The sequence below is a fragment of the Petromyzon marinus genome, unplaced genomic scaffold (assembly GCF_048934315.1).
Source record: "Petromyzon marinus isolate PM22_M1 ecotype Great Lakes invasive population unplaced genomic scaffold, UKy_Petmar_22M1.pri1.0 PM_Scaffold_79, whole genome shotgun sequence".
Taxonomy (NCBI): Eukaryota; Metazoa; Chordata; class Hyperoartia; order Petromyzontiformes; family Petromyzontidae; genus Petromyzon; species Petromyzon marinus.
In genome coordinates this window covers 1-129,911 of record NW_027423687.1, presented here as the reverse complement: position 1 = coordinate 129,911, position 129,911 = coordinate 1, and the positions used below count along the sequence as shown (strand labels likewise).

The following is a 129,911-nucleotide window of genomic DNA, read 5'->3' as shown; positions in this document are numbered from 1 at the left end:
TGGTTCGTCACATTCTGCAGATGTAGATGCCACTGGTTTTTCACGTTCTGCAGATGTAGATGCCATTGGTTCTTTACGTTTTGTAGATATTGATGCCAGTGGTTCTTCACGTTCTGCAGATTTAGATGCCACTGGTTCTTCATGTTCTGCAGATGTAGATGCTACTGGTTCTTCACGTTATGTAGATGTAGATTCCACTGGTTCTTCATGTTCTATAGATGTAGATGCCACTGGTTCTTCATGTTCTGCAGATGTAGATGCCATTGGTTCTTTACGTTCTGTAGATGTAGATGCCACTGGTTCTTCACGTTCGGCAGATGTAGATGCCACTGGTTCTTCATGATCTGTAGATGTGGATGCCACTGGTTCTTCACGTTTTAGATGTAGATGCCACTGGTTCTTCACGTTCTGTAGATGTAGATGCCACTCGTTCTTCACGTTCTGCAAATGTAGATGCCACTCGTTCTTCACGTTCTGTAGATGGAGATGCCACTGGTTCTTCACGTTCTGCAGATGTAGATGCCACTGGTTTTTCACGTTCTGCAGATGTAGATGCCACTGGTTCTACACGTTCTGCAGATGTAGATGCCACTCGTTCTTCACGTTCTGTAGATGTAGATGCCACTGGTTCTTCACGTTCTGCAGATGTAGATATCACTGGTTCTTCACGTTCTGCAGAGGTAGATGCCACTGGTTTTTCATGATCTGTAGATGTAGATGCCACTGGTTCTTCACGTTCTACAGATGTATATGCCACTGGTTCTTCATGTTCCGTAGATGTAGATCCCACTGGTTCTTCACGTTCTACAGATGTAGATGCCACTGGTTCTTCATGTTCCGCAGATGTAGATTCCACTGGTTCTTCATGATCTGTAGATGTAGATGCCACTGGTTCTTCACGTTCTACAGATGTAGATGCCACTGGTCCTTCATGTTCTGTAGATGTAGATGCCACTGGTTCTTCACGTTCTGCAGATGTAGATGCCACTGGTTCTTCACGTTCTACAGATGTAGATGCCACTGGTTCTTCACGTTCTGCAGATGTAGATTCCCCTGGTTCTTCATGATCTGTAGATGTAGATGCCACTGCTTCTTCATGTTCTGTAGATGTAGATGCCACTGGTTCTTCACGTTCTGCAGATGTAGATGCCACTGGTTCTTCATGTTCTGCAGATGTAGATGCCACTGGTTCTTTACATTCTGTAGATGTAGATGCCACTGGTTCTTCACGTTCTACAGATGTTGATGCCACTGGTTCTTCACGTTCTGTAGATGTAGATGCCACTGGTTCTTCACGTTCTGCAGATGTAGATATCACTGGTTCTTCACGTTCTGCAGATGTAGATGCCACTGGTTCTTCACGTTCTGTAGATTCAGATGCCACTAATTCTTCACATTCTACAGATGTAGATGCCACTGGTTCTTCACGTTCTGTAGATTCAGATGCCACTGGTTCTTCACGTTCTGCAGATGTAGATGCCACTGGTTCTTCACGTTCTGCAGATGTAGATGCCACTGGTTCTTCATGATCTGTAGATGTTGATGCCACTGGTTCTTCACGTTCTACAGATGTAGATGCTACTGGTTCTTCATGTTCTGTAGATGTAGATGCCACTGGTTCTTCACGTTCTACAGATGTAGATGCCACTGGTTCTTCATGTTCCGCAGATGTAGATGCCACTGGTTCTTCACGTTCTGTAGATGTAGATGCCACTGGTTCTTCACGTTCTGCAGATTCAGATTCCACTGGTTCTTCACGTTCTACAGATGTAGATGCCGCTGGTTCTTCATGTTCTACAGATGCCACCACCGGCTACCCGAGTTTGATTCCCGCTCACGGCCAACACCAGTTTTGACGAACATCTAAAGCGGTCCTGGGCCTCCACCTAGGTCGACTCAGCCTCGAATGAATACCTGGCGCGGTGGTCTGTAGTAAACATCTCTGGAGAGAGACAAAGGCGGCCGGGCGTGGTGCTGTCCACCCACCCCCTAGCGTCCTTGCCAGCTACTCGTTACCACTAACAGCACTTGCCCCTAGGGTGTGTGCGAGGCTACCCGGGGGCGCTTCGTCTTTGTTGAAGGCGGTCGAGCGGGTGGTGGTTGGGGGGGTTGAGAGCTAATGAGGTCGGCATGGCGAGGGGAGAGGCGAGTTGCCAACGCGCTGGGACTCGACATTCACGCCGTGAGGGTGAACATCATCGCAAGTGGCAACAGCTGCGGAACACCCCGTGGCGATACACTACACTCCTCTATACACTACACTATACACTACACTACACACTACACTATACACTACACTACACACTACAGTATACACTACACTATACACTACACTATACACTACGCTATACACTACTCTATACACTACACTAAACACTACACTACACACTACACTATACACTACACTATACACTACACTATACACTACACTATACACTACGCTATACACTACTTTATACACTACACTATACATTACACCATACACTACACTATACACTACTATACACTACACTATACACTACTATACACTACACTATACACTACACTATACACTACACTATACACTACTATACACTACACTATACACTACTATACACTACACTATACACTACACTACACACTACAGTATACACTACACTATACACTACACTATACACTACGCTATACACTACTCTATACACTACACTATACACTACACTACACACTAAACTATACACTACACTATACACTACACTACACTATACACTACGCTATACACTACTCTATATACTACACTATACAATACACTATACACTACACTATACACTACTATACACTACACTATACACTACACTATACACTATACTATACACTACACTATACACTACACTACACATTGCACTATACACTACTATACACTACACTATACACTACACTATACACTACTATACACTGCACTATACACTACTCTATACATTACACTATACACTACTATACACTACAATATACACTACACTATACACTACACTTTACACTACAATACACTATACACTACACTATACACTACCATACACTACACTATACACTACACTGTACATTACACTATACACTACACTATACACTACACTATACACTATAAACTACACTAGTATACACTACACTATACACTACTACAATACACTATACAATACACTACACCATACAATACACAATACACTACACAATACACTACACTATACATTACACCATACACTACACTATACATTACACTATACACTACACTATACACTACACTATACACTACAATACACTATACACTACACTATACACTACACTACACACTACACTATACACTACACTATACACTACACTACAATACACTATACACTACACTATACACTACTCACTACACTATACACTACACTATACACTACACTACTATACACTACACTATACACTACACTACTATACACTACAGCACTATACAAAACACTATACACTACACTATACACTACACTATACACTACACTATTATACACTAGACTATACATTACACTATACACTACACTATACACTACACTACAATACACTACACTATACACTACACTTACATTACACTATACAGTGAGGGAAAAAAGTATTTGATCCCCTGCTGATGTTGTACGTTTGCCCACTGACAAAGAAATGTTTAGTCTATAATTTTAATCGTAGGTTTATTTGAACAGTGAGAGACAGAATAACAACAAAACAATCCAGAAAAGCGCATGTCAAAAATGTTATAAATTGATTTGCATTTTAATGAGGGAAATAAGTATTTGACCCTCTCTCAATCAGAAAGATTTCTGGCTCCCAGGTGTCTTTGATACAGGTAACGAGCTGAGATTAGGAGCACACTCTTAAAGGGGGTGCTCCTAATCTCAACTTGTTACCTGTATAAAAGACACCTGTCCACAGAAGCATTCAATCAGACTTCAAACTCTCCACCATGGCCAAGACCAAAGAGCTCTCCAAGGATGTCAGGGACAAGATTGTAGACCTACACAAGGCTGGAATGGGCTACAAGACCATTGCCAAGCATCTTGGTGAGAAGGTGACAACAGTTGGTGCGATTATTCAGAAATGGAATAAACACAAAAGAACTGTCAATCTCCCTCGGCCTGGGGCTCCATGCAAGATCTCACCTCGTGGAGTTGCATTGATCATGAGAACGGTGAGGAATCAGCCCAGAACTACACGGGAGGATCTTGTCAATGATCTCAAGGCAGCTGGGACCATAGTCACCAAGAAAACAATTGTTAACACACTACGCCATGAAGGACTGAAATCCTGCAGCGCCCGCAAGGTCCCCCTGCTCAAGAAAGCACATATACATGATCGTCTGAAGTTTGCCAATGAACATCTGAATGATTCAGAGGACAACTGGGTGAAAGTGTTGTGGTCAGATGATACCAAAATGGAGCTCTTTGGCATCAACTCAACTCACCGTATTTGGAGGAGGAGGAATGCTGCCTATAGCCCCAAGAACACCATCCCCACCGTCAAACATGGAGGTGGAAACATTATGTTTTGGGGGTGTTTTTCTGCTAAGGGGACAGGACAACTTCACCGCATCAAAGGGACGATGGACGGAGCCATCTACCGTCAAATCTTGGGTGAGAACCTCCTTCCCTCAGCCAGGGCATTGAAAATAGGTCGTGGATGGGTATTCCAGCATGACAATGACCCAAAACACACGGCCAAGGCAATAAAGGAGTGGCTCAAGAAGAAGCACATTAAGGTCCTGGAGTGGCCTAGCCAGTCTCCAGACCTTAATCCCATAGAAAATCTGTGGAGGGAGCTGAAGGTTCGAGTTGCCAAACGTCAGCCTCGAAACCTTGATGACTTGGAGAAGATCTGCAAAGAGGAGTGGGACAAAATCCCTCCTGAGATGTGTGCAAACCTGGTGGCCAACTACAAGAAACGTCTGACCTCTGTGATTGCCAACAAGGGTTTTGCCACCAAGTACTAATTCATAAATTTGCAGAAGAGTCAAATACGTATTTCCCTCATTAAAATGCAAATCAATTTATAACATTTTTGACATGCGTTTTTCTGGATTTTGTTGTTGTTATTCTGTCTCTCACTGTTCAAATAAACCTACCATTAAAATTATAGACTGATCATTTCTTTGCCAGTGGACAAACGTACGAAATCAGCAGGGGATCAAATACTTTTTTCCCTCACTGTAGATGGGTGAGTGAATGGGTGCGTGGGTGAGTGCGTGAGTGAGTGGGTGAGGGAATAAGTGAGTTGGTAGGTAGGTGGGTGAGTGAGTAGATGGGTGAGTGTGTGGGCGAGTGGGTGGGTGAGTGAGTGGTTGGGTATAATGATTGAGTGAGTGGATGGTGGGTGGGTGAGTGGGTGGGTGAGTGAATGAGTGAATTGGTAGGTGGGTGGGTGAGTGAGTAAGTGTGTGAGTGAGTGGTGTGAGTGGGTGAGTGAGTGGTTGAGTGAGTAGGTGAGTGAGTGGGTGAGTGAGTGGGTGAGTAGGTGAGTGAGTGGTTGAGCGAGTGGGTGGGCGGGTGGGTGAGCGGGTGGGTGGGTGAGTGAGTGGGTGAGTGAGTGAGTGAGTGGGTGAGTGGGTGAGTGAGTGGGTGAGTGAGTGGGTGAGTGGGTGAGTGGGTGAGTGAGTGGGTGGGTGAGTGAGTGGCTGAGTGAATGAGTGGGTGAGTGAGTGGGTGAGCGAGTGAGTGGGTGAGTGAGTGGGTGAGTAGGTGAGCGAGTGGGTGAGCGAGTGAGTGAGTGGGTGGGTGAGTGGGAGGGTGAGTGAGTGGCTGAGTGAGTGAGTGAGTGGGTGAGCGAGTGGGTGAGTAGGTGAGCGAGTGGGTGGTTGAGTGGGTGGTTGGATGGCAGCGTGAGTGAGTGAGTAGCTGTGTTGGTGAGTGGGTGGGTTATTGGGTGGGTAGCTGTGTGGGTGAGTGGGTGGGTGAGTGAGTGGGTGAGGGAATGAGTGAGTTGGTAGGTAGGTGGGTGAGTGAGTAGATGGGTGAGTGTGTGGGTGAGTGGGTGAATGCATGCGTGGGTGGGTGAGTGAGTGGTTGGGTTTAATGATTGGGTGAGTGGATGGTTGGTGGGTGAGTGGGTGGGTGAGTGAATGAGTGAGTTGTAAGGTGAGTGGGTGAGTAAGTGGATGGGTGAGTGAGTGAGTGGGTGGTTAAGTGGTTGAGTGGGTGATTGGATGGCAGGGTGAGTAAGTGAGTAGCTGTGTGGGTGAGTGGGTGGGTGGGTGAATGGGTGCGTGGGTGGGTGAGTGAGTGGTTAGGTTTAATGATTGGGTGAGTGGATGGTTGGTGGGTGAGTGGGTGGGTGAGTGAATTAGTGAGTTGGTAGGTGGGTGGGTGAGTGAGTGGATGGGTGAGTGAGTGGGTGGTTGAGTGGGTGAGTGGTTGAGTAGGTGAGTGGGTGAGTGGTTGAGTAGGTGATTGGGTGGCAGGGTGAGTGAGTGAGTGAGTAGCTGTGTGGGTGAGTGGCTGGGTGAGCGATAGAGGGGGAGGATGTAGGGAGAATGGGGGGAGAGAGACTCTTAAATTCAAATATACAGGAGCAGCAGCAGGCATCGTAAGGGGCCGGGATCGAACCCACGACCTCCTGCACACCAGGCGAGATCACTTCAATATCAAAGACAAAGATCCCCCGTGTAACCTCTAACAGACTGAAGGGGCACAGACACACACTTACACACAGACACAACAACAACAACAACCGCCATTCGCCACTAAATGGCGGTGACGTCACCACGACGCTTGTGCCAGGCCATGTGCACCTTGAGGCCACGTGGAATGTCGAACGCCCGCTGGCAGGAGGTCACGGGGCAGACCCAGGTGCCACAGGTCGACTGACTGAGATGACTGGCTGATGCACCACCTGTGCCCCCTACTGTGCCAACCTGTTGTGCTTTAGCCACCCGGCGCTCCGCTCGTTGTTGTGAGCGTCGCTTCTCCGCCCTCCGTTGTTGTTGGAGGGCGACTACCTCCAACTGCCCAGTAGCGTCCTTCACGAGCCTCCTCTACAGAGGCCGATCTTGACACCGCTGGTACCAGTCATCGGCAAGTCCACTCAGCTCCACGTCCTCCTGTACCACATCACTCCATCTCTTCTCTAGCCCGTGCCGCGCCCGTTTAGCCCCCTCGATCTGGCCGAACAAAAGCTGTTTCGGCATGCGGTGGCTGGGCATGCGAGCTACATGACCCAGCCATCGCAGTCTTGCCCGCCGGAGGAGCTCACCGATGGGACCTTGCCCAGATCTTTCAAGGATTTGTGAGCTCCTCACACAATCCAGTCTGGTTAAACCCAGGATGGATCGTAGGCAGGCCAGACTAAATGTTTCTAGCTGGCCCAGGCCTACTGATGGTATCATAGACCTTGACCAGGTCAATAAAGCAGAGATGTAGGTTGGAATTCCCTACACCTCTGCTGTAGCTGACGGACAGAAAATATGGCATCTGTGCAGGACCGCCCTTTCCTGAAACCACATTGGGGCTCCGCAAGCCTCTCCTCAGCGTGACTGGCGAGGCAATGCTGAATAATCCTTGCCAGGACCTTTCCTGGCACACTGTGGAGTGAGATGCCCCTGTAGTTGTTAAGTCTGTGCGGTGCCCCTTCTTAAAGAGGGGGACCACCAGGGCATCCTTCCAATCCTGCGGAACCCGTCCAGTGGTCCAGACTGTTGTTATGATGTCATGTAGGGAAGTCTGTGCACAAACGCCACCCTCCCTCAGCATTTCGCTTGGGGGATCACCTCTGCCCGCTGCCTTTCCTGGTCTCAGACTCCGGATCGCCTTCAGTGCTTCCTCAACAGATGGCACCTCAGCCCAGCCACTCGCAGGGGGTCATGTGGGGGCCGACGTCCGCCCCACCGCCCTCGCCGGGCAGGTGAGGTGCAACGTTTGGCCTCTCCACTCCCTCCTCGACTCCCTCCTCCACCGCCTCGATCAGCTCCCGCCGGGTCCCCGCCGCCCCCCCCGCCCCCACCCCCCGCCTGTGCTGGCGCCCTCTGTGACGGACGTGGCTGCAGCGCTGGCTCACCGCCGCACGGGGTTACTCCGCACACGCCCACGTACACCACCGCTAATGCGAAGGCGTCCGCGCGCTTGTTTCACACGAAGCCTGGCGCTTCAGCGGCCGCGTGAATATTATACGCCCCAGCGGGTGGTCGCTCACTGCCCCGCAACCCGCCCGGATACTCGCAGCGGCACGGCTGCTCGCTCCGCGCGAGTATTAGGGATGGATGCTTCGTTACTCAAATTTACTGACGGCACAAATACGCGCCACCTGGGGAGGGGGGGGGGGAATATTCACTCAAACGTCCTGCCACCTACCTCGAAGCTCTACTCACGGCGTCGCGCGGACGCCGTGAGAGTCGGAGGGAGAAGGGCGAGAGAAAACCTCGCCCATCGCTGCCTCGTAGCGGCCCTCGCTGACATCGCACGGACGCCGCGAGCGGCTCGGCGAGGCGGGACGGCGGGGAGTTGCGTCTTGACGCCCCGCAGGTTGAAGCCAAGAGAGCGAAATCGTTTTTATCCTCTTCACTTCGAAGGCCCCGGGGTGCCGTTGTACCGCATGGCCAATCGTGCGCTTACCTTGCGGTCACCCCCCCCCCCCCCCCTGTTACCGTGTCCTCCATGGAGTCCTGCGTGGCGGCGGCGGCCACCCATTGCCCCTCGTTGCCCACTGTCTGGAAGGGCTCTTGCGCTTTTGCTTCCTCAATGTTCCGCCCTCCGTCCTCCTCCCCCCGGGTGTCGTGAGCAAGTCACCGCGGCCGGCCCAGGAAACTTTCTCTTTCTGCGCCACTACAATTCGACGCCAATTCTCGGGGCATCGCAATGGAACCTGTCCAGCGGGCGTCGGCCCGTCCCCTGGCACCGGGAGACCTTGGCACTTTCCCCATAGGGGCCCTTCGGATTAAAACCCGTTGTGCCAGGCGATCCCCCGCCAGGACACTCCGTGTGCGCGTGTGCTGCGTGTGTGCTCGTGGGGAGGGGGGTAGCGGTCAATCGCGGCGCTTGCGGGGATGCTCTGGGGCAGTGGCACCACGGTGACTTCTTCATCTTCCAATATTTGAGGCAGCGCAGCGTCAGCAGGGTCATCCCCACTCTGTCCTAAGATGTTTTCCAGGCTGAGAGATTTCCCCCCCCCCCCCCCCGAGGAACTCAGAAATGCTCTGCAAGTCTGCAAACCTGTTCCTGGGGGGTCGAAGGCTGCGGTAAGCCTCCTCATCCTCCGACGTGGGATTCTGTAGCCGATGGCAGTGGGCCTGTCGCTTTTCTCAACCATCCTGAACACCTCCTCTGTCAGCCAGGGTCTCTGGGGAGGTCTGGACCGCATACCCAAAGCAGCCATTGCAGCTGCATGAGTCACAGTCCTAAACCTCGCCCATTTACCCTCGACATCAGGAGGAGTGGGGGACGATGCCAACCCCAGCCGCGAGTGATGATGAAATTCTCGCTGGCAACTTTCATCAGCTGAGACCAGGCCACTATGGGTTTGAATGGGGTCCTGGGTGTACACCCACCACCGGAGTGGAAGAATGGCAGGCGTATCTTACAGATGACAAGTTGATGGTCAGTGGGCAGATCAGCTCCACGGTAGGTCCTGGTATCAAGGACATGGGCCCGCATCCACTGTTCCATCGCTATGGAGTCCAGCAGATGTTCTTGCTTGGGCCCGGCATGCATCCATGATGTTGTGTGGTTGCCCTGATGCTGGAACAGCTTGTTGGTAATTACAAGCCCATGGGCTGCACAAAAATCTAGCAGCTGATCTGGCCCATGCCTTCCAATCACTCCAGACCAAGTGCCAGCATCATGACTAATTCGGGCATTGAAGTCGGCCAACAAGATGACTCTATCCCAAGGGGCCACTTAAGCCAGCACCTGTGACAGGAGGTCATAGAAGGCATCTGACTCATCGGCCTTGGCTGCATCCCTCCACGGATGTTCGTCTTCGGTGGGGGCATAAGTAACCACGACCACCACTCCTCGCCTCCGGTTGATGGGAAGGCGAGCCCAAAGTAGCCTGGAGCTTACCGCTTCCCACACCTCACCGCCACGCTCCCACGCCCCCTTCATTCTATTGTTCAAAAGAAGACCCACACCCTGTTGTTTGGTAGTCTCCTGCCCCGAGTAGAGGACTGTCCACCCCTCATGGTGGCAGGAGCCAGAGCCGGTCCACCAGACCTCCTGAATCCCACAGAGATCCAGGTACCGGTCCAGCTCCCGACAGAGGAGTGGCAGCCTCTCCTCCGCAGTGAGCATTCAAACATTCCACGTGACCACACGAAGTAGTTTTTCATTGTTTCTGGAGGAGCCCGAGGGTAGAGATTCAGTCTCCTGGCTCCGCCAATTGGGGTTTGGCCAGGAGACGTCATAGACGCCTGTCCCCCCGGGGCCTCCGGCACAAGCTTAGCTAGATTTATTATACGTGGTTTTGTGGTAATAAATTGAAGGTGGAGGGGTTACCAGCCCCTCGCACCCATCCGGAGCCCCCACTTGGCGTCTGTGATGGTCACAGACGCCAAGAGGGGAACGGCCAATCGGAATTGTCCCTCGCCACCACGGCAATGATCACCGCAGCTTTGCCGTCCGGCACCAACAAGGAGGTTTCGTTTTTGCCGGGCACTCACACACAGACAGATACACAGATACACACAGATACTCACACACAGACAGATACACAGATACACACAGATACTCACACACAGGCAGATACACACACACAGACACTCATACACAGGCAGATACACACACAGACACTCGTATACAGGCAGATACACACACATACACACAGATACTCACGCACAGGCAGATACACACACACAGACAGATACTCATACACAGGCAGATACACACACACACAGAGACACTCAAACACAGGCAGATACACAAACACAGAGACACTCATACACAAGCAGATACACACACACAGACACTCACACACAGACAGATGCACAGATACACACAGACACTCAAACACAGGCAGATACACACACAGACACTCATACAGAGGCAGATACACACACAAACTCAAACACAGGCAGATACACAGACACTCATACAAAGGGAGATACACACACAGACACTCATACACAAGCAGAAACACACACACACAAACTCACACACAGGCAGATACACAGACACTCATACAAAGGCAGATACACACACACACAGACACTCACACACAAACAGATACACAGATACACACACAAACTCACACACAGGCAGATACACAGACACTCATACACAGGCAGATACACACACACACAGAGACACTCATACACAAGCTGAAACACAGATACACACACAAACTCACACACACGCAGATACACAGACACTCATACAAAGGCAGATACACACACAGACACTCACACACAAACAGATACACAGATACACACACAAACTCACACACAGGCAGATACACAGACACTCATACACAGGCAGATACACACACAGACACTCATACACAAGCTGAAACACAGATACACACACAAACTCACACACACGCAGATACACAGACACTCACACACAGGCAGATACACACACACGCACACACACACAGACACTCATACACAGGCATATACACAGACACTCATACACAAGCAGATACACATACACGCACACACACACAGACAATCATACACAGGCAGATACACAGACACACACAAACTCACACACAGGCAGACACACAGACACTCATACACAAGCAGATACACAGACACACACAGACACTCATAAACAAGCAGAAACACAGATACACACACAAACTCACACACAGGCAGATACACAGACACACAAACTCACACACAGACATACACAGACACTCATACACAGGCAGATACACACACACAGACACTCATACACAAGCAGAAACACAGATACACACAGACAATCATACACAGGCAGATACAGAGACACTCATACACAGGCACATACACAGACACGCACACACACACAGACACTCATACACAAGCAAAAACACACACACACTCACACACAGACACTCATACACAAGCAGATACACACACAGACGCTCATAAACAAGCAGAAACACAGATACACACACAAACTCACACACAGGCAGAAACACAGACACACAAACTTATACACAGACAGATACACAGACACTCATACACAAGTAGATACACACACACACACAGACACTTATACACAAGCAGAAACACAGATACACACAGACACTCATACACAGGCAGATACAGAGACACTCATACACAGGCAGATACACGGACAAAAAGATCCCCCGTATAGCCTTAACAGACTGTAGGGGCAAGTGCTGTTAGCGAGCACCTATGAAGGCCGGAACGGTACACGAGGGGGTGGGTGGCCAGCACCACGCCCGACCGCCTTTGTCTCCCTAGTGGCAATGTTTACACATCGCACCAGGTACTCATTTGAGGCTGAGTCGACCTAGGGGAGGCCCGGGACCGGTTCAGATAATCGTCAATGGTGTTGGCCATGAGCGGGTATCGAACCCGGGTTGCCAGGTTCATAGCGCAGCGCGCTAACCGCTACACTACCGCTCCCCACAGATGCACAGACACGCACACACACACACACACAGACACTCATACACAGGCAGATGCACAGACACACAAACTTATACACAGACAGATACACAGACACACACACAAATTCACACACAGGCAGATACACAACAACCGCCATTCGCCACTAAGTGGCGGTGACGTCACCACGACGCTTGTGCCAGGCTATGTGCACCCTGAGGCCACGTGAAGTGTCGAACGCCCGCTGGCAGGAGGTCACGGGGCAGACCCAGGTGCCACGGGTCGACTGACTGAGATGACTGGCTGAGGCACCACCTGTGCCCCCTACTGTGCCAACCTGCTGTGCTTTAGCCACCCGGCGCTCCGCTCGTTGTTGTGAGCGTCGCTCCTCCGCCCTCCGTTGTTGTTGGAGGGCGACTACCTCCAACTGCCCAGTAGCGTCCTTCACGAGCCTCCTCCACAGAGGCCGATCTTGACACCGCTGGTACCAGTCATTGGCAAGTCCATTCAGCTCCACGTCCTCCTGTACCGCATCACTCCATCTCTTCTCTAGCCCGTGCCGCGCCCGCTTAGCCCCCTCAATCCGGCCGAACAAAAGCTGTTTCGGCATGCGTTGGCTGGGCATGCGGGCTACATGACCCAGCCATAGCAGCCTTGCCCGCCGGAGGAGCTCACCGATGGGACCTTGCCCAGATCTTTCAAGGATTTCTGAGCTCCCCACACAATCCAGTCTGGTTAAACCCAGGATGGATCGTAGGCAGGCCAGCCTAAATGTTTCTAACCGGCGAAGATGTTCCATTAGGGGGGTCTACGTTTCGCAAGCGTAGAGAAGGGAGGGAATGACCGTGGCCGAGAAGACCTGAAGCTTTGTGCGGAGCGACAGACCAGGTAGCTTCCACACAGCGTTACGCAACCGATGAAAAGATATTGCCGCTCGACTGATTCGGAGTGAGATCTCTGCTGTTAAACTGGAGCCGGTCATATGCACACTGCCCAGGTATGGGAAACTCTCCACTCTCTCCACAACTGCCCCATCACCGATTGGGAGTTGTGGGGGTGGAGTGTCCGATGGTACAAAATACCCAGGCAGGTGCTTAGTTTTGGTGGGGCTGATGGTAAGGCCCCACGTCTTAGTGGCACGCTCCAGTCTCAGCAGCAGCTTCTCCAACTCGTCCTCTGACTGAGCAGCTATTACCAAATCATCAGCATACATAACGTGGTTGAACAATAGGGAGCCATCCCTTGACCGCACCCGCGCATCGATCAGCCTCCCATTATATCTGTACCATATGGAGATTCCCCCGGTACAGCTATTGAAGGCTTCACGAACTACGTGGTCAAAATAGATGTTAAATAATGTGGGAGCCAGAGGACATCCCTGTCGCACCCCAAGGTGTACAGGGAATGGCTCTGACTCCCGGCCACGTAGTTTTACCCGGGCCCGCTCACCATCATGAAGGTCCTTAATGATCGTGAGCAGAGGGTCAGGTACTCCAAAAGCACGAAGAACGACCCAGAGCCCAGGCCTACTGATGGTATCATAGGCCTTGACCAGGTCAATAAAGCAGAGATGTAGGTCTTGTTGGAATTCCCTACACCTCTGCTGTAGCAGATGGACAGAAAATATGGCATCTGTGCAGGACCGCCCTTTCCTGAAACCGCATTGGGGCTCCGCAAGCCTCTCCTCAGCGTGCCTGGCGAGGCGATGTTGAATAATCCTTGCCAGGACCTTTCCCGGCACACTGAGGAGTGAGATGCCCCTGTAGTTGTTACAGTCTGTGCGGTCCCCCTTCTTAAAGAGGGGAACCACCAGGGCATCCTTCCAATCCTGCGGAACCCGTCCAGTGGTCCAGACCGTTGTTATGATGTCATATAGGGCAGTCTGTGCACAAACGCCACCCTCCCTCAGCATTTCACTTGGGAGATCATCTCTGCCCGCTGCCTTTCCTGGTCTCAGACTCCGCATCGCAAACAGTACTTCCTCAACAGATGGCACCTCAGCCAGCCACTCACAGGGGGTGACTTCTTCCAATATTTGAGGCACCGCAGCCTCAGCAGGGTCATCCTCACTTTGTGCCATGATGTTTTCCTGGCTGAGGGATTTTCCCTCCCCCAGGACCTCACAGAAATGCTCAGCAAATCTGCAAACCTGTTCCTGGGGGTCGGAGATTGGGTCACCGTTTTTTCCCCTAATGATGGTAATCGGTGTGGCGCTGCAGGTTACTTTTTTGATGGAGTTAAATAGAGATTTGTGATCACGGGCCATTGAGGCAGACTCCATCTCCTCAGCAACCCGCGACCACCACCCATCCTTGCAGCGCCTCACAGCTCTCCGAACCTCCGAGCGAAGGCTGCGGTAAGCCTCCTCATTCTCTGACGTGGGATTCTGTAGCCGATGACAGTGGGCCTGTCGCTTTTTCTCAACCATCCTGAACACCTCCTCTGTCAGCCAGGGTCTCTGGGGAGGTCTGGACCGCGTACCCAAAGCAGCCATTGCAGCTGCATGAGTCACAATCCTAAACCTCGCCCATTTACCCTCGACATCAGGAGGAGTCGGGGACGATGCCAATCCCAGCCGCAAGCGATGATGAAATTCTCGCTTGCAACTTTCATCAGATAACTGAGACCAGGCCACTTTAGGTCGGAATGGGGTCCTGGGTGTACACCCACCACCGGAGTGGAAGAATGGCAGGCGCATCTTACAGATGACTAGTCGATGGTCAGAGGGCAGATCAGCTCCACGGTAGGTCCTGGTGTCAAGGACATGGGCTCGCATCCGCTGGTCCGTCACTATGTAGTCCAGCAGATGTTCTTGCTTGGACCCGGCATGTATCCATGATGTTGTGTGGATGCACCGATGCCGGAACAGCGTGTTGGTAATTACAAGCCCATGGGCTGAACAAAAATCTAGCAGCCTCCTACCGTTGTTATTGAGCTGATCTGGCCCATGCCCTCCAATCACTCCAGACCAGGTGCCAGTATCATGACCAACTCGGGCATTGAAATCACCCAACATGATGACTCTATCCCGAGGGGCCACTTTAGCCAGCACCTGTGACAGGAGGTCATAGAAGGCATCTGACTCATCAGCTTTGCCTGCATCCCTCCACGGATGTTCATCTTCGGTGGGGGCATAAGTAACCACGACCACCATTCCTCGCCTCCGGTTGATGGGAAGGCGAGCCCAAAGTAGCCTGGGGCTTACAGCTTCGCACACCTCACCGCCACGCTCCCACGCCCCCTTCATTCTTTTGTTCAAAAGAAGAGCCACACCCTATTGTTTGGCATTCTGCTGCCCCGAGTAGAGGACTGTCCACCCCTCGTGGTGGCAGGAGCCAGAACCGCTCCACCGGACCTCCTGAATGCCACATAGATCCAGGCGGTACCGGTCCAGCTCCCGACAGAGGAGTGGCAGCCTCTTCTCCGCAGTGAGCGTTCGAACATTCCACGTGGCCACCCGTAGTGGTTTTTCGTTGTTTCTGGAGGAGCCCCGAGGGTAGATATTCAATCTCCTGGCTCCGCCAATTGGGGTTTGGCCAGGAGACGTCATAGACGCCTGGCCCCCCGGATCCTCCGGCACAAGCTTATTAGTTATATACTTAATTTGCGGTTTAGTGTTAATTAATTGAAGGTGGAGGGGTTACCAGGCCCTCGCACCCGTCCAGAGTCCCCGTTTAACCCCTGTGGTAGTCACATATGCCATGCGGGGAGGAGCCAATCGAAATTGGACCTCCCCCCACAACACTGTCCACGACAGAGTTGCCCGTCCGGCACCACGAGGAGGTAGGGGGTTGTTTTGCTGGACACAGACAGATACACACACATGCACACACACACACACTCATACACTGACACTCATACACAAGCAGATACACAGACACTCATACACAGGCAGATACACACACGCACACAGACACACACAGACACGCATACACAGGCAGATGCACAGACACACAAACTTATACACAGGCAGATACACAGACAGATACACAGACACTCATACACAGGCAGATACACATACACAAACATACACAGCCTTATAGATACGCACACACACACTCATACACTGACACAAAGACAAAGACTCACACACACACCCACAGGCTCACTCATTCATTCATACCCTGCCACCCACACACACTGACACACACACATACTGACACTCACACACAGAACACACTCACACAGAGCACACACACACACACACTGACACACACACACTGACACACACACACTGACACACACACACTGACACACACACACTGACACACACACACTGACACACACACACACACTGACACACACACACACACTGACACACACACACGGACACCCACACACAGACACACACACAGACACACACACAGACACACACACACACAGACACACACACAGACACACACACACAGACACACACACAGACACACACACAGATACACACAGACACACACACAGACACACAGACACACACACACTGACACACACACACTGACACACACACACTGACACACACACTGACACACACACACGCTAACACACACACACGGACACCCACACACAGACACACACACAGACACACACAGACACACACACAGACACACAGACACACACACAGACACACACACAGACACACACACCCACACACACACAGACACACACACACAGACACACACACACAGACACACACACACACTGACACACACACACTGACACACACACTGACACACACACGGACGCCCACACACACACACACAGACACACACACAGACACACACACAGACACACACACCCACACACACACAGACACACACACAGACACACACACACGGAACGCAGTCGCTCGCCATGCCGGGTGCGCTCGCCCAGGCGGCTGTGGTGGTTCTGCTCTGCTGTGCGGCAATCATCGACTGCGGTAAGTGTAGTGTATAGTGTAGTGTATAGTGTAGTGTATAGTGTAGTGTATAGTGTAGTGTGTAGTGTAGTGTATAGTGTAGTGTATAGTGTAGTGTGTAGTGTAGTGTATAGTGTAGTGTATAGTGTAGTGTATAGTGTAGTGTATAGTGTAGTGTATAGTGTAGTGTATAGTGTAGTGTGTAGTGTAGTGTATAGTGTAGTGTATAGTGTAGTGTATAGTGTATAGTGTAGTGTATAGTGTAGTGTAGTGTATAGTGTAGTGTATAGTGTAGTGTATAGTGTAGTGTATAGTGTAGTGTGTAGTGTAGTGTATAGTGTAGTGTGTAGTGTAGTGTATAGTGTAGTGTATAGTGTAGTGTATAGTGTATAGTGTAGTGTATAGTGTAGTGTATAGTGTAGTGTATAGTGTAGTGTGTAGTGTAGTGTATAGTGTAGTGTATAGTGTAGTGTATAGTGTAGTGTATAGTGTAGTGTATAGTGTAGTGTGTAGTGTAGTGTATAGTGTAGTGTATAATAGTGTAGTGTATAGTGTAGTGTATAGTGTAGTGTATAGTGTAGTATAATGTGGTCTATAGTGTAGTGCATAGTGTAGTGTATAGTGTAGTGTATAGTGTAGTATAATGTAGTGTATAGTGTAGTGTATAGTGTAGTATAATGTAGTGTATAGTGTAGTGTATAGTGTAGTGTATAGTGTAGTGTATAGTAGTGTATAGTGTAGTGTATAGTGTAGTGTATAGTGGAGTGTATAGTGTAGTGTGTAGTGTAGTGTATATTGTAGTGTATAGTGTAGTGTATAGTGTAGTGTGTAGTGTAGTGTATAGTGTAGTGTGTAGTGTGTAGTGTATTGTGTAGTGTGTAGTGTAGTGTATAGTGTAGTGTATAGTTTAGTGTATAGTGTAGTGTGTAGTGTATAGTGTATAGTGTAGTGTATAGTGTAGTGTATAGTTTAGTGTATAGTGTAGTGTGTAGTGTATAGTGTATAGTGTAGTGTATAGTGTAGTGTATAGTGTAGTGTAGTGTATAGTGTAGTGTATAGTGTAGTGTATAGTGTAGTGTATAGTGTAGTGTGTAGTGTATAGTGTAGTGTATAGTGTAGTATATAGTGTAGTGCATAGTGTAGTGTATAGTATAGTGTAGCGTATAGTGTAGCGTGTATAGTGTAGTGTATAGTGTAGTGTATAGTGTAGTGTAGTGTATAGTGTAGTGTATAGTGTAGTGTGTAGTAGTGTAGTGTATAGTGTAGTGTATAGTGTAGTGTATAGTGTAGTTATAGTAGTGTGTAGTGTAGTGTATAGTGTAGTGTGTAGTGTATAGTGTAGTGTGTAGTGTATAGTGTAGTGTATATTGTAGTGTATAGTGTGGTGTGTAGTAGTGTAGTGTATAGTGTGGTGTGTAGTAGTGTAGTGTATAGTGTAGTGTATAGTGTAGTGTATAGTGTAGTTATAGTAGTGTGTAGTGTAGTGTATAGTGTAGTGTATAGTGTAGTGTGTAGTGTATAGTGTAGTGTATAGTGTAGTGTGTGTGTAGTGTGTGTAGTGTGTTTTTGTAGTGTGTATGTAGTGTGTGTGTGTAGTGTGTGTAGTATAGTGTGTGTGTAGTGTGTGTAGTGTGTGTAGTATGTGGGTATAGCGTAGTGTGTGTAGTGTGTGTGTGTAGTGTGTGTAGTGTGTGTAGTGTGTGTGTGTATGGTGTGTGTGTGTATGTTGTGTGTGTCTGTGTGTGTGTCTGGTGTGTGTGTCTGGTGTGTGTGTGTGTACAGTTTGTGTGTGTGTACGATGTGTGTACGGTGTGTGTGTGTGTATGGTGTGTGTGTGTGTACGGTGTGTGTGTGTACGATGTGTGTGTGTACGGTGTGTGTGTGTATGGTGTGTGTGTATGGTGTGTGTGTATGGTGTGTGTATGGTGTGTGTGTGTATGGTGTGTGTGTGTTTAAGGTGTGTGTGTACGTTGTGTGTGTGTACGGTGTGTGTGTGTATGGTGTGTGTGTGTGTACGGTGTGTGTGTATGGTGTGTGTGTGTATGGTTTGTGTGTGTATGGTGTGTGTGTACGATGTATGTGTGTACGGTGTGTGTGTGTGTATGGTGTGTGTGTGTACGGTGTGTGTGTGTATGGTGTGTGTGTGTGTACGGTGTGTGTGTGTACGGTGTGTGTGTGTACGGTGTGTGTGTGTGTGTATGGTGTGTGTGTGTGTACGGTGTGTGTGTATGGTGTGTGTGTGTATGGTGTGTGTGTGTATGGTGTGTGTGTGTACGGTGTGTGTATGGTGTGTGTGTATGGTGTGTGTGTGTGTACGGTGTGTGTGTGTATGGTGTGTGTGTGTATGGTGTGTGTGTATGGTGTGTGTGTGTACGATGTATGTGTGTACGGTGTGTGTGTGTATGGTGTGTGTGTGTGTACGGTGTGTGTGTGTGTACAGTGTGTGTGTGTACAGTGTGTGTGTGTGTGTGTACGGTGTGTTTGTACGGTGTGTGTGTGTATGGTGTGTGTGTGTACGGTGTGTGTGTACGGTGTGTGTGTGTGTGTGTATGGTTTGTGTGTGTATGGTGTGTGTGTACGATGTATGTGTGTACGGTGTGTGTGTGTATGGTGTGTGTGTATATATGGTGTGTGGTGTGTGTGTGTATGGTGTGTGTGTGTGTAGCGTGTGTTTGTGTGTGTGTACGGTGTGTGTCTGTCTGTGTGCCATCTGTTGAGGAAGTACTGAAGGCAATCCAGAGCCAGAGACCAGTAAAGACTCGGCGAAATGCTGAAGGAGGGTAGCATTTGTGCACAGACTACCCTACATGATATCATAACAACAGCCTGGACTACTGGACGGGTTCCGCAGGATTGGAAGGATGCCCTGGTGGTCCCCCTTTTTAAGAAGGGGGACCGCACAGACTGTAATAACTACAGGGGCATCTCACTCCTCAGTATCCCGGGAAAGGTCCTGGCAAGGATTATTCAACATCGCCTCACCAGGCACGCTGAGGAGAGGCTTGCGGAGCCCCAATGCGGTTTCAGGAAAGGGCGGTCCTGCACAGATGCCATATTTTCTGTCCGTCTGCTACAGCAGAGGTGTAGGGAATTCCAACAAGACCTACATCTCTGCTTTATCGACCTGGTCAAGGCCTATGATACCTGGGCTCTGGGTTGTTCATTCGTGCTTTCGAAGTCCCTTTCGTGACTACATACAAAAAAAACCCAATGAGTAATTGTATGCAGTCACGACAGCTTTAATTCTCATAAGGCTTCTGTTCATCCCTCCAGCCCCCCTCTCTCTCTCCTTGCTTCTCTGTCCCGTCTTTTCCTCCCTCCATGCCTCTTGTGAGCTTGTACATGTATGTCTACTGACCGTGTAGCTCGTATTTTTTTCATTCTATGCTGGTATGTGCAGTCCAGAGGATGGACACGACATTTAGCACTCTTCTGAAATTCGTGGTCCTGCCATGAATTGTGTCTAACTGTGTTGTTGGCCTGACTGGTTGTGGCTTCACGTAATGTTTTTTTTTAAAGGTTTGTTGAATTCTCGTCTCTCATCTGCTTGTTGTGTTTACCTTCGTGATTTGTTCTTGACACCTGATGGAGATCGCTTGCGTTGTGATCGAAACGTCGTGATTGGTTTTAATGTAATTTTATTGTATTTCTTCGCACGTGACTTTAGCGAAAAAACCAATGAGTAATTTTATGCAGTGTATATTAACTATACAGTGTATATTAACTATACAGTGTATATTAACTATACAGTGTATATTAACTATACAGTGTATATTAACTATACAGTGTATATTAACTATACAGTGTATATAATATACAGTGTATATTAACTATACAGTGTATATAATATACAGTGTATATTAACTATACAGTGTATATTAACTATACAGTGTATATAATATACAGTGTATATTAACTATACAGTGTATATAATATACAGTGTATATTAACTACACAGTGTATATTAACTATACAGTGTAACTATACAGTGTATATTATACACAGTGTATATTAACTATACTGTATATTATATACAGTGTGTATTAACTATACAGTGTATATTAACTATACAGTGTATATTAACTATACTGTATATTATATACAGTGTATATTAACTATACAGTGTATATTAACTATACAGTGTATATTAACTATACAGTGTATATTATATACAGTGTATATTAACTATACAGTGTATATTAACTATACAGTGTATATTAACTATACAGTGTATATTATATAGTGTATATAATATACAGTGATATTATATACAGTGTATAATATATACAGTGTATATTAACTATACAGTGTATATTATACACAGTGTATATTAACTATACTGTATATTATATACAGTGTATATTAACTATAGTGTATATTAACTACACAGTGTATATTAACTATACAGTGTATATAATATACAGTGTATATTAACTATACAGTGTATATAATATACAGTGTATATTAACTATACAGTGTATATTAACTACACAGTGTATATAATATACAGTGTATATTAACTACACAGTGTATATTAACTATACAGTGTATATAATATACAGTGTATATTAACTATACAGTGTATATTATACACAGTGTATATTAACTATACTGTATATTATATACAGTGTATATTAACTATACAGTGTATATTAACTATACAGTGTATATTAACTATACTGTATATTATATACAGTGTATATTAACTATACAGTGTATATTAACTACACAGTGTATATTAACTATACAGTGTATATAATATACAGTGTATATTAACTACACAGTGTATATTAACTATACAGTGTATATTAACTATACAGTGTATATTAACTATACAGTGTATATTATATAGTGTATATACAGTGTATATTATATACAGTGTATAATATATACAGTGTATATTAACTATACAGTGTATATTATACACAGTGTATATTAACTATACTGTATATTATATACAGTGTATATTAACTATACAGTGTATATTAACTATACAGTGTATATTAACTATACTGTATATTATATACAGTGTATATATTAACTATACAGTGTATATTATATAGTGTATATAATATACAGTGTATATTATATACAGTGTATAATATATACAGTGTATATTAACTATACAGTGTATATTATACACAGTGTATATTAACTATACTGTATATTATATACAGTGTATATTAACTATACAGTGTATATTAACTATACAGTGTATATTAACTATACAGTGTATATTATATAGTGTATATAATATACAGTGTATATTATATACAGTGTATAATATATACAGTGTATATTAACTATACAGTGTATATTAACTATACAGTGTATATTAACTATACAGTGTATAGTAACTATACAGTGTATATTGACTATACAGTGTATATTATATACAGTGTATATTGTATACAGTGTATATTAACTATACAGTGTATATTAACTATACAGTGTATATTCACTATACAGTGTATATTCACTATACAGTGTATATTCACTATACTGTATATTATATACAGTGTATATTAACTATACAGTGTATATTAAATATACACTGTATATTAACTATACAGTGTATATTAACTATACAGTGTATATTAACTATACAGTGTATATTAACTATACAGTGTATATTAACTATACAGTGTATATTAACTATACAGTGTATATAATATACAGTGGATATTAACTATACAGTGTATATTAACTATACAGTGTATATAATATAGTGTATATTAACTATACAGTGTATAAAATGTTGATTTAAAGCTTTCGTGACTGCAGTAATTCATATTCTTAGTTTTTTCGGTAAAGTCACGTTGAAGGGAAACAACAAAATAATAAAATATATATAAATATATTTTATATTATATATATCTTATTATTTTGTTGTTTCCCTTCAACGTGACTTTACCGAAAAAACTAAGTATATACAGTGTATATTAACTATACAGTGTATATTAACTATACAGTGTATATTATATACAGTGTATATAATATACAGTGTATATTAACTATACAGTGTATATTAACTATACAGTGTATATTATATACAGTGTATATAATATACAGTGCATATTAACTATACAGTGTATATTAACTATACAGTGTATATAATATGCAGTGTATATTAACTATACAGTGTATATTAACTATACAGTGTATATAATATACAGTGTATATTAACTATACAGTGTATATTAACTATAGAGTGTACATAATATACAGTGTATATTAACTATAGTGTGTATTAACTATACAGTGTATATTAACTAGACAGTGTATATTAACTATACAGTGTATATTAACTAGACAGTGTATATTAACTATATAGTGTATATAATATACAGTGTATATTAACTATACAGTGTATATAATATACAGTGTATATTAACTATACAGTGTATATTAACTATACAATATATATTAACTATACAATGTATATTATATACAGTGTATATTAACTATACAATGTATATAATATACAGTGTATATAATATACAGTGTATATTATATACAGTGTATATTATGTACAGTGTATATTGTATACAGTGTATATTAACTATACAGTGTATATTAACTATACAGTGTATATTAACTATACAGTGTATATTAACTATACAGTGTATATTAACTATACAGTGTATATTAACTATACAGTGTATATATTCTTAGTTTTTTCGGTAAAGTCACGTTGAAGAGAAACAACAAAATAATAAAATATATATAAAACAATTAAAAAATTCTCACGACGTTTCGACCATAACTCAAACGGTCGTCTTCAGGTGTGTTGGTTCGCATAAATGTATTTTTAAACGGCGCATTTATTTCTTTATTTTTAAAAAACGTTAGCGCCACGCGCAGCGATTTGGCAGTTTACCCAGGACTAGTCCATCTATATTCTGAAAAGTGAAGGGGGGAGACGAAATTTTTTATAATGTATGCTGTCTGAAAGCCACTGTAAGCGTGAACAATCAATTAAGACCTGAGATGGTTTCTCAAATCTTTCCAATGATTGCTAAGATAGAATCCATCTTCTCGGTTGAAATTGTCTCTGTGCTTGTATATGTGGATAGCCTCATGAACGAATCTCTCATGGAAGCCAGATGGCTTACAAAGAACCTCTGTCTTGGAAAAGTCAATGGCATGTGAGCCTACTGAATTAGAACAATGATCTGCCACGGCCGAGGTGTTGGTCCTACCGTGTTTAAGGTCTGCTTTGTGTTCACGAATGCGGTCCGAGACATGGCGTTTGGTTTCTCCAATGTAACTACTACCACAGAGGCAACTTAGTTTGTAGACACCAGGGTATTGTATGTCCGGAATTACATCTTTTACAGACGGAACCAGATCACGGATTTTATGTAATGTGTTGAAACGGACCTGGATCTTGTGTTTATTCAAGATTTTGGAGATCTTTTTTGTGATCCCAGCAATGTAGGGTAAAGTGATGGTTTTGAAAGGCTCCTCAAGAGGGTTCTTCTTCATGGTTTGAGTGATAGCTTTGCGGATTGTATAGTCGGAGTAACCATTAGCCCTAAGAGCTTGGTGTACGTGCTTGAGTTCACTGCTTATGTGTTCCTGGTCGGATATGCATTGGGCTCTATGATACAGAGTCTTGATGAGAGAATTCTTCTGTGATGGATGGTGGTGGGAATCCGGTTTCAGATAAGCATCCGTATGGGTAGCTTTCCTGTAGACAGAATGGCTCATTGAACCATCAGGTCTCTTTTTAATTAGGACATCCAAAAAAGGTATCTTGCCATCTATTTCGACTTCCATGGTAAATCTGATGGCTGGGTGTATGGAATTGATGTGGTCGAAGAATTGGTCTAGAGCAGGCCGGCCATGTGGCCAGATGACAAAAGTGTCATCCACGTACCTCTTCCATAAGGTTGGGCGCAGAGTGGCAGTCTGGATGGCGTCAGTCTCAAATTTCTCCATGAAAATGTTAGCTATAACTGGAGAAAGGGGGGAGCCCATTGGGGTGCCCTCAGTTTGTTTGTAGAAAGTTCCATTCCAAGTGAAGTATGTATTGGTTAAACAGTGTCTCACCAGGGGGGGTACCTCAGTGTTTAGTCCTTGATGAACCAAGTCTTCAATGATTGCAATGGTGTCAGGTACAGGAACCTTGGTGAATAAGGAAACTACATCAAAACTGACAAGCAGGTCGTCTGGGGACAGGGAAATACCCTTGATTGTCGATACCAGGTGAGCAGAATTTTGTACCGCAGAGGTGGTCTTTCCAGTGAAAGGACGCAGGATTTCAGACAAAAAACGAGCTAGTTTGTAGGTGGGGGAGCCGATAGTAGAGACTATGGGACGAAGGGGTGTATCTACTTTATGTATTTTTGGTAAGCCGTATAATCTTGGTGGCCTGGCAGCAGAAGGTTTCAACGAAAACTGTTTAGATTGATCAATTAATGCGGTTGAATCAGAAATTATTTTGTTGGTTTGTGTGACGAGGCTGTTGGTGGGATCTCTTTTTATTTTTGTATAACTACCATCGTCGAGTAATTCTTTAATGTTGTTGTTATATTCTATTTTATCCATGATGACAGTAGCATTGCCTTTGTCAGCTGAGAGGACTACAATATCATTCCTCTTTTTTAATTTATATAATTCAAGACGCTCATCTTTGCTGAGGTTGCTAGCTGGCATCTTAGCGTTTTTTTATAAATAAATAAATGCGCCGTTTAAAAATAAATTTATGCGAACCAACACACCTGAAGACGACCGTTTGAGTTATGGTCGAAACGTCGTGAGAATTTTTTTATTGTTTTATATATATTTTATTATTTTGTTGTTTCCCTTCAACGTGACTTTACCGAAAAAACTAAGAATATGAATTACTGCAGTCATGAAAGCTTTAAATCAAAATTTATACAGTGTATATTAACTATACAGTGTATATTAACTATACAGTGTATATTAACTATACAGTGTATATTAACTATACAGTGTATATTAACTATACAGTGTATAGTATATACAGTCTATATAATATACAGTGAATATTAACTATACAGTGTATATAATATACAGTGCATACAATATACAGTGTTTATCTAATATATTGTATATATAATATACAGTGTATATATAATATACAGTGTATATCATATACAGTGTAAATATTATATACAGTGTATATAATATACAGTGTAAATATTATATACAGTGTATATTATATTTACTGTAATAGTCGATGTCTTGGTGATGGCGCTGCTTTTGTGCCCCTCCCTCTGCGGCGCAGACCCCGCCTCCCCCCACCCAAGGCCCCGCCCCTCCGCTTCGGGCCCCGCCCCATCTCATTCTAGCCACGCCCCCTCTTCATACCCCGCCCCACCGCTCCATGGCCACGCCCAGAGGCACGCCGGCCTTAGACAGCCGCTGCCCTCTGAGTCGAGCCCCGCCCCTTCCTATGCAGGCCACGCCCCATCCACGCCAAGCCCCGCCTTTTCCGTGCCGAGCCCCGCCCACTCAACGGCAAGCCCCGCCCTTTCCGTGCCGAGCCCCGCCCACTCAACGGCAAGCCCCGCCCCACCCGTAGCAAGCTACACCCCCTCCGCACAAGGCCCCGCCCACCCCACACCAAGCCCTGCCCTGCCTCTGATGGGCCGCGCCCACCTCCGCGCAGGCCGCGCCCCCTCCGCATCGAGCCCCGCCCCTCTTACAGCAGGTAACGCCCGCCTCAACGCAAGCCCCGCCCCGTACGCCTCAAGCCCCGCCCCTAAGGCCCCGGCCCCGCCCCCCCAGCTCGTGCTGGGCGCAGTGGGCTCCACGGTGGAGCTGCCGTGCCACAACGCGGAGCCCGCGTGGATCGAGCCGCGGTGGGGGCGGTGGCACCGGGGGGGCGGGGACTCTGGCGGAGGGGGCGGGGACTCTGGCGGAGGGGGCGGGGACTCTGGCGGAGGGGGCGGGGACTCTGGCGGAGGGGGCGGGGCCGCCTCGAGCTCCGAGGCGCCACCCGATCGCCGCGGGGCGTTCTGGTCGTGGATCAGTCGCGACGGACGGCACAGAGGGCAGGTGAGGGGGAGGGGCAGGTGAGGGGGAGGGGCAGGTGAGGGGGAGGGGCAGGTGAGGGGGAGGGGCAGGTGAGGGGGAGGGGCAGGTGAGGGGGAGGGGGTGAGAGGGCAGGTGAGGGGGGGAGGCACAGGGAGGGGGGGAGTGTACCCCCACCCACCCCCAGGTGATAGTCTATGTGTACCCCCACCCACGTGTACCCCCACCCCACGTGTACCCCCACCCCACGTGTACCCCCACCCCACGTGTACCCCCACCCCACGTGTACCCCCACCCCACGTGTACCCCCACCCCACGTGTACCCCCACCCACGTGTACCCCCACCCACCCACCCACCCCCAGGTGATAGCCGACGTGTACCCCCGCGGCTCGGCCCGCCGCTACCTCTCCCCGCTCAGGCCGCGCGCCGCCATGCGGCGAGGCCGCGGCGCCTTCCTCCTGGGCGACTTCTCCCTCCGCCTGGGGCCGCTCCGCCCGGGGGACGCCGGCGCCTTCACCTGCCGCCTTCACGAGGCCGGCTCGGGCCGCCGGGACTACACCCGCACCCTGCGCCTGGAGACCGTGCAGGGTGCGTGCTGGGGGGCACCTGGCGGAGGCCCGGGACCGCTTCCCGCTAACACTTCTGCGTGGATTCACTCTCCCGACGCTATGACACTCTAAGAGGGTTTTTTTTTTTTTTTTTTCCCCCCCTGTTTTCTCTGGCGGCAAAACTGAAGCCCTGTTTTTTTTTTTTTGTTTTTTACGAGGAATCGTGTCACTGCATTAGCCGCGATACCTGCGGTCAAAATGCAAACACGAAACACTCTCTGATAATATGATGATGCATTGTCCTTGAAACTGATTTGGTCCACACCAAGGGACGGCTTTCTTTTGAGCCTCGACCCAATTGGTGCTCGACCAGATGACGCCAAAAGACGTCACCACAGCTCAAAGACAACGCCGCTATCAAAGTCATGAGGGCTCGGGGTGGAGCATCTACATCATCATTAGACCTCCTTTGCCAGTACCAAAATATAATAATAGGGTTTATCCCCCTTTTTTCTGGCAACAAACTGAAACCTTTTTACGAGGATTTATGTCTGCATTAACCACAATACCTGCGGTCACAATGCAAACAAAAAACACACACTATGAGTATATATGCATTGTCCTTGAAACTGATTTGGTCCACACCAAGGGACGGCTTTCTTTTGAGCCTCGACCCAATTGGTGCTCGACCAGATGACGCCAAAAGACGTCACACAGCTCAAAGACAACACTACTATCAAAGCCCAGCAGATGTTCTTGCTTGGACCCGGCATGCATCCATGATGTTGTGTGGATGCGCCGATGCCGGAACAGCGTGTTGGTAATTACAAGCCCATGGGCTGCACAAAAATCTAGCAGCCTCCTACCGTTGTTATTGAGCTGATCTGGCCTATGCCCTCCAATCACTCCAGACCAGGTGCCAGTATCATGACCAACTCGGGCATTGAAGTCACCCAACAAGATGACTCTATCCCGAGGGGCCACTTTAGCCAGCACCTGTGACAGGTCATAGAAGGCATCTGACTCATCGGCTTTGCCTGCATCCCTCCACGGATGTTCGTCTTCGGTGGGGGCATAAGTAACCACGACCACCACTCCTCGCCTCCGATTGATGGGAAGGCGAGCCCAAAGTAGCCTGGGGCTTACAGCTTCCCACACCACACCGCCACGCTCCCACGCCCCCTTCATTCTTTTGTTCAAAAGAAGAGCCACATACTCTTTGATTTTATTCGATAAAGTCACGTAGGTAAAACGAATTTAAATAAAATAAACAATTAAAACACGTTTCGGAGGCAACGCAAGCTTCCGTCTTCAGGTGGGACCAGTCACAGCCAAATCGCTGCGCCAAGTGGCGAGGCTCTGGGAACCTAGCGCTTAAATACAGGTTAAGGTGTGCAGGGATGAGTTAATCCATCTTTTGTTGTGTGTAGGGTGCGTGAGATGGGTCACTGTGTGTGTGCAATATAAACGGACAGAATATCGGCCAGGATGTGCTGTAAGGGAGCAGTAGAAAAAAGGAAAATAGAAAGTTCGGAAAGAATGTTTGATATACCACTGCTTAAAATTGCTATTAGAAATTAGTGTTTGGTATGATTCAAAACGTCTTTCCAGTGGTTGCTTAATTTGAAACCATTCTCTCGGTTGATAGGTTCCCAGAGCCTCGCCACTTGGTGCAGCGATTTTGGCTGCGACTGGTCCCACCTGAAGACGGAAGCTTGCGTTGCCTCCGAAACGTCGTGTTTTAATTGTTTATTTTATTTTAATTCGTTTTACCTACGTGACTTTACCGAATAAAACCAAAGAGTATGAATCCTTGCAGTCACGAAAGCTTCAAATTTAGAAGAGCCACACCCTGTTGTTTGACAGTCTGCTGCCCTGAGTAGAGGACTGTCCACCCCTCATGGTGGCAGGAGCCAGAACCGGTCCACCGGATCTCCTGAATACCACAGAGATCCAGGCGGTACCGGTCCAGCTCCCGACAGAGGAGTGGCAGCCTCTACTCCGCAGTGAACGTTCGAACATTCCACGTGGCCATCCGTAGTGGCTTTACGTTGTTTCTGGAGGAGCCCCGAGTGTAGAGATTCAATCTCCTGGCTCGGCCAATTGGGGTTTGGCCAGGAGACGTCATAGACGCCTGTCCCCCGGGAGCCTCCCGCACAAGCTTATTAGTTACATATTTAAGTCGTAGTTTTGTGGTAGACACACACACACAGACACACACACAGACACACACACAGACACACACACACGCGTGCACCACATCCAGCCACCTAACGCACGTGACCTGCCCTCTCCCCCACAGTGGTGCCGAGCCACCGGGGCCCCTTCTCCCCGCGCTCGCCCCTCGCCCTCTCGTGCGCCCTCTCCCATTGGCCGCAGCCGCGCCCGCCCCGCGTCACGTGGTCCCTGCGGGGGTTGCCCCTGGCGATGGGGCCGCAGCCGCGCCACCGCCGCCGCCTGGGCGACGGGGGGCGGAGCGTCGCCATCCGCCGCCTGCGATTGGACGACGCCGGCGCGTGGGCGTGCCACGTGACGGCGCCGGGCGGGGCCACGGCCACGGCGACCTTCGACCTCCGTTTCCGCGGTGAACGCACGCACGCGCCGCTGCTGCGGTTGTTCAAGTTGTGGTTGTTGTTGCTGTGGTTGTTGTTGCTGTGGTTGTTGCTGTTGTGGGGAGCGGTGGTGCAGCAGTTAGCGCCGCGCCAACAACCCGGTGAGCCGAGTTCGATTCCCCGCTCACGGCCACCAACACCCAAGTGACGACGGTCCCGGGCCTCCCCCTAGGTCGACTCAGCCTCAAACGAATGACCTGCTGGAGCGGGGAGAGAGACGAAGGCGGTGGGCAACGTGCCGTGCCGGACTCCGTAGGCGCCGCTACTCGCTAACGGCACCACCCCCCCCCCACCCACCCCAGACGACGGCGCCTCGCCGGCCAAAGGCGGCGCCGTCGCCGCTGCGGTCACCACCGGGCCGCTGGCACCGACGGCTCGCGGCTGCCGACCCGACGCGGCGCCGGAGCGGCCGCCGCCGATGCCGCTGCTGGCGCCGGGATTGCTGATCGTCGGCATGGCGGCCGGGGCCGGGCTGGCGCTGATCGTCGTCGTCGCCTGCAGGAGGTCGCGGGCCCGGAACGACGGCACACGGCCTTGAACGGCGGCGGTGGACTACGGCGGTGGTTGGGAGTTGGCCCAAATAGATCGTGTGGTGATGGTGGCGATGGTTGTGATGGGGGTGGTGGTGGTTGTGGTGGTGGTGGGGGTGGTGATGGTGGGGGTGGTGGTAAGGGTGTGGGAGCGTGGCGGTGAGGCGTGCAATGCTGTAAGCCCCAGGCTACTGTGGGCTCGCCTCCCCTAGGTCGACTCGGCCTCAAATGAGTACCTGGTACGGTGTGTAAACATCGCCACTGGGGAGACAAAGGCGGTCGGGCGTGGTGCTGGCCACCCACCCCCTCGTGTACCGTTCCGGCCTTCATAGATGCTCGCTAACAGCACTTGCCCCTACAGTCTGCCCAGGCTATATGAAGGATCTTTGTCTTTGATGGTGGCGGTGCTTATGGTGGTGGTGATGGTGTTGATGGTGATGGAGGTGGTGGTGATGGTGGTGATGGCAAAAACAACCCTCAACCTCCTCGCTGGTGCCGCATGGCAACGCTGTGGTGAGCAGTGCCACTAAGGGGAGGGCCAATTGCGATTGGTCATTCCCCTCATGGCGTTTGCAGCCACCACAGCGGCCAAAAGGGGCTCTGGATGGGTGCGAGGGGCTGGTAACCCCTCCAACCTAACTACCACTCAACTACGGGGAAAAAAATATATCCAACTAAGCTTGTGCCGGAGGCCCCCGGGGGACAGGCGTCTATGACGTCTCCTGGCCAAACCCCATTTGGCGGAGTCAGGAGACTGAATCTCTACCCTCGGGGCTCCTCCAGAAACGGTAAAAAGCCACTGCGGGTGGCTATGTGGAACGCTCACTGCGGAGGAGAGGCTGCCGCTCCTCTGTCGGGAGCTGGATTGGTACCGTCTGGATCTGTGTGGTATTCAGGAGGTCCGGTGGACCGGCTCTGGCTCCTGCCACCATGAGGGGTGGACAGTCCTCTACTCAGTACAGGAGACTGCTAAGCAACAGAGACTTGCTCTCCTTTTGAACAAAAGAATGAAGGGGGTATGGGAGCGTGGTGGTGAGGTGTGGGAAGCTGTAAGCCCCAGGCTACTTTGGGCTCGCCTCCGGATCAACCAAAAGCGAGGAATGGTGGTGGTGGTTGCTTATGCACCCATATAAGATGAACATCAGTGGAGGATTGCAGGAAAGGCGATGAGTCAGATGGCTTTTAAGACCTCCTGTCACAGGTGCTGGCAAAAACGTCCCCTCGGGATAGAGTGACTTCGATGCCCAAATTGGTCATGATGCTGGCACCTGGTCTGGAGTGATTGGAAGAGATGGGCCAGATCAGCTCAATAACAACGGTAGGTGGCTGCTAGACTTCGGTACAGCCCATGGGCTTGTAATTACCATCACGCTGTTCCGACATCGGACGCATCCACACATCATCATGGATGCATGCCGGGTCCAAGCAAGAACACCTGCTGGACTACATAGTGACGGACCAGCGGATACGGGCCCATGTCCTTGACACCAGGACCTACCGTGTAGCTGATCTACCCACCGACCATCGGCTTGTCATCTGTAAGATGCGCCTGCCATTCTTCCACTCCGGTGGTGGGTGTCCATCTAGGACCCCATTCAAACCCACAGTGGCCTGGTCTCAGCTAGCCGAGAATAGTTGCAAGCGAGAATTTCAAAATCGCTTGCAGCTGGGGTTGGCATTGTCCCTCCTCGCTCCTTCTAATGCTGAAAATAAATGGGTGAGGTTCAGGCCTCTGGCTCACGCAGCTGCAAAGGCTGCATTGGGTACACGGTCCAGAACTCCCCAGAGACCCTGGCTGAAGGAGGAGGTGTTCTGGCTGGTTGAGAGAAAGCGACAGGCCCACTCCCGTCGTCTACGACATCCAACATCAGAGAATGAGGAGTCTTAACCGCAGCCTTCGCTCCGAGATTCGGAGAGCCGTGCGGCGCTGCAAGGATGAATGGTGGGCACGCCTTGCCGATGAGATGGAATCTGCCTCAGCAGCCATGCGATCACAAATCACTCTTCGATTCCATCAAAAACGTTAACTTGCAGTACCTCCTCATCCTTAAGGGAAAGAATGGTGATCCGATCTCGGACCCCCAGGAACAGGTCTGCAGGATTGCGGAGCATTTTTGTGAGGTCTTGAGGGGGGGGGGGGGATTCCCTGAGCCCAGACATCGCGATGGGGCAAGGTTGGGACGTCCCTGCTAGGGCCGCCGTGCCTCAAACATTGACAGAAGCAGCCACCCGCTCCGAGTGGTTGGCTGACGTTACATCTGTGGGGGAAGTGTGGGGGACCAGGAAAAGCGCCGGGCAGAGACGATCTCCCAGGCGAAATGCTGAGGGAGAGTGGCATCTGTGTGTGGGGGTGGTGGTGGTGATAATGGTAGTGGTGGGCATGGTGGTGGTGGTGATGGTGGTGGGCGTGGTGGGCGTGATGTTGGCGGTGATGATGGTGGTGGTTGTGATGGTGGTCGTGGGGGTGGTGATGGTGGTGATGGTGGTGGTTGTGGTGGTGATTGTGATGATGGTGGTGGTTGTGGTGTTGACGGTGGTGATGGTTGTGGTGTTGGTCGTGGGGGTTGTGATGGTGGTGGCGGTGGTTGTGGTGATAGTGATGGTGGTGGTTGTGATGGTGGTGGTTGTGGTGGTGATGATGGTGGTGGTTGTGATGGTGGTGGTTGTGGTGTTGGCGGTGGTGATGATGGTGGTGGTTGTGATGATGGTGGTTGTGGTGTTGGCGGTGGTGGTCGTGGGGGTGGTGATGGTGGTTGTGATGGTGGTGGCGGTGGTGATGGTGGTTGTGATGGTGGTCGTGGCGGTGGTGATCGTGGTGGTTGTGATGATGGTGGTGGTTGTGATGATGGTGGTGGTGGTTGTGATGGTGGTCGTGGGGGTGGTGATGGTGGTAGTGATGATGGTGGCGGTGATGGTTGTGATGATGGTGGTGGTTGTGGGGGAGGTGATGGTGGTGGTTGTGGTGATGGTGGTGGTTGTGGTGTTGGCGGTGGTGATGATGGTGGTGGTGATGATGGTGGTGGTTGTGGTGTTGGTGATGATGGTGGTGGTTGTGATGGTGGTGGTTGTGATGGTGGTAGTGGGGGTGGTGATGGTGGTAGTGATGGTGGTGGTTGTGATGGTGGTGGCGGTGGTGGTGGTTGTGATGGTGGTCGTGGTGGTGGTGATGGTGGTAGTGATTGTGGTGGTTGTGATGGTGGTCGTGGCGGTGGTGATGGTGGTGGTTGTGATGATGGTGGTTGTGATTATGATGGTGGTGGTTCTGATGGTGGTCGTGGGGGTGGTGATAGTGATGGTGGTGGTTGTGATGGTGGTGGTTGTGATGATGGTGGTGGTCGTGGGGGTGATGGTGGTGGTTGTGATGGTGGCGGCGGTGGTGATGGTGGTGGCGGTAGTGATGGTGTTTGTGATGATGGTGGTTGTGATGATGGTGGTGGTCATGGGGGTGGTGATGGTGGTAGTGATGGTGGTGGTTGTGATGATGGTGGTGTTTGTGATGGTGATGGTTGTGGTGATGGTGGTGTTTGTGATGATGGTGGTTGTGATGATGGTGGTGGTCGTGGGGGTGGTGATGGTGGTAGTGATGGTTGTGATGATGGTGGTGTTTGTGATGATGGTGGTGGTTGTGATGGTGGTGTTTGTGATGATGGTGATGGTGGTGTTTGTGATGATGGTTGTGGTGATGGTGGTGTTTGTGATGATGGTGGTTGTGGGGGTGGTGATGATGGTGGTGGTTGTGGGGGTGGTGGTTGTGGTGATGGTGGTGTTTGTGATGATGGTGGTGTTTGTGATGATGGTGGTGTTTGTGATGGTGGTGGTGTTTGTGATGATGGTTGTGGTGATGGTGGTGTTTGTGATGATGGTGGTGGTTGTGCGGGTGGTGATGGTGGTCAGATCGCAGCGCGAGCCGCTTTGTGTTGTTGTACCCCTCCACCACTTGGCGGAATGAAGAGAGTCGACCCACGTGGACAAGCCGTAGCTGCCGCCACCGGCGTTTAATGTCACGGCTCGTTTGAGACATCACCACCAACCCCGTGGACGTGACATCACCACCACCACCACGTGGAAGTGACATCACCACCACGTGGAAGTGGCATCACCACCACCATGTGGAAGTGACATCATCACCACCACGTGGAAGTGACATCACCACCATGTGGAAGTGACATCACCACCCTCGTGGACGTGACAACCACCCCGTGGACGTGACATCACCACCAACCTCGTGGACGCGAAATCACCACCACCACCACGTGGAAGTGACATCACCACCACCACGTGGAAGTGACATCACCACCACCACGTGGAAGTGACATCACCACCACCACGTGGAAGTGACATCACCACCATGTGGAAGTGACATCATCACCACCCTCGTGGACGTGACAACCACCCCGTGGACGTGACATCACCACCAACCTCGTGGACGCGACATCACCACCACGCGGAAGTGACATCATCACCACCACCAACACGTGGAAGTGACATCATCACCACCACGTGGAAGTGACATCATCACCACCACCACGTGGAAGTGACATCACCACCACCATGTGGAAGTGACATCACCACCACCACCACGTGGACACGTTGACAAGCGGTGCCCGAACAACAAACTTAAGACGTCTCTCTACCCTGCATGGTGTACTATCCACTGCTGGATGGAGATCAACGTGATGATGATGTTGATGTCTCTACCCTGCATGGTGTACTATCCACTGCTGGATGGAGATCAATGTGATGATGATGGTGTCTCTCTACCCTGCATGGTGTACTATCCACTGCTGGATGGAGATCAACGCGATGATGATGACGATGATAGTGGTGGTGGTGGTCTCTCTAACCTGGGCGTTGACGAGAATGCAATCTCATAACCCACCAGAGTACACAACGGCCTACTAATAATCATACACAAGCCTTACAATATAAGGCGGCTTAATATACACGTAGAAAAACTAAGTAAATATATACACACACGCACACACACACGCTTGACCCACGGAGCGTAACGCTGCTTACACCAAGGGCGGAGAGGGGTGACGTGTGAGCGAGTCGTCAGAATAAAAACGCCACATCACGGGTTGCACCGAGTTCACGCTAGCTAGCTACGTGTCACGTGATGGCGGGCAGTGGGTGTGCACGGGCCGCCACTCGGCTACCGTGCAGCTCAGTTTCAGCGGCGACCCCCCGGGGGGGCGGGGGGCGACGCCGACGACAGCAGCCTCAGCCTCAGCGGAGGCGTCGCACCGCGTGGACGATCATCACGGCGGCCCAAATACTGCCGCTGATGATGACGCTGATGATGATGATGCTGCCGCTGATGATGACGCTGATGATGACGCTGATGATGACGCTGATGATGATGCTGCCGCTGATGATGATGATGCTGCCGCTGATGATGCTGCCGCTGCTGATGATGCCGCCGCTGATGATGCTGCCGCTGCTGCCGCTGCTGATGATGCTGCCGCTGATGATGCCGCCGCTGATGATGCTGCCGCTGCTGCCGCTGCTGATGACGCTGCCGCTGATGATGCTGCCGCTGACGATGCTGCCGCCGCTGCCGCTGACGATGCTGCCGCTGCTGCCGCTGCTGATGATGCTGCTGCTGATGCCACCACCGCCACCGCCGCCGCCGCCGCTGCAGCTGCCAACGTCCACGGGGCTCTGTCGCATCCCGCCCCCACCGCCTCAGTCGCTGTCGCTCGCCCTGCCTAACGACATCACCTCCTCCTCCTCCTCCTCGTCGCTGTCGTCCTCATCGTCGTCGCTCAGCATCACCTGCTCCACCACCACGGGGCCCGCCCGGCCCCCGCCCCTAGCCCCCGCCCCCCCGCCCCCCCCGGGCTCCGCCCCCGCAGGCTCCAGCTCCGCCCCCCGGCTCTCGATCGCTCCCGGAGGCTCCGCCCCCCGGCTGTCAACGGTTTGCCGGTGCTCCGCCCCCTGGCCCCCAGGCCCCGCCTCCTCATCGTCCATGTCTTCGTCGGCCTGTGGTGGTGGGTCGGGGGGGGGGGGTTGAAGGTCAAAAGGTCAAAAGGTCAAGGTGCGTTTCAAGTTTTATTTAGTTTGACCCGGTAAGAACTCTTAGAGACGTCAGGATAGAGTCGATTTTGCAAGGGTGGGCGAGTGGGCGAGTAACTGGGTGAGTAAGGAGGTGAGTGAGCAGGTGAGTGAGTGGTTTGAGTGGGTGAGTGGGTGAGTAGGTGAGTGAGTGGGTGGGTGAGTGATTGGTGTGAGTGGGTGAGTAGGTGAGTGAGTGAGTAGGTGAGTGAGTGGGTGAGTGGGTGAGTGAGTGAGTGGGTGAGTAGGTGAGTGGGAGAGTGAGTGGGTGAGCGAGTGAGTGAGTGAGTGGCTGAGTGAGTGGCTGAGTGAGTGGGTGAGTGAGTGGGTGAGTGAGTGGGTGAGTGAGTGGGTAAGTGAGTGGGTGAGTGGGTGAGTGAGTGGGTGAGTGAACGAGCGGCTGAGCGATTTCAAGTTTTCCTCACTCCAGGAATCCATACTCTTTGGTTCTTTCCGTAAGGTCCACGTAGGCAAAAAAAAACAAAAATTAAAAATCACGACGACTCCATCTCAACACAAGCAGCATCGTCATCGGGCAGGAAGTTAGGTGCCGGAGGGGCGCTCGACGAGAGAAGGGCTGCTTGCAAGGGGACGGAGGGGCGCTCGACAAGCCAAGGGCTGCTTGCAAGGGGCCGGAGGGGCGCTCGACAATTGAAGGGCTGCTTGCAAGGTGCCGGAGGGGCGCTCGACGAGAGAAGGGCTGCTTGCAAGGGGACGGAGGGGCGCTCGACAAGGGCTGCTTGCAAGGGGACGGAGGGGCGCTCGACAATTGAAGGGCTGCTTGCAAGGGGACGGGGGGCCGCTCGACAATTGAAGGGCTGCTTGCAAGGGGACGGAGGGGCGCTCGACAAGCCAAGGGCTGCTTGCAAGGGGACGGAGGGGCGCTCGACAAGCCAAGGGCTGCTTGCAAGGGGACGGAGGGGCGCTCGACAATTGAAGGGCTGCTTGCAAGGGGACGGAGGGGCGCTCGACAAGCCAAGGGCTGCTTGCAAGGGGACGGGGGGCCGCTCGACAATTGAAGGGCTGCTTGCAAGGGGACGGGGGGCCGCTCGACAATTGAAGGGCTGCTTGCAAGGGGCCGGAGGGGCGCTCGACAATTGAAGGGCTGCTTGCAAGGGGCCGGAGGGGCGCTCGACAATTGAAGGGCTGCTTGCAAGGGGACGGAGGGGCGCTCGACAATTGAAGGGCTGCTTGCAAGGGGACGGAGGGGTGCTCGACAATTGAAGGGCTGCTTGCAAGGGGCCGGAGGGGCGCTCGACAATTGAAGGGCTGCTTGCAAGGGGACGGAGGGGCGCTCGACAATTGAAGGGCTGCTTGCAAGGGGCCGGAGGGGCGCTCGACAATTGAAGGGCTGCTTGCAAGGGGACGGAGGGGTGCTCGACAATTGAAGGGCTGCTTGCAAGGGGACGGAGGGGCGCTCGACAAGCCAAGGGCTGCTTGCAAGGGGACGGAGGGGCGCTCGACAATTGAAGGGCTGCTTGCAAGGGGACGGGGGGCCGCTCGACAATTGAAGGGCTGCTTGCAAGGGGACGGAGGGGCGCTCGACAATTGAAGGGCTGCTTGCAAGGGGCCGGAGGGGTGCTCGACAATTGAAGGGCTGCTTGCAAGGGGACGGAGGGGTGCTCGACAATTGAAGGGCTGCTTGCAAGGGGACGGAGGGGCGCTCGACAATTGAAGGGCTGCTTGCAAGGGGACGGGGGGCCGCTCGACAAGCCAAGGGCTGCTTGCAAGGGGACGTTGCACGCGCGGAGGGTTTCAGCTTGGCGTCACCCAGGGCTGAGTGGGCGGGGTTCAGATGTGCCAACGAGCCACGTCGCCCTGCGGGCAGGCGCCGCGGCAGCGTGATTGGGCGAGAGGCAGGGCCTCGTGAGCGGCGCCAGCGGCGGCGTTGTCAGGGGCGACGGCTCTCACCACCACCACCTCGTCGTCGTCGTCGTTGTCGGCGTGGCGACGGCGACGACGTGTCCGGGGGCGGCCCCCCGCCGCGCCCCCCCCCCTCCGCCGCCGCCCCCTCGCGAGGCCCGGGCCGAACTTGGCGTCCACCACCTCCACCTCCACCTCGTCGTCCTCCACCTCCTCGTCCTCGTCGTCCTCGTCCTCCTCCTCCTCCTCCTCGTCGTCGTCGTCGTGACGCCGCTTGTGGGCGAGGTGACCCTCGAAGTTGCCGAAGCTGACGGGGTGGGAGGGGGGAGGGGGTGGGGGAGAAAGGGGAGGAGCAAGGTGGGGGGAGGGGGGAGAGGGGGTGGGGGAGGGAGGGAGGGGGAGAGAGGGTGGGGGAGGGGGTGGGGGGGAGAGGGGGGAGAGGGGGTGGGGGAGGGAGGGGGGTGGGGGTGGGGTTATTTTACAAGAACCAATGATGGCGATGGATGGACAAAGTAACTCAACCTCCAACACCAAAGACTGTAGTTGGGGCAAGCGCTGTCAGCGAGTAGCAGCACCTACGAAGGCCGGCACGGCACACGAGGGGGGTGGGTGGTCAGCACCACGCCCGGCCGCCTTTGTCTCCCCTGCGGTGATGATTTACACACCGCACCAGGTACTCATTTGAGGCTGAGTCGACCCAGGGGAGGCCCGGGACCGGTTCAGATAATCGCCACTGGGTGTTGGCCGTGAGCGGGAATCGAACCCGGGTCGCCGGGTTCGTAGCGCTGACAGCTACACCACCGCACCCCACCACCGCCAACAACAACAACCGCCATTCGCCACTAAGTGGCGGTGACGTCACCACGACGCTTGTGCCAGGCTATGTGCACCCTGAGGCCACGTGAAGTGTCGAACGCCCGCTGGCAGGAGGTCACGGGGCAGACCCAGCAGGTGCCACGGATCGACTGACTGAGATGACTGGCTGATGCACCACCTGTGCCCCCTACTGTGCCAACCTGCTGTGCTTTAGCCACCCGGCGCTCCGCTCGTTGTTGTGAGCGTCGCTCCTCCGCCCTCCGTTGTTGTCGGAGGGCGACTGCCTCCAACTGCCCAGCAGCGTCCTTCACGAGCCTCCTCCACAGAGGCCGATCTTGACACCGCTGGTACCGGTCATCGGCAAGTCCACTCAGCTCCACGTCCTCCTGTACCACGTCACTCCATCCCTTCTCTAGCCCGTGCGCCCGTTTAGCCCCCTCGATCCGCCTGAACAAAAGCTGTTTAGGCATGCGGTGGCTGGGCATGCGGGCTACATGACCCAGCCAATGCAGCCTTGCCTGCCGGAGGAGTTCACTGAGGGGAATGTGTCCAGATCTTTCAGGTATTTGTGAGCTCCTCACCCAAAATAGATGTTAAATAATGTGGGAGCCAGAGGACATCCCTGTCGCACCCCAAGGTGTACCGGGAATGGCTCTGACTCCCGGCCACGTAGTTTTACCCGGGCCCGCTCACCATCATGAAGGTCCTTAATGATCGTGAGCAGAGGGTCAGGGACTCCGAAAGCACGAAGAACAACCCAGAGTCCAGGCCTACTGATGGTATCATAGACCTTGACCAGGTCAATAAAGCAGTGATGTAGGTCTTGCTGGAATTCCCTACACCTCTGCTGTAGCAGACGGACAGAAAATATGGCATCTGTGCAGGACCGCCCTTTCCTGAAACCGCATTGGGGCTCCGCAAGCCTCTCCTCAGCATGCCTGGCAAGGCGTTGTTGAATCATCCTTGCCAGGATCTTTTCCGGCACACTGAGTGAGATGCCCCTGTAGTTGTTACAGTCTGTGCGGTCCCCCTTCTTAAAGAGGGGGACCACCAGGGCATCCTTCCAATCCTGCAGAACCCGTCCAGTGGTCCAGACTGTTGTTATGATATCATGTAGGGCAGTCTGTGCACAAACCCCACCCTCCCTCAGCATTTCGCTTGGGAGATCATCTCTGCCCTGTGCCTTTCCTGGTCTCAGACTCTGGATCGCCTTCAGTACTTCCTCAACAGATGGCACTTCAGCCAGCCACTCACACGGGGTGACTTCTTCTTATAATATTTAAGGCACCGCAGCCTCAGCAGGATGGAGATGCCACTTTACCTCATGATATTTTCCAGGCTGAGAGAATTTCCCTCCCCCAAGACCTTAAAAAAATGTCCGCAAACCTGCAAACTTGTTCCTGGGGGTCGGAGATTGGATCACCGTTTTTTCCCCTAATGATGGTAATAGGTGTGGCGCTGCAGGTTACTTTTTTGATGGAGTTAAATAGAGATTTGTGATCATGGGCTACTGAGACAGACTCCATCTCCTCAGCAACCCGCGACCACCACCCATCCTTGCAGCGGCTCACGGCTCTCCGAACCTCCGAGCGAAGTTTGCGGTAAGCCTCCTCATTCTCTGACGTGGGATGCTGTAGCCGATGAGAGTGGGCCTGTCGCTTTTTCTCAGCCAGCCGGAACACCTCCTCTGTCTGCTAGGGTCTCTGGGAATGTTTGGACCGTGTACCCAAAGCAGCCATTGCAGCTATATGAGCCACAGTCCTAAACCCCAGCCGCAAGCGATGATGAAATTCTCGCAACTTTCATCAGCTAGCTCAGACCATGCCACTTTAGGTTGGAATGGGGTCCTCGGTGTACACCCACCACCGGAGTGGAAGAATGGCAGGCGCATCTTACAGATGTAAAGCCGATGGTCAGTGGGCAGATCAGCTCCACGGTAGGGGTAGGTCCTGGTGTCAAGGACTTGTACCTGTATCCGCTGTTCTGTCACTATGTAGTCCAGCAGATGTTGGACTCGGCATCTGGCCCATGCCTTCCAATCACTCCAGACCAGGTGGCACCATCATGACCAACTCTGGCATTGAAATCATGAAACATGAAGACTCTATCCCGAGGGGCCACTTTAGCCAGCACCTGTGACAGGAGGTCATAGAAGGCATCTGACTCATCGGCCTTGCCTGCATCCCTCCACTGATATTCATCTTATATGGGTGCATAAGCAACCACCACCATTCCTCGCTTCTGGTTGATCAGGAGGCGAGCCCACAGTAGCCTGGGGCTTACAGCTTCCCACACCTCACCACCACGCTCCCATACCCCCTTCATTCTTTTGTTCAGAAGAAGAGCCACACCCTGTTGTTTAGCAGTCTCCTGCCCCGAGTAGAGGACTGTCCACCCCTCATGATGACAGGAGCCAGAGCCGGTCCACTGGACCTCCTGAATACAGCATAGACCCAGGCGGTACCAGTCCAGCTCCCGACAGAGGAGTGGCAACCTCTCCTCCGCAGTGAGCGTTCGAACATTCCACGTGGCCACTCGTAGTGGCTTTTTGCCGTTTCTGGAGGAACCCCGAGGGTAGAGATTCAGTCTCCTGGCTCTGCCAAATGGGGTTTGGCCAGGAGACGTCATGGACGCCGGTCCCCCCGGGGCCTCCGGCACAAGCTTAGTTGGATATTTTTTTCACACGTAGTTGAGTGGTAATTAGGTTGGAGGTGGAGGGGTTACCAGCCCCCCGCACCCATCCAGAGCCCCCTTCGGCCGTTGTGGTGGCTACAAACGCCATGAAGGGGAATGGCCAATCTCAATTGGCCCTCCCCCAGTGGCACCGCTCACCACAGTGTTACCATCTGGCACCAGCGAGGAGGTAGGGGGTTGTTTTGCCATCACCACCACCTCCATGATCATCAGAACCATCACCATCACGACCACCACCACCAAAGACAAAGATCCCCCATATAGCCTGAGCAGACTGTAGGGGCAAGTGCTGTTAGAGAGCACCTATGAAGGCCAGAACGGTACACGAGGGGGTGGTTGGCCAGCACCACGCCCGACCGTCTTTGTCTCCCCAGTGGCGATGTTTACACACCGCACCAGGTACTTATTTGAGGCTGAGTTGACCTAGGGGAGGCCCAGGACCGGTACAAATAATCGTTATTGGTGTTGGCCGTGAGCGGGAATCGAACTCGGGTCACCGGGTTCGTAGCGCAGCGTAGCGCTAACCGCTACACTACCGCACCCCACCATCACAACCGCCACCACCACCATCAGTACAACCACCACCGCCACCACCACCACCTCCACCACTATCACCATCTCCACCTCCACCACCATCAACACCTCCACTTTCTCCACCACCTCCACTACCACCACCATCACCACCACCTCCACCACTACTTCCATCACCACGTCCACCATCACCACCACCACCACCACCTCCACCAATACTTCCACCACCACCACCTCCACCACCACCTCCCCCACCACCTCCATCACCACCACCACCTCCATCACCACCACCACATCCACCACCACCACCACCTCCACCACCACCACCACCACCACCTCCACCACCAGCACCACCTCCACCACCAGTACCACCACCTCCACCACCACCACCACCATCACCACCACCATCACCTCCACCACCACCACCACCTCCATCACCACCACCACCAGCACCACCTCCATCACCACCACCACCAGCACCACCACCACCACCACCACCTCCACCACCACCACCACCACCACCTCCCCCACCTCTGGTTGGCATCTCCGTACGACAGGCAGCTGCTATCTTCGTTGTCGCTAGCGAGGCGCTGCATCCCACCCCGCCGCCCCTCCTCCTCGTCGTCCTCCACCTCCTCCTCGTCCTCCTCCTCGTCGTCCTCCTCGTCCCCCCTCCTCCCGTGTGCCGCTGCCCCCACTCCCCACGCGGTGCTGGGGGCCGGGGCCGGGGGGAGCGGCTGTGGCGTGGACTCCACGTCCGAGTCGGTGCCGCTCTCGCTCAGGGGCACGCCTGTCGCACGCAACAACGCACAAAGGTCCCAACGTGGTGTCGCCTTGGCCGACTGTTGGGGGCAAGCTCTGTTAGCGAGCGCCTGCCAAGGCCGGAGCGGCGCGCGAGGGGGTGGGTGGCCAGCACCATGCCCGGGTGAGTGGGCGAGCGGGCGATAGGGTGAGTGGGCTAGTGAGAGACTGGGTGAGTGGGTGAGTGGGCTAGTGGGCGACTGGGTGAGTGGGCTAGCGGGAGACTGGGTGAGTGGGCGAGCGGGCGATAGGGTGAGTGGGCTAGTGGGTTAGTGGGTGAGTGGGCGAGCGGGCGAGCGGATGAGTGGGCTAGTGGGAGACTGGGTGAGTGGGCTAGTGAGAGACTGGGTGAGTGGGCTAGTGAGAGACTGGGTGAGTGGGCTAGTGGGAGACTGGGTGAGTGGGCTAGTGGGCGAGCGGATGAGTGGGCTAGTGGGAGACTGGGTGAGTGCGCGAGCGGGCGATAGGGTGAGTGGGCTAGTGGGTTAGTGGGTGAGTGGGCTAGTGAGAGACTGGGTGAGTGGGCTAGTGAGAGACTGGGTGAGTGGGCTAGCGGGAGACTGGGTGAGTGAGCTAATGAGAGACTGGGTGAGTGGGCTAGTGAGAGACTGGGTGAGTGAGCTAATGAGAGACTGGGTGAGTGGGCTAGTGAGAGACTGGGTGAGTGGGCTAATGAGAGACTGGGTGAGTGAGCTAGTGAGAGACTGGGTGAGTGGGCTAGTGAGAGACTGGGTGAGTGGGCTAGTGGGAGACTGGGTGAGTGGGCTAGTGGGAGACTGGGTGAGTGGGCTAGTGAGAGACTGGGTGAGTGGGCTAGTGGGAGACTGGGTGAGTGGGCTAGCGGGAGACTGGGTGAGTGAGCTAGTGAGAGACTGGGTGAGTGGGCTAGTGGGAGACTGGGTGAGTGGGCTAGTGGGAGACTGGGTGAGTGGGCTAGTGAGAGACTGGGTGAGTGGGCTAGCGGGAGACTGGGTGAGTGGGCTAGTGGGCGACTGGGTGAGTGGGCTAGTGGGAGACTGGGTGAGTGGGCTAGTGTGTGACTGGGTGAGTGGGCTAGTGGGCGACTGGGTGAGTGGGCTAGTGGGAGACTGGGTGAGTGGACTAGTGGACGACTGGGTGAGTGGGCTAGTGAGAGACTGGGTGAGTGGGCTAGTGGGCGACGGGGTGAGTGGGCTAGTGGGAGACTGGGTCAGTGGGCTAGTGGGAGACTGGGTGAGTGGGCTAGTGGGAGACTGGGTGAGTGGGCTAGTGGGCGACTGGGTGAGTGGGCTAGCGGGCGACTGGGTGAGTGGGCGAGCGGGCGATAGGGTGAGTGGGCTAGTGGGAGACTGGGTGAGTGGGCTAGTGGAAGACTGGGTGAGTGGGCTAGTGAGAGACTGGGTGAGTGGGCTAGTGGGAGACTGGGTGAGTGAGCTAGTGTGTGACTGGGTGAGTGGGCTAGTGGGAGACTGGGTGAGTGGGCGAGCGGGCGATAGGGTGAGTGAGCTAGTGGAAGACTGGGTGAGTGGGCTAGTGGGAGACTGGGTGAGTGGGCTAGTGAGAGACTGGGTGAGTGGGCTAGTGGGAGACTGGGTGAGTGGGCTAGTGGGCGACTGGGTGAGTGAGCTAGTGGGAGACTGGGTGAGTGGGCGAGCGGGCGATAGGGTGAGTGAGCTAGTGTGTGACTGGGTGAGTGGGCTAGTGGGAGACTGGGTGAGTGGGCTAGTGGGAGACTGGGTGAGTGGGCGAGCGGGCGATAGGGTGAGTGGGCTAGTGTGTGACTGGGTGAGTGGGCTAGTGGGCGACTGGGTGAGTGGGCTAGTGGGAGACTGGGTGAGTGGGCTAGTGGGAGACTGGGTGAGTGGGCTAGTGGGAGACTGGGTGAGTGGGCTAGTGGGAGACTGGGTGAGTGGGCTAGTGGGAGACTGGGTGAGTGGGCTAGCGGGAGACTGGGTGAGTGGGCTAGCGGGAGACTGGGTGAGTGGGCGAGCAGGCGATAGGGTGAGTGGGCTAGTGGGCGACTGGGTGAGTGGGCTAGTGGGCGACTGGGTGAGTGGGCTAGTGGGCGACTGGGTGAGTGGGCTAGTGGGAGACTGGGTGAGTGGGCTAGTGGGAGACTGGGTGAGTGGGCTAGTGGGCGACTGGGTGAGTGGGCTAGTGGGAGACTGGGTGAGTGGGCTAGTGGGAGACTGGGTGAGTGGGCTAGCGGGAGACTGGGTGAGTGGGCTAGTGGGCGACTGGGTGAGTGGGCTAGTGGGCGACTGGGTGAGTGGGCTAGTGGGAGACTGGGTGAGTGGGCTAGTGGGCGACGGGGTGAGTGGGCTAGTGGGCGACTGGGTGAGTGGGCTAGTGGGAGACTGGGTGAGTGGGCTAGTGGGCGACTGGGTGAGTGGGCTAGTGGGAGACTGGGTGAGTGGGCTAGCGGGAGACTGGGTGAGTGGGCTAGTGGGAGACTGGGTGAGTGGGCTAGTGGGAGACTGGGTGAGTGGGCTAGTGAGAGACTGGGTGAGTGGGCTAGTGGAAGACTGGGTGAGTGGGCTAGTGGGAGACTGGGTGAGTGGGCTAGTGGGAGACTGGGTGAGTGGGCTAGTGGGAGACTGGGTGAGTGGGCTAGCGGGAGACTGGGTGAGTGGGCTAGTGGGAGACTGGGTGAGTGGGCTAGTGGGCGACTGGGTGAGTGGGCTAGTGGGAGACTGGGTGAGTGGGCTAGTGGGAGACTGGGTGAGTGGGCTAGTGGGAGACTGGGTGAGTGGGCTAGTGGGAGACTGGGTGAGTGGGCTAGTGAGAGACTGGGTGAGTGGGCTAGCGGGCGACTGGGTGAGTGGGCTAGTGGACGATGGGGTGAGTGGGCTAGTGGGAGACTGGGTCAGTGGGCTAGTGTGTGACTGGGTGAGTGGGCTAGTGGGCGACTGGGTGAGTGGGCTAGTGGGAGACTGGGTGAGTGGACTAGTGGACGACTGGGTGAGTGGGCTAGTGAGAGACTGGGTGAGTGGGCTAGTGGGCGACGGGGTGAGTGGGCTAGTGGGAGACTGGGTCAGTGGGCTAGTGGGAGACTGGGTGAGTGGGCTAGTGGGAGACTGGGTGAGTGGGCTAGTGGGCGACTGGGTGGGTGGGCGAGCGGGCGATAGGGTGAGTGGGCTAGTGGAAGACTGGGTGAGTGGGCTAGTGAGAGACTGGGTGAGTGGGCTAGTGAGAGACTGGGTGAGTGAGCTAGTGTGTGACTGGGTGAGTGGGCTAGTGGGAGACTGGGTGAGTGGGCTAGTGGGAGACTGGGTGAGTGGGCGAGCGGGCGATAGGGTGAGTGGGCTAGTGGAAGACTGGGTGAGTGGGCTAGTGGGAGACTGGGTGAGTGGGCTAGTGAGAGACTGGGTGAGTGGGCTAGTGGGAGACTGGGTGAGTGGGCTAGTGGGCGACTGGGTGAGTGAGCTAGTGAGAGACTGGGTGAGTGGGCTAGTGTGTGACTGGGTGAGTGAGCTAGTGTGTGACTGGGTGAGTGGGCTAGTGGGAGACTGGGTGAGTGGGCTAGTGGGAGACTGGGTGAGTGGGCGAGCGGGCGATAGGGTGAGTGGGCTAGTGTGTGACTGGGTGAGTGGGCTAGTGGGTGACTGGGTGAGTGGGCTAGTGGGAGACTGGGTGAGTGGGCTAGTGGGAGACTGGGTGAGTGGGCTAGTGGGCGACGGGGTGAGTGGGCTAGTGGGAGACTGGGTCAGTGGGCTAGTGGGAGACTGGGTGAGTGGGCTAGTGGGAGACTGGGTGAGTGGGCGAGCGGGCGATAGGGTGAGTGGGCTAGTGGGCGACGGGGTGAGTGGGCTAGTGGGAGACTGGGTCAGTGGGCTAGTGGGAGACTGGGTGAGTGGGCTAGTGGGAGACTGGGTGAGTGGGCTAGTGGGAGACTGGGTGAGTGGGCGAGCGGGCGATAGGGTGAGTGGGCTAGTGGAAGACTGGGTGAGTGGGCTAGTGGGAGACTGGGTGAGTGGGCTAGTGAGAGACTGGGTGAGTGGGCTAGTGGGAGACTGGGTGAGTGGGCTAGTGTGAGACTGGGTGAGTGGGCTAGTGGGCGACTGGGTGAGTGAGCTAGTGAGAGACTGGGTGAGTGGGCTAGTGTGTGACTGGGTGAGTGGGCTAGTGGGAGACTGGGTGAGTGGGCTAGTGGGAGACTGGGTGAGTGGGCTAGCGGGAGACTGGGTGAGTGGGCTAGTGAGAGACTGGGTGAGTGGGCTAGTGGGAGACTGGGTGAGTGGGCTAGCGGGAGACTGGGTGAGTGGGCTAGTGGGAGACTGGGTGAGTGGGTGAGTGGGCTAGCGGGCTACTGGGTGAGTGAGCTGGTGGGCGAGCGGGTGATCGGGTGGGCGAGTGAGTGGGCGACTGGGTGAGTGGGTTAGGGGGTGAGTGGGTTAGTGGGTGAGCAGGCGAGTGAGTGGGCGACTGGGTGACTGGGCTAGTGGGTGAGCGGGTGAGTGGGCGAGCGGGCGAGTGAGTGGGCGACTGGGTGACTGGGCTAGTGGGTGAGCGGGTGAGTGGGCTAGTGGGTGACTGGGTGAGTGGGCTAGTGGGAGACTGGGTGAGTGGGCTAGTGGGCGACGGGGTGAGTGGGCTAGTGGGAGACTGGGTCAGTGGGCTAGTGGGAGACTGGGTGAGTGGGCTAGTGGGAGACTGGGTGAGTGGGCTAGTGGGAGACTGGGTGAGTGGGCGAGCGGGCGATAGGGTGAGTGGGCTAGTGGGCGACGGGGTGAGTGGGCTAGTGGGAGACTGGGTCAGTGGGCTAGTGGGAGACTGGGTGAGTGGGCTAGTGGGAGACTGGGTGAGTGGGCTAGTGGGAGACTGGGTGAGTGGGCGAGCGGGCGATAGGGTGAGTGGGCTAGTGGAAGACTGGGTGAGTGGGCTAGTGGGAGACTGGGTGAGTGGGCTAGTGAGAGACTGGGTGAGTGGGCTAGTGGGAGACTGGGTGAGTGGGCTAGTGGGCGACTGGGTGAGTGAGCTAGTGAGAGACTGGGTGAGTGGGCTAGTGTGTGACTGGGTGAGTGGGCTAGTGGGAGACTGGGTGAGTGGGCTAGTGGGAGACTGGGTGAGTGGGCTAGTGGGAGACTGGGTGAGTGGGCTAGTGGGAGACTGGGTGAGTGGGCTAGTGAGAGACTGGGTGAGTGGGCTAGTGGGAGACTGGGTGAGTGGGCTAGTGGGCGACTGGGTGAGTGGGCTAGCGGGAGACTGGGTGAGTGGGCTAGTGAGAGACTGGGTGAGTGGGCTAGTGGGAGACTGGGTGAGTGGGCTAGCGGGAGACTGGGTGAGTGGGCTAGTGGGAGACTGGGTGAGTGGGTGAGTGGGCTAGCGGGCTACTGGGTGAGTGAGCTGGTGGGCGAGCGGGTGATCGGGTGGGCGAGTGAGTGGGCGACTGGGTGAGTGGGTTAGGGGGTGAGTGGGTTAGTGGGTGAGCAGGCGAGTGAGTGGGCGACTGGGTGACTGGGCTAGTGGGTGAGCGGGTGAGTGGGCGAGCGGGCGAGTGAGTGGGCGACTGGGTGACTGGGCTAGTGGGTGAGCGGGTGAGTGGGCGAGCGGGCGAGTGAGTGGGTTAGTGGGTGAGTGGGTGAGCGGGCAATTGGGTGAGTGAGTGGATGACAGGGTGAGTTGGGCTAGTGGGCGAGCGGGTGAGTGGGCAAGTGAGTGGGCGACAATGTACGTGGGCTAGTGGGTGAGCGGGTGAGTAAATGGGCGACTGGGTGAGTGGGCTAGTGGGTGAGCGGTTGAGTGAGCTAATGGGCGAGCAGGCAAGCGACTGGGTGAGTGGGCGAGCGACTGGGTGAGTGGGCGAATGAGTGGGCGACTGGGTGAGAGAGTGGGCAATTGGGAGAGTGAGTGGGCGAGCGGGCGAGTGAGTGGGTGACTGGGTGACTGGGCTAGTGGGTGAGCGGGTGAGTGGGTGAGCGGCGAGTGAGTGGGCGACGGGGTGAGCGCGCTAGTGGGTGAGCAGGTGAGCAGGCGAGCGGGTGAGTGGGCGAGCGGGTGAGTGAGCGGGCTAGTGGGTGAGCGGGTGAGTGGGCGAGCGGGTGAGTGAGCGGGCTAGTGGGTGAGCGGGTGAGTGGGCGAGCGGGTGAGTGAGCGGGCTAGTGGGTGAGCGGGTGAGTGGGCGAGCGGGTGAGTGAGCGGGCTAGTGGGTGAGCGGGCGAGCGGGTGAGTGAGCGGGCTAGTGGGTGAGCGGGCGAGCAGGTGAGTGAGCGGGCTAGTGGGCGAGCGGGTGAGTGAGCGGGCTAGTGGGTGAGCGGGTGAGTGGGCGAGCGGGTGAGTGAGCGGGCTAGTGGGTGAGTGGGCGAGCGGGTGAGTGAGCGGGCTAGTGGGCGAGCGAGCGGACGAGCCTACGAGCAAAGGGGTTGTCTCCCTCCTCGTCGCTCTGCTCATCCTCCCCGTCGGACATCAGCAGGTCCTGGTAGAGGACGCTGGCCAGTCGCCCCCTGTCCACCTCCCCTCCTCCACCTCCACCTTCACCTCCTCGCTCCTCATCCTCCTCCTCCACCTAGACAACAAACACACACACACATCGTACACACACACAACATACACACACACACCGTACACACACACACACACACCGTACACACACACACACACACTGTACACACACATCGCACACACAAACACTGTACACACACACACACACACTGTAAACACACACACACCGTACACACACACACACCATACACACACACACACCATACACACACACATACCGTACACACACACACACCGTACACACACACCGTACACACACACACTGTACACACACACATCGCACACACACACACTGTACACACACACACACTGTAAACACACACACACACCGTACACACACACACACCGTACACACACACACACCATACACACACACACATACTGTACACACACACACCGTACACACACACACACCGTACACACACACACACCGTACACACACACACAGACACACACACACTGTACACACACACTGTAAACACACACACACCGTACACACACACACACCGTACACACACACACACACCGTACACACACACACACACACTGTACACACACACACACACTGTAAACACACACACACCGTACACACACACACACACCGTACACACACACACACACAGTACACAGACACCGTACACACACACACCGTACACACACACACACCGTACACACACACACACTGTACACACACACACACACCGTACACACACACCGTACACACACACACACCGTACACACACACACCGTACAGACACACACTGTACACACACACACCGTACACACACACACACACCGTACACACACACACCGTACACACACACACACCGTACAGACACACACACACCGTACACACACACACTGTACACACACACACTGTACACACACACCGTACACACACACACACTGTACACACACACACACACCATACACACACACACACCGTACACACACACACACACTGTACACACACACCGTACACACACAGTACACACACACACACATCGTACACACACACACACACTGTACACACACACACCATACACACACACCGTACACACACCGTACACACACCGTACACACACCGTACACACACACACACCGTACACACACACCGTACACACACCGTACACACACACACCGTACACACACACACCGTACACACACACACCGTACACACACACACACACACCGTACACACACACACACACCGTACACACACACACACTGTAAACACACACACACCGTACACACACACACACCGTACACACACACACACACCGTACACACACACACCATACACACACACCGTACACACACCGTACACACACACACACACCGTACACACACACACACACCGTACACACACACACCGTACACACACACACCGTACACACACACCGTACACACACACACACACCGTACAGACACACACACACACCGTACACACACACACACCGTTCACACACACATACACACCGTACAAACACACACACCGTACACACACACACATCGTACACACACACACACCGTACACACACACCGTACACACACACACTGTACACACACACTGTACACACACACACCGTGGGGGTGAGGAGCGAGTGTGTTGGGGGTGAGGAGTGTGATGGGGGTGAGGAGTGAGTGTGTTGGGGGTGAGGAGTGAGTGTGGGTGGTGGGTGAGGAGTGAGTGTGTTGGGGGTGAGGAGTGTGATGGGGGTGAGGAGTGAGTGTGTTGGGGGTGAGGAGTGAGTGTGATGGTGGTGAGGAGTGAGTGTGATGGTGGTGAGGAGTGAGTGTGTTGGTGGTGAGGAGTGAGTGTGTTGGGGGTGAGGAGTGAGTGTGATGGTGGTGAGGAGTGAGTGTGTTGTGATGGGGGTGAGGAGTGAGTGTGTTGGGGGTGAGGAGTGAGTGTGGGGGTGGGTGAGGAGTGAGTGTGATGGGGGTGAGGAGTGTGATGGGGGTGAGGAGCGAGTGTGTTGGGGGTGAGGAGTGAGTGTGATGGGGGTGAGGAGTGAGTGTGTTGGGGGTGAGGAGTGAGTGTGTTGGGGTGAGGAGTGTGTTGGTGGTGAGGAGTGAGTGTGATGGTGGGTGAGGAGTGAGTGTGTTGGTGGTGAGGAGTGAGTGTGTTGGTGGTGAGGAGTGAGTGTGTTGGGGGTGAGGAGTGAGTGTGTTGGGGGTGAGGAGTGAGTGTGTTGGTGGTGAGGAGTGAGTGTGATGTGATGGGGGTGAGGAGTGAGTGTGTTGGGGGTGAGGAGTGAGTGTGGGGGTGGGTGAGGAGTGAGTGTGATGGGGGTGAGGAGTGTGATGGGGGTGAGGAGCGAGTGTGTTGGGGGTGAGGAGTGAGTGTGATGGGGGTGAGGAGTGAGTGTGTTGGTGGTGAGGAGTGAGTGTGTTGGTGGTGAGGAGTGAGTGTGTTGGGGGTGAGGAGTGAGTGTGTTGGGGGTGAGGAGTGAGTGTGATGGTGGTGAGGAGTGAGTGTGTTGGTGGTGAGGAGTGAGTGTGTTGGTGGTGAAGAGTGAGTGAGTGAGTGTGTTGGTGGTGAGGAGTGAGTGTGTTGTGATGGTGGTGAGGAGTGAGTGTGTTGGTGGTGAGGAGTGAGTGAGTGAGTGTGTTGGTGGTGAGGAGTGTGGTGGTGGTGGTGAGGAGTGAGTGTGTTGTGATGGTGGTGAGGAGTGAGTGTGTTGGTGGTGAGGAGTGAGTGAGTGAGTGTGTTGGTGGTGAGGAGTGAGTGTGTTGTGGTGGTGGTGGTGAGGAGTGAGTGAGTGTGTTGGTGGTGAGGAGTGAGTGTGTTGGTGGTGAGGAGTGAGTGAGTGTGTTGGTGGTGAGGAGCGAGTGTGTTGGTGGTGAGGAGTGAGTGTGTTGGTGGTGAGGAGTGAGTGTGTTGGTGGTGAGGAGTGAGTGTGATGTGATGGTGGTGAGGAGTGTGTTGGTGGTGAGGAGTGTGATGTGATGGGGGTGAGGAGTGAGTGAGTGAGTGTGATGGTGGTGAGGAGTGAGTGTGTTGTGATGGTGGTGAGGAGTGAGTGAGTGAGTGTGATGGTGGTGAGGAGTGAGTGAGGAGTGTGATGGTGGTGAGGAGTGTGTTGTGATGGTGGTGAGGAGTGAGTATGATGGTGGTGAGGAGTGTGTTGGTGGTGAGGAGTGAGTGTGTTGGTGGTGAGGAGTGAGTGTGTTGGTGGTGAGGAGTGAGTGTGTTGGTGGTGAGGAGTGAGTGTGTTGGTGGTGAGGAGTGAGTGTGATGGTGGTGAGGAGTGAGTGTGTTGGTGGTGAGGAGTGAGTGTGTTGGTGGTGAGGAGTGTGTTGGTGGTGAGGAGTGAGTGTGTTGGTGGTGAGGAGTGAGTGTGTTGGTGGTGAGGAGTGAGTGTGTTGGTGGTGAGGAGTGAGTGTGTTGTGATGGGGGTGAGGAGTGAGTGAGTGAGTATGATGGTGGTGAGGAGTGAGTGTGTTGTGATGGTGGTGAGTGAGTGTGTTGTGATGGTGGTGAGGAGTGAGTGTGATGGTGGTGAGGAGTGAGTGTGTTGTGATGGTGGTGAGGAGTGAGTGTGATGGTGGTGAGGAGTGAGTGAGTGAGTGTGTTGTGATGGTGGTGAGTGAGTGTGATGTGTTGTGATGTGATGGGGGGCTAACCGGGCCTGGTGTTTTGGGTTTTCCAGCCCCCCTGGCGTCCTCCTCCAGGCCCTCGATGTCGATGTCGGAGTCGTCGCCTCGGGGGAACGCACCGAGCAGGTCACCCACTCCAGCCTGGCACACACACAGTGGGCGGGTGGTGGGTGGGTGGGTGAGTTAGTGGGTGAGTGGACGGGTGGGTGGGTGGGTGGGCGAGTGGGTGAGTTAGTGGGTGGGTGGGTGTACGGGTGAGTGGGCGGGTGGGTGAGTGGGCGGGTGAGTGAGTGGGTGAGTTAGTGGGTGAGTTAGTGGGTGAGTGTGCGGGTGAGTTAGTGGGTGAGTTAGTGGGCGAGTTAGTGGGTGAGTGTGCGGGTGAGTTAGTGGGTGAGTTAGTGGGTGAGTGCGGGTGAGTGTGCGGGTGAGTTAGTGGGTGAGTTAGTGGGTGAGTGTGCGGGTGAGTTAGTGGGTGAGTGTGCGGGTGAGTTAGTGGGTGAGTGTGCGGGTGAGTTAGTGGGTGAGTTAGTGGGTGAGTGTGTGAGTGTGCGGGTGAGTTAGTGGGTGAGTGTGCGGGTGAGTGCGTGAGTTAGTGGGTGAGTGTGCGGGTGAGTTAGTGGGTGAGTTAGTGGGTGAGTTAGTGGGTGAGTGCGTGAGTTAGTGGGTGAGTGTGCGGGTGAGTGTGCGGGTGAGTTAGTGGGTGAGTGCGTGAGTTAGTGGGTGAGTGTGCGGGTGTGTTAGTGGGTGTGTTAGTGGGTGAGTGTGCGGGTGAGTTAGTGGGTGAGTTAGTGCGTGAGTTAGTGGGTGAGTTAGTGGGTGAGTGCGTGAGTTAGTGGGTGAGTTAGTGGGTGAGTGTGCGGGTGAGTTAGTGGGTGAGTTAGTGCGTGAGTTAGTGGGTGAGTTAGTGGGTGAGTGCGTGAGTTAGTGGGTGAGTTAGTGGGTGAGTGTGCGGGTGAGTTAGTGGGTGAGTTAGTGGGTGAGTTAGTGGGTGAGTGTGCGGGTGAGTTAGTGGGTGAGTTAGTGGGTGAGTGTGCGGGTGAGTTAGTGGGTGAGTGCGTGAGTTAGTGGGTGAGTGTGCGGGTGAGTTAGTGGGTGAGTGTGCGGGTGAGTTAGTGGGTGAGTTAGTGGGTGAGTGCGTGAGTTAGTGGGTGAGTTAGTGGGTGAGTGGGTGAGTTAGTGCGTGAGTTAGTGGGTGAGTGTGCGGGTGAGTGCGTGAGTTAGTGGGTGAGTTAGTGGGTGAGTTAGTGGGTGAGTGTGCGGGTGAGTTAGTGGGTGAGTGCGTGAGTTAGTGGGTGTGTTAGTGGGTGAGTGTGCGGGTGAGTGCGTGAGTTAGTGGGTGAGTTAGTGGGTGAGTTAGTGGGTGAGTGTGCGGGTGAGTTAGTGGGTGAGTGTGCGGGTGAGTTAGTGGGTGAGTGTGCGGGTAAGTTAGTGGGTGAGTTAGTGGGTGAGTGGGTGAGTTAGTGGGTGAGTGTGCGGGTGAGTGCATAAGTTAGTGGGTGAGTGTGCGGGTGAGTTAGTGGGTGAGTGTGCGGGTGAGTTAGTGGGTGAGTTAGTGGGTGAGTGTGCGGGTGAGTGCGTGAGTTAGTGGGTGAGTTAGTGGGTGAGTGCGTGAGTTAGTGGGCGAGTTAGTGGGTGAGTGTGCGGGTGAGTTAGTGGGTGAGTTAGTGGGTGAGTGTGCGGGTGAGTGCGTGAGTTAGTGGGTGAGTGTGTGAGTTAGTGGGTGTGTTAGTGGGTGAGTGTGTGGGTGAGTTAGTGGGTGAGTTAGTGGGTGAGTGTGCGGGTGAGTTAGTGGGTGAGTTAGTGGGTGAGTGTGCGGGTGAGTGCGTGAGTTAGTGGGTGAGTGTGTGAGTTAGTGGGTGTGTTAGTGGGTGAGTGTGCGGGTGAGTTAGTGGGTGAGTTAGTGGGTGAGTGCGTGAGTTAGTGGGTGAGTGTGCGGGTGAGTGCGTGAGTGAGTGCGTGAGTTAGTGGTTGAGTTAGTGGGTGAGTGCATGAGTTAGTGGGTGAGTTAGTGGGTGAGTTAGTGGGTGAGTTAGTGGGTGAGTGTGCGGGTGAGTGTGCGGGTGAGTGCGTGAGTTAGTGGGTGAGTGTGTGAGTTAGTGGGTGTGTTAGTGAGTGAGTGTGCGGGTGAGTTAGTGGGTGAGTTAGTGGGTGAGTGCATGAGTTAGTGGGTGAGTGTGCGGGTGAGTGCATGAGTTAGTGGGTGAGTTAGTGGGTGAGTTAGTGGGTGAGTTAGTGGGTGAGTTAGTGGGTGAGTTAGTGGGTGAGTGTGCATCTGCTCACCTGTCTGGGTCGGTGAGTCGGAGCGGGGTGGCTGATCCGGGGGCTGCTTGTACCTTCACCTTCACCATCACCATCGCCATCGCCATCAAACCCAAAGTGCAGGTTGTCGTGGGAAGCACTCAAACTGCCACCATCACCATCCTGCACACAGACAGGGACTCAAGGACGTGTCTGTGTGTGTCCGGCTGTGTGTGGCTGTGTGTGTGTGTGTGAATGTGTGTGTGTGACTGTGTGTGTGTGACTGTGTGTGTGTGTGACTGTGTGTGTGTGTGACTGTGTGTGAGACTGTGTGTGTCTGTGTGTGTGACTGTGTGTGTGACTGTGTGTGTGAGACTGTGTGTCTGTGTGTGTCCGGCTGTGTTTGTGTGTGTGACTGTGTGTCTGTGTGTGTGTGACTATGTGTCTGTGTGTCCGACTGTGTGTGTGTGTGTGCTCGCTAACAGCACTTGCCCCTACAGTCTGTTGAGGCTATACGGGGGATCTTTGTCTTTGTCTTTGTGTGTGTGTGTGACTGTGTGTCTGTGTGTGACTGTGTGTGTGACTGTGTGTCTGTGTGTGACTGTGTGTCTGTGTGTGTGACTATGTGCCTGTGTGTGACTGTGTGTGTGGCTGTGTGTCTGTGTGTGTGTGACTGTGTGTGTGTGTGAGACTGTGTGTCTGTGTGTGTCCGACTGTGTTTGGCTGTGTGTGTGTGTGTGACTGTGTGTGTGTGTGACTGTGTGTGTGTGTGACTGTGTGTCTGTGTGTGACTGTGTGTGTGACTGTGTGTCGGTGTGTGACTGTGTGTGTGACTGTGTGTGTGTGACTGTGTGTGTGTGACTGTGTGTCTGTGTGTGACTGTGTGTGTCTGTGTGTGTGACTGTGTGTGTGTGTGAGACTGTGTGTGTGTGTGTCTGTGTGTGTGACTGTGTGTGTGTGTGTGACTGTGTGTCTGTGTGTGTGACTGTGTGTGTGTGTGTGACTGTGTGTGTGTGTGTGACTGTGTGTGTGTGACTGTGTGTGTGTGACTGTGTGTCTGTGTGTGAGACTGTGTGTCTGTGTGTGACTGTGTGTCTGTGTGTGACTGTGTGTGTCTGTGTGTGTGACTGTGTGTCTGTGTGTGAGACTGTGTGTCTGTGTGTGTGACTGTGTGTCTGTGTGTGAGACTGTGTGTCTGTGTGTGACTGTGTGTGAGACTGTGTGTCTGTGTGTGACTGTGTGTGTCTGTGTGTGTGACTGTGTGTCTGTGTGTGAGACTGTGTGTCTGTGTGTGACTGTGTGTGTGACTGTATGTGGGGAGCGGTAGTGTAGCGGTTAGCGCTACGCTGCGCTATGAACCTGGCCACCCGGGTTCGATTCCTGCTCACGGCCAACACCAGTGACGATTATCTGAACCGGTCCTGGGCCTCCCCTAGGTCGACTCAGCCTCAAATGAGTACCTGGTGCAGTGTGTAAACATCGCCACTAGGGAGACAAAGGCGGTCGGGCGTGGTGCTGGCCACCCACCCCCTCGTGTACCGTTCCGGCCTGACTGTGTGTGTGCGTGACTGTGTGTGTGTGTGACTGTGTGTGTGTGACTGTGTGTGTGTGTGTGACTGTGTGTGTGTGTGTGACTGTGTGTGTGTGACTGTGTGTGCGTGACTGTGTGTGCGTGACTGTGTGTGTGACTGTGTGTGTGACTGTGTGTGTGTCCGGCAAAACAACCCCCTACCTCCTCGCGGTGCCGGACGGGCAACTCTGTCGTGGACAGCGCTGTGGGGGGAGTTCCAATTTTGATTGGCTCCTCCCCTCATGGCATATGTGTCCACCACAGGGGCTAAACGGGGGCTCTGGACGGGTGCGAGGGGCTGGTAACCCCTCCACCTTCAATTAATTACCACAAAACCACGAATTAAACTGAAATATGTAACAACTAAGCTTGTGCCGGAGGCCCCGGGGGGCCAGGCGTCTATGACGTCTCCTGGCCAAACCCCAATTGGCGGAGCCAGGAGATTGAATACCTACCCTCGGGGCTACTCCAGAAACAACGAAAAGCCACTACGGGTGGCCACGTGGAATGTTCGAACGCTCACTGCAGAGGAGAGGCTGCCACTCCTCTGTCGGGAGCTGGACCGGTACCGCCTGGATCTATGCGGCATTCAGGAGGTCCGGTGGACCGGCTCTGGCTCCTGCCACCATGAGGGGTGGACAGTCCTCTACTCGGGGCAGCAGACTGCCAAACAACAGGGTGTGGGTCTTCTTTTGAACAAAAGAATGAAGGGGGCGTGGGAGCGTGGCGGTGAGGTGTGGGAAGCTGTAAGCCCCAGGCTACTTTGGGCTCGCCTTCCCATCAACCGGAGGCGAGGAATGGTGGTCGTGGTTACTTATGCCCCCACTGAAGATGAACATCCGTGGAGGGATGCAGGCAAAGCCGATGAGTCAGATGCCTTCTATGACCTCCTGTCACAGGTGCTGGCTAAAGTGGCCCCTCGGGATAGAGTCATCATGTTGGGTGACTTCAATGCCCGAGTTGGTCATGATACTGGCACCTGGTCTGGAGTGATTGGAGGGCATGGGCCAGATCAGCTCAATAACAACGGTAGGAGGCTGCTAGATTTTTGTGCAGCCCATGGGCTTGTAATTACCAACACGCTGTTCCGGCATCGGCGCATCCACACAACATCATGGATGCATGCCGGGTCCAAGCAAGAACATCTGCTGGACTACATAGTGACGGACCAGCGAATGCGAGCCCATGTCCTTGACACCAGGACCTACCGTGGAGCTGATCTGCCCTCTGACCATCGACTAGTCATCTGTAAGATGCGCCTGCCATTCTTCCACTCCGGTGGTGGGTGTACACCCAGGACCCCATTCCAACCTAAAGTGGCCTGGTCTCAGTTATCTGATGAAAGTTGCAAGCGAGAATTTCATCATCGCTTGCGGCTGGGATTGGCATCGTCCCCGACTCCTCCTGATGTCGAGGGTAAATGGGCGAGGTTTAGGACTGTGACTCATGCAGCTGCAATGGCTGCTTTGGGTACGCGGTCCAGACCTCCCCAGACACCCTGGATGACAGAGGAGTTGTTCAGGATGGTTGAGAAAAAGCGACAGGCCCACTGTCATCGGCTACAGAATCCCACGTCAGAGAATGAGGAGGCTTACCGCAGCCTTCGCTCGGAGGTTCGGAGAGCCGTGAGGCGCTGCAAGGATGGGTGGTGGTCGCGGGTTGCTGAGGAGATGGAGTCTGCCTCAGTGGCCCGTGATCACAAATCTCTATTTAACTCCATCAAAAAAGTAACCTGCAGCCCCACACCGATTACCATCATTAGGGGAAAAAACGGTGATCCAATTTCCGACCCCCAGGAACAGGTTCGCAGATTTGCTGAGCATTTCTGTGAGGTCCTGGGGGAGGGAAAATCCCTCAGCCAGGAAAACATCGTGGCACAAAGTGAGGATGACCCTGCTGAGGCTGCAGTGCCTCAAATATTGGATGAAGTCACCCCCTGTGAGTGGCTGGCTGAGGTGCCATCTGCTGAGGAAGTATTGAAGGCGATCCGGAGTCTGAGACCAGGAAAGGCAGCGGGCAGAGATGATCTCCCAAGCGAAATGCTGAGGGAGGGTGGCGTTTGTGCACAGACTGCCCTATATGACATCATAACAACAGTCTGGACCACTGGACGGGTTCCGCAGGATTGGAAGGATGCCCTGGTGGTCCCCCTTTTTAAGAAGGGGGACCGCACAGACTGTAACAACTACAGGGGCATCTCACTCCTCAGTGTGCCGGGAAAGGTCCTGGCAAGGATTATTCAGCATCGCCTTGCCAGGCACGCTGAGGAGAGGCTTGCGGAGCCCCAATGCGGTTTCAGGAAAGGGCGGTCCTGCACAGATGCCATATTTTCTGTCCGTCTGCTACAGCAGAGGTGTAGGGAATTCCAACAAGACCTACATCTCTGCTTTATTGACCTGGTCAAGGCCTATGATACCATCAGTAGGCCTGGGCTCTGGGTCGTTCTTCGTGCTTTTGGAGTACCTGACCCTCTGCTCACGATCATTAAGGACCTTCATGATGGTGAGCGGGCCCGGGTAAAACTACGTGGCCGGGAGTCAGAGCCATTCCCTGTACACCTTGGGGTGCGACAGGGATGTCCTCTGGCTCCCACATTATTTAACATCTATTTTGACCACGTAGTTCGTGAAGCCTTCAATAGCTGTACCGGGGGAATCTCCATATGGTACAGATATAATGGGAGGCTAATCGATGCCCGGGTGCGGTCAAGGGATGGCTCCCTATTGCTCAACCACGTTATGTATGCTGATGACTTGGTAATAGCTGCTCAGTCAGAGGAGGAGTTGGAGACGCTGCTGCTGAGACTGGAGCGTGCCACTAAGAGGTGGGGCCTTACCATCAGCCCCACCAAAACTAAGCACCTGCCTGGGTATTTTGTACCATCGGACACTCCACCCCCACAACTCCCAATCGGTGATGGGGCAGTTGTGGAGAGAGTGGAGAGTTTCCCATACCTGGGCAGTGTGCTTATGACTGGCTCCAGTTTAACAGCAGAGGTCTCACTCCGAATCAGTCGAGCGGCAATATCTTTTCATCGGTTGCGTAACGCTGTGTGGAAGCTACCTGGTCTGTCGCTCCGCACTAAGCTTCAGGTCTTCTCGGCCACGATCATTCCCTCCCTTCTCTACGCTTGCGAAACATGGACCCCCCTAATGGAACATCTTCGCCGGTTAGAAACATTTAGGCTGACCTGCCTACGATCCATCCTGGGTTTAACCAGACTGGATTGTGTGAGGAGCTCACAAATCCTTGAAAGATCTGGGCAGGGTCCCATCGGTGAGCTCCTCCGGCAGGCAAGGCTGCGATGGCTGGGTCATGTAGCCCGCATGCCCAGCCACCGCATGCCGAAACAGCTTTTGTTTGGCCGGATTGAGGGGGCTAAGCGGGCGCGGCACGGGCTAGAGAAGAGATGGAGTGATGTGGTACAGGAGGACGTGGAGCTGAGTGGACTTGCCGATGACTGGTACCAGCGGTGTCAAGATCGGCCTCTGTGGAGGAGGCTCGTGAAGGACGCTACTGGGCAGTTGGAGGCAGTCGCCCTCCAACAACAACGGAGGGCGGAGGAGCGACGCTCACAACAGCGAGCGGAGCGCCGGGTGGCTAAAGCACAGCAGGTTGGCACAGTAGGGGGCACAGGTGGTGCATCAGCCAGTCATCTCAGTCATCTCAGTCAGTTGACCCGTGGCACCTGGGTCTGCCCCGTGACCTCCTGCCAGCGGGCGTTCGACACTTCACGTGGCCTCAGGGTGCACATAGCCTGGCACAAGCGTCGTGGTGACGTCACCGCCACTTAGTGGCGAATGGCGGTTGTTGTTGTTGTTGTTGACTGTGTGTGTGTGACTGTGTGTGTATGACTGTGTGTGTGTGACTGTGTGTGCGTGTGACTGTGTGTGTGTGTGACTGTGTGTATGACTGTGTGTGTGACTGTGTGTGTGTGTGACTGTGTGTGTGTGTGACTGTGTGTGTGTGACTGTGTGTGTGCGTGTCTGTCTGTGTGTGTCTGTGTGGCTATCGGTGTCTAGAAACATCGCCACTGGGGGAGAGACAAAGGCGGCCGGGCGTGGTGCTGGCCACCCACCCCCTCGTGTGCCACAGTGCCGGTAGCCTTCACAGGCGCTGCTACTCGCTAACAGCACTTGCCCCTGCAGGCTGTTAAGAGCCTACATGGGGGACCTTTGTCTTGGTGACTCACTAACTTGAGTCAGCTGGTGAGTGAGCGGTTGAGTGAGCGGTTGAGTGAGCGGTTGAGTGAGCGGGTGAGTGAGTGGGTGAGTGAGTGGGTGAGTGAGCGGGTGAGTGAGTAAGCGCGAGCGTGTGGGAGTGGTGGAGTGTGTGGGGGTGGTGGAGCGGTGGAGCGTGTGGGAGCGGTGGAGCGTGTGGGAGCGGTGGAGCGTGTGGGAGCGGTGGAGCGGTGGACGTGTGGGAACGTGTGGGAGTGGTGGAGCGTGTGGGAGCGGTGTAGCGGTGGAGCGTGTGGGAGCGGTGGAGCGTGTGGGAGCGGTGTAGCGGTGGAGCGTGTGGGAGCGGTGGAGCGTGTGGGAGCGGTGGAGCGTGTGGGAGCGGTGGAGCGTGTGGGAGTGGTGCAGCGTGTGGGAATGGTGGAGCATGTGGGAGCGTGTGGGAGCGGTGGAGCGTGTGGGAGTGGTGGAGCGTGTGGGAGCGGTGGAGCGTGTGGGAGCGGTGGAGCGTGTGGGAGCGGTGGAGCGTGTGGGAGCGGTGGAGCGTGTGGGAGCGGTGTAGCGGTGGAGCGTGTGGGAGCGGTGGAGCGTGTGGGAGCGGTGGAGCGTGTGGGAGTGGTGGAGCGTGTGGGAGTGGTGGAGCGTGTGGGAGCGGTGGAGCATGTGGGAGTGGTGGAGCGGTGGAGCGTGTGGGAGCGGTGGAGCGTGTGGGAGTGGTGGAGCGTGTGGGAGTGGTGGAGCGTGTGGGAGCGGTGGAGCGTGTGGGGGTGGTGGAGCGTGTGGGAGTGGTGGAGCGTGTGGGAGTGGTGGAGCGTGTGGGAATGGTGGAGCGTGTGGGAGCGTGTGGGAGTGGTGGAGCGTGTGGGAGCGGTGTAGCGGTGGAGCGTGTGGGAGCGGTGGAGCGTGTGGGAGCGGTGTAGCGGTGGAGCGTGTGGGAGCGGTGGAGCGTGTGGGAGCGGTGGAGCGTGTGGGAGCGGTGGAGCGTGTGGGAGTGGTGGAGCGTGTGGGAGCGGTGTAGTGGTGGAGCGTGTGGGAGCGGTGGAGCGTGTGGGAGCGGTGGAGCGTGTGGGAGCGGTGGAGCGTGTGGGAGTGGTGGAGCGTGTGGGAGTGGTGGAGCGGTGGAGCGTGTGGGAGCGGTGGAGCGTGTGGGAGTGGTGGAGCGTGTGGGAGCGGTGGAGCGTGTGGGAGTGGTGGAGCGGTGGAGCGTGTGGGAGTGGTGGAGCGTGTGGGAGTGGTGGAGCGGTGGAGCGTGTGGGAGCGGTGGAGCGTGTGGGAGTGGTGGAGCGTGTGGGAGTGGTGGAGCGTGTGGGAGTGGTGGAGCCGTGTGGGAGTGGTGGAGCGGTGGAGCGTGTGGGAGCGGTGGAGCGTGTGAGCAAGCGGATGACTATGTGACTGAGTGACTGAGTGAGCGTGTGAGTGAGCGGGTGCGCGATTGACTGAGCGAGCGCGTGAGTGGGTGAGCGAGCGAGCGGGTGAGCGGATGACTGAGCGAGCGAGCGGGTGAGCGAGCGGGTGAGCGGGTGAGCGTGCGGGTGAGCGAGCGAGCGGGTGAGCGGATGACTGAGCGAGCGAGCGAGCGGGTGAGCGGATGACTGAGCGAGCGAGCGGGTGAGCGAGCGGGTAAGCGTGAGAGTGGGTGGGTGACCGAATGTGTGAGTATGTGACTGAGCGTGCGGGTGAGGAAGCAGGTGAGTGGGCGAGCGAGCGTGTGGGTGAGCGTGCGGGTGAGCGAGCGGGTGAGCGAGCGGGTGAGCGTGCGGGTGAGCGTGCGGGTGAGCGAGCGGGTGAGCGAGCGGGTGAGCGAGCGGGTGAGCGTGTGGGTGAGTGTGTGGGTGAGCGTGCGGGTGAGCGTGCGGGTGAGCGAGCGTGCGGGTGAGCGAGCGTGTGAGCGTGCGGGTGAGTGAGCGGGTGAGCGTGCGCGTGAGCGTGTGGGTGAGCGAGCGGGTGAGCGTGCGGGTGAGCGTGTGGGTGAGCGTGTGGGTGAGCGTGTGTGTGAGTGAGCGGGTGAGCGTGCGGGTGAGCGAGCGGGTGAGCGTGCGGGTGAGCGAGTGGGTGAGTGTGTGGGTGAGCGTGTGGGTGAGCGTGCGGGTGAGTGTGTGGGTGAGCGAGCGAGCGGGTGAGCGTGTGGGTGAGCGAGCGAGTGGGTGAGCGTGTGGGTGAGCGAGCGAGTGGGTGAGCGAGCGGGTGAGCGTGCGGGTGAGCGTGTGGGTGAGCGTGTGGGTGAGCGTGTGTGTGAGTGAGCGGGTGAGCGTGCGGGTGAGCGAGCGGGTGAGCGTGCGGGTGAGCGTGTGGGTGAGCGAGCGGGTGAGCGTGCGGGTGAGCGTGTGGGTGAGCGAGCGGGTGAGCGTGCGGGTGAGCGTGCGGGTGAGCGAGCGTGTGGGTGAGCGAGCGGGTGAGTGAGTGAGTGAGCGTGCGGGTGAGCGAGCGGGTGAGCGTGCGGGTGAGCGAGCGGGTGAGTGAGCGAGCGTGTGGGTGAGCGAGCGGGTGAGTGAGCGAGCGGGTGAGTGAGTGGGTGAGCGTGTGGGTGAGCGTGTGGGTGAGTGAGCGGGTGAGCGAGCGGGTGAGCGTGTGGGTGAGTGAGCGTGTGGGTGAGCGTGTGGGTGAGCGTGTGGGTGAGCGAGCGGGTGAGCGTGTGGGTGAGCGAGCGGGTGAGTGAGCGAGCGGGTGAGTGAGTGGGTGAGCGTGTGGGTGAGCGTGTGGGTGAGTGAGCGGGTGAGCGAGCGGGTGAGCGTGTGGGTGAGTGAGCGTGTGGGTGAGCGTGTGGGTGAGCGTGTGGGTGAGCGTGTGGGTGAGCGAGCGGGTGAGCGTGCGGGTGAGCGTGCGGGTGAGCGTGTGGGTGAGTGAGCGGGTGAGTGAGCGGGTGAGCGTGTGGGTGAGTGTGTGGGTGAGCGTGCGGGTGAGCGTGTGGGTGAGTGTGTGGGTGAGCGAGCGGGTGAGCGTGCGGGTGAGCGAGTGGGTGAGCGTGCGGGTGAGCGCGTGGGTGAGCGAGCGGGTGGGTGAGCGTGTGGGTGAGCGAGCGGGTGAGCGAGCGGGTGAGCGTGTGGGTGAGTGAGCGTGTGGGTGAGCGTGTGGGTGAGCGTGTGGGTGAGTGAGCGTGTGGGTGAGCGTGTGGGTGAGCGTGTGGGTGAGCGTGTGGGTGAGTGAGCGTGTGGGTGAGCGTGTGGGTGAGCGTGTGGGTGAGCGTGTGGGTGAGTGAGCGTGTGGGTGAGCGTGTGGGTGAGCGTGTGGGTGAGTGAGCGTGTGGGTGAGCGTGTGGGTGAGCGTGTGGGTGAGTGAGCGGGTGAGTGAGCGGGTGAGCGTGTGGGTGAGTGTGTGGGTGAGCGTGCGGGTGAGCGTGTGGGTGAGTGTGTGGGTGAGCGAGCGGGTGAGCGTGCGGGTGAGCGAGTGGGTGAGCGTGCGGGTGAGCGCGTGGGTGAGCGAGCGGGTGGGTGAGCGTGTGGGTGAGCGAGCGGGTGAGCGAGCGGGTGAGCGTGTGGGTGAGTGAGCGTGTGGGTGAGCGTGTGGGTGAGCGTGTGGGTGAGTGAGCGTGTGGGTGAGCGTGTGGGTGAGCGTGTGGGTGAGCGTGTGGGTGAGTGAGCGTGTGGGTGAGCGTGTGGGTGAGCGTGTGGGTGAGTGAGCGTGTGGGTGAGCGTGTGGGTGAGCGTGTGGGTGAGCGTGTGGGTGAGTGAGCGTGTGGGTGAGCGTGTGGGTGAGCGTGTGGGTGAGTGAGCGTGTGGGTGAGCGTGTGGGTGAGCGTGTGGGTGAGCGTGTGGGTGAGTGTGTGGGTGAGCATGTGGGTGAGCGTGTGGGTGAGTGAGCGTGTGGGTGAGCGTGTGGGTGAGCGTGTGGGTGAGTGTGTGGGTGAGCGAGCCCACCTGCAGTGCCGGCAGGGTGCCCGCTACCTCCAGACTGTCGTACTCAGCAGCGTCCAGCGCAGCCTCCTTAGCAGCCGCGATGTCGGTCTCCAGCACGGCGAGGTGCTCCTCGTACTGCAAGCACAGCCATTGCTCGCTCACTCGCTCACTCACTCACTCACCCACTCACTCACTCACCCACTCACCCACTCGCTCGCTCACTCACTCACACACTCACTCACTCACTCACCCACTCACTCGCTCACTCACTCACCCACCCACTCGCTCACCCCGCTCACTCACCCACCCACTCGCTCGCTCACTCACCCACTCGCTCACTCACCCACACGCTCACCCACTCACCCACTCGCTCACTCACCCACTCACTCGCTCACTCACTCACTCACCCACTCACTCGCTCACTCACTCACCCACCCACTCGCTCACCCGCTCACTCACCCACCCACTCGCTCGCTCACTCACCCACTCGCTCACTCACTCGCTCACTCGCTCACTCACTCGCTCACTCACTCACCCACTCACTCACTCACCCGCTCACTCACTCACTCACTCGCTCGCTCACTCACTCGCTCGCTCCCTCGCTCGCTCACTCACTCACCCACTCACTCACTCACCCACTCACTCACTCACTCACTCGCTCGCTCACTCACTCACTCGCTCACTCACTCACTCACTCGCTCGCTCACTCACTCACTCACTCACTCGCTCACTCACCCACTCACTCACTCACTCACCCACTCACTCACTCACTCACCCACTCGCTCGCTCACTCACTCACTCACCCACCCACCCGCTCACTCACTCACTCACTCGCTCACTCACCCACTCATTCACTCGCTCACTCACTCACTCGCTCGCTCACTTACCCACTCGCTCACACGCTCGCTCACTCACCCACCCACCCACTCACTCACTCACTCACTCGCTCGCTCACTTACCCACTCGCTCACACGCTTGCTCACTCACCCACCCACTCACCCACTCACTCACCCACACGCTCACCCACTCGCTCACTCACCCACTCGCTCACACGCTCGCTCACTCACCCACCCACTCACTCACTCACTCTCTCACTCACTCTCTCACTCACTCACTCGCTCACTCACTCGCTCACTCACCCACTCACTCACTCACTCGCTCACTCACCCACTCGCTCACCCACCCACCCACTCACTCACTCACTCACCCACTCGCTCGCTCACCTACCCACCCACTCACTCACTCTCTCACTCACTCACTCGCTCACTCACTCACTCTCTCACTCACTCACTCACTCGCTCGCTCACTCACTCACTCACTCGCTCACTCACCCACTCGCTCACTCACCCACTTGCTCACTCACCCACTCACTCACTCACCCACTCGCTCGCTCACTCACTCGCTCGCTCGCTCACTCACCCACTCGCTCACTCACTCATTCACTCACTCACTCACTCACCCGCTCACTCACTCACACGCTCACTCACTCACCCACTCACTCACCCACTCACTCACCCACTCGCTCACTTACTCACTCACCCACTCGCTCACTCACCCACTCACTCACTCACTCGCTCACTCACCCACCCACTCACTCACTCACCCACTCGCTCACCCACTCGCTCGCTCACACACTCGCTCGCTCGCTCACACACTCGCTCGCTCACTCACCCACGCGCTCGCGCACTCACTCACACGCTCACTCACTCACCCACTCGCTCGCTCACTCACTCACTCGCTCACTCACCCACTCGCTCGCTCACCACTCACTCACAACGCTCACTCACCCACTCACTCACTCGCTCACTCACTCACTCACCCACCCACTCACTCACCCACTCACTCACCCACTCGCTCACTCACTCACACGCTCACTCACTCACCCACTCGCTCGCTCACTCACTCACTCACCCACTCGCTCACTCCCCCACCCGCTCGCTCGCTCACTCACCCACTCACTCACTCGCTCACTCACTCGCTCACTCACTCACCCGCTCGCTCGCTCGCTCACTCACCCACTCGCTCACTCACCCACTCGCTTACTCACTCGCTCACTCACCCACTCACTCACCCACTCGCTCACCCACTCACTCACTTGCTCACTCGCTCACCCACTCACCCACTCACTCACTCACCCACTCGCTCACTCACTCACTCACCCACCCGCTCGCTCACACACCCACTCGCTCACTCACTCACCCACACGCTCACCCACCCACTCGCTCACCCGCTCACTCACCTACCCGCTCACCCACCCACCCACTCGCTCACCCACCCATCCACTCGCTCACCCGCTCGCTCACTCACCCACTCGCTCGCTCACCCACTCGCTCGCTCACTCACCCACTCGCTCACTCACTCGCTCACTCACCCACTCACTCACTCACTCACCCACTCGCTCACTCACTCACCCACTCGCTCGCTCACTCACCCACTCGCTCACCCGCTCACTCACCCACCCACTCACTCACTCACTCACCAACCCGCTCGCTCACACACCCACTCGCTCACTCACTCACCCACACGCTCACCCACCCACTCGCTCACTCACTCAACCACACGCTCACCCACCCACTCGCTCACCCGCTCACTCACCTACCCGCTCACCCACCCACCCACTCGCTCACCCGCTCACTCACCCACTCACTCGCTCACCCGCTCACTCACCCACTCGCTCACCCAGCCACCCACTCGCTCACCCACCCATCCACTCGCTCACCCGCTCACCCACCTGCCCGCCCGCCCACTCTCTCACCCACCCGCTCACACACTCGCTCGCCCACCCGCTCACCCGCTGAACCCATTCGCTCAACCACCAGCTCACCCGTTCACTCGCTCACCCACTCACTGTACCGCTCAATTGCCCACTCACTCGCTCACCCTCTCGCTCACCTACCACTCGACTAACTCACTCACTCACTCGCCCACTCGCCCGCCCACTCGCTCACTCACCCACTCACTCACTCGCTCGGTCGCTCACCCACTCGGTCACTCACCCACTCACTCACTCCATCGGTCGCTCACCCCACTCACTCACTCCATCGGTCGCTCACCCCGTCACTCCACTCCATCGGTCGCTCACCCGCTCACTCACTCCATCGGTCGCTCACCCGCTTACTCACTCCATCGGTCGCTCACCCACTCACTCACTCCATCGGTCGCTCACCCGCTCACTCACTCCATCGGTCGCTCACCGCTCACTCACTCCATCGGTCGCTCACCCACTCACTCACTCCATCGGTCGCTCACCCGCTCACTCACTCCATCGGTCGCTCACCCGCTCACTCACTCCATCGGTCGCTCACCCACTCACTCACTCCATCGGTCGCTCACCCGCTCACTCACTCCATCGGTCGCTCACCCGCTCACTCACTCCATCGGTCGCTCACCCACTCACTCACTCCATCGGTCGCTCACCCGCTCACTCACTCCATCGGTCGCTCACCCACTCACTCACTCCAACGGTCACTCACCCGCTCACTCACTCCATCGGTCGCTCACCCGCTCACTCACTCCATCGGTCGCTCACCCGCTCACTCACTCCATCGGTCGCTCACCCGCTTACTCACTCCATCGGTCGCTCACCCACTCACTCACTCCATCGGTCGCTCACCCGCTCACTCACTCCATCGGTCGCTCACCCGCTCACTCACTCCATCGGTCGCTCACCCACTCACTCACTCCATCGGTCGCTCACCCGCTCACTCACTCCATCGGTCGCTCACCCGCTCACTCACTCCATCGGTCGCTCACCCACTCACTCACTCCATCGGTCGCTCACCCGCTCACTCACTCCATCGGTCGCTCACCCGCTCACTCACTCCATCGGTCGCTCACCCACTCACTCACTCCATCGGTCGCTCACCCGCTCACTCACTCCATCGGTCGCTCACCCACTCACTCACTCCAACGGTCACTCACCCGCTCACTCACTCCATCGGTCGCTCACCCGCTCACTCACTCCATCGGTCGCTCACCCGCTCACTCACTCCATCGGTCGCTCACCCGCTCACTCACTCCATCGGTCGCTCACCCACTCACTCACTCCATCGGTCGCTCACCCGCTCACTCACTCCATCGGTCGCTCACCCACTCACTCACTCCATCGGTCGCTCACCCACTCACTCACTCCATCGGTCGCTCACCCGCTCGCTCACTCCATCGGTCGCTCACCCACACGGCTCACCCCTGGCACTGTGACCTCACCTCGGCGAGGGTCAGCTGACACACGCTCACAATCTCCTCGGCTGTCTTGGTGTAGCTACTCTCCGCACCTTCACAGCAGCAGCAGCAGCAATAATAATAGTATCATCAGCATCATCAGCAGCGTCATCATCATCATCAGGGTTGTGGTGAGGCTGTGGTGAGGCTGGGTAGTGGTGTGGTAGTGGTGTGGTAGTGGTGTGGTAGTGGTGTGGTGAGGCTGTGGTGAGGCTGTGGTAGTGGTGTGGTAGTGGTGTGGTAGTGGTGTGGTGAGGCTGTGGTGAGGCTGTGGTGAGGGTGTGGTAGTGGTGTGGTAGTGGTGTGGTGAGGCTGTGGTAGTGGTGTGCTGAGGCTGTGGTAGTGGTGTGGTAGTGGTGTGGTGTGGTGAGGCTGTGGTGAGGCTGTGGTAGCGGTGTGGTAGTGGTGTGGTGAGGCTGTGGTGAGGCTGTGGTTATCACCGTTGTACTTGATGCTGTTGGACAGGATGAGGCGCACGTCTGCGATGAACTGGTCGCGGTTCTGGTAGAGATGTTTCGCGATGTTCTGCACGCGGACACAAAGATACAGACACAGGTCCCCCAGGTAGCCTTAAGCAGGCCGCAGGGCCAAGTGCTGATGGTGAGCAGCACCCCACCCACTCACTCACTCACCACTCACTCACTCACTCACCTACCCACCTACTCACTCACCCACCCACATACAACATCACTCACTCACTCAGCCACTCACTCACTCACTCCCCCACTCACTCACTCACCCACGCACTCACTCATCACCCACCCACTCACTCACCACCCACTCACCTCACTCACTCACTCACCCACCCACTCACTCACTCACCTCACGCACTCACTCACCCACCCACTCACCCACTCACTCACCCACCCACTCACTCACCCACTCACTCACCCACTCACTCACCCACTCACCCACTCACTCACTCACCCACTCACTCACCCACTCACTCACCCACTCACTCACCCACTCACTCACCCACTCACTCACTCACCCACTCACTCAATCACTCACGTGCATGAGGGGTGGACGTGAGGGAGGGGTGGACGTGAGGGAGAGTTGGAGAGGGAGGGGTGGACGTGAGGGAGGGGTGGACGTGAGGGAGGGGTGGACGTGAGGGAGGGGTGGACGTGAGGGGTGGACGTGAGGTAGGGGTGGACGTGAGGGGTGGACGTGTGGGAGAGTTGGAGAGGGAGGGGTGGACGTGAGGGAGGGGTGGACGTGAGGGGTGGACGTGAGGGAGAGTTGGACGTGAGGGAGGGGTGGACGTGAGGGAGGGGTGGACGTGAGGGAGGGGTGGACGTGAGGGGTGGACGTGAGGGGTGGACGTGAGGGGTGGACGTGAGGGACGACCTTGCGCAGGGGTGTCTAGGTCCATCGGTGCCACGATCACTTTGTAGTAGTCGGGGATGAACTTCTTGTTGACCGGGTGGTGGAACGGCCACGACTGGGGGTAAACAATGTGGAGGTGGTGGAGGTGGTGGAGGTGGTGGTGGAGGTGGTGGTGGAGGTGGTGGAGGTGGTGGTGGTGATGGTGGTGATGGTGGTGATGGTGGAAGTGGTGGAGGTGGTGATGGTGGTGGTGATGGTGGTGGTGGTGGAGGTGGTGGAGGTGGTGGAGGTGGTGGTGGAGGTGGTGGAGGTGGTGGTGGAGGAGGTGGTGGTGATGGTGGTGATGGTGGTGGTGATGGTGGTGGTGATGGTGGTGATGGTAGTCGTGGTGGTGGTGGTGATGGTGGTGAGGTGGTGGTGATGGTGGTGGTGATGGTGGTGATGGTAGTCGTGGTGGTGATGGTGGTGATGGTGGTGGAGGTGGTGGTGATGGTGGAAGTGGTGGAGGTGGTGATGGTGGTGGTGGAGGTGGTGATGGTGGAGGTGGTGGTGGTGGTGGTGGAGGAAATGCAGAGAGATAAACAGGCAGACAAACACAACCACACATTCACTAGACACCTCCCTGCTTACACCTCCTCCTCCACCTCCTCCTCCCCCTCCTCCCCCTCCTCCTCCCCCTCCTCCCCCTCCTCCTCCCCCTCCTCCTCCCCCTCCTCCTCCACCCCCTCTCCCTCCACCTCCACCTCCTCCTCCTCCCCCCTCCTCCTCCCCTCCCCCTCCTCCCCCTCCTCCTCCTCCCCCTCCTCCTCCCCCTCCTCCTCCACCTCCTCCTCCTCCCCCTCCTCCACCTCCTCCACCTCCCCCTCCTCCCCCTCCTCCTCCCCTCCCCCTCCTCCTCCCCCTCCCCCTCCTCCCCCTCCTCCTCCACCCCCACCTCCTCCTCACCCACCTCCTCCTCACCCACCTCCTCCTCACCCACCTCCTCCTCACCCACCTCCTCCTCACCCACCTCCTCCTCACCCACCTCCTCCTCACCCACCTCCTCCTCACCCACCTCCTCCTCACCCACCTCCTCCTCCACCTCCTCCTCCACCTCCTCCACCTCCTCCTCCCCCTCCCCCTCCCCCTCCCCCAGCCCCTCCTCCCCCTCCTCCTCCACCCTCCTCCCCCACCTCCTCCCCCTCCCCCAGCCCCTCCTCCTCCTCCCCCTCCCCCCCGTCCCCCAGCCCCTCCCCCACCTCCGGCACGGCCATCATCTTCTGTGTGACGATGTTGTCCAGGATGAATGAGAACGCCACTTGGTCGTCGTCATCCAGCAGTGGATTTATCGCCTTCTCCAGACGGGCGAGGCGATCCTCCTTCTGCTCACACACACACAGAGTATACAGAGAGTATACACACACAGTACACACACAGGGTACACACAGGGTACACACAGAGTACACACACAGGGTACACACAGGGTACACACAGAGTACACACACAGGGTACACACACAGGGTACACACAGTATACACAGTACACACACAGTACACACAGAGTACACACAGAGTACACACACAGAGTACACACACAGTACACAGAGTACACACAGTGTACACACACAGTACACACAGAGTACACACAGAGTACACACACAGAGTACACACAGAGTACACACACAGAGTACACACAGAGTACACACACAGAGTACACACACAGTACACAGAGTACACACAGTGTACACACAGTGTACACACAGGGTACACACAGAGTACACACAGAGTACACACACAGGGTACACACACAGGGTACACGCACAGTACACGCACAGTACACACACAGTACACACACGGAGTACACACAGGGTACACAGAGTATACACAGTACACACACAGAGTACACACAGAGTATACACACAGTACACAGAGTATACACAGTACACACACAGAGTACACACACAGTACACAGAGTACACACAGAGTACACACAGGGTACACACACAGGGTACACACACAGTACACACAGAGTATACACACAGTACACAGAGTATACACAGTACACACACAGAGTACACACACAGGGTACACAGAGTACACACAGAGTATACACAGTACACACACAGGGTACACAGTACACACACAGGGTACACACACAGTAGACACACAGTACACACAGTACACAGAGTACAGAGTACACACAGGGTACACACAGGGTACACACAGAGTATACACAGTACACACACAGTACACAGAGTATACACACAGTACACACAGAGTATACACAGGGTACACACACAGAGTACACACAGTACAGAGTATACACAGTACACAGAGTACACACAGAGTATACACACAGTACACAGAGTATACACAGTACACAGAGTACACACAGAGTATACACACAGTACACACACAGTACACAGAGTATACACAGTACACAGAGTACACATACAGTACACACACACAGTACACACACAGGGTACACACACAGTATACACAGTACACAGAGTACACACACAGTACACACACAGTACACACAGAGTACACACAGTACACACAGAGTACACACACAGTACACACAGAGTACACACAGTACACACACAGTGTACACACACAGTACACACAGAGTACACACAGTACACACACAGTGTACACACACAGTACACACAGAGTACACACACAGAGTACACACAGTACACAGAGTACACACAGTACACACAGGGTACACACAGTACACACAGAGCACACACAGTACACAGAGTACACACAGTACACAGAGTACACACAGTACACAGAGTATACACACACAGAGTACACACACAGTACACACACAGAGTACACAGAGTACACACACAGTACACACACAGTATACACAGTACACACACAGTACACACACAGGGTACACAGAGTACACACACAGAGTACACAGAGTACACACAGTACACACACAGGGTACACACAGAGTATACACAGTACACACACAGTACACAGAGTACACACAGAGTATACACAGTACACACACACAGTACACACAGAGTATACACACACAGTGCACACACAGGGTACACACAGTACACACAGGGTACACACACAGGGTACAGAGTACACACAGAGTACACACAGAGTATACACAGTAAACACACAGTACACACAGTACACAGAGTACACACAGTACACAGAGTACACACAGTACACAGAGTACACACAGAGTACACACACTGAGTACACACAGGGTACACACACAGAGTATACACAGTACACACACAGTACACAGAGTACACACACAGTACACACAGTACACAGAGTACACACAGTACACACAGGGTACACACAGTACACACACAGTACACAGAGTACACACAGTACTCAGAGTACACACAGTACATACAGTACACAGAGTACACACATTACTCAGAGTACACACAGTACACAGAGTACACACAGAGTACACACAGTACACACACAGGGTACACACAGAGTACACACAGAGTACACACACAGAGTACACACAGAGTACACACACAGAGTACACACACAGAGTACACACAGAGTACACACAGAGTACACACACAGGGTACACACACAGGGTACACACAGAGTACACACACAGAGTACACACACAGGGTACACACAGTACACAGAGTACACACAGTACACACACAGGGTACACACAGGGTACACACAGAGTACACACACAGTACACACAGTACACAGAGTACACACAGTACACAGAGTACACACAGTACACACACAGGGTACACACAGAGTACACACAGTACACACAGAGTACCCATCGTACACACACAGTACACAGAGTACACACAGAGTACACGCAGGGTACACACAGGGTACACACAGGGTACACACACAGAGTACACACAGTACACACAGAGTACACACAGTACACACAGAGTACAGAGTACACACAGTACACACACAGAGTACACACAGTACACACAGAGTACAGAGTACACACAGTACACAGAGTACACACAGTACACACAGAGTACACACAGTACACACACAGAGTACACACACAGGGTACAGGGTACACACAGAGTACACACACAGAGTACACACACAGAGTACACACACAGTACACACAGAGTACACAGAGTACACACACAGAGTACACACACAGAGTACACACAGGGTACACACAGAGTACACGCAGAGTACACACAGAGTACACACAGAGTACACACACAGAGTACACACACAGAGTACACACACCCGCTGAGTGGTGGTGAGCTGAGTGATGGTGAGCTGAGTGGTGGTGAGCTGAGTGATGGTGAGCTGAGTGAGTGGTGAGCTGAGTGAGTGGTGGTGAGCTGAGTGGTGGTGAGCTGAGTGACGGTGAGCTGAGTGACGGTGAGCTGAGTGATGGTGAGCTGAGTGACGGTGAGCTGAGTGACGGTGAGCTGAGTGGTGGTGGTGAGCTGAGTGGTGGTGAGCTGAGTGGTGGTGAGCTGAGTGAGTGACGGTGAGCTGAGTGATGGTGAGCTGAGTGGTGGTGGTGAGCTAAGTGACGGTGAGCTGAGTGGTGGTAAGCTGAGTGGTGGTGAGCTGAGTGAGTGGTGGTGAGCTGAGTGGTGGTGAGCTGAGTGGTGGTGAGCTAAGTGAGTGGTGGTGAGCTGAGTGGTGGTGAGCTAAGTGGTGGTGAGCTGAGTGAGTGGTGGTGAGCTGAGTGGTGGTGAGCTGAGTGAGTGGTGGTGAGCTGAGTGGTGGTGAGCTGAGTGGTGGTGAGTTGAGTGACGGTGAGCTGAGTGAGTGGTGGTGAGCTGAGTGAGTGACAATGAGCTGAGTGACGGTGAGCTGAGTGGTGGTGAGCTGAGTGACGGTGAGCTGAGTGAGTGGTGGTGAGCTGAGTGGTGGTGAGCTGAGTGAGTGGTGGTGAGCTGAGTGGTGGTGAGCTGAGTGGTGGTGAGTTGAGTGACGGTGAGCTGAGTGAGTGGTGGTGAGCTGAGTGAGTGACAATGAGCTGAGTGGTGGTGAGCTGAGTGACGGTGAGCTGAGTGAGTGGTGGTGAGCTGAGTGGTGGTGAGCTGAGTGGTGGTGAGCTAAGTGGTGGTGAGCTGAGTGAGTGGTGGTGAGCTGAGTGGTGGTGAGCTGAGTGGTGGTGAGCTGAGTGACGGTGAGCTGAGTGGTGGTGAGCTGAGTGACGGTGGTGAGCTGAGTGACGGTGAGCTGAGTGACTTCCTGCTCACCTCTCTAAATCTCTGGTCACAGAGATCCAACATCGACTGGGCCGTCTGTGTCAGGGGATGCTTCGCACCTGAGGACAGAGACACGGAGACACAGAGAGACAGAGAGACACACGGAGACACACGGAGACACAGAGACACACGGAGACACAGAGACACACGGAGACACTCAGAGAGAGACACTCAGAGAGAGACACAGAGAGACACAGAGAGACACTCAGAGAGAGACACACAGAGAGACACGGAGACAGAGACACAGAGAAACAGAGAGACACACAGAGACAAGGTGGTCAAGGTGGTCACGGTGGTCAGGGTGGTCAAGGTGGTCAAGGTGGTCAGGGTGGTCAGGGTAGTCAAGGTGGTCAAGGTGGTCAGGGTAGTCAAGTTGGTCAAGGTGGTCAGGGTAGTCAAGGTGGTCAAGGTAGTCAAGGTGGTCAAGGTAGTCAAGGTAGTCAAAAGGTCAAGGTAGTCAAGGTAGTCAAGGTGATCAAGGTGGTCAGGGTAGTCAAGGTAGTCAAGGTGGTCAAGGTAGTCAAGACGGTCAAGATGGTTAGGGTAGTCAAGGTAGTCAAGGTGGTCAAGGTAGTCAAGTTGGTCAAGGTGGTCAGGGTAGTCAAGGTAGTCAAGGTGGTCAAGGTAGTCAAGTTGGTCAAGGTGGTCAGGGTAGTCAAGGTAGTCAAGGTGGTCACGGTGGTCAAGGTGGTCAGGGTAGTCAAGGTGGCAAGGTGGTCAAGGTGGTCAAGGTGGTCAAGGTAGTCAAGTTGGTCAAGGTGGTCAGGGTAGTCAAGGTAGTCAAGGTGGTCAGGGTGGTCAAGGTGGTCAAGTTGGTCAGGGTGGTCAAGGTGGTCAAGGTGGTCAGGGTGGTCAAGGTGGTCAAGGTGGTCAGGGTAGTCAAGATAGTCAAGGTGGTCAAGGTAGTCAAGGTGGTTAAGGTAGTCAAGGTAGTCAAGGTGGTCAGGGTAGTCAAGGTAGTCAAGGTAGTCAAGATGGTCAAGGTAGTCAAGACGGTCAAGGTGGTCAGGGTAGTCAAGGTGGTCAGGGTAGTCAAGGTAGTCAAGGTGGTCAAGGTAGTCAAGTTGGTCAAGGTGGTCAGGGTAGTCAAGGTAGTCAAGGTGGTCACGGTGGTCAAGGTGGTCAGGGTAGTCAAGGTGGTCAAGGTGGTCAGGGTAGTCAAGGTAGTCAAGGTAGTCAAGATGGTCAAGGTAGTCAAGGTGGTCAAAGGTAGTCAGGGTAGTCAAGGTATTCAAGGTAGTCACGGTGGTCAGGGTAGTCAAGGTGGTCAAGTTAGTCAAGGTAGTCAAGATAGTCAAGGTGGTCAAGGTAGTCAAGGTAGTCAAGGTGGTCAGGGTGGTCAGGGTGGTCAGGGTAGTCAAGGTAGTCAGGGTAGTCAAGATGGTCAAGTTAGTCAAGGTAGTCAAGATAGTCAAGGTGGTCAAGTTAGTCAAGGTAGTCAAGATGACCAGGGTGGTCAGGGTAGTCAAGGTGGTCAGGGTAGTCAGGTGGTCAAGTTAGTCAAGGTAGTCAAGATAGTCAAGGTGATCAAGGTGGTCAAGGTAGTCAAGGTGGTCAAGGTAGTCAAGGTGGTCAAGTTGGTCAAGGTAGTCAAGGTGGTCAAGGTAGTCAAGGTGATCAAGGTGGTCAGGGTAGTCAAGGTGGTCAAGTTAGTCAAGGTAGTCAAGCTAGTCAGGGTAGTAAAGGTAGTCAAGGTAGTCAAGGTAGTCAGGGTAGTCAAGGTAGTCAGGGTAGTCAAGGTGATCAAGGTAGTCACGGTGGTCAGGGTAGTCAAGGTGGTCAAGTTAGTCAAGGTAGTCAAGATAGTCAAGGTAGTCAAGGTAGTCAAGGTAGTCAAGGTGGTCAGGGTAGTCAAGGTGGTCAAGTTAGTCAAGGTGGTCAAGGTGGTCAAGAAGGTCAAGGTAGTCAAGGTAGTCAAGGTGGTCAAGGTGGTCAGGGTAGTCAGGGTAGTCAGGGTAGTCAAGGTGGTCAAGATGGTCAAGGTGGTCAGGGTAGTCAAGGTGGTCAAGTTAGTCAAGGTAGTCAAGATAGTCAAGGTGGTCAAGGTGATCAAGGTGGTCAAGGTTGTCAGGGTGGTCAAGGTGGTCAAGGTAGTCAAGGTAGTCAGGGTAGTCAAGGTAGTCAAGTTGGTCAGGGTAGTCAAGGTAGTCAAGGTGGTCAGGGTAGTCAAGGTGGTCAAGTTAGTCAAGGTAGTCAAGGTGGTCAAGGTAGTCAAGGTAGTCAAGGTGGTCAGGGTAGTCAAGCTGGTCAAGTTAGTCAAGGTGGTCAAGGTAGTCAAGGTAATCAGGAGGTCAAGGTGGTCAAGGTAGTCAAGATTGTCAAGGTGGTCAAGGTAGTCATGGTAGTCAAGGTGGTCAAGGTAGTCAGGGTAGTCAAGGTGGTCAAGGTAGTCAAGCTGGTCAGGGTAGTCAAGCTGGTCAAGTTAGTCAAGGTGGTCAAGGTAGTCAAGGTAATCAAGATGGTCAAGGTGGTCAAGGTAGTCAAGATAGTCAAGGTGGTCAAGGTAGTCAGGGTAGTCAGGGTAGTCAAGGTGGTCAAGGTAGTCAAGGTAGTCAAGGTAGTCAGGGTGGTCAAGGTAGTCAAGGTAGTCAAGGTGGTCAAGGTGGTCAGGGTAGTCAAGGTGGTCAAGGTAGTCAAGGTAGTCAAGGTGGTCAAGGTGGTCAGGGTAGTCAAGGTGGTCAAGGTAGTCAAGATGGTCAAGATGGTCAAGGTGGTCAGGGTAGTCAAGGTGGTCAAGGTAGTCAAGGTAGTCAAGGTAGTCAAGAAGGTCAAGGTGGTCAAGGTAGTCAAGTTAGTCAGGGTAGTCAAGGTGGTCAAGATAGTCAATGTGGTCAAGTTGGTCAGGGTAGTCAAGGTGGTCAAGGTAGTCAAGGTAGTCAAGTTAGTTAAGGTGGTCAAGGTAGTCAAGGTGGTCAGGGTAGTCAGGGTAGTCAAGGTAGGTCAAGGTAGTCAAGTTAGTCAAGGTGGTCAGGGTAGTCAAGTGGTCAAGGTGGTCAAGGTAGTCAAGGTAGTCAAGGTGGTCAAGGTTGTCAGGGTAGTCAGGGTAGTCAAGGTGGTCAAGGTGGTCAAGTTAGTCAAGGTCGTCAAGGTGGTCAAGCTGGTCAAGTTAGTCAAGGTGGTCAAGGTAGGTCAAGGTAGTCAAGGAGGTCAAGATGGTCAGGGTAGTCAAGGTGGTCAAGGTAGTCAAGGTAGTCAAGGTAGTCAGGGTGGTCAAGGTAGACAAGGTAGTCAAGGTGGTCAAGGTGATCAAGAAGGTCAGGGTAGTCAAGGTTGGTCAAGGTAGTCAAGATGGTCAGGGTGGTCAGGGTAGTCAGGGTAGTCAAGTGGTCAAGGTAGTCAAGGTGGTCAAGAAGGTCAAGGTGGTCAAGATGGTCAAGGTCGTCAAGGTGGTCAAGCTGGTCAAGTTAGTCAAGGTGGTCAAGGTAGGTCAAGGTAGTCAAGGAGGTCAAGATGGTCAGGGTAGTCAAGGTGGTCAAGGTAGTCAAGGTAGTCAAGGTAGTCAGGGTGGTCAAGGTAGTCAAGGTGGTCAAGGTGGTCAAGGTGGTCAGGGTAGTCAAGGTGGTCAAGGTAGTCAAGGTAGTCAGGGTGGTCAGGGTAGTCAGGGTAGTCAAGTGGTCAAGGTAGTCAAGGTGGTCAAGAAGGTCAAGGTGGTCAAGGTAGTCAAGTTAGTCAGGGTAGTCAGGGTAGTCAAGTTGGTCAAGATGGTCAAGATGGTCAAGGTGGTCAAGTTGGTCAGGGTAGTCAAGGTAGTCAAGGTGGTCACGGTGGTCAAGCTGGTCAGGGTAGTCAAGGTGGTCAAGGTGGTCAGGGTAGTCAAGGTGGTCAAGGTGGTCAGGGTAGTCAAGGTGGTCAAGATGGTCAAGTTAGTCAAGGTGCTCAAAGGTAGTCAGGGTAGTCAAGGTGATCAAGGTAGTCACGGTGGTCAGGGTAGTCAAGGTGGTCAAGTTAGTCAAGGTAGTCAAGATAGTCAAGGTGGTCAAGGTAGTCAAGGTAGTCAAGGTGGTCAGGGTGGTCAGGGTGGTCAGGGTAGTCAAGGTAGTCAGGGTAGTCAAGGTGGTCAAGTTAGTCAAGGTAGTCAAGATAGTCAAGGTGGTCAAGTTAGTCAAGGTAGTCAAGATGACCAGGGTGGTCAGGGTAGTCAAGGTGGTCAAGTTAGTCAAGGTAGTCAAGATAGTCAAGATGATCAAATGGTCAAGGTAGTCAAGGTGGTCAAGGAAGTCAAGGTAGTCAAGGTGGTCAAGGTGGTCAGGGTAGTCAAGGTGGTCAAGTTAGTCAAGGTAGTCAAGCTAGTCAGGGTAGTAAAGGTAGTCAAGGTAGTCAAGGTAGTCAAGTTGGTCAAGGTAGTCAAGGTAGTCAGGGTAGTCAAGGTAGTCAGGGTAGTCAAGGTAGTCAAGGTGGTCAAGGTAGTCAAGGTGGTCAAGGTGGTCAGGGTAGTCAAGGTGGTCAAGTTAGTCAAGGTAGTCAAGCTAGTCAGGGTAGTCAAGGTAGTCAGGGTAGTCAAGGTGAACAAGGTAGTCACGGTGGTCAGGGTAGTCAAGGTGGTCAAGTTAGTCAAGGTAGTCAAGGTGGTCAAGGTAGTCAAGGTAATCAAAGGTGGTCAGGGTAGTCAAGGTGGTCAAGTTAGTCAAGGTGGTCAAGGTGGTCAAGGTGGTCAAGGTAGTCAAGATGGTCAAGATGGTCAGGGTAGTCAGGGTAGTCAGGGTAGTCAAGGTGGTCAAGATGGTCAAGGTGGTCAGGGTAGTCAAGGTGGTCAAGTTAGTCAAGGTAGTCAAGATAGTCAAGGTGGTCAAGAAGATCAAGGTGGTCAAGGTAGTCAGGGTGGTCAAGGTGGTCAGGGTAGTCAAGGTAGTCAGGGTAGTCAAGGTAGTCAAGTTGGTCAGGGTAGTCAAGGTAGTCAAGGTGGTCAGGGTAGTCAAGCTGGTCAAGTTAGTCAAGGTAGTCAAGGTAATCAAGATGGTCAAGGTAGTCAAGATAGTCAGGGTAGTGAAGGTGGTCAAGGTAGTCAAGGTAGTCAAGGTAGTCAGGGTGGTCAAGGTAGTCAAGGTAGTCAAGGTGGTCAAGGTGGTCAGGGTAGTCAAGGTGGTCAAGGTAGTCAAGGTGGTCAAGGTGGTCAGGGTAGTCAAGGTGGTCAAGGTGGTCAGGGTAGTCAAGGTGGTCAAGGTGGTCAAGGTGGTCAAGGTAGTCAAGTTGACAAGGTGGTCAGGGTAGTCAAGGTAGTCAAAGTGGTCACGGTGGTCAAGGTGTTCAGGGTAGTCAAGGTGGTCAAGGTGGTCAGGGTAGTCAAGGTGGTCAAGGTAGTCAAGGTGGTCAAGGTAGTCAAGATGGTCAAAGGTAGTCAGGGTAGTCAAGGTGATCAAGGTAGTCACGGTGGTCAGGGTAGTCAAGATGGTCAAGTTAGTCAAGGTAGTCAAGATAGTCAAGATAGTCAAGGTGGTCAAGGCAGTCAAGGTAGTCAAGGTAGTCAGGGTGGCCAGGGTGGTCAGGGTAGTCAAGTAGTCAGGGTAGTCAAGGTGGTCAAGTTAGTCAAGGTAGTCAAGATAGTCAAGGTAGTCAAGATGACCAGGGTGGTCAGGGTAGTCAAGATGGTCAGGGTAGTCAAGGTGGTCAAGTTAGTCAAGATTGTCAAGATATTTCAAGGTGATCAAGGTAGTCAAGGTGGTCAAGGTAGTCAAGGTTGTCAAGTTGGTCAAGGTAGTAAAGGTGGTCAAGGTAGTCAAGGTGGTCAAGGTGGTCAGGGTAGTCAAGGTGGTCAAGTTAGTCAAGGTAGTCAAGCTAGTCAAGGTAGTCAAGGTAGTCAAGGTAGTCAAGGTAGTCAGGGTAGTCAAGGTGATCAAGGTAGTCACGGTGGTCAGGGTAGTCAAGGTGATCAAGTTAGTCAAGGTGATCAAGGTAGTCACGGTGGTCAGGGTAGTCAAGGTGGTCAAGGTGGTCAAGTGGTCAAGGTAGTCAAGGTAGTCAAGGTGGTCAAGGTGGTCAGGGTAGTCAGGGTAGTCAGGGTAGTCAAGGTGGTCAAGATGGTCAAGGTGGTCAGGGTAGTCAAGATGGTCAAGTTAGTCAAGATAGTCAAGGTGGTCAAGGTAGTCAGGGTGGTCAAGGTGGTCAAGGTAGTCAAGGTAGTCAGGGTAGTCAAGGTAGTCAAGTTGGTCAGGGTAGTCAAGGTAGTCAAGGTGGTCAGGGTAGTCAAGGTAGTCAAGGTGGTCAAGGTAGTCAAGGTAGTCAAGGTGGTCAGGGTAGTCAAGCTGGTCAAGTTAGTCAAGGTGGTCAAGGTAGTCAAGGTAATCAAGATGGTCAAGGTGGTCAAGGTAGTCAAGATAGTCAAGGTAGTCAAGGTAGTCAGGGTGGTCAAGGTAGTCAAGGTAGTCAAGGTAATCAAGATGGTCAAGGTGGTCAAGGTAGTCAAGATAGTCAAGGTAGTCAAGGTAGTCAGGGTGGTCAAGGTAGTCAAGGTAGTCAGGGTGGTCAGGGTGGTCAGGGTAGTCAAGGTGGTCAAGGTAGTCAAGGTGGTCAAGGTGGTCAGGGTAGTCAAGGTGGTCAAGATAGTCAAGGTGGTCAGGGTAGTCAAGGTTGTCAAGGTAGTCAAGGTAGTCAAGAAGGTCAAGGTGGTCAAGGTAGTCAAGTTAGTCAGGGTAGTCAAGGTAGTCAAGATAGTCAAGATAGTCAAGGTGGTCAAGTTGGTCAGGGTAGTCAAGGTGGTCAAGGTAGTCAAGGTAGTCAAGGTGGTCAAGGTAGTCAAGTTGGTCAGGGTAGTCAAGGTAGGTCAAGGTAGTCAAGTTAGTCAAGGTGCTCAGGGTAGTCAAGTGGTCAAGGTGGTCAAGGTAGTCAAGGTAGTCAAGGTGGTCAAGGTAGTCAGGGTAGTCAGGGTAGTCAAGCTGGTCAAGGTGGTCAAGTTAGTCAAGGTCGTCAAGGTGGTCAAGCTGGTCAAGTTAGTCAAGGTGGTCAAGGTAGGTCAAGGTAGTCAAGGAGTTCAAGATGGTCAGGGTAGTCAAAGGTTCAAGGTAGTCAAGGTAGTCGAGGTAGTCAGGGTGGTCAAGGTAGTCAAGGTGGTCAAGGTGGTCAAGGTGGTCAGGGTAGTCAAGGTGGTCAAGGTAGTCAAGGTAGTCAGGGTGGTCAGGGTAGTCAGGGTAGTCAAGTGGTCAAGGTAGTCAAGCTGGTCAAGAAGGTCAAGATGGTCAAGGTGGTCAAGGTGGTCAAGTTAGTCAAGGTCGTCAAGGTGGTCAAGCTGGTCAAGTTAGTCAAGATAGTCAAGGTAGGTCAAGGTAGTCAAGGAGGTCAAGATGGTCAGGGTAGTCAAGGTAGTCAAGGTAGTCAAGGTGGTCAAGGTAGTCAAGGTAGTCAGGGTGGTCAGGGTAGTCAGGGTAGTCAAGTGGTCAAGGTAGTCAAGGTGGTCAAGAAGGTCAAGTGGTCAAGGTAGTCAAGTTAGTCAGGGTAGTCAGGGTAGTCAAGGTGGTCAAGATGGTCAAGATGGTCAAGGTGGTCAAGTTGGTCAGGGTAGTCAAGGTAGTCAAGGTGGTCACGGTGGTCGAGGTGGTCAGGGTAGTCAAGGTGGTCAAGGTGGTCAGGGTAGTCAAGGTGGTCAAGGTAGTCAAGATGGTCAAGGTAGTCAAGATGGTCAAGGTAGTCAAGGTGGTCAAAGGTAGTCAGGGTAGTCAAGGTGATCAAGGTAGTCACGGTGGTCAGGGTAGTCAAGGTGGTCAAGTTAGTCAAGATAGTCAAGATAGTCAAGGTGGTCAAGTTAGTCAAGGTGGTCAGGGTGGTCAGGGTGGTCAGGGTAGTCAAGGTAGTCAGGGTAGTCAAGGTGCTCAAGTTAGTCAAGGTAGTCAAGATAGTCAAGGTAGTCAAGTTAGTCAAGGTAGTCAAGATGACCAGGGTGGTCAGGGTAGTCAAGGTGGTCAGGGTAGTCAAGGTGGTCAAGTTAGTCAAGGTAGTCAAGATATTCAAGGTGATCAAGGTGGTCAAGGTAGTCAAGGTGGTCAAGGTAGTCAAGGTGGTCAAGTTGGTCAAGGTAGTCAAGATGGTCAAGGTAGTCAAAGGGGTCAAGGTGGTCAGGGTAGTCAAGGTGGTCAAGTTAGTCAAGGTAGTCAAGCTAGTCAGGGTAGTAAAGGTAGTCAAGGTAGTCAAGGTAGTCAAGTTGGTCAAGGTAGTCAAGGTAGTCAGGGTAGTCAAGGTAGTCAGGGTAGTCAAGGTGATCAAGGTAGTCACGGTGGTCAGGGTAGTCAAGGTGGTCAAGTTAGTCAAGGTAGTCAAGATAGTCAAGGTGGTCAAGGTGGTCAAGGTGGTCAGGGTAGTCAAGGTAGTCAAGTTAGTCAAGGTGGTCAAGTTAGTCAAGGTGGTCAAGGTAGTCAAGGTTGTCAAGGTGGTCAGGGTAGTCAGGGTAGTCAGGGTAGTCAAGGTAGTCACGGTGGTCTGGGTAGTCAAGGTGGTCAAGTTAGTCAAGGTAGTCAAGATAGTCAAGGTGGTCAAGGTAGTCAAGGTGGTCAGGGTGGTCAGGGTGGTCAGGGTGGTCAGGGTATTCAAGGTAGTCAGGGTAGTCAGGGTAGTCAAGTTGATCAAGGTAGTCAGGGTGGTCAAGGTGGTCAGGGTAGTCAAGATGGTCAAGTTAGTCAAGGTAGTCAAGGTGGTCAAGGTAGTCAAGGTAGTCAAGGTGGTCAGGGTAGTCAAGCTGGTCAAGTTAGTCAAGGTGGTCAAGGTAGTCAAGGTAATCAAGATGGTCAAGATGGTCAAGGTAGTCAAGATAGTCAAAGTGGTCAAGGTAGTCAGGGTAGTCAAGGTGGTCAAGGTAGTCAAGGTAGTCAAGGTAGTCAGGATGGTCAAGGTAGTCAAGGTAGTCAAGGTGGTCAAGGTGGTCAGGGTAGTCAAGGTGGTCAAGGTAGTCAGGGTAGTCAAGGTGGTCAAGGTGTTCAAGGTAGTCAAGGTGGTCAAGGTAGTCAGGGTAGTCAAGGTGATCAAGGTAGTCACGGTGGTCTGGGTAGTCAAGGTGGTCAAGTTAGTCAAGGTAGTCAAGATAGTCAAGGTGATCAAGGTAGTCAAGGTGGTCAGGGTGGTCAGGGTAGTCAAGGTAGTCAGGGTAGTCAAAATGGTCAAGTTAGTCAAGATAGTCAAGGTGGTCAAGTTAGTCAAGGTAGTCAAGATGACCCAGGGTGGTCAGGGTAGTCAAGATGGTCAGGGTAGTCAAGGTGGTCAAGTTAGTCAAGGTAGTCAAGATAGTCAAGGTGATCAAGGTGGTCAAGGTAGTCAAGGTGGTCAAGGTAGTCAAGTTAGTCACGGTGGTCAAGGTGGTCAAGGTAGTCAAGGTGGTCAAGGTGGTCAGGGTAGTCAAGCTGGTCAAGATAGTCAAGATAGTCAAGCTAGTCAGGGTAGTAAAGGTAGTCAAGGTAGTCAGGGTAGTCAAGGTAGTCAGGGTAGTTAAGGTGATCAAGGTAGTCACGGTGGTCAGGGTAGTCAAGGTGGTCAAGTTAGTCAAGGTAGTCAAGATAGTCAAGGTGGTTAGGGTAGTCAAGGTGGTCAAGTTAGTCAAGGTGGCCAAGTGGGGCAAAGGTGGTCAAGGTAGTCAAGGTAGTCAAGGTGGTCAAGGTGGTCAGGGTAGTCAGGGTAGTCAGGGTAGTCAAGGTGGTCAAGATGGTCAAGGTGGTCAGGGTAGTCAAGGTGGTCAAGTAAGTCAAGGTAGTCAAGATAGTCAAGGTGGTCAAGGTGATCAAGGTAGTCAAGGTAGTCAGGGTGGTCAAGGTGGTCAAGGTAGTCAAGGTAGTCAAGTTGGTCAGGGTAGTCAAGGTAGTCAAGGTGGTCAGGGTAGTCAAGGTGGTCAAGTTAGTCAAGGTAGTCAAGGTGGTCAAGGTAGTCAAGGTAGTCAAGGTGGTCAGGGTAGTCAAGCTGGTCAAGTTAGTCAAGGTGGTCAAGGTGGTCAAGGTAGTCAGGGTAGTCAAGGTGGTCAAGGTGGTCAAGGTAGTCAAGGTAGTCAAGGTAGTCAGGGTGGTCAAGGTAGTCAAGGTAGTCAAGGTAGTCAGGGTGGTCAAGGTAGTCAAGGTAGTCAAGGTGGTCAAGGTGGTCAGGGTAGTCAAGGTGGTCAAGGTAGCCAAGGTAGTCAAGGTGGTCAAGGTGGTCAGGGTAGTCAAGGTGGTCAAGGTAGTCAAGGTGGTCAAGATGGTCAAGGTGGTCAAGGTAGTCAAGGTAGTCAAGAAGGTCAAGGTGGTCAAGGTAGTCAAGTTAGTCAGGGTAGTCAAGGTGGTCAAGATGGTCAAGGTGGTCAAGTTGGTCAGGGTAGTCAAGGTGGTCAAGGTAGTCAAGGTAGTCAAGTTAGTCAAGGTGGTCAAGGTAGTCAAGAAGGTCAGGGTAGTCAGGGTAGTCAAGGTAGGTCAAGGTAGTCAAGTTAGTCAAGATGGTCAGGGTAGTCAAGTGGTCAAGGTGGTCAAGGTAGTCAAGGTAGTCAAGGTAGTCAAGGTGGTCAAGGTAGTCAGGGTAGTCAGGGTAGTCAAGGTGTTCAAGGTGGTCAAGGTGGTCAAGTTAGTCAAGATCGTCAAAGTGGTCAAGCTGGTCAAGTTAGTCAAGTAGGTCAAGGTAGGTCAAGGTAGTCAAGGAGGTCAAGATGGTCAGGGTAGTCAAGGTGTCAAGGTAGTCAAGGTAGTCAAGGTAGTCAGGGTGGTCAAGGTAGTCAAGGTAGTCAAGGTAGTCAAGGTGTACAAGGTGGTCAGGGTAGTCAAGGTGGTCAAGGTAGTCAAGGTAGTCAGGGTAGTCAGGGTAGTCAAGTGGTCAAGGTAGTCAAGGTGGTCAAGAAGGTCAAGATGGTCAAGGTAGTCAAGTTAGTCAGGGTAGTCAGGGTAGTCAAGGTGGTCAAGATAGTCAAGATGGTCAAGGTGGTCAAGTTGGTCAGGGTAGTCAAGGTAGTCAAGGTGGTCACGGTGGTCAAGGTGGTCAGGGTAGTCAAGGTGGTCAAGGTGGTCAGGGTAGTCAAGGTGGTCAAGGTAGTCAGGGTAGTCAAGGTGATCAAGGTAGTCACGGTGGTCAGGGTAGTCAAGGTGGTCAAGTTAGTCAAGGTAGTCAAGATAGTCAAGGTGGTCAAGATGATCAAGATGGTCAAGGTAGTCAGGGTGGTCAAGGTGGTCAAGGTAGTCAAGGTAGTCAGGGTAGTCAAGGTAGTCAAGTTGGTCAGGGTAGTCAAGGTAGTCAAGGTGGTCAGGGTAGTCAAGATGGTCAAGTTAGTCAAGTTAGTCAAGTTAGTCAAGGTAGTCAAGGTGGTCAAGGTAGTCAAGGTAGTCAAGGTGGACAAGGTGGTCAGGGTAGTCAAGGTGGTCAAGGTAGTCAAGATGGTCAAGATGGTCAAGGTGGTCAGGGTAGTCAAGGTGGTCAAGGTAGTCAAGGTAGTCAAGGTGGTCAAGAAGGTCAAGGTGGTCAAGGTAGTCAAGTTAGTCAGGGTAGTCAAGGTGGTCAAGATAGTCAAGGTGGTCAAGTTGGTCAGGGTAGTCAAGGTGGTCAAGGTAGTCAAGGTAGTCAAGTTAGTTAAGGTGGTCAAGGTAGTCAAGATAGTCAAGGTGGTCAAGAAGATCAAGGTGGTCAAGGTAGTCAGGGTGGTCAAGGTGGTCAAGGTAGTCAAGGTAGTCAGGGTAGTCAAGGTAGTCAAGTTGGTCAGGGTAGTCAAGGTAGTCAAGGTGGTCAGGGTAGTCAAGCTGGTCAAGTTAGTCAAGGTAGTCAAGGTAATCAAGATGGTCAAGGTAGTCAAGATAGTCAGGGTAGTGAAGGTGGTCAAGGTAGTCAAGGTAGTCAGGGTGGTCAAGGTAGTCAAGGTAGTCAAGGTGGTCAAGGTGGTCAGGGTAGTCAAGGTGGTCAAGGTAGTCAAGGTGGTCAAGGTGGTCAGGGTAGTCAAGGTGGTCAAGGTGGTCAGGGTAGTCAAGATGGTCAAGGTGGTCAAGGTAGTCAAGTTGACAAGGTGGTCAGGGTAGTCAAGGTAGTCAAAGTGGTCACGGTGGTCAAGGTGTTCAGGGTAGTCAAGGTGGTCAAGGTGGTCAGGGTAGTCAAAGTGGTCAAGGTAGTCAAGGTGGTCAAGGTAGTCAAGATGGTCAAAGGTAGTCAGGGTAGTCAAGGTGATCAAGGTAGTCAAGGTGGTCAGGGTAGTCAAGGTGGTCAGGGTAGTCAAGGTGGTCAAGTTAGTCAAGGTAGTCAAGATATTTCAAGGTGATCAAGGTAGTCAAGGTGGTCAAGGTAGTCAAGGTGGTCAAGTTGGTCAAGGTAGTAAAGGTGGTCAAGGTAGTCAAGGTGGTCAAGGTGGTCAGGGTAGTCAAGGTGGTCAAGTTAGTCAAGGTAGTAAAGGTAGTCAAGGTAGTCAAGGTAGTCAAGGTGGTCAAGGTAGTCAGGGTAGTCAAGGTAGTCAAGGTAGTCAGGGTAGTCAAGGTGATCAAGGTAGTCACGGTGGTCAGGGTAGTCAAGGTGGTCAAGTTAGTCAAGGTGATCAAGGTAGTCACGGTGGTCAGGGTAGTCAAGGTGGTCAAGGTGGTCAAGTGGTCAAGGTAGTCAAGGTAGTCAAGGTGGTCAAGGTGGTCAGGGTAGTCAGGGTAGTCAGGGTAGTCAAGGTGGTCAAGATGGTCAAGGTGGTCAGGGTAGTCAAGGTGGTCAAGTTAGTCAAGGTAGTCAAGATAGTCAAGGTGGTCAAGGTAGTCAGGGTGGTCAAGGTGGTCAAGGTAGTCAAGGTAGTCAGGGTAGTCAAGATAGTCAAGTTGGTCAGGGTAGTCAAGTAGTCAAGGTGGTCAGGGTAGTCAAGGTGGTCAAGTTAGTCAAGGTAGTCAAGGTGGTCAAGGTAGTCAAGGTAGTCAAGGTGGTCAGGGTAGTCAAGCTGGTCAAGTTAGTCAAGGTGGTCAAGGTAGTCAAGGTAATCAAGATGGTCAAGGTGGTCAAGGTAGTCAAGATAGTCAAGGTAGTCAAGGTAGTCAGGGTGGTCAAGGTAGTCAAGGTAATCAAGATGGTCAAGGTGGTCAAGGTAGTCAAGATAGTCAAGGTAGTCAAGGTAGTCAGGGTGGTCAAGGTAGTCAAGGTAGTCAGGGTGGTCAGGGTGGTCAGGGTAGTCAAGGTGGTCAAGGTGGTCAAGGTAGTCAAGGTGGTCAAGGTGGTCAGGGTAGTCAAGGTGGTCAAGGTAGTCAAGGTGGTCAAGATAGTCAAGGTGATCAGGGTAGTCAAGGTGGTCAAGGTAGTCAAGGTTGTCAAGGTAGTCAAGGTAGTCAAGAAGGTCAAGGTGGTCAAGGTAGTCAAGTTAGTCAGGGTAGTCAAGGTAGTCAAGATAGTCAAGATAGTCAAGGTGGTCAAGTTGGTCAGGGTAGTCAAGGTGGTCAAGGTAGTCAAGGTAGTCAAGGTGGTCAAGGTAGTCAAGTTGGTCAGGGTAGTCAAGGTAGGTCAAGGTAGTCAAGTTAGTCAAGGTGCTCAGGGTAGTCAAGTGGTCAAGGTGGTCAAGGTAGTCAAGGTAGTCAAGGTGGTCAAGGTAGTCAGGGTAGTCAGGGTAGTCAAGCTGGTCAAGGTGGTCAAGTTAGTCAAGGTCGTCAAGGTGGTCAAGCTGGTCAAGTTAGTCAAGGTGGTCAAGGTAGGTCAAGGTAGTCAAGGAGTTCAAGATGGTCAGGGTAGTCAAAGGTTCAAGGTAGTCAAGGTAGTCGAGGTAGTCAGGGTGGTCAAGGTAGTCAAGATGGTCAAGGTGGTCAAGGTGGTCAGGGTAGTCAAGGTGGTCAAGGTAGTCAAGGTAGTCAGGGTGGTCAGGGTAGTCAGGGTAGTCAAGTGGTCAAGGTAGTCAAGCTGGTCAAGAAGGTCAAGCTGGTCAAGGTGGTCAAGGTGGTCAAGTTAGTCAAGGTCGTCAAGGTGGTCAAGCTGGTCAAGTTAGTCAAGGTGGTCAAGGTAGGTCAAGGTAGTCAAGGAGGTCAAGATGGTCAGGGTAGTCAAGGTAGTCAAGGTAGTCAAGGTAGTCAAGGTAGTCAGGGTAGTCAAGTGGTCAAGGTAGTCAAGGTGGTCAAGAAGGTCAAGATGGTCAAGGTAGTCAAGTTAGTCAGGGTAGTCAAGGTGGTCAAGGTAGTCAGGGTAGTCAAGGTGGTCAAGGTGTTCAAGGTAGTCAAGTTGGTCAAGGTGGTCAGGGTAGTCAAGGTAGTCAAGGTGGTCACGGTGGTCAAGGTGGTCAGGGTAGTCAAGGTGGTCAAGGTGGTCAGGGTAGTCAAGGTGGTCAAGGTAGTCAAGGTGGTCAAGGTAGTCAGGGTAGTCAAGGTGATCAAGGTAGTCACGGTGGTCTGGGTAGTCAAGGTGGTCAAGTTAGTCAAGGTAGTCAAGTTAGTCAAGGTGATCAAGGTAGTCAAGGTAGTCAAGGTGGTCAGGGTGGTCAGGGTGGTCAGGGTAGTCAAGGTAGTCAGGGTAGTCAAAATGGTCAAGTTAGTCAAGATAGTCAAGGTGGTCAAGATAGTCAAGGTAGTCAAGAGACCAGGGTGGTCAGGGTAGTCAAGATGGTCAGGGTAGTCAAGGTGGTCAAGTTAGTCAAGGTAGTCAAGATAGTCAAGGTGATCAAGGTGGTCAAGGTAGTCAAGGTGGTCAAGGTAGTCAAGTTAGTCACGGTGGTCAAGGTGGTCAAGGTAGTCAAGGTGGTCAAGGTGGTCAGGGTAGTCAAGCTGGTCAAGATAGTCAAGGTAGTCAAGCTAGTCAGGGTAGTAAAGGTAGTCAAGGTAGTCAAGGTAGTCAGGGTAGTCAAGGTAGTCAGGGTAGTTAAGGTGATCAAGGTAGTCACGGTGGTCAGGGTAGTCAAGGTGGTCAAGTTAGTCAAGGTAGTCAAGATAGTCAAGATGGTCAAGGTAGTCAAGGTGGTTAGGGTAGTCAAGGTGGTCAAGTTAGTCAAGGTGGCCAAGTGGGGCAAAGGTGGTCAAGGTAGTCAAGGTAGTCAAGGTGGTCAAGGTGGTCAGGGTAGTCAGGGTAGTCAGGGTAGTCAAGGTGGTCAAGTTGGTCAAGGTGGTCAGGGTAGTCAAGGTGGTCAAGTTAGTCAAGGTAGTCAAGATAGTCAAGGTGGTCAAGGTGATCAAGGTAGTCAAGGTAGTCAGGGTGGTCAAGGTGGTCAAGGTAGTCAAGGTAGTCAGGGTAGTCAAGGTAGTCAAGTTGGTCAGGGTAGTCAAGGTAGTCAAGGTGGTCAGGGTAGTCAAGGTGGTCAAGTTAGTCAAGGTAGTCAAGGTGGTCAAGGTAGTCAAGGTAGTCAAGGTGGTCAGGGTAGTCAAGCTGGTCAAGTTAGTCAAGGTGGTCAAGGTAGTCAGGGTAGTCAAGGTGGTCAAGGTAGTCAAGGTAGTCAAGGTAGTCAGGGTGGTCAAGGTAGTCAAGGTAGTCAAGGTAGTCAGGGTGGTCAAGGTAGTCAAGGTAGTCAAGGTGATCAAGGTGGTCAGGGTAGTCAAGGTGGTCAAGGTAGCCAAGGTAGTCAAGGTGGTCAAGGTGGTCAGGGTAGTCAAGGTGGTCAAGGTAGTCAAGGTGGTCAAGATGGTCAAGTTGGTCAAGGTAGTCAAGAAGGTCAAGGTGGTCAAGGTAGTCAAGTTAGTCAGGGTAGTCAAGGTGGTCAAGATGGTCAAGGTGGTCAAGTTGGTCAGGGTAGTCAAGGTGGTCAAGGTAGTCAAGGTAGTCAAGTTAGTCAAGGTGGTCAAGGTAGTCAAGAAGGTCAGGGTAGTCAGGGTAGTCAAGGTAGGTCAAGGTAGTCAAGGTGGTCAGGGTAGTCAAGTGGTCAAGGTGGTCAAGGTAGTCAAGGTAGTCAAGGTGGTCAAGGTAGTCAGGGTAGTCAGGGTAGTCAAGGTGTTCAAGGTGGTCAAGGTGGTCAAGTTAGTCAAGGTCGTCAAAGTGGTCAAGCTGGTCAAGTTAGTCAAGTAGGTCAAGGTAGGTCAAGGTAGTCAAGGAGGTCAAGATGGTCAGGGTAGTCAAGGTGGTCAAGGTAGTCAGGGTGGTCAAGGTAGTCAAGGTAGTCAAGGTAGTCAAGGTGTACAAGGTGGTCAGGGTAGTCAAGGTGGTCAAGGTAGTCAAGGTAGTCAGGGTAGTCAGGGTAGTCATGGTATTCAAGTGGTCAAGGTAGTCAAGGTGGTCAAGAAGGTCAAGATGGTCAAGGTAGTCAAGTTAGTCAGGGTAGTCAGGGTAGTCAAGGTGGTCAAGATAGTCAAGATGGTCAAGGTGGTCAAGTTGGTCAGGGTAGTCAAGGTAGTCAAGGTGGTCACGGTGGTCAAGGTGGTCAGGGTAGTCAAGGTGGTCAAGGTGGTCAGGGTAGTCAAGGTGGTCAAGTTAGTCAAGGTAGTCAAGGTGGTCAAGGTAGTCAAGGTAATCAAGATGGTCAAGATGGTCAAGGTAGTCAAGATAGTCAAAGTGGTCAAGGTAGTCAGGGTAGTCAAGGTGGTCAAGGTAGTCAAGGTAGTCAAGGTAGTCAGGGTGGTCAAGGTAGTCAAGGTAGTCAAGGTGGTCAAGTTGGTCAGGGTAGTCAAGGTGGTCAAGGTAGTCAGGGTAGTCAAGGTGGTCAAGGTGTTCAAGGTAGTCAAGTTGGTCAAGGTGGTCAGGGTAGTCAAGGTAGTCAAGGTGGTCACGGTGGTCAAGGTGGTCAGGGTAGTCAAGGTGGTCAAGGTGGTCAGGGTAGTCAAGGTGGTCAAGGTAGTCAAGGTGGTCAAGGTAGTCAGGGTAGTCAAGGTGATCAAGGTAGTCACGGTGGTCTGGGTAGTCAAGGTAGTCAAGATAGTCAAGGTGATCAAGGTAGTCAAGGTAGTCAAGGTGGTCAGGGTGGTCAGGGTGGTCAGGGTAGTCAAGGTAGTCAGGGTAGTCAAAATGGTCAAGTTAGTCAAGATAGTCAAGGTGGTCAAGATAGTCAAGGTAGTCAAGAAACCAGGGTGGTCAGGGTAGTCAAGATGGTCAGGGTAGTCAAGGTGGTCAAGTTAGTCAAGGTAGTCAAGATAGTCAAGGTGATCAAGGTGGTCAAGGTAGTCAAGGTGGTCAAGGTAGTCAAGTTAGTCACGGTGGTCAAGGTGGTCAAGGTGGTCAAGGTAGTCAAGGTGGTCAAGGTGGTCAGGGTAGTCAAGCTGGTCAAGATAGTCAAGGTAGTCAAGCTAGTCAGGGTAGTAAAGGTAGTCAAGGTAGTCAAGGTAGTCAGGGTAGTCAAGGTAGTCAGGGTAGTTAAGGTGATCAAGGTAGTCACGGTGGTCAGGGTAGTCAAGGTGGTCAAGTTAGTCAAGTTAGTCAAGGTAGTCAAGATAGTCAAGATGGTCAAGGTAGTCAAGGTGGTTAGGGTAGTCAAGGTGGTCAAGTTAGTCAAGGTGGCCAAGTGGGGCAAAGGTGGTCAAGGTGGTCAAGGTAGTCAAGGTAGTCAAGGTGGTCAAGGTGGTCAGGGTAGTCAGGGTAGTCAGGGTAGTCAAGGTGGTCAAGATGGTCAAGGTGGTCAGGGTAGTCAAGGTGGTCAAGTTAGTCAAGGTAGTCAAGATAGTCAAGGTGGTCAAGGTGATCAAGGTAGTCAAGGTAGTCAGGGTGGTCAAGGTAGTCAAGGTAGTCAGGGTAGTCAAGGTAGTCAAGTTGGTCAGGGTAGTCAAGGTAGTCAAGGTGGTCAGGGTAGTCAAGGTGGTCAAGTTAGTCAAGGTAGTCAAGGTGGTCAAGGTAGTCAAGGTAGTCAAGGTGGTCAGGGTAGTCAAGCTGGTCAAGTTAGTCAAGGTGGTCAAGGTAGTCAGGGTAGTCAAGGTGGTCAAGGTAGTCAAGGTAGTCAAGGTAGTCAGGGTGGTCAAGGTAGTCAAGGTAGTCAAGGTAGTCAGGGTGGTCAAGGTAGTCAAGGTAGTCAAGGTGATCAAGGTGGTCAGGGTAGTCAAGGTGGTCAAGGTAGCCAAGGTAGTCAAGGTGGTCAAGGTGGTCAGGGTAGTCAAGGTGGTCAAGGTAGTCAAGGTGGTCAAGATGGTCAAGTTGGTCAAGGTAGTCAAGAAGGTCAAGGTGGTCAAGGTAGTCAAGTTAGTCAGGGTAGTCAAGGTGGTCAAGATGGTCAAGGTGGTCAAGTTGGTCAGGGTAGTCAAGGTGGTCAAGGTAGTCAAGGTAGTCAAGTTAGTCAAGGTGGTCAAGGTAGTCAAGAAGGTCAGGGTAGTCAGGGTAGTCAAGGTAGGTCAAGGTAGTCAAGTTAGTCAAGGTGGTCAGGGTAGTCAAGTGGTCAAGGTGGTCAAGGTAGTCAAGGTAGTCAAGGTGGTCAAGGTAGTCAGGGTAGTCAGGGTAGTCAGGGTAGTCAAGGTGTTCAAGGTGGTCAAGGTGGTCAAGTTAGTCAAGGTCGTCAAAGTGGTCAAGCTGGTCAAGTTAGTCAAGTAGGTCAAGGTAGGTCAAGGTAGTCAAGGAGGTCAAGATGGTCAGGGTAGTCAAGGTGGTCAAGGTAGTCAGGGTGGTCAAGGTAGTCAAGGTAGTCAAGGTAGTCAAGGTGTACAAGGTGGTCAGGGTAGTCAAGGTGGTCAAGGTAGTCAAGGTAGTCAGGGTAGTCAGGGTAGTCATGGTATTCAAGTGGTCAAGGTAGTCAAGGTGGTCAAGAAGGTCAAGATGGTCAAGGTAGTCAAGTTAGTCAGGGTAGTCAGGGTAGTCAAGGTGGTCAAGATAGTCAAGATGGTCAAGGTGGTCAAGTTGGTCAGGGTAGTCAAGGTAGTCAAGGTGGTCACGGTGGTCAAGGTGGTCAGGGTAGTCAAGGTGGTCAAGGTGGTCAGGGTAGTCAAGGTGGTCAAGGTGGTCAAAGGTAGTCAGGGTAGTCAAGGTGATCAAGGTAGTCACGGTGGTCAGGGTAGTCAAGGTGGTCAAGTTAGTCAAGGTAGTCAAGATAGTCAAGGTGGTCAAGATGATCAAGATGGTCAAGGTAGTCAGGGTGGTCAAGGTGGTCAAGGTAGTCAAGGTAGTCAGGGTAGTCAAGGTAGTCAAGTTGGTCAGGGTAGTCAAGGTAGTCAAGGTGGTCAGGGTAGTCAAGATGGTCAAGTTAGTCAAGTTAGTCAAGTTAGTCAAGGTAGTCAAGGTGGTCAAGGTGGTCAGGGTAGTCAAGCTGGTCAAGTTAGTCAAGGTGGTCAAGGTAGTCAAGGTAATCAAGATGGTCAAGGTGGTCAAGGTAGTCAAGATGGTCAAGGTGGTCAAGGTAGTCAGGGTAGTCAAGGTGGTCAAGGTAGTCAAGGTAGTCAAGATGGTCAGGGTGGTCAAGGTAGTCAAGGTAGTCAAGGTGGTCAAGGTAGTCAAGATAGTCAAGGTGGTCTAGGTGGTCAGGGTAGTCAAGATGGTCAAGGTAGTCAAGGTGGTCAAGATAGTCAAGATAGTCAGGGTAGTCAAGGTAGTCAAGGTAGTCAAGGTGGTCAAGAAGGTCAAGGTGGTCAAGGTAGTCAAGTTAGTCAGGGTAGTCAAGGTGGTCAAGATGGTCAAGGTGGTCAAGTTGGTCAGGGTAGTCAAGGTGGTCAAGGTAGTCAAGGTAGTCAAGTTAGTCAAGGTGGTCAGGGTAGTCAGGGTAGTCAAGGTAGGTCAAGGTAGTCAAGTTAGTCAAGGTGGTCAGGGTAGTCAAGTGGTCAAGCTGGTCAAGGTAGTCAAGGTAGTCAAGGTGGTCAAGGTAGTCAGGGTAGTCAGGGTAGTCAAGGTGGTCAAGTTAGTCAAGGTCGTCAAGGTGGTCAAGCTAGTCAAGTTAGTCAAGGTAGTCAAGGTAGGTCAAGGTAGTCAAGGAGGTCAAGATGGTCAGGGTAGTCAAGGTAGTCAAGGTAGTCAGGGTAGTCAAGGTAGTCAAGGTGGTCAAGGTAGTCAAGGTGGTCAGGGTAGTCAAGGTGGTCAAGGTAGTCAAGGTAGTCAGGGTGGTCAGGGTAGTCAGGGTAGTCAAGTGGTCAAGGTAGTCAAGGTGGTCAAGCAGGTCAAGGTGGTCAAGGTAGTCAAGTTAGTCAGGGTAGTCAGGGTAGTCAAGGTGGTCAAGATGGTCAAGTTGGTCAGGGTGGTCAAGTTGGTCAGGGTAGTCAAGGTAGTCAAGGAGGTCAAGATGGTCAGGGTAGTCAAGGTAGTCAAGGTAGTCAAGGTGGTCAGGGTGGTCAGGGTAGTCAAGGTAGTCAAGGAGGTCAAAGTGGTCAGGGTAGTCAAGGTAGTCAAGATGGTCAGGGTAGTCAAGGTAGTCAAGGAGATCAAGGTGGTCAGGGTAGTCAAGGTAGTCAAGGAGGTCAAGGTGATCAGGGTAGTCAAGGTTAGCAAGGAGGTCAAGTGGTCAGGGTAGTCAAGGTAGTCAAGGTGGTCAAGGTGGTCAAGGTAGTCAGGATAGTCAAGGTAGTCAAGGTGGTCAAGGTAGTCAAGGTGGTCAGGGTAGTCAAGTGGTCAGGGTGGTCAGGGTAGTCAAGGCGGTCAAGGTGGTCAGGGTGGTCAAGGTAGTCAAGGTGGTCAGGGTAGTCAAGGTGGTCAGGGTGGTCAGGGTAGTCAAGGTAGTCAAGGAGGTCAAAGTGGTCAGGGTAGTCAAGGTAGTCAAGATGGTCAGGGTAGTCAAGGTAGTCAAGGAGATCAAGGTGGTCAGGGTAGTCAAGGTAGTCAAGGAGGTCAAGGTGATCAGGGTAGTCAAGGTTAGCAAGGAGGTCAAGTGGTCAGGGTAGTCAAGGTAGTCAAGGTGGTCAAGGTGGTCAAGGTAGTCAGGATAGTCAAGGTAGTCAAGGTGGTCAAGGTAGTCAAGGTGGTCAGGGTAGTCAAGTGGTCAGGGTGGTCAGGGTAGTCAAGGCGGTCAAGGTGGTCAGGGTGGTCAAGGTAGTCAAGGTGGTCAGGGTAGTCAAGGTGGTCAGGGTGATCAGGGTAGTCAAGGTGGTCAAGATAGTCAAGATAGTCAAGAGGGGTCAGGGTAGTCAAGGTGGTCAGGGTAGTCAAGGTGGTCAAGTTAGTCAAGATAGTCAAGGTGGTCAAGGTAGTCAAGGTGGTCAAGATGGTCAGGGTAGTCAAGGTAGTTAGGGTAGTCAAGGTGGTCAAGGTGGTCAAGGTAGTCAAGGTGGTCAAGGTGGTAAGGGTAGTCAGGGTAGTCAGGGTAGTCAAGGTAGTCACGGTGGTCTGGGTAGTCAAGGTAGTCAAGGTGGTCAGGGTGGTCAGGGTAGTCAAGGTAGTCAGGGTAGTCAGGGTAGTCAAGGTAGTCAAGTTGGTCAAGGTAGTCAGGGTGGTCAAGGTAGTCAAGGTGGTCAAGTTAGTCAAGGTAGTCAAGAGGGTCAAGGTAGTCAGGGTAGTCAAGATGGTCAGGGTAGTCAAGGTGGTCAAGTTAGTCAAGGTAGTCAAGATAGTCAAGGTGATCAAGGTGGTCAAGGTAGTCAAGGTGGTCAAGGTAGTCAAGTTAGTCAAGGTGGTCAAGATGGTCAAGGTGGTCAAGGTAGTCAAGGTGGTCAAGGTGGTCAGGGTAGTCAAGCTGGTCAAGATAGTCAAGGTAGTCAAGCTAGTCAGGGTAGTAAAGGTAGTCAAGGTAGTCAAGGTAGTCAGGGTAGTCAAGGTAGTCACGGTGGTCAGGGTAGTCAAGATGGTCAAGTTAGTCAAGGTAGTCAAGATAGTCAAGATGGTCAAGGTAGTCAAGTTGGTCAAGGTAGTCAAGGTGGTCAAGGTGGTCAGGGTAGTCAGGGTAGTCAGGGTAGTCAAGGTGGTCAAGATGGTCAAGGTGGTCAGGGTAGTCAAGGTGGTCAAGTTAGTCAAGAGAGTCAAGGTGGTCAAGGTGATCAAGGTGGTCAAAGTAGTCAGGGTGATCAAGGTGGTCAAGGTAGTCAAGGTAGTCAGGGTAGTCAAGGTAGTCAAGTTGGTCAGGGTAGTCAAGGTAGTCAAGGTGGTCAGGGTAGTCAAGGTGGTCAAGTTAGTCAAGGTAGTCAAGGTGGTCAAGGTAGTCAAGGTAGTCAAGGTGGTCAGGGTAGTCAAGCTGGTCAAGTTAGTCAAGGTGGTCAAGGTAGTCAGGGTAGTCAAGGTGGTCAAGGTAGTCAAGGTAGTCAGGGTGGTCAAGGTAGTCAAGGTAGTCAAGATAGTCAGGGTGGTCAAGGTAGTCAAGGTAGTCAAGAGAACAAGGTGGTCAGGGTAGTCAAGTGGGTCAAGGTAGTCAAGGTGGTCAAGGTGGTCAGGGTAGTCAAGGTGGTCAAGGTGGTCAAGGTGGTCAAGGTGGTCAAGGTAGTCAAGGTAGTCAAGGTAGTCAAGAAGGTCAAGGTGGTCAAGGTAGTCAAGTTAGTCAGGGTAGTCAAGGTGGTCAAGATGGTCAAGATGGTCAAGTTGGTCAGGGTAGTCAAGGTGGTCAAGGTAGTCAAGTTAGTCAAGGTGGTCAAGGTAGTCAAGAAGGTCAGGGTAGTCAGGGTAGTCAAGGTAGGTCAAGGTAGTCAAGGTAGTCAAGGTAGTCAGGGTAGTCAAGGTAGTCAAGGTAGTCAAGGTGTACAAGGTGGTCAGGGTAGTCAAGGTGGTCAAGGTGGTCAAGGTAGTCAAGGTAGTCAGGGTAGTCAGGGTAGTCAGGGTAGTCAAGTGGTCAAGGTAGTCAAGGTGGTCAAGAAGGTCAAGGTAGTCAAGTTAGTCAGGGTAGTCAGGGTAGTCAAGGTGGTCAAGATGGTCAAGATGGTCAAGGTGGTCAAGTTGGTCAGGGTAGTCAAGGTAGTCAAGGTGGTCACGGTGGTCAAGGTGGTCAGGGTAGTCAAGGTGGTCAAGGTGGTCAGGGTAGTCAAGGTGGTCAAGGTGGTCAGGGTAGTCAAGGTGGTCAAGGTAGTCAAGGTGGTCAAGGTAGTCAAGATGGTCAAAGGTAGTCAGCGTAGTCAAGTTGATCAAGGTAGTCACGGTGGTCAGGGTAGTCAAGGTGGTCAAGTTAGTCAAGGTAGTCAAGATAGTCAAGGTGGTCAAGATGATCAAGATGGTCAAGGTAGTCAGGGTGGTCAAGGTGGTCAAGGTAGTCAAGGTAGTCAAGGTCGTCAAGTTGGTCAGGGTAGTCAAGGTAGTCAAGGTGGTCAGGGTAGTCAAGATGGTCAAGTTAGTCAAGTTAGTCAAGGTAGTCAAGATGGTCAAGGTAGTCAAGGTAGTCAAGGTGGTCAGGGTAGTCAAGCTGGTCAAGTTAGTCAAGGTAATCAAGATGGTCAAGGTGGTCAAGGTAGTCAAGATGGTCAAGTGGTCAAGGTAGTCAGGGTAGTCAAGGTGGTCAAGGTAGTCAAGGTAGTCAAGGTGGTCAGGGTGGTCAAGGTAGTCAAGGTAGTCAAGGTGGTCAAGGTAGTCAAGGTAGTCAAGGTGGTCTAGGTGGTCAGGGTAGTCAAGATGGTCAAGGTAGTCAAGGTAGTCAAGGTAGTCAGGGTAGTCAAGTGGTCAGGGTGGTCAAGGTAGTCAAGGTGGTCAAGGTAGTCAAGGTAGTCAAGGTGGTCTAGGTGGTCAGGGTAGTCAAGGTGATCAAGGTGGTCAGGGTAGTCAAGGTAGTCAGGGTAGTCAAGTGGTCAGGGTGGTCAAGGTAGTCAAGGTGGTCAAGAGAACAAGGTGGTCAGGGTAGTCAAGTGGGTCAAGGTAGTCAAGGTGGTCAAGGTGGTCAGGGTAGTCAAGGTGGTCAAGGTGGTCAAGGTGGTCAAGGTAGTCAAGGTAGTCAAGGTAGTCAAGAAGGTCAAGGTGGTCAAGGTAGTCAAGTTAGTCAGGGTAGTCAAGGTGGTCAAGATGGTCAAGATGGTCAAGTTGGTCAGGGTAGTCAAGGTGGTCAAGGTAGTCAAGTTAGTCAAGGTGGTCAAGGTAGTCAAGAAGGTCAGGGTAGTCAGGGTAGTCAAGGTAGGTCAAGGTAGTCAAGGTAGTCAAGGTAGTCAGGGTAGTCAAGGTAGTCAAGGTAGTCAAGGTGTACAAGGTGGTCAGGGTAGTCAAGGTGGTCAAGGTGGTCAAGGTAGTCAAGGTAGTCAGGGTAGTCAGGGTAGTCAGGGTAGTCAAGTGGTCAAGGTAGTCAAGGTGGTCAAGAAGGTCAAGGTAGTCAAGTTAGTCAGGGTAGTCAGGGTAGTCAAGGTGGTCAAGATGGTCAAGATGGTCAAGGTGGTCAAGTTGGTCAGGGTAGTCAAGGTAGTCAAGGTGGTCACGGTGGTCAAGGTGGTCAGGGTAGTCAAGGTGGTCAAGGTGGTCAGGGTAGTCAAGGTGGTCAAGGTGGTCAGGGTAGTCAAGGTGGTCAAGGTAGTCAAGGTGGTCAAGGTAGTCAAGATGGTCAAAGGTAGTCAGCGTAGTCAAGTTGATCAAGGTAGTCACGGTGGTCAGGGTAGTCAAGGTGGTCAAGTTAGTCAAGGTAGTCAAGATAGTCAAGGTGGTCAAGATGATCAAGATGGTCAAGGTAGTCAGGGTGGTCAAGGTGGTCAAGGTAGTCAAGGTAGTCAAGGTCGTCAAGTTGGTCAGGGTAGTCAAGGTAGTCAAGGTGGTCAGGGTAGTCAAGATGGTCAAGTTAGTCAAGTTAGTCAAGGTAGTCAAGGTGGTCAAGGTAGTCAAGGTAGTCAAGGTGGTCAGGGTAGTCAAGCTGGTCAAGTTAGTCAAGGTAATCAAGATGGTCAAGGTGGTCAAGGTAGTCAAGATGGTCAAGTGGTCAAGGTAGTCAGGGTAGTCAAGGTGGTCAAGGTAGTCAAGGTAGTCAAGGTGGTCAGGGTGGTCAAGGTAGTCAAGGTAGTCAAGGTGGTCAAGGTAGTCAAGGTAGTCAAGGTGGTCTAGGTGGTCAGGGTAGTCAAGATGGTCAAGGTAGTCAAGGTAGTCAGGGTAGTCAAGTGGTCAGGGTGGTCAAGGTAGTCAAGGTGGTCAAGGTAGTCAAGGTAGTCAAGGTGGTCTAGGTGGTCAGGGTAGTCAAGGTGATCAAGGTGGTCAGGGTAGTCAAGGTAGTCAGGGTAGTCAAGTGGTCAGGGTGGTCAAGGTAGTCAAGGTGGTCAAGAGAACAAGGTGGTCAGGGTAGTCAAGTGGGTCAAGGTAGTCAAGGTGGTCAAGGTGGTCAGGGTACTCAAAGGGGGTCAAGTGGGTCAAGATAGTCAAGATGGTCAAGATAGTCAAGTTAGTCAAGTTAGTCAAGGTGATCAAGGTGGTCAGGGTGGTCAAGGTGGTCAGGGTAGTCAAGGTGGTCAAGGTAGTCAAGATGGTCAAGTGGGTCAGGGTAGTCAAGGTGACCCAGGCTAGTCAAGGTAACACCACGCTAGTTAAGGTGACACCAGGATAGTCAAGCTGTCCCACCACGCTAGTCAAGGAGTCCCACCACAATAGTCAAGGAGTCCCACCACGTTAGTCGAGTTGACACCAGGCTAGTCAGGCTAGTCAAGACGACACCGCGCTAGTCAAGGAGTCCCATCACGCTAGTCAAGGAGTCCCATCATGCTAGTCAAGGAGTCCCATCACGCTAGTCAAGAAGTCCCATCACGCTAGTCAAGGAGTACCACCACGCTATTTAAGATGACCCCAGGCTAGTCAAGACGACACCACGCTAGTCAAGGAGTCCCACCAGGCTAGTCAAGGAGTCCCACCACGCTAGTCAAGGTGTCCCACCACGCTAGTCAAGGAGTCCCACCACGCTAGTCAAGATGACACCAGGCTAGTCGAGGAGTCCCACCACGATAGTCAAGGAGTCCCACCAGGCTAGCCAAGGAGTCCCACCACGCTAGTCGAGGAGTCCCACCAGGCTAGCCGAGGAGTCCCACCACGCTAGTCAAGATGACACCACCACGCTAGTCGAGGATGTCCCACCAGGCTAGCCGAGGAGTCCCACTACGATAGCCAAGGAGTCCCACCAGGCTAGTCAAGGAGTCCCCCACGATAGCCAAGGAGTCCCACCAGGCTAGCCAAGGTGACACCAGGCTAGTCAAGCTGTCCCACCACGCTAGTCAAGGAGTCCCACCACGCTAGTCAAGATGACCCCAGGCTAGTCAAGTAGTCCCACCACGCTAGTCGAGGAGTCCCACCACCCTAGCCCAGGAGTCCCACCAGGCTAGCCGAGGCTACCGTTGTACGTGGCGCTGTTCTTCACCACGGCCTCCACGTGTTCACGGAACTCGTCACGTGAGTGGTAGGCGCGGCCACGGAGGTGCTCGCGCATGGTCTGCAGGTCCATCGGCCGCGTGACCACGCGGTAGTAGTCCTTCACCTGCTTGGCGCTCACCGGCGAGTGGAACGGGTACGTCTGGGGGTAGGGGAGGGTGGGGAGGTGACGGGGGTCGAGCGGTGCGGCGTCACGAGGGGCCCCGCAGACGTCGGTCTGGCGCACGGCTCGGACGTCGTCCGCTCGGACGCACGCGCACACACACACACACATACACACACACAGACACACACACACACACCACACACACACACAGACACACACACACAGACACACACACACAGACACACAGACACACACACACGCACACACAGACACACACACACACGCACACACACACACACACAGGCACACACAGACACACACACACACGACACACACGCCCACACACACACACACACAGACACCACACACACACAGACACGCACACACACGCACACACACGCACACACAGACACACACACACAGACACACACACAGACACACACACACAGACACACACACACAGACACACACACACACACACAGACACACACACACAGACACACACACACACGCCCACACACACACACACGCCCACACAGACACACACACACACACGCCCACACACACACACACGCCCACACAGACACACACACACACACAGGCACACACAGACACACACACACACGACACACACACAGACACCACACACACACAGACACGCACACACACGCACACACACGCACACACAGACACACACACACACACAGACACGCACACACGCACACATACCCACACACCCACACCCACGCACACACGCACACACACACACGCACACACCCACCCACACACACACGCACACACGCACACACACACACACGCACGCACACACACGCACGCACACACGCACACACACCCACACACCCACACCCACACACACACGCACACACACGCACACACCCACACCCACCCACACACACACACACACCCACACACACCCACACACCCACGTCTACCCACACACACACACGCACACGTCTACCCACACACGCACACACACGCACACACACACCCACACACCCACACACACACCCACACACATCCACACACAAACCCACACACACACACCCACACGTCTACCCACCCACACACACACGTCTACCCACACACACACACACCCACACACACACACACCCACCCACACGTCTACCCACACGTCTACCCACCCACACACATACACCCACACACACGTCTACCCACACGTCTACCCACACACACGTCTACCCACCCACCCACACGTCTACCCACCCACACGTCTACCCACACACCCACCGACACATCTACCCACCCACCCATACGTCTAGCGAGTGAGTGAGCTAGTAAGTGAGCTTGCAAGTGAGTGAGCTAGTGAGTGAGCTAGTGAGTGAGTGAGCTAGTGAGTGAGTGAGCTAGTGAGTGAGCTAGTGAGTGAGTGAGTGAGCTAGTGAGTGAGCTAGTGAGTGAGCTAGTGAGTGAGTGAGCATGCTAGTGAGTGAGCTAGTGAGTGAGTGAGCTAGTGAGTGAGTGAGCTAGTGAGTGAGCGAGCTAATGAGTGAGTGAGTGAGCTAGTGAGTGAGTGAGCTAGTGAGCGAGTGAGTGAGCTAGTGAGTGAGTGAGCTAGTGAGTGAGTGAGCTAGTGAATGAGCAAGCTAGTGAGTGAGCTAGTGAGTGAGCTAGTGAGTGAGCTAGTGAGTGAGTGAGCTAGTGAGTGAGTGAGCTAGTGAGTGAGCTAGTGAGTGAGTGAGCTAGCGAGTGAGTGAGCTAGTGAGTGAGCTAGCGAGTGAGTGAGCTAGTGAGTGAGTGAGCTAGTGAGTGAGCTAGTGAGTGAGTGAGCTAGCGAGTGAGTGAGCTAGTGAGTGAGCTAGTAAGTGAGTGAGTGAGCTAGTAAGTGAGTGAGCTAGTGAGTGAGTGAGCTAGTGAGTGAGTGAGCTAGTAAGTGAGTGAGTGAGCTAGCGAGTGAGTGTGTGAGCTAGCTAGCGACCTAGTGAGCGAGCTAGCGAGCTAGTGAGTGAGCTAGTGAGTGAGCTAGTGAGTGAGCTAGTGAGTGAATGAGCTAGTGAGTGAGCTAGCGAGCTAGTGAGTTAACTAGCTAGCGAGTGAGCTAGCGAGTGAGTGACCAAGTGAGCTAGCTAGTGAGTGAGTGAGTGAGCTAGTGAGTGAGCTAGCGAGCTAGTGAGTTAACTAGCTAGCTAGTGAGCTAGCGACCTAGTGAGTGAGCTAGTGAGCTAGCTAGCGACCTAGTGAATGAGCTAGTGAGTGAGCTAGTCAGTGAGCTAGCGAGTGAGTGAGTGAGCTAGCGAGCTAGCTAGCGACCTAGTGAGTGAGCTAGTGAGTGAGCTAGTGAGTGAGCTAGTGAGCTAGCTAACGACCTAGTGAGTGAGCTAGTGAGTGAGTTAACTAGCTAGTGAGTGAGCTAGTGAGTGAGCTAGTGAGTGAGCTAGTGAGTGAGCTAGCGACCTAGTGAGTGAGCTAGTGAGTGAGTTAACTAGCTAGTGAGTGAGCTAGTGAGTGAGCTAGTGAGTGAGCTAGCGAGGTAGCTAGCGACCTAGTGAGTGACCTAGTGAGTGAGTGAGCTAGTGAGTGAGCTAGCTAGTGAGTGAGCTAGCTAGTGAGTGAGTGAGCTAGTGAGTGACCTAGTGAGTGAGTGAGCTAGTGAGTGAGCTAGTGAGTGAGTGAGCTAGTGAGTGAGCTAGCTAGTGAGTGAGCTAGCTAGCTAGTGAGTGAGTGAGCTAGTGAGTGACCTAGTGAGTGAGTGAGCTAGTGAGTGAGCTAGTGAGTGAGTGAGCTAGTGAGTGAGCTAGCTAGCTAGTGAGTGAGTGAGCTAGTGAGTGACCTAGTGAGTGAGTGAGCTAGTGAGTGAGCTAGCGAGCTAGCTAGCGACCTAGTGAGTGACCTAGTGAGTGAGTGACCTAGTGAGTGAGTGAGCTAGTGAGTGACCTAGTGAGTGAGTGAGCTAGTGAGTGACCTAGTGAGTGAGTGAGCTAGTGAGTGAGCTAGTGAGCTAGCTAGCGACCTAGTGAGTGAGCTAGTGAGTGAGCTAGCTAGCTAGTGAGTGAGCTAGCGAGTGAGCTAGCGACCTAGTGAGTGAGCTAGCTAGCTAGTGAGTGAGCTAGCGAGTGAGTGAGTGAGCTAGCGAGCTAGCTAGCGACCTAGTGAGTGAGCTAGCGAGTGAGTGAGTGAGCGAGCGAGTGACCCAGATGCTCGCGTGCGAGGGCGACTCACGTTGGGAAGGTCACGGAGGTCGTTGAGGATGCCCTCCAGCACGGTGGAGAGAGTCACCATGGGGTCCGTGCGTCGCCGGTGGATCGACTTGTTGGGGCGCTGCTCGCAACCACACACACAGACACAGTGTAGTGTAGTGTGTAGTGTATAGTGTGTAGTGTAGTGTGTAGTGTATAGTGTAGTGTATAGTAGTGTATAGTGTAGTGTATAGTGTAGTGTATAGTGTAGTGTGTAGTGTAGTGTATAGTGTAGTGTGTAGTGGTGTATAGTGTAGTGTATAGTGTGTAGTGTAGTGTGTAGTGTAGTGTATAGTGTGTAGTATATAGTGTAGTGTGTAGTGTACTGTATAGTGTGTAGTGTAGTGTATAGTGTAGTGTATAGTGTAGTGTGTAGTGTAGTGTGTAGTGTGTAGTGTATAGTGTGTAGTGTAGTGTATAGTGTAGTGTATAGTGTGTAGTGTAGTGTATAGTGTGTAGTGTATAGTGTAGTGTATAGTGTGTAGTGTAGTGTATAGTGTAGTGTAGTGTGTAGTGTATAGTGTGTAGTGTAGTGTGTAGTGTATAGTGTGTAGTGTATAGTGTAGTGTATAGTGTAGTGTATAGTGTGTAGTGTATAATAGTGTATAGTGTAGTGTAGTGTGTAGTGTAGTGTGTAGTGTAGTGTGTAGTGTATAGTGTAGTGTATAGTGTAGTGTATAGTGAGTAGTGTATAGTGTAGTGTATAGTGTAGTGTATAGTGTAGTGTATAGTGTAGTGTATAGTGTGCAGTGTAGTGTATAGTGTAGTTTCGTGTATAGTGTAGTGTATAGTAGTGTAGTGTATAGTGTAGTGTATAGTAGTGTATAGAGTAGTGTATAGTGTAGTGTATAGTGTGCAGTGTAGTGTATAGTGTAGTGTATAGTGTGCAGTGTAGTGTATAGTGTAGTGTATAGTGTAGTGTATAGTGAGTAGTGTATAGTGTAGTGTATAGTGTAGTGTAAAGTGGTGTAGTGTATAGTAGTGTAGTGTATAGTGTAGTGTATAGTAGTGTAGTGTATAGTGTGTAGTGTAGTGTACAGTGTATTGAAGAGTGTAGTGTATAGTGTAGTGTATAGTGTATGGTAAAGTGTATAGTGTAGTGTATAGTGTATAGTAGTGTAGTGTATAGTGTAGTGTGTACTGTAGTGTATAGTAGTGTATAGTGTAGTGTATAGTGTAGTGTGTAGTGTAGTGTGTAGTGTAGTGTGTAGTGTAGTGTGTAATGTATAGTAGTGTAGTATATAGTGTAGTGTATAGTGGTGTAGTGTATAGTAGTGAAGTGTACAGTGTAGTGTATAGTGTAGTGTATCGTGTAGTGTATAGTGTAGTGTATAGTGTAGTGTATACAGTGTAGTGTATAGTAGTGTAGTGTATAGTAGTGTAGTGTACAGTGTAGTGTATAGTAGTGTAGTATATAGTGTAGTGTATAGTAGTGTAGTGTACAGTGTAGTGTATAGTGTAGTGTATAGTAGTGTAGTGTATAGTGTAGTGTATAGTAGTGTAGTGTATAGTGTAGTGTATAGTAGTGTAGTGTATAGTAGTGTAGTGTACAGTGTAGTGTATAGTGTAGTGTATAGTGTAGTGTATAGTGTAGTGTATAGTGTAGTGTACAGTGTAGTGTATAGTGAAGTGTATAGTGTAGTGTATAGTGTAGTGTATAGTGCAGTGTATAGTGTAGTGTATAGTGAAGTGTATAGTGTAGTGTATAGTGTAGTGTATAGTAGTGTAGTGTATAGTAGTGTAGTGTATAGTAGTGTAGTGTATAGTAGTGTAGTGTACAGTGTAGTGTATAGTGTAGTGTATAGTGTAGTGTATAGTGTAGTGTATAGTGTAGTGTACAGTGTAGTGTATAGTGCAGTGTATAGTGTAGTGTATAGTGTAGTGTATAGTGTAGTGTACAGTGTAGTGTATAGTAGTGTAGTGTATAGTAGTGTAGTGTATAGTAGTGTAGTGTATAGTGAAGTGTATAGTGTAGTGTATAGTGTAGTGTACAGTGTAGTGTATAGTGCAGTGTACAGTGTAGTGTACAGTGTGTAGAGGTGACGCACGTTGAGGTAGTCGCAGTGCAGAGTGGATGGAGTCCGTTTCTTCTTCTTCTGTGGAACGGGCGGCTTGGGGAACTTGAGCACGAGCGAGAGACGCCGTACCTCGTCCGCACTGACACACACAGACACACACAGACACACACACAGCCACACACACACACAGACACACTGTTACATACTGTTACATACTGTTACACACACATACACACTGTTACACACTGTTACACACACACACTGTTACACACTGTTACACACACACACTGTTACACACTGTTACACACACAGACACACACAGACACACACACACACACAGACACACTGTTACACACACACACTGTTACACACACACTGTTACACACACACTGTTACACACTGTTACACACACACACACTGTTACACACACACACTGTTACACACTGTTACACACACACACTGTTACACACTGTTACACACACACACACTGTTACACACTGTTACACACTGTTACACACACACACACTGTTACACACACACACACTGTTACACACACACACTGTTACACACTGTTACACACACACACTGTTACACACACACACACTGTTACACACACACAGACTGTTACACACACACACTGTTACACACACACAGACTGTTACACACACACACTGTTACACACACTGTTACACACTGACACACACACACACACTGTTACACACTGACACACACACACACACTGTTACACACACTGTTACACACACACACTGTTACACACACTGTTACACACACACACTGTTACACACACACACTGTTACACACTGTTACACACACACTGTTACACACACTGTTACACACACACAGACACACACACAGACACACACTGTTACACACACTGTTACACACACACACACTGTTACACACTGTTACACACACACACACTGTTACACACACTGTTACACACACACACACTGTTACACACTGTTACACACACACACTGTTACACACACTGTTACACACACACACAGACACTGTTACACACTGTTACACACACACACACTGTTACACACACACACACTGTTACACACTGTTACACACACACACACTGTTACACACACACTGTTACACACACACACAGACACTGTTACACACTGTTACACACACACACACTGTTACACACACACACACTGTTACACACTGTTACACACACACACACTGTTACACACTGTTACACACACACACACTGTTACACACACACTGTTACACACACACACAGACACTGTTACACACTGTTACACACACACACACTGTTACACACACACACACTGTTACACACTGTTACACACACACACACTGTTACACACTGTTACACACACACACACTGTTACACACACACACACACACTGTTACACACTGTTACACACACACTGTTACACACACACTGTTACACACACTGTTACACACACACTGTTACACACACTGTTACACACACACAGACACACACACAGACACACACTGTTACACACACACACACTGTTACACACACTGTTACACACACACAGACACACACACAGACACACACTGTTACACACACACACTGTTACACACTGCTACACACACACACTGTTACACACTGTTACACACACACTGTTACACACACTGTTACACAGACACACACAGACACACACACACAGACTGTTACACACACTGTTACACACACAGACTGGTACACACACTGTTAGACACACAGACACACACAGACACACACAGACACACACTGTTACACACACACAGACACACACAGACACACACACACTGTTACACACTGTTACACACACAGACTGTTACACACACTGTTACACACACACACAGACACACACACACACACAGACACACACACACACACACACAGACACACACAGACACACACACAGACACACACACACACACTGTGACACACACACAGACACACACACACAGACACACACAGACACACACACAGACACACATACACAGACACACACAGACACACACACAGACACACACACAGACACACACACACACACACAGACACACACACACACAGACACACACACAGACACACACACACAACAACAACCGCCATTCGTCATTAAGTGGCAGTGACGTCACCCCGACGCTTGTGCCAGGCCATGTGCACCTTGAGGTGTGTCTGTGTGTGTGTCTGTGTGTGTGTCTGTGTGTGTCTGTGTGTGTGTGTCTGTCTGTGTGTGTCTGTGTGACTGGCCTGGCACAAACGTCGTGGTGACGTCACCGCCACTTGGTGGCGAATGGCGGTTGTTGTTGTTGTGTGAGTGTCTGTGTGTGTCTTTGTGTGTGTGTCTGTGTCTAGTCCAGCAAAACAACCCCCTACCTCCTCGCGGTGCCGGACGGGCAACTCTGTCGTGGACAGCGCTGTGGGGGGAGGGGCCAATTCCAATTGGCTCCTCCCCTCATGGCGTCTGTGTCCACCACAGTGGCTAAACGGGGGCTCTGAATGGGTGCGAGGGGCTGGTAACCCCTCCACCTTCAATTACCACTAAACCACGAGTTAAACTGAAATATGTAACTTATAAGCTTGTGCCGGAGGCCCCGGGGGGACAGGCGTCTATGACGTCTCCTGGCCAAACCCCAATTGGCGGAGCCAGGAGATTTAATCTCTACCCTCGGGGCTCCTCCAGAAACAACGTAAAGTCACTACGGATGGCAACGAGGAATGTTCGAACGCTCACTACGGAGGAGAGGCTGCCACTCCTCTGCCGGGAGCTGGACCGGTACCGCCTGGATCTCTGTGGCATTCAGGAGGTCCGGTGGACCGGTTGTGGCTCCTGCCACCATGAGGGGTGGACAGTCCTCTACTTGGGGCAGCAGACTGCCAAACAACAGGGTGTGGCTCTTCTTTTGAACAAAAGAATGAAGGGGGCGTGGGAGCATGGCGGTGAGGTGTGGGAAGCTGTAAGCCCCAGGCTACTTTGGGCTCGACTTCCCATCAACCGGAGGCGAGGAGTGGTGGTCGTGGTTACTTATGCCCCCACCGAAGACGAGCATCCGTGGAGGGATGCAGGCAAAGCCAATGACTCAGATGCCTTCTATGACCTCCTGTCACAGGTGCTGGCTAAAGTGGCACCTCGGGATAGAGTTATCATGTTGGGTGACTTCAACGCCCGAGTTGGTCATGATGCTGGCACCTGGTCTGGAGTGATTGGAGGGCATGGGCCAGATTAGCTAAATAACAATGGTAGGAGGCTGATAGATTTTTGTGCAGCCCATGGGCTTGTAATTACAAACACGCTGTTCCGGCATCGGCGCATCCACACAACATCATGGATGCACGCCGGGTCCAAGCAAGAACATCTGCTGGACTACAAAGTGACGGACCAGCGGATGCGAGCCCATGTCCTTGACACCAGGACCTACCGTGGAGCTGATCTGCCCTCTGACCATCGACTAGTCATCTGTAAGATGTGCCTGCCATTCTTCCACTCTGGTGGTGGGTGTACACCCAGGACCCCATTCCAACCTAAAGTGGCCTGGTCTTAGTTATCTGATGAAAGTTGCAAGCGAGAATTTCATCATTGATTGCAGCTGGGATTGGCATCATCCCCCACTCCTCCTGATGTCGAGGGTAAATGGGCGAGGTTTAGGACTGTGACTCATGCAGCTGCAATGGCTGCTTTGGGTAATCGGTCCAGACCTCCCCAGAGACCCTGGCTGACAGAGGAGGTGTTCAGGATAGTTGAGAAAAAGCGACAGGCCCACTGTCATCGGCTACAGAATCCCACGTCAGAGAATGAGGAGGCTTACCGCAGCCTTCGCTCGGAGGTTCGGAGAGCCATGAGGCGCTGCAAGGATGGGTGGTGGTCGCGGGTTGCTGAGGAGATGGAGTCTGCCTCAGTGGCCCGCGATCACAAATCTCTACTTAACTCCATCAAAAAAGTTACCTGCAGCGCCACACCTATGACCATTATTAGGGGAACAAACGGTGATCAAATCTCCGACCCCCAGGAACAGGTTTGCAGATTTGCTGAGCATTTCTGTGAGGTCCTGCGGGAGGGAAAATCCCTCAGCCAGGAAAACATCGTGGCACAAAGTGAGGATGACCCTGCTGAGGCTGCGGTGCCTCAAATATTGGAATAAGTCACCCCCTGTGAGTGGCTGGCTGAAGTACCATCTGTTGAGGAAGTACTGAAGGCGATCTGGAGTCTGAGACCAGGAAAGGCAGCGGGCAGAGATGATCTCCTAAGCGAAATGCTGAGGGAGGGTGGCGTTTGTGCACAGACTGCCCTATATGACATCATAACAACAGTCTGGACCACTGGACGGGTTCCGCAGGATTGGAAGGATGCCCTGGTGGTCCCCCTTTTTAAGAAGGGGGAGCGCACAGACTGTAACAACTACGGGGGCATCTCACTCCTCAGTGTGCCGGGAAAGGTCCTGGCAAGGATTATTCAACATCGCCTTGCCAGGCACACTGAGGAGAGGCTTGCGGAGCCCCAGTGTGGTTTCAGGAAAGGGCAGTCCTGCACAGATGCCATATTTTATGTCCGTCTGCTACAGCAGAGGTGTAGGGAATTCCAACAAGACCTACATCTCTGCCTTATTGACCTGGTCAAGGCCTATGATACCATCAGTAGGCCTGGGCTCTGGGTTGTTCTTCGTGCTTTTGGAGTACCTGACCCTCTGCTCACGATCATTAAGGACCTTCATGATGGTGAGCGGGCCCGGGGAAACTACGTGGCCGGGAGTCAGAGCCATTCCCTGTACACCTTGGGGTGCGACAGGGATGTCCTCCGGCTCCCACATTATTTAACATCTATTTTGACCACGTAGTTCATGAAGCCTTCAATAGCTCTACCGGGGGAATCTCCATTTGGTACAGATATCATGGGAGGCTGATCGATGCCCGGGTGCGGTCAAGGGACGGCTCCCTATTGCTCAACCACGTTATGTATGCCGATGATTTGGTAATAGCTGCTCATTCAGAGGAGGAGTTGGAGACGCTGCTGCTGAGGCTGGAGCGTGCCACTAAGAAATGGGGCCTTACCATCAGCCCCACCAAAACTAAGCACCTGCCTGGGTATTTTGTACCATCGGACACTCCACCCCCACAACTCCCAATCGGTGATGGGGCAGTTGTGGAGAGAGTGGAGAGTTTCCCATACCTGGGCAGTGTACTTATGACCGGCTCCAGTTTAACAGCAGAGGTCTCACTCCGAAACAGTCGAGCGGCAATATCTTTTCATCGGTTGCGTAACGTTGTGTGGAAGCTACCTGGTCTGTCGCTCCACACTAAGCTTCAGGTCTTCTCGGCCATGGTCATTCCCTCCCTTCTCTACGCTAGCGAAACGTGGACCCCCCTAATGGAACATCTTCGCCGGTTGGAAACAATTAGGCTGGCCTGCCTACGATCCATCCTGGGTCTAACCAGGCTGGATTGTGTGAGGAGCTCACAAATCCTTGAAAGATCTGGGCAAGGTCCCATCGGTGAGCTCCTCCCGCAGGCAAGGCTGCGTTGGCTGGGTCATGTAGCCCGCATGCCCAGCCACCGCATGCCAAAACAGCTTTTGTTCGGCCTGATCGAGGGGGCTAAACGGGCGCGGCACGGGCTAGAGAAGAGATGGAGTGACGTGGTACAGGAGGACGTGGAGCTGAGTGAACTTGCCGATGACCGGTACCAGCGGTGTCAAGATCGGCCTCTGTGGAGGAGGCTCGTGAAGGACGCTGCTGGGCAGTTGGAGGCAGTCGCCCTCCAACAACAACGGAGGGCGGAAGAGCGACGCTCACAACAACGAGCGGAGCGCCGGGTGGCTAAAGCACAGCAGGTTGGCACAGTAGGGGGCACAGGTGGTGCATCAGCCAGTCATCTCAGTCATCTCAGTCAGTCGACCCGTGGCACCTGGGTCTGCCCCATGACCTCTTGCCCGTGGACGTTCGACACTTCACGTGGCCTCAAGGTGCACATAGCCTGGCACAAGCGTCGTGGTGACGTCACCACCACTTAGTGGCGAATGGCGGTTGTTGTTGTTGTTGTTGTGTGTTTGTGTCTGTGTGTGTGTGCGTGTGTGTGTGCGTGTGTCTGTGTGTGTGTCTGTGTGTGTGTCTGTGTGTGTGTGTCTGTGTGTGTGTGCGTGTGTGTGTGCATGTGTCTGTGTGTGTGTCTGTGTGTGTGTGCGTGTGTGCGTATCTGTGTGTGTCTGTGTGTGTGTGTCTGTGTGTGTGTGTCTGTGTGTGTGTGTGTGTCTGTGTGTGTGTGTGTGTCTGTGTGTGTCTGTGTGTGTCTGTGTGTGTGTGTCTGTGTGTGCGTGTGTGTGTATCTGTGTGTGTGTCTGTGTGTGTGTGTGTGTCTGTGTGTGTGTGTGTCACCTCTCTATGAGCTGCTTGCCCAGCACGATCTTGGTCCCCTCCACCTTGATGAGCTCCTCGTTGTCGTTGGCGATGACGGTGCGCTCCAGCTCCTCCTCCTGCTCCTCCGTCATGGCGACGGGGTTGGAGGGGGGCGCGTTGGTCTGGTAGTACAGGGGGCAGCACTTGTTGGTGCGCATGTGGCCGATGGCGCCACACGCACCACACTTCAGCTGCCGGGGGGAGGGGGGCGGCGAGGGAGGGAGAGACCGTTCAGAGTGAGTTGACCGTTCCAAGAGCGGGTGGGTGGGTGAGTGAGTGGGTGGGTGAGGGGTGGGTGGGTGGGTGAGCGGGTGGGTGGGTGAGTGGGTGAGTGGGTGAGTGGGTGAGCGGGTGAGCGGGTGGGTGAGTGGGTGGGTGGGTGGGTGAGCAGGCGGCTGGGTGAGTGAGCGGGTGGGTGGGTGAGTGGGTGGGTGGGTGAGCGAGTGGCTGAGCAAGTGGCTGGGTGAGTGAGCGGCTAGGTGAGTGAGCGTGTGTGCGAGTGAGCATGTGGTTGGGTGGGTGAGCAGGCAGCTGGGTGAGTGAGCGGGTGGGTGAGTGGGTGGGTGAACGAGCGGCTGGGTGAGCGAATGGGTGGTTGAGCGTGTGGGTGAGCGTGTGGGTGAGCGTGTGGGTGAGCGTGTGGGTGAGCGTGTGGGTGAGCACGTTACCCTCACCTTGAGATCCGGTCGCTCCTTCACTTTCTTGGGCTTCTTCTCAGGCGGAGCGCGTGTTCGCTCACGCTCCTGGTTACGCTTCAATCTCCGCAGCTGCTCCTGTGGGGAGGAGAAGCCGGGAGCCAGGCGGAGTCACGGGGAGACGCGGGGAGACACGGGGAGACAGAGGGAGACAGAGGGAGACACGGGGAGACGCGGGGAGACGCGGGGAGTCATGGTGAGACACGGGGAGACGCGGGGAGACAGAGAGAGATAAGGGGAGACTTGGGGAGTCATGGTGAGACACGGGGAGACACGCGGAGACACGGGGAGTCAGGGTGAGACACGGGGAGACACGGGGAGTCATGGTGAGACACGGGGAGACACGGGGAGACACGGGGAGACACGGGGAGACACGGTGAGACACGGGGAGACGCGGGGAGACAGAGAGAGATAAGGGGAGACTTGGGGAGTCATGGTGAGACACGGGGAGACACGCGGAGACACGGGGAGTCAGAGTGAGACACGGGGAGACACGCGGAGACACGGGGAGTCAGGGTGAGACACGGGGAGACAGAGAGAGATAAGGGGAGACACGGGGAGTCAGGGTGAGACACGGGGAGTCAGGGTGAGACACGGGGAGACACGGGGAGACACGGGGAGACAGAGACACGGTGAGACACAGTGAGACACGTGGAGACACGGTGAGACAGAGACACGGTGAGACACAGTGAGACACGGTGAGACAGAGACACAGTGAGACAGAGACACGGTGAGACAGAGACACAGTGAGACAGAGACACGGTGAGACAGAGACACAGTGAGACAGAGACACGGTGAGACAGAGACACAGTGAGACAGAGACACGGTGAGACAGAGACACAGTGAGACAGAGACACGGTGAGACAGAGACACAGTGAGACAGAGACACGGTGAGACAGAGACACAGTGAGACAGAGACACGTGGAGACACGGAGTGAGACGCTACCTGAATCCTCCGGCGCTCTCTCCTCATCTCCTCCCTGTGCTGCTCATCGTAGAGCGCAAACTTCTTACTGGGGGGGGCGGGGGGGGGGGGTGGGGGGGGCGGGGGGGGTGGGGGGTGGGGGTGGGGTTAGCTGGGGGCCAAGTTGGTGGCAGCAGCGTGGTGGCGATGGTGGTGGTGGTGGTGATGGTGGTGGTGGTGATGGTGGTGGTGATGGTGGTGGTGGTGATGGTGGTGGTGATGGTGGTGGTGGTGATGGTGGTGGTGATGGTGGTGATGGTGGTGGTGATGGTGGTGGTGATGGTGGTGGTGATGGTGATGGTGACAGTGGTGATGGTGGTGATGGTGGTGGTGATGGTGGTGGTGATGGTGATGGTGACAGTGGTGATGATGGTGATGGTGATGATGGTGGTGGTGATGATGGTGGTGGTGACGATGATGGTGGTGGTGGTGGTGATGGTGGTGATGGTGGTGGTGATGATGGTGGTGACGGTGGTGGTGGTGGTGATGGTGGTGACGGTGGTGGTGACAGTGGTGATGGTGGTGGTGACGGTGATGATGGTGGTGGTGACAGTGGTGGTGGTGATGGTGGTGGTGGTGACAGTGGTGATGATGGTGGTGATGATGGTGGTGGTAGTGATGATGGTGGTGGTGACAGTGGTGGTGACAGTGGTGGTGGTGATGATGGTGGTGGTGATGGTGGTGGTGATGGTGGTGATGGTGATGGTGGTGACGGTGGTGATGGTGATGACGGTGGTGATGACGATGATGGTGGCGATGATGGTGGTGGTGACGATGATGGTGGTGATGACGATGATGGTGATGGTGGCGATGATGGTGGTGGTGGTGACGATGATGATGATGGTGACGATGATGATGATGGTGGTGGTGACGATGATGATGATGGTGGTGGTGGTGGTGATGATGGTGGTGGTGGTGATGATGGTGGTGACAGTGGTGACGACGATGATGGTGGTGACAGTGGTGGTGGTGGTGACGATGATGGTGGTGGTGACAGTGGTGGTAATGGTGGTGACGACGATGGTGATGATGGTGGTGACGACGATGATCGTGATGGTGGTGACGATGATGGTGGTGGTAGTGACAGTGGTGGTGATGATGATGGTGGTGGTAGTGACAGTGGTGGTGATGACGATGGTGGTGGTGGTGACAGTGGTGATGATGGTGGTGACGATGATGATGGTGATGGTGGTAGTGACGATGATGATGATAGTGGTGGTAGTGACAGTGGTGGTGACGATGATGGTGGTGGTGATGATGGTGGTGGTGGTGACAGTGGTGATGATGGTGGTGGTGACAGTGGTGATGATGGTGGTGGTGACAGTGGTGATGATGGTGGTGATGATGATGGTGGTGACAGTGGTGATGGTGGTGGTGACGATGATGGTGGTGGTAGTGACAGTGGTGGTGACGATGATGGTGGTGGTGGTGGTGGTGACAGTGGTGATGACGGTGGTGATGATGGTGGTGATGATGATGGTGGTGGTGACAGCGGTGATGATGGTGGTGACGACGATGATGGTGGTGGCGGTGGACGCCGGTGCACGCCGGTGGACCCACATGAAGTCGTCGTCCTTGGTGGAGCGTATTCGTGCGTATGCGTCGATGACGGCCGCCTTGCGCACCGTCTCACAGCGGACGTACTCCTTCCCCTCCTCGTCACGGAACGTGCGGTAGATCTTCAGCCGGCGCCCGGCGGCGCTCGAGGTCATGGACGCCACCGAGGCCGCGTCGTCGTCGCCGCCGCCGCGGTGCTGCTGCTGGAGGCCGCCGCCGCCGCCGCCGGCGCCACCGGCACCGCCGCCCAGGCCAATGACTGCGGTGGCGGGGGAGGGATATCACGGGAGGGTCACGGGAGGGTCACGGGAGGGACACGGGAGGGTCACGGGAGGGTCGCCGGGGGTCACGGGAGGGTGAACAGGGGTCACGGGAGGGTCACGGGAGGGTCACAGGAGGGTCACGGGAGGGTCGCGGGAGGGACATGGGAGGGTCACGGGAGGGTCACGGGAGGGTCGCCGGGGGTCACGGGAGGGTGAACAGGGGTCACGGGAGGGTCACGGAGGGTCACGGGAGGGTCACGGGAGGGTCGCGGGAGGATCAACAGGACTCATGGTAGGGTTAAAGGTCACGGGAGGGTCGCCCGGGGTCGCGGGAGGGTCAACTAGGGGATCACCACCGCCCCCGCCCCGACTCACGTGAGACGCGCCTCTCACGCCCTCCGATGGCGCGGCCCCCACCACCACCACCACCTCCTCCTCCACCTCCTCCTCCACCTCCTCTGCCCGATCCTCCACCTCCACCGTCGTCGTCGCCGCCGCCGCCGCCGCCGTCATCGTCCCCTCGCGCCGCCGCCGCCGCCGCCGCGGCCGCGGCCGCGGCCCCGCCCATCATCATCATGCGGTGCAGCTCGTGCCGCTCGTGCTCCTCGCGCTCACGGCACAGCTGCTGCAGCGAGTGCTTGCCGCGCTGCTGCTGCAGCATGCTCTCCAGCGACTTGCCCATCTCCTCAAAGTCGCTGTCCTCGCCCGAGCTGCTCTCGTCGTCCGTCGACAGCACCTCCGTCGACGAGAGCACCCTGGGGCGGGGCGGCGGGGGGGGGCGTGTTGTACACGAGCCTTTTCCAACATTGATATTAACAATAATACCCGCCGATATATATATTTTAATAATAAAGGAAACAACGCATTAAAAACACGCAAACCCAAAAAACGCGCAAACACAGATGGAGATCATAAACAGGCCATTAATAGAAATAATAAAACTCTCGAGGCGATGGATGTTAGCAGCTATCTGCGAAGATCTCCAGATGAACAAGAGTTTGCTGTGCCCTAAGGGAGGTCACGCAGAGGGAAGCCCTCCGCAAGCCAGAAACGGGGACGCCCACGGGGTTAAACCATATTTATTTATTTTGTCATTAAAACAACGGTTAAAATTTAAAATGCAATAACAAGAATAAGCCAAAGTTAGCGGTCCTCGCGCTCACTCCAATTAAGACCAGGCCACCAGATACATCAGTGAATTATTATCCAATAATTAATTCGCTATCGAATGATTTTCACCTTTAATGCTTTTACTGTTAAAACAAAGCTTGGAAACAGAAATACCGAGTCACATCAAAGGTTATTGAGAAGGAATGAGGCGAACGGGCAAACTTGCGAAAGAGTTTAAACAAAATCCCAAGCAACCCCGACCACCTTTGTCTCTCTCGCAGCGCAGAGAAGCAGGAATCACACCTTATCACAAGGGGCCATCTGGAGCTAGCCAGACGGGTTAATGAGGAAACACACACAACAGCCAGCGAGCACGTTTTTAAGTTAAACAAGTGGCTACACATCAGTCACACATAAAATTAAGAATAACGTGTACACCTTACACGACATTCCATTATAGAACCTTACAGACCCAAGGGATATGGATTCCAACAATCAAGAAATGGACCTCTTAAACTCAGGATGAAAATTATTTTTCTTTTTAATAACTCCATCATAACAATGCGAACCTCGGTAAACCGAGAGGGGTGTCGGGAGGACGTAGTTGCAAACACGAGTCTTGGCGAACATGGGACCAAATGGTATTTGAGAAACATAAAGTCGAAAGTATAAAGAGATAGGTGCTCCCGACCACCTTTGTCTCTCCCGCAGAGCGCGAGAGAGGAATTTCACGCCAGGGCAAACAGATCGTTATCGCAGGAGCCATCTGTACACACACACACACGAACTCACACACACACACACAGACCCCGCCCCCACCCCCCTTTTCCACTGCGCGGAGAGAATTGTCTTTGAATATAACGGTCAGCCGCATTTTCAAAAGTCAGCCAACAGTTAAGTCAGTCAAGAGTGAAGTCAGTCAAGACAGATCAGCGAGTCAAGACGTCCACAGGACGAGCAGTCGCATGGAGCGGCTGGCTCTGAGCCTCGCTGAGTAGCGAGGATCCCTGAGTCGCGATGTATCAACAAAAGTGAGTCATACAGCAGTGGAGAGAAACCTGCTGTCAGCGAACCAGCACGGGCGCGTTCGCGCACTTCAACACAGAGAGAGCACGTGCGAATCAACTCACTCAACAGAAGAAAAAGCTTGGCCAGCCGCCAACAAAGTATCAGCGAATCAGCGCTGAGAGCGCTCGAGCATCTCCACAGAGGAAGCACGTGCAACGTGGCTCAACCAGCAGCGGAAAAGCACGAGCAGCCGCCAACAACTTCAGCAAACCAGCGACCAAGCGCGTGCGACTTGAGCCGTACAGCGGCGGAGGGAACCTGCTGCCAGAGAGCCGCCAACAACCTCAACAAGAGAGAGGGCGCGTGCGACTCGGCTCACTCAGCAGAAGAAAAACTTGACCTGTCGCCCGCGAGCGCTGCGTCAGATACTACCAGCAGCGGAAAGAGCGCGGCCAGCAACGCCAAGCAAGAGCGTGCAGCGGCTCAGCCAGCAGTGGAGAGAAACTGCTGTCAGCGAACCAGCACGGGACGCGTTCGCGCATCTTCAAGGAGAGGGAGCGCGCGCCACCAGCGTGCCATCGGCACCAGCATCGGCACCAGCGCGTGCCAACAGCGCGCCACCAGCGTGCCACCAGCACCGGCACCAGCGCGTGCCAACAGCGTGCCACCAGCGTGCCACAGCGCGCAACTTCGCATCACCAGGGCTGAGAGGGCAGCGGCCCCGCACTCAACACCCATCGGCGCGACGACGGCGAGCGTCGTGCCGACTCATCCAGCCAGCGGTGGACAGAAACTGGCAGCCGTTCGTATGCCCCTCCCCCCCACACTCTCCCCCTCCTCCTCCTCACTCCCCCACCGCTACACGACGAACACAAACTTTTTTTTCGACAAGGAAATCAACCTAGGCGTTTGCTCAACGCAAGAAATCAACAACGCTCCCATTAAACGTACAAGACTCATGATAACTGCGTCAACTATTAGCTGATAACGAAAAACATCGCCACCCATTGAGTTACGTTGATGAGGCAATCAGAAGTATTTCAGTCGAACGCTTTAATTGCATAATCGTTGATGAATCAATGAACGAACATCGCCCGTGGTACTGTGCTGACGATCTCAAGCATAATAATTCCGCATATCAGAATGTGTTAAGGATTGGATACGAATCAAAGACCGAGTGCCGTGTTGTGTAATAATTCAAGTATACGAATTTGCATATAATAGAGTTAAGGTTTGATAGAATAGTTTATGCATGTTTAATCTCTCTCTCAACAACCGATTGATTGCGTTACGTGCCGGGAATTAACCACAGGTGCCGCTATCGAGGGTGAAACAACGCAATCGTGATGGTATCATGTTAACGCTGTGTTGAAATTCCAAAATCTCGAGATTGAGTTTTCATATTATCCAAAAATTAAAGTTAGCTAGAAAACAAAATTGATTAAAGCGGAAGGTCTGTGTGTGATTCTTCCTGAAATTCTGCGTAATATTGTTCTGCGTATGAGATCTGAATCCTGGGGACCTATCATAAGCACACTATCACCACACATAATCCATAACACACATAATTCATAATGTTCAATCGAGAGTAATCATATCCTTATCGATAATACAGAATTAAACAGCAGAGTCGAATCGACTCTCTCTCATTCATGCTCACAACACCTACAGAACTGCATACGATCAATTGCGTTATTCCAATTCATAACACAATCCTCGTCACCGAGGCTCGACCTGCATTATCATAACCACGCCCACTCTCGAATCAGTATAATTTATGCGCATAATTACACCAATTAACATGAATTAGGATAAATTATGCAAATTTCAAATTTCATTTAATTTTCATTATTTTCATCAATTTTCGTAACACCTATATATACAACAGGGGGACAGCCGCGGAGTTCGCGAGCGGACGAGGTCGGTGATGCGTCACCCCGTGACCCCGCCCACCCCCCCGCCGTGTCTCACCGTGGCGTCTCCCCGTGTCTCCCCGTGTCTCCTCGTGGTGTCTCACCGTGATCCCCGTGTCTCCCCGTGGTCTCCCCATGGTGTCTCCCCCCGTGGTGTCCCACCGTGGTGTCCCCCCCGTGTCTCCCCGTGTCTCCCCGTGTCTCCCCGTGTCTCCCTGTGTCCCCCGGTGTCTCCCCGTGGTGTCTCCCCGTGGTATCTCCCCGTGTCTCCCCGTAGTCTCCCCATGGTGTCTCCCCGTGGTGTCCCACCGTGGTGTCCCCCCCGTGTCTCCCCGTGTCTCCCTGTGTCCCACCGTGTCTCCCCGTGTCTCCGTGGTGTCTCCCCCGTGGTGTCTCCCCGTGGTCTCCCCGTGGTATCTCCCCGTGGTGTCTCCCTGTGTCCCACCGTGTCTCCCCGTGTCTCCCTGTGTCCCACCGTGTCTCCCCGTGGTATCTCCCCGTGGTGTCTCCCCGTGTCCCACCGTGTCTCCCCGTGTCCCACCGTGTCTCCCCGTGTCTCCCTGTGTCCCACCGTGTCTCCCCGTGTCTCCCCGTGTCCCACCGTGTCTCCCCGTGTCTCCCCGTGTCTCCCCGTGGTGTCTCCCCGTGGTATCTCCCCGTGTCCCACTGTGGTCTCCCCGTGGTGTCCCACCGTGGTGTGTCCCCCGTGTCCCCCCGTGTCCCCCCGTGTCTCCCCGTGGTATCTCCCCGTGGTGTCTCCCCGTGGTGTCTCACCCCCCCACCCCCCCCAGCCCATCCCCCCACCCCCCCACCCCCCCAGCCCCTCCCCCCACCCCCCCAGCCCCCCCCCAGCCCCCACACCGACAGGCAGCAGGCCCCTACTTGTTCTGCAGGTCGAAGATCCGCTGGCACTCCTCCTTGTAGCGCTCCTGGTGCTCGGCTACGGAGAAGCGCGACCCGCGGGCAAACTTGGACATGGGGCCCTCGCCGGAGCGCGCCTGCTCAGTGGACATGGTGCGGACGACGTCGATGACTTCCCAGCGAGACAGCTTCTTGATCTACACAGACAGAGAGACACAGACAGAGAGACAGAGACACAGAGACAGAGAGAGAGACACAGATAGAGACACAGACACAGAGACAGAGACAGGGACATGGTGCGGACGACGTCGATGACTTCCCAGCGAGACAGCTTCTTGATCTACACAGAGACAGACACAGAGACAGAGACACAGAGAGACAGAGAGACAGAGAGACAGAGACACAGAGACAGAGAGAGACAGAGAGACAGAGAGACAGTGGACATGGTGCGGACGACGTTGATGACTTCCCAGCGAGACAGCTTCTTGATCTACACAGACACAGAGACACAGACAGAGAGAGAGAGACAGACACAGAGAGACAGAGACAGACAGACAGACAGTGGACATGGTGCGGACGACGTCGATGACTTCCCAGCGAGACAGCTTCTTGATCTACACAGACACAGAGACAGAGAGACACAGACAGAGACACAGACAGAGAGAGACAGAGACAGACAGAGAGACAGAGACACAGAGAGAGAGACAGAGACAGAGAGACAAAGACACACAGAGACACAGAGACAGAGAGACACAGAGAGAGACAGAGAGAGACACAGAGACAGAGAGACAGTGGGAGAGACAGAGACAGACAGAGAGACAGAGACACAGAGAGAGAGACAGAGACAGAGAGAGAGACAGAGAGACACAGACACAGAGAGAGACAGAGACAGACAGAGAGACAGAGAGAGACAGAGACAGAGAGACAGAGAGAGACACAGAGACAGACAGAGAGACAGAGAGACAGAGAGATACACAGAGACAGAGAGAGACACAGAGACAGAGAGACAGTGGGGAGAGACAGAGAGGAGAGTGGGAGAGAGAGAAAGACAGAGAGAGATGGAGGGAGGAGGTGGAGGAGGAGCAGGAGGAGGAGGAGCAGGACGAGGAGGAGGTGGAGGAGGAGGAGGAGCAGGAGAAGGAGGTGGAGGAGGAGCAGGAGGAGGAGCAGAGGAGGTGGAGGAGGAGGAGGAGCAGGAGGAGGAGGTGGAGGAGGAGCAGGAGGAGGAGCAGGAGCAGGAGCAGGAGGAGGAGGTGGAGCAGGAGGATGAGGAGGAGCAGGAGGTGGAGGAGGGAGAGGAGCAGGAGGATGAGGAGGAGCAGGAGGTGGAGGAGATGAGGAAGAGCAGGAGGAGGTGGAGCAAGAGGAGGTGGAGCAGGAGGAGGAGGAGGTGGAGGAGGTGGAGGGAGAGGTGGAGGGAGAGGAGGAGGAGGTGGAGGATGAGGAGGAGGAGGAGGTGACCCCACCTCGTCCTCCATGACCCCGAACTTGCGCAGCAGCTGTTTGGCGTTCTTGAGGGAGAGGCGCCGCAGGTCGGCGTCCGTGCCGGTCACCGTCTTCTTGGCTGACGAGGGGGCGCTGTCGTCCTGGGGTCACGCAAGGGTCACGCAAGGGTCACGCAAGGGTCACGGAAGGGTCGGGCAAGGGTCACGGAAGGGTTGCGTAAGGGTCACGGAAGGGTCGCGTAAGGGTCACGGAAGGGTCATGGAAGGGTCGGGCAAGGGTCACGGAAGGGTCGCGTAAGGGTCATGGAAGGGTCGCGTAAGGGTCATGGAAGGGTCACAGAAGAGTCACAGAAGGGTCGTGCAAGGGTCACGGAAGGGTCGCGCAAGGGTCATGGAAGGGTCACAGAAGGGTCGGGCAAGGGTCACGGAAGGGTCGCGCAAGGGTCATGGAAGGGTCACAGAAGGGTCGGGCAAGGGTCACCAATACTATCCCCTTGCACCCCCACGACACACAATGTGGGGGTCTCAGTGAGGGGGTCTCAGTGAGGGGTCTAGGCAAGGGGGTCTCATCAAGGGGGTCTCATCAAGGGGGTCTCAGCGAGGGGTCTCAGTGAGGGGTCTCAGAAAGGGGGTCTCAGCGAGGGGTCTCAGCGAGGGGTCGCAGAAAGGGGGTCTCAGCGAGGGGTCTCAGCGAGGGGTCTCAGTGAGGGGTCTCAGAAAGGGGGTCTCAGCGAGGGGTCTCAGCGAGGGGTCTCAGTGAGGGGGTCTCAGCGAGGGGGTCTAGGCAAGGGGGTCTCAGCGAGGGGGTCTAGTCAAGGGGGTCTCAGCGAGGGGTCTCAGCGAGGGGGTCTCAGCGAGGGGTCTCAGCGAGGGGTCTCAGCGAGGGGTCTCAGTGAGGGATCTAGGCAAGGGGGTCTCAGCGAGGGGGTCTCAGCGAGGGGGCCCAGGTCACCTTCTGCTGCGTGGGCTTGTTGGGGATCTTGACGTAGGAGAAGCCCTCCCCGCAGCCCGTGGGGTCGGCAACCCCGGTGACGTCCAGCAGACACTTGCCCTTCATGGCCGCGATGAAGGCACGGGTTGTGTTCCACGGTGCCGTGCGTACCTGGGGGAGACACGGGGAGACACGGGGAGGTGTAGTGAGACACGGGGAGACACGGTGAGACACGGTGAGACACGGGGAGACACGGGGAGACACAGGGAGACACGGGGAGACACGGGGAGACACAGTGAGATACGGGGAGACACGGTGAGACACGGGGAGACACGGTGAGACACGGTGAGACACGGGGAGACACGGGGAGACACGGGGAGACACGGGGAGACACGGGGAGACACGGGGAGACACGGTGAGACACGGTGAGACACGGTGAGACACGGGGAGACAAGGGGAGACACGGTGAGGCACGGGGAGACACGGGGAGACACGCGGAGACACGGGGAGACACGGGGAGACACGGGGAGACACGGGGAGGCACGGGGAGGCACGGTGAGACACGGGGAGACACGGTGAGGCACGGTGAGACACGGGGAGCCAGGGGGGGGGTCTCACCTCGTCATCAATCTTCATCTGGAACTCTTCCTCGTTCTCATCCTCGGGGGCGAACAGAGACTTCTCTCCGTAGCCAGCGTCCTGCACGCAGGGAGACACGCGGGGAGACACGCGGGGAGACAAGCGGGGAGACACGGGGAGACACGGGGAGACACGGGGAGACACGCGGGGAGACAAGCGGGGAGACACGCGGGGAGACGCGGGGAGAGACGCGGGGAGACACGCGGGGAGGCACGCGGGGAGACACGGGGAGAGACACGGGGAGACACGCGGGGAGACACGGGGAGACACGCGGGGAGACACGGGGAGACACGCGGGGAGACAAGCGGGGAGACACGGGGAGAGACACGGGGAGACGCGGGGAGACACGTGGGGAGACACGCGGGGAGACACGGGGAGAGACGCGGGGAGACAAGCGGGGAGACACGCGGGGAGACACGGGGAGAGACGCGGGGAGACGCGGGGAGACACGCGGGGAGGCACGCGGGGAGACACGGGGAGAGACACGGGGAGACACGGGGAGACACGGGGAGACACGCGGGGAGACACGCGGGGAGGCACGCGGGGAGACACGCGGGGAGACACGCGGGGAGGCACGCGGGGAGACACGGGGAGAGACACGGGGAGACACGGGGAGACACGGGGAGACACGCGGGGAGACACGGGGAGACACGCGGGGAGACACGCGGGGAGACACGCACACACACCACACGTGTATTTATTAATTAACCATCCCTACTAATCTCTGGGTCAACGACAACGTCAGCCCCTCCCCCTCCCCCCCTCCCCCACCCCCCCTCCCCCTCCCCCCCTCTCCCTCCCCCCCCTCCCCCTCCACCCCCGCGACCTTGAGGCGCTGCTCTGCGGCCAGCATGCTGTAGTAGGCGCAGCACTGCTCAGGGGACACCACGGCACGGATCTCCTCCTCCGTGGGAAGCCGGAACTCGTGCTTGATGACCCACCAGTTCGAGTCCAGGCCTGCACGCACACACACACAGACACACACACAGACACACACACACATACACACACACAGACACACACAGACACACACACATAGACACACAGACACACACGCACACAGACACACACACACACGCACACAGACACACACACACAGACACGCACACACACGCACACACACGCTCACACACGCACAGACACACACACACACGCACACACACGCACAGACACACAGACACACGCACATGCACACGTACACACACACGTGCACACACGCGCACACACACGCACACACACGCACAGACACACACGCACACGCACACAGACACACAGACACACACACACACGCACACACACGCACACACACACACACGTACGGACACACGCACACACACACGCGCACACACGTAAGCACACACACGCACACACATATGCACACGCACACACGTGCACACACACGCACACACACATGCACACGTACACACACGCACACACGCACGTGTATGCACACGCACACACACGCACACAGGGACGCATCCCCACACGGACACACAGATGGACACACGAACACACAGATGGACACACGGACAGATGGACACACGGACACACAGATGGACACACGGACAGATGGACACACGGACACACAGATGGACACACGGACACACAGATGGACACACGGACACACAGATGGACACACGGACAGATGGACACACGGACACACAGATGGACACACGGACAGATGGACACACGGACACACAGATGGACACACGGACACACAGATGGACACACGGACACACAGATGGACACACGGACACACAGATGGACACACGGACACTCAGATGGACACACAGATGGACACACAGATGGACACACAGATGGACACACGGACACACGGACACACGGACAGATGGACACACGGACACACAGATGGACACATGGACAGATGGACACACGGACACACAGATGGACACACGGACAGACGAGTGGGTAGACACACAGACACACGCAAGCACAGGCAGACGGACGGCCGGACAGACCAGACACACAGATGGATGGACACACAGAGACATGGTCAGACACACAGAGACACGCAGTCAGATACACACAGAGACACACAGAGACACGGTCAGACACGCAGAGACACGGTCAGACACACAGAGACACGGTCAGACACGCAGAGACACGCAGAGACACGCAGAGACACAGTCAGACACACAGATGGATGGACACACAGAAACACGCAGTCAGACACGCAGAGACACGCAGTCAGACACACACAGAGACACACAGAGACACGGTCAGACACACAGAGACACACAGAGACACAGTCAGACACGGTGAGACACGCAGAGACACGGTAAGACACGCAGAGACACGCAGGGACACGCAGAAACACACAGTCAGACACGCAGAGACACAGAGACACGCAGAGACACGGTAAGACACACAGAGACACGCAGAGACATGGTCAGACACGCAGAGACACGCAGAGACACACAGTCAGACACGGTGAGACACGCAGAGACACGGTCAGACACGCAGAGACACGCAGAGACTCGGTCAGACACGCAGGGACACAGTCAGACACGCAGAGACACGCAGAGACACGGTCAGATACGCAGAGAAACGGTCAGACATGCAAAGACACGCAGACACGTGGTCAGACACACAGAGACACGCAGAGACACGGTCAGACACGCAAAGACACGGTCAGACACGGTCAGACACGCAGAGACACGCAGAGACACGGTCAGACACGGTCAGACACGCAGAGACACACAGAGACACGCAGAGACACGCAGAGACACGGTCAAACTCGCAGAGACACGCGGTCAGACACGTACAGACATGCAGAGACACGCAGGGACATGCAGAGACAAGCAGGGACACGGTCAGACATGCACAGACACACAGAGACACGCAGGGACACGGTCAGACATGCAAAGACATGGTCAGACACGCAGAGACACAGTCAGACACGGTCAGACACGCAGAGACACGGTCAGACACGCAGAGACACGGTCAGACACGGTCAGACACGCAGAGACACGGTCAGACACGTAGAGACATGGACAGACACGCAGAGACACACAGGGACACGGTCAGACACGCAGAGACACGGTCAGACACGCAGAGACACGGTCAGACATGCAGAGACACGGTCAGACACACAGGGACACAGTCAGACACGCAGAGACACGCAGAGACACGGTCAGACACACAGAGACACGCAGACACACAGAGACACGCAGAGACACGGTCAGACACACAGAGACACGCAGACACACAGAGACACGGTCAGACACACAGAGACACAGAGACACGCAGAGACACGCAGAGACACGCAGAGACACGCAGGGACACCGACGCACAGACACACAGAGACACACAGAGACACAGAGACACGCAGAGACACAGAGACACACAGAGACACGAAGAGACACCGACGCACAGACACACAGAGACACACAGAGACACACAGAGACACAGAGACAAGCAGGTACACCGACGCACAGACACACAGAGACACACAGAGACACAGAGACACGCAGAGACACAGAGACACACAGAGACACGCAGAGACACCGACGCACAGACACACAGACACAAGGGTGAATAGACGTGCGGCCACAGACACAAAGGCAAAGGTCCCCCGCGTAGCCTTAAGGCTGCTGGGGGGCAAAGTGCTGTTAGTAGCGAGGGCGGGCGTGGAGCTGGCAACACACACACACGGCCCTGTGTGTGTGTGAGCTCCACACACACACACACACAGCCCCTGTGTGTGTGTGTGTGAGCTCCACACACACAGCCCCTGTGTGTGTGTGTGTGAGCTCCACACACACACAGCCCCTGTGTGTGTGTGTGAGCTCCACACACACACACACAGCCCCTGTGTGTGTGTGTGAGCTCCACACACACACAGCCCCTGTGTGTGTGTGAGCTCCACACACACACAGCCCCTGTGTGTGTGTGAGCTCCACACACACACACACACAGCCCCTGTGTGTGTGTGTGAGCTCCACACACACACACACAGCCCCTGTGTGTGTGTGAGCTCCACACACACACACACACAGCCCCTGTGTGTGTGTGTGAGCTCCACACACACACACAGCCCCTGTGTGTGTGTGAGCTCCACACACACACACACACAGCCCCTGTGTGTGTGTGTGAGCTCCACACACACACACAGCCCCTGTGTGTGTGTGTGAGCTCCACGCCACACACACACAGCCCCTCTGTGTGTGTGTGTGCGCCAATGCCGGAGCCTTCGAAGGCGCTACTACTGCTGCTGCTACTGCTGCTGCTGCTACTGCTGCTGATGCTACTGCTGCTGATGCTATTGCTGCTACTACTGCTGATGCTACTGCTGCTACTGCTGCTGATGCTATTGCTGCTAATACTGCTGATGT

The 129,911-nt window shown here is 53.6% G+C and overlaps 2 protein-coding genes and 1 pseudogene across 2 annotated transcripts in view; 1 reads left to right on the top strand and 2 right to left on the bottom strand.

The window, feature by feature from the left end:
* LOC142923838 (transcription initiation factor TFIID subunit 1-like) overlaps positions 1-8,641 on the bottom strand; it is a 42,041-nt gene extending 33,400 nt beyond the window's left edge. The window contains exon 1 of the mRNA XM_076064822.1: positions 8,630-8,641. Within this exon, the coding sequence (XP_075920937.1) occupies positions 8,630-8,641 (12 nt within the window). The remainder of the gene's footprint in view (positions 1-8,629) is intronic.
* A 7,667-nt stretch (positions 8,642-16,308) lies between these two features.
* On the top strand, positions 16,309-31,130 carry LOC142923843 (uncharacterized). The gene is made up of 5 exons (XM_076064827.1): positions 16,309-17,447; positions 26,683-27,455; positions 27,795-28,020; positions 30,283-30,564; positions 30,895-31,130. Exons 1-5 carry the CDS (start codon positions 17,381-17,383, stop codon positions 31,128-31,130), a joined length of 1,584 nt encoding a protein of 527 aa, XP_075920942.1. The 5' UTR covers positions 16,309-17,380.
* Positions 31,131-35,089: 3,959 nt separating this feature from the next.
* LOC142923842 (transcription initiation factor TFIID subunit 1-like) lies at positions 35,090-126,847 on the bottom strand (annotated as a pseudogene).
* Positions 126,848-129,911: the final 3,064 nt, after the last annotated feature.

What these genes read in the sequence shown, in the direction of transcription:
- LOC142923843 (XM_076064827.1), top strand. Translation starts at nt 17,381, where the DNA reads ATGCCGGGTGCGCTCGCCCAGGCGGCTGTGGTGGTTCTGCTCTGCTGT. An exon ending in ACGGACGGCACAGAGGGCAG is followed by an intron (nt 27,456 to 27,794) that starts GTGAGGGGGAGG and finishes ACCCACCCCCAG; the next exon opens with GTGATAGCCGACGTGTACCC. An exon ending in GCGCCTGGAGACCGTGCAGG is followed by an intron (nt 28,021 to 30,282) that starts GTGCGTGCTGGG and finishes TCTCCCCCACAG; the next exon opens with TGGTGCCGAGCCACCGGGGC.